This window comes from Ips typographus, linkage group LG2 (assembly GCF_016097725.1).
Source record: "Ips typographus isolate SLU linkage group LG2, UJ_Ityp_2.0, whole genome shotgun sequence".
NCBI lineage: Eukaryota > Metazoa > Arthropoda > Insecta > Coleoptera > Curculionidae > Ips > Ips typographus.
Window position 1 is genome coordinate 9,518,379 of NC_138423.1, and position 144,179 is coordinate 9,662,557.

General features: G+C 37.0%; 6 protein-coding genes and 2 long non-coding RNA genes across 10 annotated transcripts; 4 read left to right on the top strand and 4 right to left on the bottom strand.

The window, feature by feature from the left end:
- The first annotated feature begins 21,325 nt into the window (after positions 1-21,325).
- On the top strand, positions 21,326-27,610 carry LOC145723989 (uncharacterized). The gene is made up of 2 exons (XM_081972046.1): positions 21,326-21,344; positions 26,862-27,610. The coding sequence occupies exons 1-2, from the start codon at positions 21,326-21,328 to the stop codon at positions 27,446-27,448; spliced, it is 606 nt and encodes a 201-aa protein (XP_081828172.1). The 3' UTR covers positions 27,449-27,610.
- A 476-nt stretch (positions 27,611-28,086) lies between these two features.
- On the top strand, positions 28,087-33,180 carry LOC145723992 (uncharacterized). Its single transcript, XM_081972050.1, has 5 exons — positions 28,087-28,123; positions 30,966-31,591; positions 31,664-31,918; positions 32,427-32,993; positions 33,043-33,180. The coding sequence occupies exons 1-5, from the start codon at positions 28,087-28,089 to the stop codon at positions 33,178-33,180; spliced, it is 1,623 nt and encodes a 540-aa protein (XP_081828176.1).
- Positions 33,181-49,651: 16,471 nt separating this feature from the next.
- On the bottom strand, positions 49,652-60,109 carry LOC145724597 (uncharacterized). Its single transcript, XR_014177049.1, has 3 exons — positions 59,938-60,109; positions 59,610-59,804; positions 49,652-51,830 (listed from the first exon to the last, which is right to left on the bottom strand). It is a non-coding gene; the product is annotated as an uncharacterized LOC145724597 (long non-coding RNA).
- A 3,400-nt stretch (positions 60,110-63,509) lies between these two features.
- LOC145725503 (uncharacterized) lies at positions 63,510-64,487 on the top strand. The gene is made up of 3 exons (XR_014177299.1): positions 63,510-63,712; positions 63,778-63,850; positions 64,173-64,487. It is a non-coding gene; the product is annotated as an uncharacterized LOC145725503 (long non-coding RNA).
- Positions 64,488-67,603: 3,116 nt separating this feature from the next.
- Positions 67,604-70,329, bottom strand: LOC145725226 (uncharacterized). The gene is made up of 2 exons (XM_081973881.1): positions 69,595-70,329; positions 67,604-69,151 (listed from the first exon to the last, which is right to left on the bottom strand). Exons 1-2 carry the CDS (start codon positions 69,878-69,880, stop codon positions 67,764-67,766), a joined length of 1,674 nt encoding a protein of 557 aa, XP_081830007.1. The 5' UTR covers positions 69,881-70,329; the 3' UTR covers positions 67,604-67,763.
- Positions 70,330-73,783: 3,454 nt separating this feature from the next.
- LOC145725248 (uncharacterized) lies at positions 73,784-99,415 on the top strand. 3 transcript variants are annotated; one of them, XM_081973933.1, is made up of 6 exons: positions 73,784-73,955; positions 74,089-74,283; positions 90,496-93,138; positions 93,211-93,358; positions 93,416-93,767; positions 93,924-94,352. In XM_081973933.1, exons 3-6 carry the CDS (start codon positions 92,819-92,821, stop codon positions 94,106-94,108), a joined length of 1,005 nt encoding a protein of 334 aa, XP_081830059.1. In that variant the 5' UTR covers positions 73,784-73,955; positions 74,089-74,283; positions 90,496-92,818; the 3' UTR covers positions 94,109-94,352. The 3 variants fall into 3 exon arrangements, 2 of the variants coding, with proteins under 2 accessions (XP_081830059.1, XP_081830060.1); XR_014177213.1 differs by adding an exon at positions 98,008-99,415 and having other exon boundaries at positions 90,496-93,358; positions 93,416-97,951; XM_081973934.1 differs by having other exon boundaries at positions 93,416-94,352.
- A 13,565-nt stretch (positions 99,416-112,980) lies between these two features.
- Positions 112,981-113,925, bottom strand: LOC145724000 (uncharacterized). Its single transcript, XM_081972063.1, has one exon. It carries the CDS (start codon positions 113,923-113,925, stop codon positions 112,981-112,983), a length of 945 nt encoding a protein of 314 aa, XP_081828189.1.
- Positions 113,926-143,322: 29,397 nt separating this feature from the next.
- On the bottom strand, positions 143,323-144,006 carry LOC145725722 (uncharacterized). The gene is made up of 2 exons (XM_081974583.1): positions 143,808-144,006; positions 143,323-143,719 (listed from the first exon to the last, which is right to left on the bottom strand). Exons 1-2 carry the CDS (start codon positions 143,883-143,885, stop codon positions 143,363-143,365), a joined length of 435 nt encoding a protein of 144 aa, XP_081830709.1. The 5' UTR covers positions 143,886-144,006; the 3' UTR covers positions 143,323-143,362.
- Between the last annotated feature and the right edge of the window lie 173 nt (positions 144,007-144,179).

The following is a 144,179-nucleotide window of genomic DNA, read 5'->3' on the forward strand; positions in this document are numbered from 1 at the left end:
ACTAAACTGCAACTATGCAAATTATATACTTATTTCTACTATACCCAATTACTCAGTTAAATTTTACCTTTACTAAATTAATATAAATTATACTTATTATTGTGCTCATCTGCACTGCATAGACTCTGTTGCTTTAGGGCGTCCTCCAGGTCGCTCTTTACTTTACCCTACTCGATTCGGGCAAATGCGAGTCTGTAAACTGGTCCTTCAAAATCTTCAACATCTTCATTTTTTGGGAGGGTCGTAGCGTCAGGGGTAGAGCTGGGGTGTGACTACTGATATGAAGATCAGTAGTCCGAGATCAAACGAGGCGCCTCCACCATGTCACGTTTAGGGGGTGGCGCAGGAACAGAAACAACAAACGTAGTACAAGCATGACTTCTTTATTCGGCGCTGCATAACTCTTAGTATTGAACACTGTCCAAGAGGGGGTGTGTAGATGCGTGGGTGTGGGGGTATGGGCGTAAGGCCTTCTGAAGTGCCGCCAAGCGGTACCCGCTCGATACGAGCAGGGTGCCCCTATGTCCGACACGCCCAAAGGACTTACTTTAGGTACTGCAACAGGGTAACGAGCCGTCCGGGCACTAGGAAGTTCGGACTGTCGCTCGTGACCTCCCTCTGGGGATGACCCCAGAGTTCGGTAATCGTCGATGGCTTGAGACGCCGATTAAATACTCGTCTCATGACCCCAATTTGCCGGTCTCGCTGATTCGGCAGTGCACTGGGGGAGACCGGGGCCAGACTAGGTACCGGAACATGGTGTAACTTATGTTATTCGTGACAATATGATCAGTCACCAATCCATGGATCACAATTTGTTGCTCGTAGTTCAATGGAACATTAGAAGTATATTATCCAATTACTCTGAGTTAATTGTTTTACTTAATCAGTTGAAACCAGATCTAGTAATGGTAAACAAAACCTGGTTACAAGAACACCTGCAACCTAAGTTTCTAAACTATACAATTCTTCGACAGGATAGATGTGATGGGAAGGGAGGACTTGCCATTTTAATACACAATTCTATACACTACAGACAGCTCAACATCAACTTTTCTCTCTTTTGGCTTTTTCACCCTAAAATGTGCAAAATTGATACGTTTTTCTGGAAGCTGTTGCAGATTTTTTCAGGTGACGAACCTGAAAAGGCAAATTTAGGAGCTACAAGCCAAAGGCTCTATGAAGAAATAACAAACCTTCTATCACAGAACTCTATTCCCCTCAAAAATGTCATAGGATTTGCCTCAGACGGTTGTAACACCATGTTTGGCACTAAAAACTCAGTCGCAAGCAAGTTAGCCAAGGACATACCAGGGTTGATGCTTCAAAAATGTGTATGTCATTCCTTGCATTTATGTGCTAGTGAAGCTTGCAAAAACTTACCAAGAAGATGTGAAGACTTAGCTAGAAACATATACGGGTTTTTCAAAAATAGTGCCAAAAGGCAAGAAATGTTTAAAGAATTTCAAGATTTTTGCAATATAGAGCCACATAAGAAGATTAGGCCATCGCAAACGCGCTGGTTATCTTTACTGCAAGTTGTGAAGCGAATTTTGGAGCAGTGGGAACCTTTGAAATTATTTTTTACCTCTAGCTATTTAGAGCATCGCCTAATAGCAAGCGAAGAAATATACTTAGCACTCAACAAGAATGAAATGAAATTATTTTATATATTTTTGGAATGGGTACTTCCCAAATTTGTGGAATTAAATAAGTACTTCCAGAGCGAAAAAGTAGTAATTTCTTACTTACATAACAAGATGGTTATATGCTATAAAGAGTTGTTGTCAGCATTTATGGAAGCTAATTATATTAATCGTACGGATATCGCTAAAATCGATCCAAATGACAAGTCATATTATCTTCCAATTGGAAATATGTATCTCGGCGTTGGAGTATTTCAAAACATTGACTCTCTGAACCAATCGACCAAGTTAGATTTTTTAGAACACTGTCGAAACTTTTTAATTACATCTTGCTTAGAAATTAAAAAGAGATATGACTTTGAGGATCCTATTTTAAGTAAACTCTCTGTGTTGAATGTTAAAAATATCCTAAAGCAAAATGAATCTGTTACAGAGATTACTCTTTTACCACTTATGAAAAGCTTACCACAAATTTGTGACATAAAAAACACCAATGAACTACAAAAAATAGACGATCAGTGGCGAAAATTAAGAAATTTTGAAAAATTTCCCGATACGATGGAAATCGACGAATTTTTTTACAAACTAAGCCTTGAGAAAGACTACAGTGATGAATGCATTTTTCCAGGTTTGTGTAATTTTGTTTTGAATGTTCTTGCTCTTCCACATTCAAGTGCTAGCTGTGAAAGACACAATGATTACAGCAACTATTAACGGTCTCATGTTATCTGCTCAGCGAGTAAAACTGGAAGAAAACTGTTTTCATTTCAAACCCAATAATGAAATGATCGCCAATATGACAAGTGCTAAGCTCTACCCGTCCAGTCCACCGCCGTCGACGTCGCGCCAACCAACTAGGGATGCACGATACGATCCGATGTTCCAAGGTATCGATACTTTGGTTTCCGATACTCGATATTTTAAATCGATATTTTGAAAGCGATATACTTCATGTATCGACACAAGTTCGCGTATCGATACCATATGATCCGGAAATATTTATTAATTTCAGACTTCGCCACTTTTACAGATCAATGCGGACGTGACAATTTGGTTTCTCGCTTTTTTCATAGTATTTTCAGTTTTCACTATATTCAGGTGCCTGTCTCTGTTCGACGACTGAATAGAATTTAGAATTGACAGCCAAAAGCTGTAAAACTGTAAAAGAAGAAAATATTTGATTTTGAGGTTAAGTTGCAATGACGTTTTATAGAAAGTGTTTCTTACGTCATGTCGCATAGCATGTCAAACGTCAGTCATTTTCCTTTTAAAATATCGAATATCGATAACAGACAACTGGAACTTGGGGAAGTACAGCTTTTCAGATTTTAACTTTAAAGGTGTTTTTTAATTTTTACGCGTTACGCCATGCCTCCTGTGAGAAGCAACGTTTGGAACCTTTTTATTAAAACAAGTTCAGGTGGCAAATGTAAATTGTGTCACTGTGAAGTAAAAACTGCAGGAAATACAACCAATTTGAGAAAGCACCTCCAAAGAAGACATGCAAGTTATTCCGAAACCGAGGGCAAAAGATCACCGATACTTTACCAAGATGAAAATACTGTGAGTAATGAGCATTTTCTGATCCATTTATGCTCGATTGCACGTTAGCTTAGCCTAAACGTTGAATAAACTTTAGAGTTGGTTAGTGACCTGCAAATATCATAGAGCCAAGCAGTGATTAGATTTAAAACGTTGTTTAGGCAAACGGTGTAAACGGAGATTTATCTACTTGTAGTACTGTTTAAAACGCTAATAGTTCAATATTGTTTTGTGGTTGCAGCGTAATTCTGTTCCAAATAGTGAGACAAATATGCAAAATAATGTTGACTTAAACAATGACACATTATTTTCTTCCCTGGATAAGGAGGTTCCTTCCACTTCTTCTTCATCAAATGTTGCAGTAAGTGATAATTTTGAGAAAGGGCTAGCAAGGTTACGTCAGTCGTCGATTTCTGAAAGCTTTGCAACAATTAAATCATTTTCAGGTAATTAATATACTTCAAAACAATACTATTGATAATACTATTTGAATAATGTGCATTATTTGCAGATGGTGGATCAAAAGCTGGGAAAGTAACAAATGCCATTACTTTCATGATTGTTAAAGATAATTTGCCTCTAAACACTTCTGAAAAGGAAGGTTTCAAATTTCAAAGACAATTGCTCCCCTTTATGCAGTCCCTAGTCGTACAAAAATTTCTAGTCTCATTGAAGAAAGATATGACTTACTAGCATGCTTAATCAAGAAAAAACTTCAATCTGTGCCCAATATCACCTTAACAACCGACGTATGGACAGAAACTATGTCAACAAAAAGCTTTTTGGGTGTGACAAGTCACTTTTTAACAGAAAAAGCTTTAACTTCAGTTACAATAGGAATATTCGAATTAAATGAAAGACATAATTCCGAATATTTAGGAAATTGTCTGATTTCCATCTGTAATGATTGGCAAATTTCAGACACCAAAATTACAGCTATTGTTACAGATAACGGGGCAAATATTGTAAAAGCTGTTTGTGATAAGTTTGGCAAAAACCGTCATTTACCCTGTTTTGCTCATACGCTGGATCTAGTGGCATCAAAAATTACTGAGGAGGTAGAACATGTAAAACATATCATAGATAAAGTAAAGTCAATAGTAACTTATTTTAAACAAAGTGTCCATGCAGCGGATGAGTTAAGAAAAGCTCAACCTGCCAATAATATTTTAAAACCTCTACAGTCAGTACCGACTAGATGGAACTCTCAGTTTTACATGTTGGAAAGGTTTACAAAACTGTACACTTATATTGTACCAATTTTACTAAAGAACCCTAAGTCACCTGTCATAGTGGATGCCGCTGACTTAGAAAAAATAAAAGAATTCCTAGATGTGTTATCTCCTATTGAATCAGTTTCTAGAGAAATATGTGGGGAACACTACTTGACATCTAGTAAAATTATTCCTACGATTAACTGCCTTCTAACAAAAATAGAAATATTGACACCTGTCACTGAAGAAGGAGAAGCTTTAAAAGTTATTACATTGAAAGAAGTTTCCAAACGCTTTGGATCCATAGAGCACAACAAACTGTTAGCAGTGTCCTCAATTTTAGATCCACGTTTTAAACGACTGCACTTTAACCAACCTGTGGCTTGTGCTAGTGCCGTTACTTTTATAAATAAGTGTATTCAGGAGTTTCAAAAAGAATCATCAACTAGTGAAGCAGCAACATCAATGGGAACAGCTGTTACCAAAGACGACAGTATATGGGCTCATCACAATGAATTGGCTTCAAAACTTACAGAAAATTGATCTGAGTCTACGGGTGAGTTGGATTTCGATTTTAAATTTTATTTAAACAGTCCAACGATGCCCTTAGACCATTCAGATCCATTTATCTACTGGCAAAACTTTAATACTTCAATCATTTTGCAACAACTTGCAAAAAAATATCTGTCAGTTGTTGGAACATCAGTTCCTTCAGAACGACTATTTTCGAAAGCGGGAAACATTATTTCACAATCTCGAAATCGGCTTTCGGGAAAAATGTTATCAAAATTATTATTTCTTAACTCTCTAGGGATAGAAGACTGGAATTTTTAATGTATGTGGTTATATGTTGATTCTTTGTTTTAAAGTGAGTTTGTCAAAACCTTTGAAACACAATAATTACTTCAAAATAAAAGTTAAAAACAGACAACAACAAAGTGCAATTTGAAATGAGAATAAGAGTTAGTTTGTTTAGAGTTTTTTTATTTTGTTGTGTTACATTTTAACAAAAATAAATATCTGGTGTAAGCTTGTGCTATTTTATTTACTCCTATTTACACCGTCGAACTCAAGGGTTTTGACTGACAATACAGATAAAAAAATGTCACTTAAGAATAACTTAAGCTTGGCTTCAAGTACGACGGTGCAAACCGCGGTAAATGGAAAAGACGAGATATCACGAATCGAAAAGTATCGATATTTTGGAAATCGATCTTTTCTTATACTGATTTTTAATATATCGATACTCTTCTCTTCGATTCGAATCGATACTGCATATCGATACTTTTTAATGAATCGTGCATCCCTACAACCAACCTCATACGGGAAAACTTAGAAGAGGAAGAAGAGATTATTTTTGATATAGATCAGGGCACTAAATAGACCGTTGCACGTCATTGACGTTTAACGCGTGGCGTTGCCAGATGCTTTTATTTATCATTAAAACGCGAATTTTACATTAAGTTTATATGTACTATTTCCTATGCAAAAGTTTTAACAGTTTTTTTTACAGACAGATTTTAATAACTAATTTTGTTAATAGACTTTTATTCCGAATCCATGAAAAAATTGCTAAAACTATATGTTTGGCTTCTAAAAGCAAAATAGTAAACAAAACACACTGGCAATAATGCACCCAAATCGATAAAAATCGAGATTAAGAAGGTCAGGTTAGTGTCATATCTGTGTTCCTTAAATCACTGCGGATTAGAAAGAGAGCGCGCTAACGCGCGGCTAATCGCTTAGCAAAATGAATGCATTTTGGAAACGTCAAACTCACTGATGACGTGCAACGGCCTATTTAGTGCCCTGATCTATAACATTTAATCACATAATCACAATAACATTTTTATTTGTTTTATTTTTTCATTTTAATTTAGAAAGAAAGTTTATGTGTCCCCATTACTTAGGTTTAAAAATTGATGAAATAAACCACTTGAAATTAATTTATTAATTTATTTCGGACATAGAGACCCCACATTAGAAATAAAATAAAAATACTAATAATAAATTTATGTGATTTCGAGGTTAAAATTTGAACTTCGAAATCACAATGACTGCAGTATGTGGCAGACACCCTGTATATTGTGGTTATTAGTTATTAGTGTTACATAGCGATAATTGTAAACTCGCTGAGGCAGCAGTAAGCGCGAGCCAGGTGAATGTATTTTAAAACATGACTAGGACAGAATAAACTAGGTTATCGAAGTAAAGAGTTGTCTTACTATTCGGGAGTCCTGACTAGAGGAGGCGGACTAAATATAAAGTATTACATGACAATGAATGACAAATGACATACATCATTTAGTTTCAAGTTTCCGAAAAATATAGTTTTTAGATGAAAATTAGATTTTGTACGATAACGTACGATAATTTCAACCGGCTATTGCGATAATTTCTTTTGCACAATCTAGCAACACTGATCGGGTGTTTAGTGGCAGCATGCCCTGCAGTTCAATACGGCTGGCTTTACATAAAACGCTTAGAACTAGTTAAGACTGCGGGTCTTAGAAAATTTCAGTTTTAAAGGAAAAGTAGTACTTTCAAATGTTGCGTGTGGTTTTTGGAAGCGCACTCAACAGTCCAAACACAAAAATTACCTTGAACTTTTAGCTGCCTTTTACGGTTTGAGATCTTTTTCAAAACACCTTTCAAATTGCAGCATATTATTAAGAATAGACAACACTACAGCAATTGCATACATTAACCACATGGGGGGAACAAAGGTGCCATTGCTAAACGATTTAGCTCGAAGAATGTGGAAATTTTGTGAAAAGAAGAAAATCTTAATACACGCATCTTATATAAACACTCTTGAGAATAGTCAAGCGGATTCGGCATCCAGATATTCAAACATTGATACGGAATATGAATTGTCAAACTCTTGTTTCTTTACTGTATGTAGTCTTTATGGGTATCCCGAGATAGATCTTTTTGTGTCGTTTTCCAATGCTAAGTGTCGCACGTATATATCTTGGAAACCAGACCCAGGCTCAGCAGCAGTAGATTCCTTCACTATATCATGGACACAGGTTTTCTTTTACGCTTTCCCACCTTTTTGTCTTGTTACTAAAGTACTGGACAAAATTATTACAGACAAGGGCACTGGAATTTTGATAGCTCCATATTGGCCAAGCCAACCCTGGTATCCAGTGATTAGGAAACTACTGCTGAAGGAGCCTCACGCGTTTCCCCCTGATGCGAATATGTTGATATCTCCTTTCAGAAACCCGCACCCACAGTGGCAGAGCCTTTCCCTGGTAGCAGGACTTTTGTCAGGACAGCGTTTCTACGACGCTACCCTTCAGACGCATTAGACATTTTATTAAAATCTGTGTCTTTGCAAACCATTTAGCAATATGGTGTCACATACAAGAAGTGGTGGGAATTTTGCACCACGTCCCACTTAGACCCCTTTACTTATGACATAGCCGAAGTGATAAAGTTCTTAAATATTGAAGCCAGCAAGGGAAAGTCATATTCAGCAGTAAACTGCCACAAAGCAGCCTTCAGTTTAGTTTTTGACATAACACCTCAAGAACAACATTTGTTTAAGAGATACATGAAGGGTGTATTTAACAAATCTCCGCCAAAGGCAAAATATGAGTTTACCTGGGATCCTCACCCAGTTCTGAAGTTTCTAGAAGCGCTACATCCACTAGAAACTTTGTCAAGGATCTAACTTCTAAGGCAGTTACATTACTGGCACTAGTGTCTGCTCATCGCGTGCAAACACTAGCAAAAATTTCAATTCACAATATCAAAACATTTGAAGATCGACTAGAAATTTTAGTACCAGATAAAATCAAAACAACAAAATTGGGTAATTCACAACCTTTGCTGATAATTCCGTTCTTCCATGAAAACCACAATCTATGCTTAGCAAGAACTTTACAGTACTACATCGAAAAAACATCTAGTTTTCGACCACCAGGAGAAAGCCAACTTTTATTAACGTTTAAAAAACCATTTCATGCGGCTACTCGACAATCCGTTAGTAGATGGATTAAATCTACTCTTTATCGAAGTGGTATAAACACCAGTATTTATACCAGCCACAGCACTCGACATGCAGCAACTTCCGCTGCTCTCAGAGGGGGGATGCAGGTAGACGAGATACGGAAACGGGCAGGTTGGACTGAAAAATCAGAGACGTTTTCAAAGTTCTACAACAGACCACTAGCTGAGCCAAAAGATGGTTTTTATAAAGCCATACTTCAGGCTTCAAACGTGGTTTGAAGATTGAGGTATGGAAAAGATTTCGGTTTATTATTATTATTAAATGTAGTTCATTTTATTTGTTATAATTAATATTTTGTTTTATCTGTTGTTAACAATATTTATGTTGATGAGGTTAATAAGTCTTCCTTTTTTACCTGTTTGCATTTATCAATATAATTTGTATGTAAACTAAGCTTGATTGACTGCTTTACCCGGATTTTCAAGATCGCAGTGTGCAAATCTCTAAACATCTACGTGTGTAATAATTGAAGGACAGGAGTGCGAAGTATAATTGTAAGATCTAACGACTTACCTGTAAGGAAGTTTGATCTAAATTATACGAGCACTCCTGTCCGAAATTATTACTTCCCGCCCATGACTACCCTCACCCTAGTGCGATCTCAAAATCCTCATGAACCCAAACGAGAATGACTATTGCCGGAGGTTGAGTAGAGACTTGGGGTATGGTCGGACGGGGTTGCCGATTCTTTTAATTTCTCTCTGAACAGGTGTACGGTTTTTCGGGAAACAGACGGCACTACGTGTGTAATAATTTCGGACAGGAGTGCTCGTATAATTTAGATCAAACTTCCTTACAGGTAAGTCGTTAGATCTTACAATTTTTCCGCATTCCCATTTGAAAATTTTTTGGGTCAATTAAAAAAACTTGTCCGGTCAAAGAACAAACCTTTGCAACAAATCTATTGACGATTAAATGAAGTTACTTCCATAAAATTTTCATTACATTCTAACTTTCAAATCAAACTTGATGCAAATCAATTAAAAAAATCGGAAAAGATTAAATATCAAAACTTTTGTCTATTTACACACTGTTCTAATCCAGTTGACTCTTATTGCTTATTAAATAATTATAAGGTGTTTGAAGTCCACAGAATAATTGATCAAAAACACTCTGTCATTTTATATGGTAAGCAATTTGAAATATACACTTCTTTTTATGAATATCCTCTCAAGTCAGACTCACTAAATATAAGAATAGTTCAATCTTTATCGACTAATTTCTACGCGTAAATCAATCAATCAAATATTAAATCAATAAAAAGTGTCTTAGGCAAATGTATGCTTTTCACTATTGAAAACAAAGAAAATGCATATGTTTCATTCCCACTTATACATTCGATGGATGCTTAGTGATCATGCTTATTTTTAAAACGTAAGAAGATTTAGGTTTGTTCGTGGGGAGGATCCTCAACTTATGTATGGTGAGAGAACTGTACATATTTCCTGGCCATCAATTTTCTGGGGTCAAAAAATAATTATGACATTTTTTCTTAAACTTTTAAAAAAATTGACGAAAACAAAAAAAAAACAGTTTAACATAAAATGTACAACATTCAATAGCTTTTGGAAAACTAAAATATAAAAGTAATTTAATTTATTTAGATTTACGGATTTTCCAACGGATTTCTAAAATGCTAATTTTGGATTTTTTTGACATTTTTTTCTTAAACGGTGCACGCTAGAGATGTGTCATATGCGTGTGAAAAATGTGTAATATTCAAATGGAAATTTCAAAAATGCAATAATAGAACGACAACATGGCCACAACACTATGGTTTTCTGAAACACCTTGTATAAGTCTGACAATTTAGTTTCGATTGGATAAAAAATAAACCTGTAGGAATATTAAATGGGCATGGACCCCGTATTTTAGATAGAACCATTTCATAATTAAGAACTTTTAATAATTACATATTCTGTTTGCAGATTAGTTTACATTTATAAAAGTTTGTCACAGTGTATATGTCATAATTCAAAGTAAAACAATGTAATACAAAAGTAAATGTTTAGAATGTAACGTTTGCTTCTTTAATGTATCACATTCAAAACATACTTTTCTATTTTATTGTTATGTTATCCCGTTTTCCATATACAGGGTAATTCAAATTCGACCCTCACCATTGGGATCTTAGAAACCATAAGAGATACGAGAAAGTTTAAATTGGGGCAAAGTTGCGCAATTTAAAGCTCAACCAAATGCTGTTTTAAAAATTTTGATTTTCCGAGTACTTCCGAAGATATCCGAAAAAAACTGAAAATTTGATTTTTTGTTTTTATTTATTTCTAACCTTATTTGAAGAGATATCCGAAAACTAAAAGCATCTTTTCATTGCCACTTTTTCCCAGCTATTCGATGATGGTTTCAAATTTGCCACACGACGTTTCGTTTTTTGTCAGTCATCATCAACTTTCTTTTTTCTTATGGGCGCCATATTGGATTTTTAGCGCACCAAATAGTACGTTTTATTTTGATTTTAGTGATGTATAATAACTTATGATTTGCTTCATAAATGACAAAATAATTCAACAATTTAAATTTAGTTATTGGCGTTGAGTTAATGGCCCGTTTTATAAAATATACTACTCCCGCAGAAAATATTATTATACAAGCATTGCTGAACTATTTAGGTTAATCAGAAAAAGAGATTTGTTAGCATTATCTCTAACTTAAAAGGCTCATTTATGTTTCCAAGAGAAAGATCATTATTTTAGGAACTTTATTTGATGCCAAACTTTTATTTTTTATAATGTTAAGTGCAAGTTTAGTTATTTATACAGCAAGTGACTTAAACCATTTTTTATTCATTCATATTTGATCGAGTGAATAAACCGGTTTAAGTCACGTGTTTTATACAGTATTTTATTAAATTTCGACTTCTTATATTAAAAAAAAACAAAAATTACAGTTCTATTAAATTTGCACCGTGCCCCGTAGATGTAACATTGATGTTTGTTTTTTTACATCTGTAAACAGGCGAATGTCATTCAGAGTGATTTAATAGTTATTTATACAGCAAGTGACTTAAACCATTTTTTAGCCTTAGCTAAACCACTTTTAGGCCTAAGCTCTTCGAGTGAATAAACCGGTTTAAGTCACGTGTACACCTTTGTGACTAAGTATGTTCAGGCCAATTGCGTGTGACAAGTACTACCAAGTAATATTCATAAAACGTCTCATTAACTCAAAGCTAACTAAGGTAAAATTAGTTTTTATTGAATAATTTTGTTATTTAGATCACTAAAATCAGAATAAAACGTTCTATTTGGTGGGCTAAAAATCCAATATGGCGCCCATAAGAAAAAAGAAAGTTGATGATGGCCGCCAAAAAAACGAAACGTCGTGTAGCAAATTTGAATCCATTATCGAATAGCTGGGAAAAAGTGGCAATGAAGAGGTGCTTTTAGTTTTGGAATATCTCTTCAAATAAGGTTAGAAATAAATAAAAACAAAAAATCAAATTTTCAGTTTTTTTCGGATATCTTCGAAAGTACTCGGAAAACCGAAATTTTTAAAACGGCGTTTGGTTGAGCTTTACATTGCGCATCTTTGCCCCAATTTAAACTTTCTCGTATCTCTCTCTTTCCGAGATCCCAATGGTGAGGGTCGAATTTGAATTACCTTGTATACATATTATCTTGATATGAAATAAAAAGTACATGTACATTATTTTTGACAAAATACTATAAGTATCTTTTGTAGTGAAAGTTGGGTAGTTTACTATTTCAGAATAGTATATTTGGAATTTGTTTCTCAAAAATAAATTTAATTTGCTGTTTAGAGATCTTAACTCTATTATTTCATTGTATCTAATCTTATATATGTATTTTATGTTATAAAAATTTTCTTACTTTGAAACTAGAACTGACCTGCATTTTACTGGGGATAATTGATAGCTAAGAGCAAATATGGCCCAAATAGTAATATGACTTTGAACCACATTTGCTCTAAACAGCTCAATTTAGCTCGAATAACATGTCTGAAGGACGTGCAAGTGACGTCTGTGGTATTTAAGTGTAACGTTTGTGGGACGTCGAGATCACGTTAGCAGGTCGTCCGATAAACGTCCGCAACTAAGCCAAAATGACGTCCCAAAGACGTCACATAGTAGGTCTATGTGACGTCGATATAGTGACGTCTTTGGGCTGTGACATTTTGCCTCCTCTGCGACGTCCGTAGGACATAAGTTTAAATCTGAAACTGGTCATCTACGTCACCAGCAGACTTCTACAAAACGTCGTGAGGGCGTAATCATGTTACTTGGGTAGTTAAATGCAAATATTGCAATAATAATATCACCAAGACGCAAGAGAGTATCTTGTGTCATGGAGACTGCGCCGGATGGTAACATAGAGGCTGTACCAAGTTGAGTTATAAGGAATATGACTTGACAGCTTTCGTGAGGACGATGCTGCGGATTCAACTGGATCATTATCGGATTCGGACCACTCTGACGAGGAGCCTGTCGCTTCTCAGAGTCGGCGGTCTTTGTCTAAAGCCAAGAACGTTGAGTTGTCTAAGAATAGCCCGTCAAATAGGGATGTTATAACTGTTCTTATGAAAAGACTGGACGAGCTCGAAACTTGAATTAATTTTAATAACAATCTGGTAGATAAAGTTCAAAAAACACTAAAAAATTATTGCTCTTAGATTGACTTTATTGGAGGGGGAACTTGCTACTGTTAGGGAGTCTGCGGATAAGAATGAAATTCTAAAAAAGGCAAATAATATAATAATCGTTGTGTTGGAGGGTGGCGAGAAGTGCAACGATGAAGTTTTAAAGGTTTTCTCCAAGTTCAACTTTGTCGCCGGGACTGCAGATTATAGTGTGCACTCGCTGAGGAGTGAGCTTCAGCGAAAGCCGGTCTTGGTGGAGTTTGCGACACCCCAGCTGAAATCTGACTTAATGGAACATTTGAAGCGCAAGAACTACAACCTGTCATCTATTGAATGTGGTCTGGATGGGGGTAATCGAAGGATATATATCAATGATGATCTGCCTATTCACGTTCGGAAACTCCTTGCTGAAGCACGTAAGTTGAATAATCATGGTTATCGGTATGTGTGGTGTAAAATGGGACGTGTGTTGGTGAGAGCGAAAACACATCACATTTTTCAATGGCCTTAAATGTAAGTAAAAATATTATAATGCACATAAATACTCGGTCGCTTTTCAGTCAAGAAAATGTTTCTTGCTTTTTATCGGATCAATCTGGCTATTTGTACAGGTTTGCAATTTACACGGGAAAGGTAGGAGATAAAACTGAGAAAAACCTAGGAGAAAGAGTGGTCAAAGACTTAATAAAAGGCTTGGAACATAAAAATCATTGTCTATTTATAGACAATTATTTCTGTTCATACAGGTTACTACTGGATCTTAAAAACAATGCCATTTGGACATGTGGTACAGTTCTTTCCAACAGAAAAAATATTCTACAGATGAGAGCAGATAAAGAACTAAAACGGGGAGACACGGACTAGAAAATGAGTGACACTGGTTTGTAAATTTTTAAGTGGAAAAACAAAAGAAGCGTGCATTTATTATCTAACTATCACGATCCTTAAATTTTCTCGACTGTGAATCGAAAATCGAGAAATGGGCAAGATATAAATTGTCCCCGTATTTTATTGGACATGAATATGGGTTTTGTGGAAAAATTGGATCAACTTAAGTAAAACTTTGGATTAGATCGACGAAGTCGTAAATGTATTTTTTTTTCATTTTATTGACAGTTGTGTAGTGAACTCATATATACTTTTCAAACAAAATGGGCAACAGATATCTCATAAAGATTTCAGAAGAGCCGTAGTCAGTGGACTAGTTGCCGAGAAACTAGTAGAGCTAAAAACTACTAGGGTTAATTCTCCACTATGTATTAAAAAGCATTAAGCAACCGTGTCTTCGGAAATTAGATTGGAAAGTTCTGCCCATCAGCCAGAAACAAGCACCAGAAGACGCTGTGCATTATGTAGCACTAAGACGAATCAAATACTACTAACAGAGTGGACCTGTTCAGTATGCAAAGTACCGTTGTGCTTGTCAAAGTCGAGAACATGTTTTCAACAATACCATCAGAAGGTAAGATAATTAAATAAATATATACATTTTTCGTTAAAAGTGAGAATAACTTTCAGGCATAGTGGTATTAAATTTGAAATTTGAAAATTATGACTTTATTTTTTACGTGCAACATGGGTAAAAAAGAGCAATTTTTGTTCATGCTTCTAAGGGATATGTTGTACAAACAAAATGAACAAGAAACCATCTCGATCACAGATTTCAAAAAATCCGTCGTAAAATATATAACATCTTATAAACATCAAACTGAAATTTTAGAAAAAGGCAATAATAATCGAAATGAAGGTACAAAATCATTTTATCAGGTACATCATCCCCGTCTAGAAAGAAAGTACAAAATAAAATATTTACCAAACTTAAGGTACGTTTTACACTTATGCGGTGAGATCTTTAGTAGATTAAGATTTTTACAGCCTCTGAAGATGAGCATCTATATGCTCGAAACATGTCAGGCGTTTTGACTTTCAGCTGAGTTTTGAGGGTGTAATAAATATATTGTGGAGAAGGTTGCGTGTTTTTTCACCACTTTTACGATTTCACCTCCACTGCGAGTAACATGGACACTACTTCGCTCCGTAAAAATTTGAGTTTCAAAGTCCCAACGAATATCATCGGATCATGACTCAAGTCATGTGAAAAAGATTGATTTTATATTTCTTTCTCAAAGAGTGTTTCAAACAAGTTTGTATACACATTAAAAACGAGGTTTTTTTAAAGTTCTAATAATAAACATTCTGGTTCATTCTTAGAAAACACACGTGATATAAGGTTGATTCTTCGATATAAATCGGAACTGGGCAGACACAAAAAGTTAATTTTGCTGTAGGATGTTAATCAGTTGGAAAATAAATTGTACGTTTGATAGATATTAATGACTGATTGCTGGTCTGGTTCAATGCCAATGTCAACTTCTGCACAGTTACTCAGTTCGCCATGCGTAGATTGACGTTTAAAGGAATGACAATTGTCAAGTGGATAGGAAAATGCTGCATATGCTATAACAGCAAATCGAAATAGCAAATAACTACACAACCCGCGCCCCAATCTTTATATTAGTAAAATTCCAGCGTTTCCCTGTACGACTTTTTATGCATCTCGCTTCACCGGGAGAATATCTGAAACAAAGAAAATAATATTACGACAAGAACATAAAAACGTCAACGTGTTTTAACCGATTTCAGCTGAATACCTAAAAAAAATTCTAAAACTTTTTATTACATTCGGAGATTTCCGACAAAAACCGAAAAAGTGAAATTTCTATTTGTTTTTATCACTTTATTAATGATTATTTAGGAATTTACTCCGGATATATTAAAAAAATTTTAATTTTTCTTTACCAAATTATTTAGCAGTAAAATGCGCAACGTTTCCTTAACGAATTTGTAACACCCTGTATACAGGGTAATTCAAATTCGACCCTCACCATTGGGATCTCAGAAACTATAAGAGATACGAAATAGTCTAAATTGGGGCAAGGTTGCGCAATTTAAAGCTGTAACAAATGCCGTTTTAAAAATTTCGATTTTCCGAGTCCTTCCAAAGATATCCGAAAAAAACTGAAAATTTGATTTTTTTGTTTTTATTTATTTCTATAATCTTATTTGAAAAGATATCCCAAAACTAAAAGCATCTTTTCATTGTCACTTTTCTCCAGCTATTCGATGATGGATTCAAATTTGCCACACAACGTTTCGTTTTTTGGCAGTCATTATCAACTTTTTTCGATTAGGCGCCATATTCGATTTTTACCCCACCAAATAGTACGTTTTATAAAATGTCATTATTTGACAGTACTTGTCAAACACGAAAATTCGAACGATCATTAAAGCAAGTCAAGCATAGTTAAAAATGTATCTAGAAAAGAAACCGCCGCACAAAATGCTATTATTATACAAGCTATGCTGAACTATTTAGGTTAATCAGAAGAAGAGATTGGTTAGCATTATCTGTAACTTAAACCGCTCATTTATATTTTCAAGAGAAATATCATCATTTTAGGAACTTGATTTTATTCCAAACTTCATTTTTTTATAATGTTAAGTGCAAGTTTATAGTTATTTATACAGCAAGTGACTTAAACCATGTTTTATCCACGAAAAGAACATAGGTCCACGAGCGTAGCAAGTGGCTTATGTTCTTCGAGTTAATACACCGGTTTGTCACGTGTTTTATACAGTATTTTCTTAAATTTCGCCTTCTTATATTAAACAAAAAACTAAAATTACAGTTTTATTAAATTTGCACTGCGCCAAAATCAGAATAAAACTAAAAAAAAAAGAATATTTGATGGGCTAAAAATCGAATATGGCGCCCATAAGAAAAAAGAAAGTTGATGATGACTGCCAAAAAACGAAACGTCATGTGGCAAATTTGAATCCATCATCGAATAGCTGGAGAAAAGTGGCAATGAAAAGATGCTTTTAGTTTTGAGATATCTCTTCAAATAAGGTTAGAAATAAATAAAAACAAAAAATCATTCATCAAATTTTCAGTTTTTTTCGGATATCTTCGGAAGTAATCGGAAAATCAAAATTTTTAAAACGGCATTTGGTTCAGCTTTAAATTGCGCCTTTTTTTTCGCGCGTTCAGCTAACTTTGCCCCAATTTAAACTTTTTCGTATCTCTTATGGTTTCCGAGATCAAAATGGTGAGGGTCGAATTTGAATTACCCTGTATAGTGTAAAAGTTTAAGAATTAAGTGTAGAATTTAAAATGTATTAAAAAATGTGGTTCTATTTAAAAATACCCATATTTTATCTGCCACAAATTTATGCTCCATCCTGCATAGTCAAATAAAAAAAAACATTTCTAATTTTTGTTTTAAAAAATGAAATGAATTGCCCAGCCTAAATTAAAACTGATATTATCACATAGCTTATAAAAAACAAAGATCACAAAACGGTGCACGCTAGATGTAACAAGTCTTCCTGATCAATCAATCAATGAGTAAATTCAAAAATTCAATAATATGCAGGGTGTTACATTTTACAAGATACTTTTTGTAGCTACCCAAATAGTTTACTCTGATTAAAATAATCAAATCAACCTTAAGGTTAATTCCTGTCTATCTGAGATATTATTTATAGAAAGGGAATAGCTTGAATAATGAAATTATCTAAAAATTCAGAAGAATTTACTTGGTTTTAAAAACACTGCAACCACACAAAGGTGTTTGCTTTATAATCATAGTACTCATAAGATGTATCATGCAAGCGGTGTCTGAGTTCATCATTTGTATTCACTGCAGACTACCTCATTATTACTATTACTTTAAACATGCTTTTAGATAACACTAAATATAATACATATTGATTTGACGTTCAATAATGCAATTTAGTAAAGTGAATAATGATGATTATTGCTGAGATTATTGTGTTAACATAAAACAATAATGAAAACTGCAATGCTTTTCATTTTAATGTCAATTTCAGTAAAAATAGTTAACTAACATTAAAACTGGCTCTTTTATACACTGTTGTAATGTAGTACTTCTTGGTGGGTAATTTGAGCCTTGTTTAAGTCAATTTCTTCATAAAAGTTATGCTTTCTCACATGAAAAAGTAGTGAAGTATTCAGCATATACCAGATACATTTTTGTAAGAGAGGCCTAATTTGCTACTTGACCTATACTTAAAAAATACCAGACGAGAAAAATGTGTAGTAATGATGCATCAGCAGGGTTAAATACCTAGGTTAAGTTTGAAATTGGCATTATAATTTTACTTAGACCAGCAGGCTCTATGTCCTTCAAAAAATATACATTTACTTGATTTTAGTGTATAATTTTCAACTATTATTGAAATATTGTATTAAAATTAAAAATATAACTATTTTAGCAGCATGGGAATCTGTTTGATATAACATAATAAAAACAAAAGCAAAGTGACAAATTCGAACTTTAGTTGACATAACAACAGATGGAAGATGGCTTAGATGGCTTAATCAGCTGAATTTGTTTCCTCAAAGTGATAAGGCGCGTGACGTTGCAGTAGGGTGCTCAGGCTGCACAATATGCACTTAAAACTTTTTATATTATTTTCTACATTGAACATTAGAAACTAGAAATCTACTTTCACAGAATGTACGCACTACTTTCCATCTGAGACCATATTTATAGAAAATGGTAAGCTCAAATAATCAAAATATGAAAAAATTGAACTTTATTAAGTATTGGATTGTTAAAAAAAACATTGCAGCTGCACAAATACAGGGTATATCACACATCATTAGTTTCAGAAGGGTTGTGGCTACTAAAAAACGAAATGTCGGAGCTGAAAACTAAAACTATTTTACGAAAGGAAGGAAATGACAAACAGTCTTCTCCACAATACTTTATTATGACCTTAGATAGTAAGGTCTGCTCAACAAGTTTCGGTCACATAAATGACCATCTTCAGGAGCTACAAGAATAACCCACTTTACTTGGTGTAACAGAAGTTAAATGTTAAAAAACGAGATGTTAAAAAACGAGAAAACGTACCTCAAATCAGTCGACCAATGTGACTACTGTCTTTTTACAAGGGGAGAGACAGAGAGACCCATGTTATGACGAAATAGTGAAATTAACAAAGTTAAATAGGTGAACAAAGCTGTAAAATTTAACACATGTAACTATGAATTAAAAAGATTATGTGAAATTTAATAGTTACCTCATTATGGAGAAAAAATAACTATAGCACATTAAATCAAAAAATTAATTAAAAATTAAACAAAAAAAAACTTAAACTAGACCCATTTAGGGCTGGGTGAGACCCTAGGGGGGAAAAAAAAAGCTTAACACTTGTGCACCATCCACAGAAGAGGCGATGAAACAGGAAACAAAATGGAGGTGCAAAAATTTTAAAAAATTTCACATTGATAAGCCGTTAATTCGAAGGCAGAGGGGGAACCGTTAAGAGGGGGTTACAATAAATAAAATCAATAACTTAGCTGACAACAAGTAGAGAGTTCTGCAACCCACAAAGCAATTGAGGATTAACAATAGAACGGTTAAAAACCCGCAACCATTCATACCGCAGGTAGTGAAGTTGAAAGTAAACAATGCACCAAACCAGCAAACAGGTGGACAACGTGTTAAGCCAGATGGGGGTGGCTAATAGGGGTTCAAACAGGGTGGTAAAACTCGAAGAAGTGCCGACACCGACACAAACCACGGTGAGGGAGGGGATGGTGAAAGAGGAGGTGTTAGGGTTGTGTAAAAGGGTATGTGATGAATTAAAAGGTTAAGGACCTAAAAAAGGAGGTTGATGTATGGTTAAGCTGATCATTCAGGCAGGTGCACCCACCATCACCAGAAGCCTTGTTAATCTCAAGCACCTCAAGGTGGTTAAGGAGGCTGCCCTTACCACACACATGAAGAATCTTGAAACCCTGTTCGGTGTTGAAGGTATGATCATTCTGACGAAGTAGTCAAGAGAAATTAGATTTCATGTAAGTGGTATTTAGGTTGGGGTTGTTGGTGAACTTCAAGTACTCCCGAGTGTGTTCATGAATGCGAGTGGCAAACTGTTGTACCCCAGGATGTAATGCCCTCTATGTTGGTCAGACGGGCAGGAAGTTTGCCACTCGCATTCATGAACACACTCGGGAGTACTTGAAGTTCACCAACTACCCCAACCTAAATACCACTTACATGAAATCTAATTTCTCTCGACATCTTCGTCAGAATGATCATACCTTCAACACCGAACAGGGTTTCAAGATTCTTCATGTGTGTGGTAAGGGCAGCCTCCTTAACCACCTTGAGGTGCTTGAGATTAACAAGGCTTCTGGTGATGGTGGGTGCACCTGCCTGAATGATCAGCTTAACCATACATCAACCTCCTTTTTTAGGTCCTTAACCTTTTAATTCATCACATACCCTTTTACACAACCCTAACACCTCCTCTTTCACCATCCCCTCCCTCACCGTGGTTTGTGTCGGTGTCGGCACTTCTTCGAGTTTTACCACCCTGTTTGAACCCCTATTAGCCACCCCCATCTGGCTTAACACGTTGTCCACCTGTTTGCTGGTTTGGTGCATTGTTTACTTTCAACTTCACTACCTGCGGTATGAATGGTTGCGGGTTTTTAACCGTTCTATTGTTAATCCTCAATTGCTTTGTGGGTTGCAGAACTATCTACTTGTTGTCAGCTAAGTTATTGATTTTATTTATTGTAACCCCCTCTTAACGGTTCCCCCTCTGCCTTCGAATTAACGGCTTATCAATGTGAAATTTTTTAAAATTTTTGCACCTCCATTTTGTTTCCTGTTTCATCGCCTCTTCTGTGGACGGTGCACAAGTGTTAAGCTCTTTTTTTCCCCCCTAGGGTCTCACCCAGCCCTAAATGGGTCTAGTTTAAGTTTTTTTTTTGTTTAATTTTTAATTAATTTTTTGATTTAATGTGCTATAGTTATTTTTTCTCCATAATGAGGTAACTATTAAATTTCACATAATCTTTTTAATTCATAGTTACATGTGTTAAATGTTACAGCTTTGTTCACCTATTTAACTTTGTTAATTTCACTATTTCGTCATAACATGGGTCTCTCTGTCTCTCCCCTTGTAAAAAGACAGTAGTCACATTGGTCGACTGATTTGAGGTACGTTTTCTCGTGTTTTAACATCTCGTTTTTTAACATTTAACTAAGAGTGTAATGCATAAATATAATTGAATTATTCAGCAAAAATATATTGAATACAGGGAACTTGCCGGAGTATCATTTACTACCTTTACAAGCGTGTAAATATAATATCAAACGTAAAAGTGTGCTTGCCTAAAATTGTAAATAAAAATCCTACTGTAAATAAAACCTGTACAGGGTGGGCAAATAAGCGAGGTAATGACCGTAGAGAGTTACGGTAAAAAAATTTATAGGTTAAGTAGGCAAGGGAAAATGCTGGAAATTATTTTCAAGTTTCCAAGATGGCTACCAGAGGGCGTTTGCGCCATCTTGAATTACATAAAGTTACGTTTCTTGTGATTTTCCCCAATGAATGTAACAAAAAAGTTTTTGCGTTTTAATGTTAACTTAAAGTCGAACATTTTTTGAAAAAAACATTTTTCTCTATCTTCCGAAATAAAGTGGTGGGGGGTATTTGAATGTTGTTTTAAATAAATGCCTGTAACTTCGAAACGTCTTTAATACATTTGGATAAATTTGGTATCATTGAAAAGAGCATTTCTTGGGCTTTTAGGTTTCTTCTGATAATGACAGTTGTGACCTAAACGGCCGCCGATAGAGGGCGTTATTTGATATTATAACCAAAATAATGGATTTTCTCAAAAAATTTAAATGCAATGATATGACTTTTTGTAGACTAGAAAATAGACAAATGACTAACCAATAAGCCTGTGCAAACCGAATCTAAATATCTTTTTCCTAGTTACATAAAGTATCACTTTATGTAACTGGTTATAAAAAGTTCATTTCATCACTCCCTGTTTTTATGCATTTCCGTAGAAACATATGGGCGACATCCATCATAACATGTCGTTGTCACAGTTTATACAAGGTGCTATGAAAGTGAATATTTGTGTTAAATCACTTTAAAAGATGGTTTTTACCGCTTTTTGGTCAAAATTAGAAAAAATTATGTATGCAACACGTTTCGAAAATGTCTTATTGTGTAACTCATTCAAATTGTAGGACCTCGCTGCGCTCGCCCTACAAACATTCATTCGTTACACAAAATCGATCTTTTCGTAACTGGTTACATAAATAGCTATTTTCGTCCATATCTATTACTTTCTTAACTCCTTTTATTACTAGTATACGGGGGCCCCTCCAATTTACTGTATTTTTTATTCCATTACCTATTTCTTTAATAAACTCCATACTCGTATTGTCTTTCAAAATAAACACTTCCTTTATTTTTGCTTTATTACTTATTCCAATCAGATCCGTCAACATTTCGTCTCGCGCCAATGTTGATCCGGCTTCCTGATAATAAAACAAACTAGACTGTGATTTAACAAAATAAAAATTCCCAAAGTGTTCTGTCACGTATTTTTGTATAGATATTATTTGTGCTTGGGTCGCTATAATTAGTTCAACACCGATTTTTGGCGGTTTGAGAATTTCTACAATGTTTGGTTGATCAGGCCTAACATTTGCAGGATTATTCTTATCCCCTTCAATTTCTTGTTCTTTTAAACCCTTAAACTGATTTCTAGTCATAACAGTCACTATATTATTGCTTAGACTTTTTAATTCCTCTGAAGTTAAATTAATCCTCGATAGAGCATCGGCAGTTACATTTTCACTACCTCTTACGTATTCTATATAAAAATCGTACTCTTCCAGCCCCAAACGAAATTTTGTTAATCTACTCGAAGGGTCAGCTAAGCTAAATAAATACAAAAGAGGCTTATGGTCCGTTCGTATCTTAAATTTTCGACCATATAAATAAGGACGAAAATGTCTTACTGCCCAAAAAATCGCTAATAGTTCTTTATGCATAGTGGGATAATTAATTTCTGCTTTGTTTAAACTTCTACTTGTATATGCTACCGGTTTATTATTTTTATTTGATAAAACTGCACCGATTGCAAAATTGGATGCATCAGTCTGAAGAATAAACTCATTTTGTTCAGAAAAATCGGGATAATCCAAAATTGGGTAGTTTGTTAGAGCGTTTTTTAACGTTTGAAAACATTCGTCGCATTCCACTGTCCATTCAAATCTTGCATACTTCCTACAGAGCTTGTTTAGGGGTACCGATAATTCCGCAAATTTTGGTATAAATTTCCGATAGTAGTTAGCAAAAGCTACAAACCGTTTTACCTAGTCAGAATTTTTTTGGAGTTGGGTATTCCTTCAATGCGTGAATTTTATCTGGATCAGGCGATATCCCTTTTTCGCTAATGATATGGCCCAGATAAAGTATTTCTTTTTTTTTAAATTCGCATTTTAAAGGATTTAGTTTCAAGTTTACTTTTCGTAGCCGGTTAAAGACGTCTGTTAGATTTTTATTATGTTCGCTCAAATTTCTCCCAAACACAATCAAGTCATCTAGGTAAACAAAGCATTTTTCGTAACTGAGACCTGCCATGGCAACTGTCATTAGCCTAGAAAATGCACTAGGGCTGATTTTTTAACCCCATTGGAAGCCTTTTCATTTGCCACTGGCCGCGATCTGTTGTAAAAGCTGTAAATCTCCTACTTTGCTCGTCTAATTCAACCTGATAATAGCCTTGACTTAAATCTAAATGAGAAAAATAGAGAGCGCCTGCCAACGAATCTAAAATATCAACTACATTTGCTATAGGAAATTTAATGTCTACCAAAGTACGGTTTAAAAATCTGTAGTCCAACACAAGCCTAGAACGCTTCTCTCCCGTTGAATCATTTTTGGCACTAACAAGACCGCAGAAGACCACTCGCTTTGAGCACTTTCGATAATGTCGTTTTCAAGCATTTGCGAAACTTGATTATTTATTTCGTCTTTTTGGGTCTGCGCTAGCCTATAAGGTTTTACGTATACTGGTTGCGTATTTGGTTTAATCTGGATTGACTGTATATAAATATTTGTAACTGACAATTTATCTCCTGGCATATGAAATATGTCCGCATACTTTGCTGTGAGTCCTTCCATGGAAACTTTTTCCTCTTCATTTAAGTAATTTAATTTTAACAAATCAAACAATTTCTTTACTCTACTGACTGAAGTTTTTTGGTTACTAAATTGACAACAAGAATAGTCGTTCAACCTTTCGGCCCTAGGTAAACAATTTTTTAAATAAACCTCACTTTCGCGAGTGTTCAAAATTTTTATTGGTACTTCTCCGTTTATTGGTTGCGCTATTACACCTGCCACAAATACACCCAGGCATATCTCATTCGGTAAAACCACGCACTCCTCTGTCATTCCTGTTTTAATGTGAACAATTTCACATCTAGGCGGAATTACCAAAACATGATTATCTGTAGCCCTTAAGTCAAGAACTACTTTTTTGTCTTCGTTTAAAAGTGTCAATGCATTTTTTTCGTAATCTAGGTTAGCTTTGTATAACCTCAAGAAGTTCTCTCCAATTATTCCATTAGTACGGCATGGTAGAGATTCGAATATATAACATTTAATCCTAAATTTTATCTGTTCTACGTAAAGATTCAAGAAACTATAACCTATCGAAACTAATTTACCGCCTATACCTTTAATTTCTAATTTTTCTCTATACAAAGGTATGGATGGGTCCAAATATCTTAGTTGAAGTGCACATAAGGATGCTCCTGAATCAATCAGAAAATCTACTTTTTTCTTATTTATGTAAAAAAAAAATGAATTGAAGTAATTATCTGAGTAAGTAAAAATGTTTTCGCTATCGTTTCTGTTTTTAGGGACGAAAAAACGTTTCGCCGGTTTGATGAGTATTGTTTTCCTCACCTACATTTAATCCTTGTTCAGCAAAAGCAAAATTAACATTATGTCGGAATCCCCTAGCACCGTCACTACTGCGCGGGTTGAATGGCCGTCCTCGATTTCCTTGAAATCGCTGACCACGGAAATTCCTACTGCCTCGATTAAAATGTCCATTTCTTACGAATCTCTGGCTGTTATTGTTAAAATTAGCATAATTATTGTTACGAGAATTGTTATTATTAAATTGGCCTGAAGACGATCTAGCTCTATTGAAACCCCTATAAGAATTCCGATTACTGTTTCCTCTACCCCTATGACTCATGTTAAAAACTTGGTTACCATCATTTAGAAAAGAATTCTCTTCGTCTTGTGCTTCTTTTATTGCATCTTTTAAATATTCGAAATTTCTTGCTGAAATAATGGTACTAAGCCTTTGGCTCCTAAGACCATTCGCGAACCTTTTAATAGCTGATTTTTCATTAATTGGTCTCAAAATTTCATAAATATCAGGGTCGTCGTTTGCTTGCGAAATCGTTAGACCAACAAAAAGGTCCTCCAGTTCTTTTCCAAATTCCTCAATAGATCTACTGCTTTGCTTTATAGAAAATAACTGTGCTTGAAGAGCGGTTGGTGATTTTCGAGTCAAAAGATAAGTTTTTATATCCGTTACAAGGGTCTCGAGCGAATTATAGGTAGTTTTCAATCTTAGCTTGGCGTTGCTTGAAAGCCTAGTTTTTAAAATAAAATTGATTAATTTTTCTTTATCCTCGTTTTTAAGTGTAGAATTATAAAATTCAGCAGCATCGATTAATTTTTTAGTATTTTCCTCGGAATCATTTAGTACAGGTAACAAGTTAGAAACTACTTTTATATCAAAAGACGCCATGATTGCCTCCGACTTGTTAGTATTTTGTTGACTTTGCCCAAAAGCCAAAATTTCTTCATACACTCTTTTAATTTTTTCCACAATATCTTTAACTAATAAAATGTCAGCTTGCTCTACTTCTGAGGCGTTTATTTTCCTATTTATAACAGCAACCTCCCCTTTGAGCTCGCCAAAAATAACTTTTGCTTCGTCAACCTTTTTTTGTACGTATGCCGATTGTCATCTTTCGTAACTTGATTTAAATAAGTTAGTTTTTATATTATTTAAAGAGCCTAGTATTTCATTAAGTTTATCTCCCATAAGAACCCTTACGTAATTTTTTAATAAAGAGTAAAATTGTAGAATAAAATCGTGGCTTATAACGAGTCCTTACTTTCTGATCCCCGAAATAGTGTTATAACTATGCTTTACATTAATAAAATAACCCCCAAATTAATTATAATATTCTTAACTTACATGCAAACTTATTAACATCTAATCCCTTTTTGTTCATCACTATAGTCCCTTGGTAATTAATTATTATAATATTTCTTTTCCTAGTTCATCAATTCATTATTCCATTGGAGTCTCCATTAATGTCTTTCTTCCCATTTATCCTAAAAAAAAAACCCTAAAACTTAAACTTCTTCCTGGTTTTGATTCAAGGCATCAGCGGATCGACGCAGCATTTCCCTGTTTACTTGTCGTCTTATAGTCGTCCTTAGTCCCTTACGACAACGCCTGACTACCAAATAAGTAGCGCCTGCTACTACGGCTACCACCAATCCAATTAATAGGGCTTCGGATAGCGTAAGTCCATTTGTTGAAATTTGGCCTCTCGCATCCCCATTTGATGCCTGGTTTATTACAATTTCCTCCTTGGAATTAGCTTTTCCCATTGTTCATAGCGGTGCCGACGTCATGTAGGAACGCTAGAAGGCTGGCAGGATCGCCATGTAATACTTTATATTTAGTCCGCCTCCTCTAGTCAGGACTCCCGAATAGTAAGACAACTCTTTACTTCGATAACCTAGTTTATTCCGTCCTAGTCATGTTTTACAATACATTCACCTGGCTCGCGCTTACTGCTGCCTCAGCGAGTTTACAATTATCGCTATGTAACACTAATAACTAATAACCACAATATACAGGGTGTCTGCCACATACTGCATTGGGTCCTCCTATAAATGCTGAGACTGCCGTTTACTGGTCGTCGATTTTGCGTGGTGGATTAAACACGACATTACGCAAAGAATTATTGGATAATTATCCTATAGCTGAAAATTGTTTAACCCTTCGCGCTCCTAAATTAAACCAGGAGGTGGCAGTTTGTATAGACTCATCTACTTTGCGGCAGGATAATTTTTTTGGTTATATCCAACAGCAGATAGGTGTTGCTCTTAGTGCTTTAACAGAGCCTATTTCAACTATTTTCCAACAAGGCGAAGGGAGTAAAGATGTGTTACAACACATAATTAATTCGTCGAAATTAATAGCTGACGTGCACCATACGATATCAGTGCATCGTAGGTTTTTGTTGTCTAATCATTTGGATCCGGCCATTAAGAAAGTGGGGGATGAGTGCCCAGTGGACGAATGGTTATTTGGACAGAATTTTTCCCAATGTATAAAAAATACCCAAGAAGTGAAGGAAGTGGGCTTGGGGTTGCGGAAAGTAACTCGCCGTTCTATGAGCAGTAAACAGCCGCAACGTCAAAATTCCCAGCCTTTAAACTGAAAGCGCCGGGTCCAGTACAAAAGGAAGAAAAGAGAAGAGCGGAGCAAGGTCTGGCCTCAGACGAAGGATCAGAGCCAGACACGTCCGCGGAAATAGAGGTGCGTTATGGGGGTCGTTTATTCTATTTTTATAATAAATGGAAAACGGTTACCACCAGCAATACAGTTCTGAAATGGATTTTAGGTTATAAGATTCCTTTTATTAGACCTCCAGTTTGTCATGTGCGGCGGACTAGTTTGGGTAGTTTTATTGGCAATTCTAGCACGGAAGTGTCTATTAAACTTTTGGAACTCTTGCAAATCGGAGCTGTAGTTCGATGCAAGCATCGAAAAGATGAGTTTAATTCGACTTTCTTTTTAATATCGAAGATTAATGGTTCAAGTAGATTTATTTTAAATTTACGTCAATTAAATAAATATATAGAGGTACCTCATTTTAAGTTAGAGGATTTCAGAAGTGTAAGGCAGTTGCTTCAACCCGGTTATTTTATGACTAAAATTGATTTGAAAGATGCTTATTTTATGATTCAAGTTCATAAGAGCTCTAGAAAATATTTGCGTTTTTTGTATGGGGGTGAACTTTTTGAATTTACTTGCTTGCCAATGGGACTCTGCACAGCTCCGTTTGTATTCCCTAAGATGTTGAAGCCAGTCATTTCTCAGTTGCGATTGTCTGGTATTATTTGTGTTATTTGCCTAGACGATCTGTTAATTATGGCAAAAGATAAAAGTTTGTGTTTACAACATACAAAGAGGGCCTTAGATTTGTTTAGTTCCTTAGGATTTGTTATCAATTTCAACAAAAGTGTGCTACACCCAACTATTAGTTGCCAATTTTTAGGGTTTCTGTTTAATTCAGGTGGCATGACAATGTCATTGCCAGAGAAAAAAGTAATTGCATTGTGTGGTGCATGTTCAGATTTTCTAAAACGTGATAGCTGTTCTATTAGAAGTTTTGCTCAGTTAGTAGGGCGTTTAACAGCAGCATGTCCAGCGTTTAAATATGGTTGGGCTCATACAAAATTGTTTGAGCGAGCTAAATTAAAGGCTCTGTTGAAAACAGGTAACATGAGTTTGTTTGGTTCTATAAAAGTAGAATTAAACTGGTGGTTGACAAACTTGCCTAATAGTTCAGTTTCCTTGTTACCAAGAAAATTTCTAATCGAAGTTTTTTCGGATGCTTCCAACGTTGGTTGGGGGGGGAAGTTGTGGACCTCATAGAATCCATGGACTGTGGAACGAAGAGCAGATTTGTCACCATATTAATTATTTGGAATAGTTAGCTGCTTTCAAATGTTTACAGCATTTTACACAACAGCTTCAGCATGTTGACGTGTTGATAAGAGTCGATAATACTACTGGTATCAGTTATATAAATCTTATGGGAGGAGTTTAGAAGTTTAAATAGTATTGCCCAGAAAATATGGAATTATTGTGAATCAAAAGATATTTTTATTTTTGCATCTTACATTAATTCAAAAGAAAATGTCATAGCGGATTATGAATCACGGAGAGGTTATATTGAAACAGAATATGAGTTAGCTCAATATTGTTTTAATAAAGTTTGTCTTCACTTTTTTAAACCTAGTGTAGATTTATTTGCTTCAAGTAATAATGCAAAATGTGAAATGTTTGCTTTGTGGAAGCCTGATCCAAACGCTTTCGTCTTAGATGCTTTTACAATTTCCTGGGCTAATATAAAGTTTTATGCTTTTCCCCCATTTTCAATGATGAGTAAAGTTTTAAATAAAGTTGCACATGCTAGAGCTGAAGGTCTAATTATTGTCCCTAAATGGCCAGGCCAACCGTGGTACCCGGTTTTCATGAGTTTATTAGTGAAGAAACCTTTATTTTTTGGTCCAGATATTAAAATGGTTTTGTCCCCGGATAGGAACCCTCATCCATTGTGGAGGTCGCTTATCCTGGTTGTCGGCCATATATCCGGGAAGCATATAAACGTAGATCTTTTCCCGCAGTAGGTTTAGATGCTATAATTCATTCTTTAAGTGACCAGACTCTTAACCAATATAATGGTGTATATTCACAATGGTGGTCGTTTTGTGCACAAAATAATGTCGATCCGTATGTATACAATCTTCAAGGTTTAGTAGAATTTTTGCAAATTAGATTTGTGAAAGGTTGTTCTTATTCGGTGCTTAATACTTATAAATCGGCATTAGCTTTAGTTTTACCTATAAACAAAGTTGATGATGTTATGCTTGTACGTTTTTTGAAGGGTTTACGTAATATTAAACCACCAAGAGCAAGATATGCCACTACTTGGGATCCTCATCCAGTGTTAGTATTTTTAGAAAGTTTGTATCCTCTAGAGAATATTTCTTTGAAAGAGTTAACTCTTAAATTCGTTACATTATTAGCATTAGTCTCAGCGCATCGTATGCAGACTATTGGTAAGTTAAAAGTTTGTAATATTAAGAGGACGGATGATTATCTTGAGATTTTTATTGATGAAGTCATTAAGACGTCGGGGAGGAATAAGCTACAACCAGTGTTACGTTTACCTTACTTTCGTGAAAGACTTCAGTTATGTGTGGCTTCTACGTTAGATATGTATTTACAAAGGACTGAGAGAGTCAGGCCAGCCGGTGTTGATAGTCTTATTTTAACAGTTAAAAAGCCTCTGCATCCAGCTTCTTCTCAGATAATTAGCCGTTGGATTAAGTCAGTTTTAACTAGAAGTGGAATTAATACAAATATTTATACAGGGTATAGCATTAAACATGCTGCAGTTTCTAAAGCCTATGAAGCGGGAGTTAATATTGAAGTTATACGTAAGACTGCCGGCTGGTCTGAAAAGTCGAATGTTTTTTGTCGATTTTATAATCGGCCCATTCGTGATTCACCTAACGTTTTTGCTGAAGCAAATCTTAAAGGGTCTGTTGATTAGTTTAGTTATTTTTTGGTTTGATGTTTTGGTTAGCAGCCAATTATTATGGTACCATAATAAAGTCGTTTATTTAAAATTTGACAATTCTTTCTGATCAAATAGTTATAACACTATAATCTATAGCTGATGGGTTTTTACTTCTTTAAACATCTACAGGGTGTTTTTGTAATATTTCGACGAGACTGCTCATATAATCCTGATCAACCTTCCTTACAGGTAAGTCGATTGATCATTTAATTTTTATAGTGTTCTACAATAGATCTACTTTATTAAAATTGTCATTTTGACTAATTTTTTCAAATTTCAAAATTTTAGAAAAATTTAAATTACTTTTTCTATTTTAAAATTAATTGTAATTAATTTTTAAAGTGTTCTGCAATCATTTAACGCCATTAAAACAGCCATTTTAACTGTTTTTAACATTTTGAAAAATTCAAAGTGTGTTTTTTTGATAAAAATTAATTCTATTTTTAAAGTCATCTACAATTGATTTGCACAATTAAAACTGTCATTTTGACTGTTTTTTTTTTTTTTAATCGTCTCGATGCCAAGTCCCGTGTTGCAGTTTACAATGTGGGCGATTTAACAAAACGGTGTTTGTTGTGTTTAGCCGTGGACTTTGAACAAGAAAAATCTGTCGGCAAAGAGTTTTGCTGTAAGAGTGGCGATGTTGTGTTACCGCCGTTGGGTTCATGTCCCCGCGAGATGTTTGAATATCTCACGGACGATTCACCGATGGCCGTTCAATTTCGGAACAACGTCCGTACAATAAACAGTTTATTTGCTATGGCATCGTTCAAATCGACTGTTCCTACCGATGTTCATCCGGAAGGAGTGAGTGGTCATTGGTGTTTTACGATTTGCGGACAGATTAACCACTATACTCACGCCATTCCGGTTCGTCTTTTTGCAGCAGACAACAGTAATGGTCAAGTAACGGTAAATAATAGCCAGCAGGTTAGGGACGACACCATTACTCTCAAATTTAATCAGTATTATTTCGTTGACTCGAATAATGCTGTCAATCGAAGGGTGGAATTTTTGGGTGACCGCATCGCACCCCTAACTATACGTAACATTGAAACGATGTTGCGTCGGGTCAATCCGATAATTCAAAGTTACCAAACCATCAGTGAGGTAATTCAACGTAAACAGGCGGCCGCGACCTCTCCCGAGGAAAGAAACGCCATTCTCGACAGTTTAGTGATCGGATTTAGGGACAATATTAATCGCGAGGTATGAAACTACAGCTTGCACGCGTGCGACTCTGAAATTGCGGCCGTTTTTGTCAACGAACCACCCTTCGAGGTTGATTTGTGCATCTACCCACGCGACGGCCGGGGTAGACACGAACTTAAAAACCTCAATAAATGGGCCGACCCCATGGTGTACCCGATCCTGTTTCCGAATGGGGAATTTGGCTTTGATAAAGAGATCCATCACCTTCGGAACGTGACGAAGACAATCACTTTTCGCGAATTCTATCGCTATCGTCTAAGATACGCGATACGAATCGCTTACAAAGACCGCCTACCACCATCGAAAACCCAACTCAACAACAAAGTGAGTCTTCGAACCGTCACCGCTCGATCTCGCCTATCCGTGAATTAAATGAATTTACAATTTTGCATAATGGCTGCAAATTGCTTCAATAGTACGTAGTGGACGCTTATGTCAAAGTGGAGGCGAACGAGCTGTGATAACATAAAATCCACCAGCTATTTAGATGGCGAGCCAGTTATGGTAGTTTGTTAAGGTACTTGGAGACAAGGGCAAACGCAGCTGGTACGGATTATCGAGTTGGGTCAATTTTCATTTTGCCTGCGTCGTCGAGACGTGGAATGCGTCTTACGAATCGCCAGTACCTCGATGCGATTAATGTAATAGCAAGACATGGCAAGCCGGATCTCTTTATCACGTTTCGTTCAAAACAACCTCGCTTACAAACAGAAATGACCAAACCGTCCTGATTTGGTTTGTCGCGCATTCCACATTAGATTAACCGAGTTTATGGACGATATCGTCAAGAAACAATTGTACGGTACCGTCCATAACTATTTCTACACGATAGAATTTCAAAAACGAGGCTTGCCTCAGACTCACTTTGGTGACGTTTTTACCGCGCGACAAACTAAACAGCCGTGAGCGCGTCGACGATGTCGTTTCAACCGAGATACCGGACTATCAAGTCGAACCGATTTTGTATAGAACGGTAGCCGACTTTTATCTGCATACAAAGTGTAGAGGACCGACCCGCGACCCAAACGTTACCTGTTTGAGAGCGGACGGTACCTGCAAAAAGTATTTTCCAAAGGCCCTACGGGAGGTCACTGATTTAAACTATAACGCTTCAACGGTCAAAAATGGACACCCTGAATATCGTCGACGTCGCAACAATCACATGATCATTTCGAACAACATTACGTACACCAATGCCGATATTGTGCCTTACAATCGTTACGCGGCACTCAAATATCAGAGTCACATCAATTTTGAGTGCGTCGGATCCTTGGCATCCGTCAAATATCTGTACAAATACGTAACGAAGGGTGAGGACATGTGTCGCGTGGAAGCGAAAAATGAAGTCCATCGCACTATAAATTGGGACGAGATTAGTAATGACCTAGACTGTAGGTATGTGAGTTCAATGTTCAATGGAGGCGTGTTGGCGCCTGTTCCAATTTAAGATGAGCGATCGAAGTCATTTGGTTTTATGTCTGCCTGTTCACCTTGAGGGCCAACAGACCATCGAGTACGAGGAGGACGAGGACGCGGCAGATTTTGCTACGCGCCACCATCGACACCAAACTCACGGCTTACTTTAAGCTAAACCAGATGGAGGGAGCGCCACGTGATTTATTTTATAGGGAAATCCCGGAAAATTACACGTGGAACGCAAAGCGCGGTCAATGGCAATCACGTGTTTATAATCGTAATGTGGTTGGCGTTGTCGTCGTTCAACGCACAACGATGAATTGTACTGTTTGCGTACACTGTTGCAACATGTGCGTGGCTGCCGATCATTTGTCGAACTGCGCACTGTCCGTGCATTTGATTCGGACAGTGGTCAAACACAGACAGGTGGTGAAACTAGCGTGTGCGTCACGTATCGTGAAGCGTGTGTGTGTCGCGGTCTTTTCGCAAACACTGATATATTTGAACGTGCGATGCAACAAGCTTCGACGCGTGCGGCACCATATCGTTTACGTAAATTTTATTCTTTAATAGTGTTGATCAGTTTGGACGCGGGCCAATCCTATGTGGTCAATGTTTTAGCGGTTTGGTCCAAATTCAAGTTTCCGCACATGATTGCCGACTTGGTATTGGGTCCACGTCCCACCACCACTTCATACGGTCATGCCTATCATCTTGCCATTGCACAGATCGATTCCATCATGGCGAGAAATAGTAATGACGATAACTTGACGTTGGCCAGGTTGGGTTAACAACAATTGCTGCTGCTGCCGCTGCAACAGGGACAACATCAACAGTACAAGTGATGGAGTCGTCTGTAGTAGCAGTGGTACCGCAAGTAGAAGTAACGGAAGTGACGGAACCGCAAGTGGAGGCGGGAGTTGCAGTAGTTGTAGTTACAACTGCTGTGACTACCACCACCACCACCACCATCACGACCACAACCAACCTTACAACTTTGACCACAACCACAACGACGGCCATTACTACGATTACTTCTTCTTCCGATACTACTACTACTACCACCACACCACCACCAGTACTCCTGTCACGAATACTGTTGATGATGTTGTTGTTGCTGGGGCGGCGACTGCTGCTGCTGCTGTTGCACAAGCTGCTACTGATGCTGCTGCTGCTGTCCGCAATGATGACGATAATTATGCCGACGAAAGTAATCGTGAACGGATTGCTTGGGAGGAGTATTGCTCTAAATACCGTGTTGTTAGTTTGACGGTAGAACAGCTTGCCATCTACCGTCGTATAGTGTTTGCCATTTTACGGCGAAAAAATTTACTAAACAATGGTGATGCGTGTTTTCATTTTGGTGTTAGTGAGTGGTTAGTGTCGCAACGTCTCCATCGATTTGGTCAGTCCGATGACGACGACTACGACGACAACGACGACGAGGACCAGAATAGAGACCAACAAGGAGTCAATGACGGTTGCGTCACACCAACCAACACATCCAATCATGTATTGCCACCGATGCCTAATGTTCGCGATTGCCAGAATTTGTTTTATATTGATGGTCCGGCTGGCACGGGCAAAACCTTTTTGTATAACGTATTAAATGCTCGATTAAAGTCGAGCCGGTATATACATGGATTGACAGTGTTGGCGGTGGCGTGGACGGGAATTGCAGCATCCCTAATTATGGATGGCATGACGTGCCACAAGGCCTTCCGGATCGGCTTGGACCTCAACGAAACGTCCACGGTGAGCACAATCGCAGCAAGCGGTTGGCTGAAGTTGACGTCATCTTTTGGGATGAAGTGTCAATGACCAGTCGATTTGCTTTGGAGGCCGTCGATCGTTATTTGCGAGACATTACGCGCTCTCAAGTACCGTTCGGCGGCAAAGTGATTGTGTTTGGCGGTGACTTTCGTCAAACCTTGCCCATTGTGATGCGTGAACATGGGAATGCAATGTCGATACTGAATCGATCGGTTTTAAGTAGTTTTCTCTGGCATTACGTGATGCCAGGCAAGCAGAGTCTCTCTGAAAATTTGAGAGCCAGATCGTGTCCAGATCCCGTCGTCGCAGCGCGGTACGCCCAACAGCTGTTGGAAATTGGTGAAGGACGTTTTCCGCTCAAGTTGACGCGTGTAGCTTATGCTCCGCGGGATTTGATCGACATCCCACCCGAGTTTCGGGTGCCAACGCGGCAACACCTCATCGATTTCGTATACGTCGGTGCGGGTACTACGGCCAGTCGAATACGGGATACCATACACGAACGCGTCATTTTATGTCCAACCAATGCCGAAGTTAGCGAAATTAACGACAAAGTGTTGGAATTGCTTCCCGGTCAGGTCTGCTCCTTCTTCTCCGTTGACGAGCAACTGAGCGATAATCGGCCGGCGCACAGTGGTTAGCCGTAATGTTATTCGGCGGCCAAAAGAGATTTAAATATTATTTTTATATTTTATTTTATTCTATGCTGTTTTTTAGTAAACTTTTCTGTTAAATTAAAAATACTAAAAAAAAATTATTACATGCAAGAGCGCATGTGAAAGCATAGATTTTTCGCATTTAACATAGAACTTATTAAATTTCATTCTTGTTGTGTCTCAAAAAATTTGGGTTTTTATGTAATATTTGAAAAGCAACAATTATATTTTATTTTCTAAAACTGAATGACATCTGTTAATGTAATATAATACTTTTATTATACAATGTGATAAATTTATTTTATAGATTTTTAATGATATAATGTAATTATATGTTTTTACAAAATAAGTATGTTATTTAAAAATGTACAAAATAGTTTGCGACGCTTTGCGACTCTCCAATTTTAGGATTGATGTAGTCTATAAGCTTTGGTCTTATGTATCAAAGTTTTGGCAGTTGCCGAAATTTGCCTATTTAGATTTTATAACGTATTTCAGTCAAGTGGGTCATGCGCGCCAATAAAACAAATGTATGCCGTTGACGTGGACGTTGACAGATCTTGTTTTATTTGAATTAAATAAGATTGCTGTAGTACAACCAGTAAAAATCTATTGTGAAAATGTTAAAAGTTCGTAAAAAATATCTGTCGGATAATATTATTAGTTTAAACGGAAGTGAGGATAGGCTTTTTCGTAACCTAAAAGAACGGTTCAAAATTAGTACCGATGACTTCAAAATTGTGAAACGTACTTTACAGAGAGATTTTTTACCCAAGTTTAAACGTAAGTGGAAGCAAGTCAATAGAACTAAAGAACAATTCAACAAAAAGTTTAAACATTGGTTGGAAGGTGAAATAATATTTAAAACTACATCGACAGTTTCGACTTCCGCAGGAAGACCGACCAAAAAATTAGAGGAGTGTTCAGAAAGAAGTAAGCGCAGAAAGTTATCTAAACTGGAAGAAGTAAACAACATATCAATAGCAGAACTTCAAGGTTTATTGGAAAGAAAATTAAGGGTAGAAGGGAAGAGAGATGAAGCAGAACTCGTTCGAGAAGTGCTTTCAATGGGAGCACATAAATTTAAAGAACAGTTTAATGAAGATAGTATTAAGCAATTTTCTCGAGATGACGCTTTGGCTTTAATAACCGATGCGAATTTATCAAGGTATCAATATAATAGTATAAGAGAACAATGCTTATTAAGAAATGCCGATTTATTTCCCAGTTATAATCAAATTTTTCGAGCCAAATCTGATTGTTATCCTTTATTTATGAAAATTACTGAAAGGGGCGCTTCTATTACACTTCAACATCTTTTAGACCACACTATTAAACGACTGTTGTTAACAACTGACGTACAAAATACAGTCCTAGGAATGAGCTCACAAGATCTTATGTTATACAGCAAATGGGGTTGCGATGGATCTTCGGGACATAGTGCATATAAACAAAATTTTAATAATCCAAATATATCAGACGAGTCAGTATTTATGGCATCTTTAGTTCCCCTTCAGCTAGTTACTTCGGAAAATATAATCATTTGGAAAAATCCGCATCCCTCATCGTCTAACTACTGCCACAGAAAATATAGACAAGCTACAGAAGTCCGGTTGAATAGAAAATATAAACACCTGGGAATTTTCGGCCCAAATTTTCGGCCTCATTTGCGCTATCACAGCTGCAACTACGTATCCGCGTTAATGCGACGTTGTCAATTCTATTAAAGAAAGCGCAAATAATTATTAACGGCGTTTTCTTAAAACGCGTGCCGAGTGCCGACTGCCGATAGCCGACAGTCGTTAAAACATGTATAAGTATATCTCACTCGCACTCGCACAGACGTACGGGAATCTTAGCAAATCTTTTTGATGTTGCCGTAAATAGAATTTTTTTCCAGGTTTTAGTGTGGCAACTGCATAATAATAACTTTGTCTATAAGGCTTTCATTTAGTTGTAATCTACAATCAAGGCAAAAGCTCTCTACTGTGTTTTTATTTATTTGTATTAAACTTGATAATTTACTAAATATGGCTGGAAATATTTGCAAATATTTCAACTGTGGTCAATCAAGACGAGATGGCGTTCGAATGTTTCGATTTCCATACAAAAACCCAACTATTTGTAAACAATGGGTACAAAATTCTGGTAAGAAATATTATCGCGAAATTGTGGAAAACTGCAATTTGTTTTACGTGCTTTTTATTATGTATCAAATTATGGCTTAAGTTTGCATGAAATTGCTCGTTATTAAACGTTTTGCTTTTACTTATACATAAATTTGTTTTATAAATATGTAGATTGGTACGTACGCCATAAAATTTTATTTTTCTGTAGAATCTCTTTATAGCAATACTTTCTTCTCTAAATTAAATCATACTTAGGAAAACTGCTATGGAAACGAAAGGATTATTCATCGTTTTCGTGGACATTATTTTATTCTGACATAATAAAAATAGCGACTGATTTAACAATCGAATTAAGCCGGGTTTATAAAAAATATTTAAATTTTAGTCTTAACTTTAGTATTAGTACTAAATTTAACAAATTTTTTTAGTTTTAAATATCTGTTCAACGACAAGAAATAAAAGTTGGACGTTTTAGTAGGAATGTGTGACTTAATACGCTCTTTAAGAAATGTCTGGATTTACTGAATTTATTCCAAGTTAGAGACTCGCACTGTATATTGTTGCAACGTAAGTCCAGAAATTCTAGAAAATAAATAAGCATGTCATTCTTTAATTCCGAAAGCTTTCTTGAAATGCGTTTTTAAGCTTCTGCCGAGGCTTCAGCATGGTTCTTACTGCAGTTTCGTAAATGAGTTATGAGAATAAATTAATCTGATTACAGGAAATTCTTCCATGGTTGGACTAAGTTCAGATGTATTGAGAAACCAATATATTTGTGAAAAACATTTTAGTCCTGAAGATTATCGGGGCAAAAAAAAGTTTTTCCTTAAAAACTTTGCGGTGCCTCAAAACTACGACGAACCTGTTTTAAAAGTTTTAACTCCGACGAAAACATATGCCCAAAGAAAAATATCTCCATCGATCTCGACTCCATTCAAAAACGGCTCGAATAAAGAAGATTTTAACTCCATCCTGCATTTACCTTCTAATTGGAAGTGGACTCCTAGAAAATAAGCTCTTAAGAGAAGGTTAATTTTTAAAAGGGACAAAATTAAACAGTGTCAAAAACAAATCGGTAGGTTAAAATCTAATTTACGCAAATCTAAACAAACTTGTTTCAACATTTTGCCTATTTTTTCAACTTTGAGCATTGTGGCAAGAATATTTGTATTAATGCAATTGCGTGGTAAAAGAAGGAGATGGACCAATGCCGAAAAAAACTTTGCTGTTGCTTTTTTTTACAAGTCGCCATCAGCCTACCAATTTTTGCGTAGAAAGGGTGTTATATTGCCTGGGCCAAATACTATTAGAGGTTGGATCGGTCAAAGCAATTTTAAGCCTGGAGTCGATGAAGACCTTCGACATCATTTAAAACTTAAATGTGATTCTATGAAAGAAAAAGATAAGAAGTGTTCGGTTGCATTTGATGAGATGTCGATAAAAGAATTTATTGAATATAATAAAAAATTGGATCTAATTGAAGGATTTGAGGATTTAGGTCCGCTTGGACGCACGAAAAAAAATGCTACTCACGCGTTGGTATTTTCAATGCGAGGAATATACCAAAACTGGAAACTTCCTATCGCATATTTTTTTTGTCGACATTCCATTGAAAAGCAACGCCTAAAGAATTTGGTCATTTATATTCTGAAATCAATAATATCCGTGGGATTTATCCCAAGAAATGTTGTTTGCGATCAAGGGACAAACAATAAAGCAGCTTTTTCACTATTAGGAGTTACTAAAGGAAAACCTTTTTTCCATGTTAACAACTTAAAAATTTTTTGCATCTTTGATGTTCCACATTTGTTTAAAAGCTTAAGAAATAACTGGCTCTCTGGCGATTTTAAATATGGGAATGATATATATTCATTTAATATAATTAGAAAATTGTATTTCTTAGACAGCAACAGTAACAGCGCTAAGGCATTACCAAAACTCTCGGATAAGCATATAAACCCTAATAATTTTGAAAAGATGTCTTGCTCTTTGGCACTTCAAATATTTTCCAATTCAGTAGCAGCAGCAATCCGGACTTGTATAAAAACAGGTGAAATTAAAGACCCGGAAGCTGTTGCGACATCCGACTTTATAGAAAAATTAAATAATTTATTTGATTCTTTAAACAGCAGGCGGCTATTTTCAAAAAATCCATACAATTGTGGCATGAGCGATAAAAATCCATTAGTATTGTCAACTTTAAAAAACTGTAAATCTTTCTTTGAAATCCTTATTAAAAGTCAATCTGTTGAAACAAAATCACGAACCTTTGGCATAACAAACCGAAAAAGAATAAGAGAAAGCAGGCCACCATGTTTTGACGGGATTGTCCAAACTATTAATGCCATCCTTGGATTATATGAGTTAGAAAATCAAAATAACAAATCAAATTTTTTATTGACCAACCGGCTAAATCAAGACTTCCTTGAAAATTTTTTCTCTGTTGCGCGCCAAAGAGGAGGATGGTCTTTAAACCCTACGGCCAAAGCATTTCGGCTCTCTTTTCGCATTCAGTTTATAACTAATATTTTAGACCCTTCTAAGAAATCAAACTGTGAAATTACAACTTTATCTCCTTTGATAAGTTCGGAAATAAAAACAACAAGAGAACAACCAGTTGTAGAATATGATCAACCAATAAAAACTGGGGAGCCGAACAGTGTATTAGAAAGCTGTGAAATGCTAAGCGACGCTGACGATGTAAAGATTGCTACAGACTCCAATGATTTAAAGTTATCATTAGAAGATTGTGCAGTTTCATATTATGCCGGATATCTTTTAAAAGTTACTAACAATAAATTTAGCTGCATAAAATGTTTTAGCGATTTACAAAATGAGACCAAATTATTAACAGACTCCAATCAATTATTAATTTTATATAAAAATTACGGTTTGACAAAAACTTTTTTAACCTGTCCTTCAACTGAGCTGGAGTGCGTCGTCAAAAAGTCAATGGACGTATTTGTGAATATGTTTAAAACATACAAAGGAATTTGTTGCGTTAAAATTGACAAACATAATTTTATCACGTAATGCTGCTTGGTTGGGTAAAAAAGAAGACGAGTGCTATGAGCATAAAGTGTTTTTGCTGTCAAAGTTGGTCCATACAAACTTGTTTAAATTTTGTAAATGGTCTTCACAATGCCATAAAAAAAGTACACAGAAAATTAAAAACATTAAAAATGCACTTTTAACACGAATACTTTTTTATGAAATCGTGCAAAAAAGTACACTTTCTTCAATGATTTTTTTCCATTCAATAATCAATCATCAATAAATCAATCTTTTTAAAATGTTTCCATGTTTAGATTGAGAAATGTCAAAGTGCCAAGTCGAAATGCAATGTTTAAAAATATGTACAAGTCTACTATTTGTCACGGATAGGATTACGATGTTTGATTTCACGGTATTATTAGCTTAAGAACACACTATATGTTTTTTGTTTTATACACTGTCAACAACAACAGCTAATTTAAAGTCAACAAATCCCTGCATCGGTCCATCTTCTTTAATTTTTTCATTTCAACTAAAAAGCATAATTCGTTTTTTATCGTGTTAGAATAGTTTTTTAGATTAAAATATCGTATATAAATTAATGTTCGGTAGGTTAAAACTAGTCGATTTATTAGGATAATGCACGTCAAAATGCAAGTCAAGCTTTTTTTGTACAACATACAGGTGATTCACGGTGATGATATATTAGAAGAATCTAAAGAATGGCTTAATATTTTTCTTTGAAAATTGGGATGTTAACTAAGTCGGGTCCAAACTCTCTTTCTAAAATATTTTCGATATTGCCGGATCAACTGAAAAGAAGTACCAACTTTTGATTTTCAAATGGAACACCCTGTATTTCATTAAACTTTTAGATTCTACTTTTAATTATAAAATAGTTTTGTTCTATGTATTCCACCTTTAGGATCCACCGTTTTCTAGAAAATGAGTTACAAAATCTGAAAATTATCCCCTTTAGAAACTTCTAAAACCTAAAATATTGAACTGGGAAAAAAACCACTTACACAATCCTATCTTACTGTGAATATGTGTCTTTTTGAAAAAACTTTTCAATATTTATAAAATGTATTTGGTTAATTTTTAGATTATACCTAAAAGATTTAGAATATATTATGTATTGAAAAAATTAATTACTCAAACCAATAAGTTCAAAAGTAAAAAATAAAAATTTTACCTTATTTTAGTTTTACAGCAATCAAAATTAACAATTTTTGTAAAAGTGGTGCATGTGATTTGAACTCGCTAGCAGTTTAATTCATGCAATAAATTTACGTTGCTCTTGACTAACGACTTTAATGAGAAAAGATTTCAATAAGCGTATAGGTACAAAAAATAGACCAGCTTGTCTATTTTTTCTGTGGTATAGGATACTAAAAAAAGTCTGCAAGTTTCAGATTTAACTTATAAACTGGCAATGAGGCAAGTAAAATCAGATCGCCGCTAGCGCCATCTTTCAAAACTAGAGCGAACTACGACCCTGTAAAATGCGGCTTGGAAGCTGTTGGGCGAGCAACGGCTTCCTTTTTAGGGGTCATTTTTAATACATTTGACCGGACTTCTGTAGCTTGTCTATATTTTCTGTGCTACTGCAGACCGATATTTTTTGAATTTTTAAAGGAAACACCCGAAAATGTAATAGACATCGTTAATAATTATCAAAAACAGATTGAAAACTTGAAAGAGACAATTGTATCATCATTAAATTGCCAAGTTGTATTTGCAGTGCATCACAACTTATCTTTCACGATGATAGATGGAAAGATATGTCAAGTTTTAACAGAAACCTCATCTTCAGCATGTTGTCCGATATGTAAGGCAAAACCATCCGAAATGAACGACTTGGAAAAACTTCGAAATAGAAATGTAAATACCGATGCATATAAATATGGCCTTTCATCTTTACATGCTTTAATCCGGTTTATGGAATGTATCTTACATATATCATATCGTTTAGATTTTAAAAAGTGGAGTGCTAGATCCAGTGTTGTGCCGAGACAAGGAAGTGGAAACTCAAACGATGGCAATACTGCTAGAAGATTTTTTAGAGATACTCAAATAGTTGCAGAAGTAACAGGAGTTGATGAAGAGCTCATTATCAGGTTCTCTACTGTACTTCAAGTTTTGATAAGCGGAAGAGCAATAAATGAAGAAGCCTTTGATAACTATGCTCAAAATACAGCAAACATTTTTGTATCGAAGTATCGATGGTTTTACATGCCTTCTTCAATCGATAAAATACTTTTACATGGGTGTGGTATAATACAATCTGCTTGTCTTCCGATTGGACAACTCAGCGAGGAAGCAGCGGAAGCAAGAAATAAAGATTTCAAAAAGTTTCGTCAATTTGGTTCCAGAAAATGCTCGCGAGTTGCCACTAATGAGGATATTCTACATTCTCTGCTAGTATCATCCGATCCGTACTTGACTAGTCTGAGAAACCGATGGAAAAAACATGTCAGTTTTGAAATGAGCGAGGAAGCCACAAAACTTCTAATTTCATAAGTATGTAAATAAAATCATTTGTTTTCGAATTTTAAGTTAAGTTAAACTCAAATTTGAGGAAATTAAATTATAATTTTTTATTATATTATCAGAACTTGTGTGTTTGCAAATTGTAAAGTTAAAGTAGTTTTTCATAAAACTTCTTGGTAACTTAGGAAAATATTTTTAAAAAATTAAAAAAGAAAATAATAACTTGAATTTTTAGGTTATATTGGGTTTTTGTAAAATTCATTCTTCTCCGTGGAATTTTATAGTGAATTACTAAAATTGTGCATAATTTTTCTCTTTACAAACAGATAAAACAATATTTTCAACACAAATTTCAGGGATCTGTACAAATTTTCACTTATTAAAAGTAGTGTTTTATATTATGACCGCAGGCGTCCATAAGATCGTACCACTGTGCGGCGCACCGTCAACGAGCAAGTCACCAACAGGAGCAGCAGCAACAACCAGCAGCAGCACCACAAGCCAATAACGGAATGCCACCACCCCCCGATCGTGACAATAACAATATTGGCGACGATGCAATCGAACAACTGATGCTAAACATCTGTATGGGCGACGACGGGATTGTGCGAACACCACCACCACCACCACCTGTGGTACAAGCCATTCCACCAGCCACAGAAGATGTCGTCGCCAATATTGTACCCGGAGGAGCAGCTGCAACAACAGCGAACTCAAATCCCGGTACGCCTTGCATTCGCTATGACTGTCAACAAGTCGCAAGGACAAACTTTTAAGCGGGTAGGGATTGCGCTCACCAATCCCTGCTTTGCTCACGGCCAGTTGTATGTCGCCATGTCGCGAGTCGGCGATCCTGCACAGGTTCGAATTTTCGTGCGGCCACATCCGATGCAAGGTCGTTTCACATTTCCTACCACCGTGCTCACAACGCGGAATGTGGTACACCGCGAAGAGTTTACGGTAAGACCGGATCCGCCTGTAGTCGTATATAATATACGCAAACGGGCCCATCAAAACGTCAATGCTGTAGTCGTTGGTCCCGATGGTGGCAATGTGGTTGATGGTGATGGCGGTAATGATGGTGGACCACCACGATTATTGTCGCTGCCACAATTATTGTTGCCCCCATTGGACACGGCGGTATTACGTGTTGATGGAACCAGGCGGATTGGAGATCGACCATCGACCATTTACGATCGAGACGCTCTGTTGATGCCACCACCAATCGCCTTACCACCTAGAGCGCGCCCACGAAAAAAACGACACAACGAACCAAAAACCTACTTGGCACCACCATCACAATCATCACAGGCCGGCACGCATAAATCATCGTCGAAGATTCGAATTTTGTCAGACGTGCAGATTCGGCCGCCAAGAGGTTCGCCACAACCTGGGCTACTGCTACGATCATTGCCCTCTGCTATACCACGACATCCACCATCATCAGCAGAGGAGCAATGGGTCGAAAAAGAGCCGAAACCGACTGTGACGCCAGAACAAATCGAGGACAGTGACGGAGAAGTGAGCGAGGCGCACCTGGTGCAAATTGCAAAAGAGCAATTTTTCAACCCCATTTGTCCAGATCTCACCGATGTGGAGTTGAAAATGCGCAAATCCATCGCTGATATGCCTGGCACCTCGGATACGATTAGCGACCAACTGACAGAGGATCAGAGGGATGAAACGAGACAAATAGCGGAAATCGAGGCGAGAATTCGTCAGCGCAAACCGATGGAAGCTATTACCGGATTTGGACAGCCCCCTTCAAAGAAGGGAAAAAAATTAAAAAAAATTAATATAAATATTTTAAATTGATACAAAAGTGTAGACGAATTTGGTCTTGCTAGGCAATTTTAAATGTTTTATATTTACCAAAAAAATTTAAAAAAATGTAAAATCAATTTAAAATGTTTACAGATTGGTGTGGTCAATCTGAAATTTGGTACGTTTTTTAGATGATCTCGCACGTACAGTCTGTAGGTGTTTAAAATTGACCCAAAAAAAAAATTGTTAGTTTTAGGTGCGCATAGTTTTTAAGTTCCCCTCTGGTCTCTGTTGTAGATATAGGAGATAATAGAATAGGAAAAAAATAATAAAATCCAAAAAAGTTTAAAAACAAAAAACCAAAAAATACACAAACGACACAAGTGCTTAAAGTGGTACTAAAACACTTGAATCTGGACATTTAAGTGTAATCACTTTAAATACTAACACACACACATATAACACACATTTCGACATAAAGTGTTTAAAGTTTAACTAACGTACCCAACTTTTTTTTAGTATTTCATTCATTCAATTTTTACAACTTTAAATGCTTTATGTTGTGACAAATACTTTAGTGTAATTCAAGTACTGTACGAGTATGACAATTACACTGGGGTAACAAGAAATAGATAAGTTTTAGGTGAAATATTTATTTACCTGTTTCTAATCTAAAAGGTACCCTTCCATGGAGCTGTGTGACCTTGACGTGGGTGGAAGGGCTTAGTAGATTAATGTGTTGTTTGCATATTTTTTGCATGCAACAACATTGATCGAAGCCAAGGACAGCTCAAAGTGTTTTTCTTACATTTTTAAAAGTACTATTGACATTTTTTGTTAATTTCAGCTCAACTTTATGATGACGGCTACGACGACGACGACGACGACGATGAACAAAGGTTCTTTTCAGAACCATCACATGATTAATTACAGAAATTCGTTTGTCCTTAATTTTCTCATCACGTTTCAGGTATAAAAAGTATATATAAAATATTCCCCAACTTTTAATTTAATTGACTCTCAGTAACACTAAAATTTAGTTTTTCTCCCCAAAAAACTTTTGAAAATAAAAAAAACTGTAACCTGTAACCCTTCCTTTAGGCAAGGACAGGTCAAAGTGAATTTTTTTTGTTAGTTTCAGCTCAACTTTATACTGCTGATGACGACGACGACGACGACGACGTTGAACAAAGGTTCTTTTCAGAACCATCACATGATTAATTACAGAAATTCGTATTCGTATATATTTTTTGGCGACGTTTATATGCACAAATTGCTTTCAATGCAATTCCATAAACAAAATTAATAATTATAAATAGTTTATCATAAAATTATTTCTTAATTTACTACATTTACGAGAAAGGTGTTGCAATGCAATTTCTTATTCTTAATTCATAAATTTATTATTTTTCTCTGTCAAATGTTATTCATCAATTAATAATAACACAATATTCATTTTTTGGTTATGAAATCGGTTGTTTTTATTTCAACTATTCAAAATATTAAAAGTTTGCAATCTAACCAATACATTTCTTTTAGTATTTGACAGATTCAGATTTAGTTTTTATTGATAATTGTATTTTAAAAGTTGAAATTAACCATCTTTCAAGGTCATTAGTTATGAATATGTTTATGGAATTTTGTATAAACCAATATAATGCATTACGGACTTTAAACTTTAAGGTTACAACAAGAAAATGCGCTTATGATTATGAATTAAGTCCATCACATGATTAATTACCGAAATTCGTTTGTAGTCAATCCATCACATTTCGTTTCAGATATATGTTATTTAGCCACGAGTAGGACTGACCATATTATTGTTATTGAGAACCATCCCATAGTATTTCCTCAAACAAGGAAAACAATAAAATGTGGATTTATAGTCTCAACGAAACAATTGAAACACTTGCTTAATATTTTGTTGTATTATACAGGGGGTTCAAGAGCACCCTGGACATGGGAAAACGGTTTTGATTTTTTGCGCCTGCACAATTCATTTAATGGAAAATGATTCAGATAAAAGTTGTAGAGCACATTTTCGCCTACCAACCTGTAATTTTTTTATTACAGTTTAATTTAATCACTGTGACAATTTATTACCATAAGTAAATCTAATTGTAAGTAAATTAAATTTTGTTTTTGTATGCTATAGTAAGAGTAACAAAATTTAATATACAATAAAAAAGAAAGGCCTGTTTTTGTTCTTTAAAAGGCCTGTTCGTAAAGACACTTTTAATCGTTGCCAATTTATTATTAATCAATAGTGTTGAAATTATGATAAACAATATTAAAATTTGTCTACTATGAAAATTGAACTATATACGTACTACATAATAATAAATTGGTTACGGTTGAAAATGTCTTTATGAATGGGCTTATAATTAGAATTTAAAAAAATATATAGAAAAAAAAAACTTCCTGACATTTGGTGAATGCCAAAAATTGAGTATTAGTGATGCGCTCTGTTACGAGATGGCGCTTCTTTTACTTCCAAACGTTAACATTGCAGTTTCCAGTCTAAAGGGGGATAGTTTGTGCTCTTGACATCTGTTGAATTTACTGTGCAAGGACTTTCAAGTACAAGATGTTAAATTATATTTCAGCGCTTCATTCTTCATAGATTATATTATTCACTGAGTAGTACTGCTCGCGGTGCTGGCCTGGCGCCGAATGTTGACGTTTGAAAATGTCATTAACTGACAATTGAAAATTCCTGTCAATTAGGTGAACTTCCTAACTAGCTCACTTTCGTTTTCGGCGCTGGTTGATAAGGATGTTGACCTTTTATAGTCCCACGTTTTTACTTTTACGTTTAGGGCAATTAAATTTTCCTTTTGATTTAGGTCTTTAGGTGGGTTCAAAGATGTCCTCTAGGAAACGTGTTAGGTCTCGTTCACGTTCTAGTTCTCGCTCGAGTCTAGAAAAACGAGTCAGACTGCTAGAGTCTTTGTTAAATAGAAAAAGCACGTGCGAAAATCGTTCCTCCCGAATTTCTTCAAAGCGAGAATATCAGTCTCGCAGAAGAAGGGACTACAGCGAAAGCTCTAGTTTCGAGTCCCAGTCTTCTTCAGGGGGTAATAGCCCGCAAACCGAGTCTAAAGCCTTAGATCGCAGTCCATCAAGTGGCTCGGCGGGCAATGAAGACGTTCTGGTTTTGCATGATGAAGAGGGTCTAGATGAAGAGACCATTAAGCTTTTGGGTGATGACCCGGATTTAAAGAAAACCAATAAAATTTAGTTAAATGGGGCATTTTGACTGTACGTTGGGAGAACCTTTTGGCTTCAGGTTTATCAAGGGAAGCCCGAACTAATCTAATGGATAAATATCCAGTTCCTCTTAATTTGATGCATTTGAAAGCCCCAGATCTTAATGTGGAGGTAGCAGGTATATTATCTAAAAGTTTATTAAAAAGAGATAAGTATTTAGCTAGTTCTCAGACTCAGTTGGGATCAGCTTTGTCAGCTTTAGGCTGTGTTTTAAATTTATTACTAAATGAGTCCACTGCAGATAACAACTCAGTGCGTAAAGCTGCTTTACAGCCAGCTTTGGATGCAGGTCGAATTCTTGTCGATCTGCATTATCAATTATCTCAGAGTAGGAGGTTTTGTGTTGTACCCTTATTGGATAAGATGATTAAGCAAATTGCTATAAACAGCAAGGTGGAAACAATGCTTTTTGGGTTAAAATTAAGGCTCAGAAGGAGATTGAGAAAAACAGTAGGGAACTTAAGAGCATTCAGTCAGTTTCCTTAAAGCAGGCAAACACAAGAGGAGGTCCTAGTTCTTTAAACTGGAATGCCCCATCTCGGTCTTACAGACAGAGGGAACCGAGATATCAGAGGGGGCAAAAACCTCTTTACCGACAGGAGAAAGGCAAAGTAGAGTGGGGGAAGGCCGAGGAGAGGGCCTATGCATACAGGAAGAAGTAAAGGTAGGTAAACATGGGGGTAGACTGAAGCATTTTGTAAAAAGATGGAGAATAATAAATCCTAAGCCAACAATAATAAGTTGGATTAAGCAGGGTTATCGTCTGCATTTTCAGGGCCTGCCCTTGCGCTGTTTATCAGGGCAAAGAAAACAACAATTTTCCGTATTTGAAAAACAACAAATTCTTAAAGCTTTAAATAAGCTATTAGTTTCAGGTGCTATAAGAAAATGTTCACCATCTTCTCGCCAGATACTGTCCCCCTTTTTTCTAATAAATAAGCCTAATGGAGATAAACGCTTTATCCTCAATCTCAAAAGACTAAAGCAATTTGTTAAATCTCCTCACTTTAAAATGGAAGATTGGCGTACAGTTGTTAAACTTTTGCAGGCAGGTTGGTGGATGACAACTATTGACGCTTTTTTCCTGGTCCCAATTAATTCTTCTTCAAGAAGAATTTTGAGGTTTGTTTTTGAAAAGAATTGTTTCGAATTTGTTGGTCTACCTTTTGGCCTTTCATGTGCGCCATATGTATTCACAAAGATTATGAAGGCTGTAGTTGCACACCTACATAAGCTGGAAATTTGCTGCATCATTTATTTGGACGATATGCTTATTCTGTCTCAGGGTGAGCACCTGGCCAAATTTCACACTAGAATTTCTATTGATTTGTTGGCTTATTTGGGACTTGTTATTAATTTTAAAAAGAGTTGCCTGTCTCCATCCCAAAAGTGCAAATTTCTTGGTTTTTATTTTGATTCTCTCTCCATGACAATCTCATTGCCTGAAGAGAAAAAACAAAGGATTATCTCAACCATTAAAGTTTTTTTGAGGCTGTCAGAATGTAGAATACAGTTGTGGCTCATTTATCTGGTTTACTGGTATCTACTTTGCCAGCTGTAAAATATGGGCTATTATATTTGAAAAATTTGGAGAGGTTCAAAGTTACTGCTTTAGTTAATGCTAATCAGAAATGTCTTATTAATTCTAGGTTATTAAAGAGAGACTTAAAATGGTGGTTATCTGCTATAGAAAATGCTTCTCAAGTATTTCGACAGGATGTTTACTCTGTCGAGATTTACACGGATGCTTCTAATACTGGTTGAGGAGCTCATTGTGTTGGAAGAGAGGCTCATGGGTTCTGGGACTCTGGAGAAAAAGAATACCACATAAATTATTTGGAGCTTTTAGCTGCTTTTAACGGCTTAAAGTATTTTACAAACAGTTCTCACTTTGGCAAAAATGTTCTTTTGAGAATTGATAATGTAACTGCGATTTATTATATAAACCGTATGGGCAGCATCAGAAATAGAAAACTTAATAAATTGTGTCAATCTATTTGGAAGTGGTGCGAGAAAAGAAATATTTGGATACATGCTACCTACGTAGCCTCTAAAGACAATTTGGCAGATAGGAGCTCCCGAATTACCAGATGTGAAACTGAATGGGAATTAAATTCCCATGAATTTGATTTAATAGTTTTCAGATTTGGATCTTTTGATGTAGACCTTTTTGCGTCATTTTATAATAAGAAATGCCAGCATTACATTTCCTTGTTCAATGATCCCCAGGCTCTAGCAATAGATGCTTTTACAATCCCTTGGGAAAATTTCTATTTTTACGCTTTTCCACCCTTTGCTTTAATCGCGAGAGTTTTAAAGAAAATAATCTCCGATAGAGCAGAAGGAATTTTGGTGGTTCCCTATTGGCCATCACAGGCACACTCCTTGGGTTGACACTTCTTTATATTTAGGACCATCTAATAATTTAATTTTTTCTCCGTTTAGAGATCAGCTGTTCCCTGTAAAGGATCTTATCCTGGTTGCAGGACGATTATCAGGGAAGCCTTTTTGCTAAAAGGTATGCCTGAAGAAGGTTTGCCAGTTATTTTGCAGTCTTTATCAGCGTCCACTATAAGACAGTATGATTCAGTATATCGGCTTTGATGGACATACTGTACAGAAAAACAATTGTCAGTCTACTGAGCTTCCTTGGATCAGGTGATTTTGTTTTTCAGGGATTTATTGGACAAAAGAACTTTTAAATACGGCTCGTTCAACAATATTCGATCAGCTTTATCACTGATTTTTCCGGATAATTTTAGCAGACATCCTTTTATTAAGAGGTTTATTAGAGGCATTTCGAGATTGCGTCCTCAAAGACCTCGTTATGAGTTTACTTGGGATCCTCAGATTTTATTGGACTTTATCCATAACTTACAGAACGAAGAGTTATCCTTGGAAAATCTCACTAAATCAGTTATTTGTTTATTGGCCCTGGCTACGGCACAGAGATTTCAGACATTCGCCTCCATTAAGGTTCAGAATATCTCGTTTTAGTACCTCGGCCGTAGGAAACCAATTAGGCTAATTCACGAAAAATCATAAAAAATTAATATTTTTCCCTCAAAACGCCAATTTTTTTCAAAATGTTTTTAGAAGGGTCATGACTGAAAGGGTTAATATACCGTATTAGTCGTGACCCGACGTCCAATCGACTCAAATTTGTATTCCCCAAAATAGTGCAAATACGAGTAGAAATGCCGTCGCCCCAACGTCGGTTAATCGAACGTTGAATCAACGTCCAAATGCCGTTTGGGCATTATGCATAGTTCTTAGAAAACACATGTAATTAGCATTAATTCTTCGATATAAATAGGAGCTGAGCAGACACAAAAAGTTAAATTTGCTGTAGGATGTTAATCAGTTGGAAAATAAATTGTACGTTAGATAGATATTAAAGACTGATTGTTGGTCCTTGTTCACTCCCAATGTCAACTTCTGCACAGTTACTCAGTTCGCCATGCGTAGATTGACATTAAAAAATTGACTTATACTATACTACTCGATTAAAGGAATGACAATATTTCTAATACTTCAGCATTTAGTTGGAAATTAAATGAAAATTATTCGGCCAGATATTGTGGATAGAACAATGCTGCAAATGGCATAACAGCAAATCGAAATCGCAAATAAAACTACACACCACCCGCGCCCCAATCATTAGTTTATTATTAAAATTAAAAAAAATCCAAGATTGACCTGGATGACCTTTTTTTGCTTCTCGCTTCACCGGGAGAATATCTGTAACAAAAAAAATATATTATCACGAGAATATAAGAAATGTCAATGTGTTTTAAGTTTTAACTCGGTTTTAACCAATGTTAGCTGAAGCTTGAATTTATATTGTAGCATAAAATCAGTATAAAAATTCATTATACATTGAATTACCATTCAATCTAGCCCACAGGTGGTCTATTTCTGACCATAAACAAGTTTAGAAACGTACGAAAATTATACGCACAGTTGCGAAGAAGGTATTTACCATACACATCTGTTCGCATGTTTTCGTATACGTAACTTAACGTATAATATCAGAAATTTACTGACTTTAAAAACATTTATTTTATGCAAAACACGTATTTGTTAGCGCACGAGAAAACCCACCAGTTAAAAACAGCGCACGGGAAATGCGCACTTTCCAGCGTCCTCACGGAAAAGGTACATTTTTTCAAACAAATCAACCAAAAAATAGATAGTTTTCAGACTAGTAAGAATAATGAAAAAAACCTTTCCTACTCAGGTGCGGTAAATGCACTTTTACACACTTATTTGAGTGCGGGAAAGAGTACTTTTCCGCATTGCAAAATTAATTTACAATAAATGTAAAATTTTAAAGGTAATACCAGGTGTCCAAGAGCACCCTGGACATAGGAGATTAACATGGGAAAACGGTTTTAATTTTTTTGCGCCTGTACGGTTGATTTGATTGAAAAATCGTAATAATGAAAGTTATAGTACCTATCACGGACTAGTTTTGTGTATTTTTTTCGGATCTCTAACTTGAGCCCTTTCGTCGTAAAACACGAACAAAAATGAGAAAATTTAAACTTTTGACCTGCACTGTATAGGCGGTTGTCGAGCAACCATACCAGCAACAATGACCTGTTTACCCGTTTCATAAAAATGGTGGCTTTGTCAGCAAAACGGTAGTCTAAACATTAATTAAATTCTCAAGTCCTGAAAGGCTTACCGATGTGACCTTTTGTCCTCAGTTCCTTTACCTAACTTCAACCGTTTCTGACTTTTAACAGTTTTGGTTACACACAGGTTTTGGTCACACAACAGTTTATAAATACTATTGTGATTTATAATACTTTTTAAATTTCTTAAAATAATTTATTAAGATAATTTCGCCTACTACTACGAAATCTCGATTCAAACAGACCTGCACGAACCACTTTCAACCGACAATCTTTTTTTACCTTACATTCTTTCTCCGCTCATCTCCCCGATAAGCTATTCGAGTATTCGTTTCATTTAGTATAGCAAACTATAATACAATTTTACTCTAAACGCACGACAAAAAAAACCCGCAGCCAGGTATCGGACTTTGTCCTCTCCGATCCGAAAGGAATCTGGCCACCGACGTCATCACCCATACGCACGTCACCACCAATCATCTCAAAAACTGTACCAATTAATTTATATACGTTGCAGGTTATTATGAATTTTGTAAATGTACTTTACCCTTTAACCATTAACCGTATTAGCAAAACAATATTAAAACATTAAATATCTCGAAAACGGACAACATTTAAGATCTAAAACTAGTATACTTTTTTTAAATAGAAAACATATTAGAATAATATTTTGAAGTCGTATCTCCGTTTCAGCTGCGTAAAAAAAGTTTAAGTCCTTCTAAGCAGCTGAAATAGTTGCAGATAGCGTAGTAGTAGCAAAATAGTAGTAGTAATGATGTAGCTCTATGTCCCATTACTTATGGTCCACCTATACAGGGTTATTCACATTATTCGACACGGAAGATTGCGACTAACCTATTCACTTTCAAAAAAGTTTTGATTCTGGGATGGATATTAAAGGTAGGTTTTAAAAATATTTGCAAGATGTACCGGTTGTCCCAAATGCAGAAAAAGTATCAAAGTCATGTTTTTTCAATTGGAACATCTAGTATATTACTTTATTTTCAGAATCTACGTTGAAAATAAAAATTAATTGAAGTTCATTGATGTTTGATAGGTCTAAACTTTACAGTTCCTCAGATATTCCTTAATTTGTAAAAATGTAGAACAAATATTAACATTTAAACATTCAACCTTCCTTTGAGATTTATTGACCAACATTGGTTTGGGCGCTGATAACAGATTAAGTTTTATGACCCAAAAGTGATAAATTGTCTAGCTCATATCAGGGGGGGTCTCAAATTTTGAAGTAGTATAAACTTGTCAAAATCAAATGGAACCCCACCAATTTTATGGTTACAATATATGCAAAATTTAATTACCTATCGAAAATTATTAAGCTTTCATACCGCTAATTGTTAACGTTTTCTTGGAAAATCGACTGATTTTGGATACCGTTCAAAGATCACTTGGTATCTTTTCCAATTACATATCTATCGTTCTAATCTGAGTAAAGCTTAGAATTAACTAGTGGCGTAATACTTTGTAAATTTGCTATCCAAGTTACAAAAATAATTCATAAAAAATGTTTAAAACGGCGACAATTCGACTACAAACAGAAACATACCTACTCCGTTTTTGAGTCCTTTAGCAACATTATTAAGTATCTTAATGGATATACTCCTAAAAATTTCGCTAATTCGCTAATCTGTGGTCATTTCTCAAGGGTATCAAAAATCACTCAAAATCGGTGCGAGTTCGAGAAATGTTAACTTTCCAAGAAAACGCAAACAGTTAGTCATAAGAGACATCAATAATTTTCGGTAGATAATTAAATTTTGCATCTACTTTAACCATAAAATTCGACCACCATAAATAAACCATTCAATTTGATTTTGACAAGTTGTTAAAGTTTAAAGGTTGGAATTATTGGGAGAAAAATTTTGAGACATCCTGTATGAGCTAGACAATTTCTCACCCATGGATCCTAAAACTTGATCATTTAGCAGTTCCCAAGCCAATTTTGATTGATATCAAACATAGGTTGAGTGATTAAACAATAAACCTTGTTCTAAATTTTTACAAAATAACGAATATCTGAGAAACTGTAAAGTTTAGACGTACCAAACCTCAATATCAAATAAAATACTAAGTATTCCATTTGAAAAAATATAACTTTGATACTTTTTCTGCATTTGGGACAACCGGTAAATCTTGAAAATATTTTTAAAAGATACCTCCAATAGGTCTACATCCATCCCAGAATTAAAAGTTTGTTGAAAGTGAATACTTTAGTCACAATTTTCCGTGTCGAATAACGTGAATAACCCTGTATAATGTATAAAAAAAACAAATGTTTTAATTTTGTATGTCATTAACCACAACAATTTAAAATGTTTATTGTTCAATTGAATTGTTAAAGACAATTTTCAGATTATAGTTTAGTTAAGATAACAAAAAATGCAGGTAAAAGTTGAAAAATATAAATAAATCGCAGACATTTAAATTAGGTAGGTATATGACATACTTCACAAAAGTTGAATTGTAAAAGCTATCAGAAAAATAATTAATACACAGGCTGTTCCAATTAAAAAAGTCGAAATTACTTAAGCTGAATCAGTCAACACGGTGTTTCATAATAAATGCGTTATACAGGATGTTTCACGATAAATGCGTTATATTTTAGGGTTTGATTGAACGTCAAAAAATAACTATAATTTGCTATATAAACCATGGTTCAAAGATGTTTCGTTATGTAGATACAGGGTGTTAAAGTTTGGGTAAAAAAATCTAAATTTATTTATTTCATCAAAACAATAAGAGATATTTTCGTAAAACTTTTTAGGTGTCAACGATAAAGTTCGTTTTGCCATTAAAAAATATATTTTTTATTTTTGCTAGTGGCGTCTAATCGAACAATTTATCGACCATTTTTGCAAAAAAAATTATGTACGCCACTGTTTTTCCATAAAATGCAAATCAGTTCTGAATTCCTTATTCAATTTAACACAGAAAAGGCATCTAGTAACTTTTTGGTACGTCATCTCGTTTTCGAATAAAAAATCATGCAAAAGTACCATTAAAATCGACGTTTTAGTATTGATTTTATGGGTACATTTTTATGATTTTCAATTTTTTATTGGAAAACAGAAAGGTGTACCGAAAAGTTACTAGAAAGCTTTTCTGTTCTAAATTGAATGGGGAATTCAAAATTGATTTGCGTTTAATAGAAAAAGAGTCGTGCACATATTTTTTTGCGCAAAAACATTCAGGAACGTGTTTGATTGAACGCTACTGGCAAAATTAAAAAATGTGTTTTTTATTGCAACACGTGCCTTATCGTGGACAGTTGACACCTACAAAGTTTAATAAAAATATCTGAGACCGGTTTGAAGAAATAGATCCAAACTTTAACACCCTGCATCTCCATAACGGAACATCTTTGGCCCATGGTTTAGCAAACTAGGGTAATTTTTTACTTTTAATCAAACCATAAAATATGACACATTTATCGTGAAACCCTGTATTTTAGGGTTTGATTAAACGTCAAAAAAAAACCTAGTTTTCTATATAAATCATGATCCAAAAATGTTTCGTTACGGGAGGTACAGGGTCTTAAAGTTTTGATAAAAAAAATCTCAGTTTATTTATAATTCTCAAATCGGCTGCAGCAATTTTCATAAAACTTTATATTCAACAAAAATATTCACCAACTCGTTCAATTGGATACCACTGGCAAAATTGAAAAATGTCTTTTTTATTGCAAAGCGTGCTCTATTGTTGACACGTACAAAGTTTTATGAACATAGGAATCTGCAGCCCTTTTGAAGAAATAAATAAATTTAGATTTTTTATCAAAACTTTGATACCATGTATCTCTATAGCAAAACATCTTTGGATCATGGTTTATAAAGCAAAGTAGAGTTATTTGGTTATATTTAAATTTTGGTATTTATACCAAAATATGACGTATTTATCGTGAAACACTCTGTAAAAAAATTGAACGCCCTGTAGCATCTAACGCAAATTTATTTGCGTAAATCTAATTTGTGCTCCCTGTACAAACAATGGTAATTGGTAATACAGAAAATTTTATATCACAGTTTTATATCAAATATTAGTAAAACCTCGAGGAAAACTATTAGGTTGAAGTATAGACATTAACATAAAACTTTTAAAAAAAATTCTACCTAGTATCTACAAATGTATTAAAAAATATAAGGTTCTATTCAAAATAAAAAAAAACTAATGCCTGGTTTATACCCCCAAATTAAAAAAATTAATTAAATGTAAATTTGTACCGGGTGACCCAATAAGACTGTTCCTCGACCATATCTCGAGAACCGTTCGTCGTATGACTTAGGGGTAAACATTTTTTTAGGTTAATCGGCCCTGACGAATCGCTGGAGAATATTTTAAAGTTCTAAAAATGGCCACCAGAGGCCGTAACTGCCAGCTTAAATTTTTAAATTGCATTTTCTATAAATTTTACACAATAAACTAGAATTTTTTTTCCACATTTTTAAAGCGAACCAATTTATCTATTATTTTCGTAAAACACAAATTTCTGTTATTTCAAAAACAAAGATGGCATGGGGTGTTCAATTGTTTTTGCAATAACCTGCTTTAACTTCTTAACAGTTTGACCAATTTCAACAAATTTGGTATTGTTGAAAAGAGCATTTCTTGGGCAATAAGAATCAACCAAAATATAGTTAATTTAGTTGAATATTTCTCCGCCAGGGGGCTAGTTTTGACACCATAACTCAAATTCCAAAAAAGATAAAAAAATAAATGGTATGATATGACCTTTTTCTTTATGAAAAAGCCAAAGAAGATCCAAATAGGTCAGTGAAAACCGTTTTTCAAATTCTGGTTCCTAACCTGAAATATTGAGCAAATTAGATTAATGGATCTTTGAAGGCCAAGGATAGCGCGGTAAATTTCATAAAACTATTAAAAATGTAGCTACATAATGAATAAAATGTTATAGAAGCAATTGTGAGTCTAAATAGAATTCATTTAGGCATTATTTAAAAATACCATATATCATCAGAATATACATGTTGCTCCAAAGGGACTAAACGTTATACCTTAAGTTAAACCTTCTTTTTAAGTTATACCTTATACTTTTTAACTTACAAATATATTGGTGGTATATTTTTTGGCAGAAATTGATTCCAAAAATCACACAAAAACAGGAGGACATTACAATGCAATAGACAAATTTCGAGAGGAACATTAAAGTGACTTAATAAGTTCAGGATGCATTTAGTCCCTTTGGAGCAAGATGAATGGACGATATGTGGTATTTTTTAAATAATGCCTAAATGAATTCTATTTAGACTCACAATTGCTTCTATAACATTTTATTCATTATGTAGCTAAATTTTTAATAGTTTTATGAAATTGAGAAAACTTAATTTGACTTCAATGAAAATTTAGTTTATTTTTAATTCGCAGGTCTACATAGACGTAATTAAAAACTTAATTTTTGTCCATAACAACACGTAGTAAACAAAGTAGTTGAGGTTACTTTACTCTGGCTTGATATCGAGGGGTAGACCGCCGATAATTTTTTGTACACCAAAATGCCTTTTTGCATACGAAATACCTTGAAATTCCTTTAAAATACCTCACAATGCTTCGATTATGCCTCATAGTGATAATGCCTTAAAAAAACTGCCTAAAATGCCTCTAACTGCTTTGAAATACATCAAAATGCCTTTAAATTATTTAAACTGCCTTAGGATACCTTAAAATGTTTACACATTTGTTGCTTTCTTAAATACAGACATAGAAACAGTTGAAGTAATTTAAATTTAGACAGTAATAAAATTGTAAGAACTATAGGTCACATGACTTGATAATTCAATTTTTGAGCTTGCAACATTGTAAAGGCTAGTTGACATTGTCAAAAACAGTCACGTGAAGTTCAAAACGCAGTTTAAACTTTGAAAAATGGTAAATTACATTTAAACAGTGGTTAAAACTTAACTTGCAAAATACACGTTACGTGACGTTGAAAATGCAATTCTGCATGTTCTTGCAACACTGTAAAGGTCAGTTGACATCTGTCAAAATTAGTCACATGACCTTTAAAATATGGTTTAAAATTAAAAACTTTGGCAAATTACATTTAGACTATTTTAGACAGTTGTAAAAGCTGAAATTGCAAGAGACATCACGTGACTTTGATTATGTCATTTTAGAGCTTGCAACACTGTCCAAGCAAACTGACACCTGTCAAAAACAGTCACATAACTTTAAAATGTAATTTAAATGTTGATCATTTGGTAAATTAAATTTAGACATTTGTAAAAGCTGAAATTGTAAAATACACGTTGTGCGACGTTAATAATACAATTTTGAGCCTGCAACACTGTAAAAGCCAGTTGACACCTGTTAAAAACAGTCATGTGACCATAAAAATGTAGTTTAAATGTTGAAAAATTGGTACATTTTTATAATAATTCGTAATGAATATTGTTTCAACTCAATATCATGTAACAAAGATTTTATCATAATAATTACTTGTGCCTATGCTGTTATGTTCAATTTTCACTCAATTTTGTTATATTAATAAACTACATTTTGAAATATACAGACAATGCCCCACAATACCCTCAAATGCTTTATAAATATCTCAAAATGCCTCATAATGTCTTGTAGTAATGGAAAAGTGCCTCATAATACCTCGAGTGTGTACACCAAATTACCTTGGCATTCTACCCCTCGGTTGATATGGAGAATAAGTATATTTATTAATACTACAACCAAAAACTTGGGTAAACCCTGCCTCATATACTACATATAATACATATTAACTCAAGGTTGAACAATGCAGTCTACAAAGTGAACAATGATGATTATTGTGTTAAAGGTAAAACCATATTGCTTTTTATTTTAATGTTACTATCATTAAAATCAGTTAACTCACCTTAAAACTTCCTTTTTTAATCCACTGTTGTAATGTAGATAGTTTAAAATATTGCACAGGATTTTATTCTTCTCCAACTTGACTTGATTGCAGTCACTGGGAAATGTTGAAATGTAGTCACTTTCTTCATAAAAGTTTTGCTTTTTCAACCACATGGAAAAGTAGTGATGTATGCAGCATATACCAGTTGCAGATCTGTAAGACTAGCCTAATTAGTTACTAGAACCACCCTTAAAAAATGTTAGTAAAAAAATGTGTAGTAATGATGCATCAGCAATAGCATGGTTTATTACATAGGTTAGGTATGAAATTGCCATCGTAATCTTACCTGGGCCCAGCAGCTGTTGCATCCATTATGTCTATCAAAAAACATACATTTCCTTGATATTAGTGTATAATTTTCATTAATTAAATTATTGGATTTTGTCATAAAAATATAATTTAGCAGCATGTTCTAGGTAGTTTTTTTTGACATAACAAGTGACAAGTGGGAATTTTACTTGACATTCTTGACAACACACAACAGATCCAAGAGGGCGGCCCTATCAGCAAAACCTGTTTCCTCAAAGCGATACGTCGCGTGACGTCACAGTGGATGCTCGGCTGCACAGTATGAACTTAAAACCAATGGGTTATTCTTTACATTGAACAAGTGAAGTCCACCTCCACTGAGTGGAGGTATTACTTTCCTTCTGACAAAGTATTTATACTATAAAGTGATACGCTTGAATAATCAAAATATCTAAAAATACAGCTTTATTAAGTATTGGCTTATTTCTTTAAACAAAAACATTGCAGCTGCACAAAGATGTTTGCTTTACAATCATAGTACTAGATAGGTAAATATTGTCTCATATGAGTAGTTTCTAGACCTATTAGTTGAACTCACACCAAACTACCTTATTACTGCTCTTACTACGAGTTCCCAATCAAACTACTCGTCTAAAAGGACTTTCACGTTGTGACTTGAATATTAAAAGACTGACTGGTTGTGTCTTTGAAAAAAAAACTGTATTATCGGGGGTAATATCCCTAGTGCATTTAATTTTTCCGGAAAAATTAGTAAAAACGAGTTTCTAAGTAATTTGTTAAAACAAATTAATAATTTGTTAAAACAAATTACTTAGAAACGAGTATTACAATTTTTCCACAGGAAAAATTAGATGCACGAGGCGTATTTGGTAAGATTATCTCCTGAGTAAAATAAACATTTTATTTTAATTAAAACAATAAGAACAATAATTAATAAGAACAATAACTTTCAAGCTAGAAAGGGTAACACTATTCTTTATGTTGCTGTGGGGAGTGTGAAATTTTTTCGAATTTTTTTCCGGAAAAACTGTTGACAGCTAACCCACATAGCATAAAACGGACATTCACATGTATAGTATATTCTTAGAATATTTTGAAACGAATATGAGGCACTTGATATTCTTCGAATGTACTTAGTATATTCTAAATCATACATACCTTAGAATAACACGTATAGCCACAGTATATCCCAAAACGCATATTCGGCGCCGGATATATTTTAATATATAGACAGTACATTCTCCAATGGATATTAAATATCTGAAGCTTAACTGTAAGATACCATGTTAATTTTCGAGTTCAAACTATTAATTGAAAGACTATAAAAAAAGCTTTTAAATTTAAATACATATACAGGGTAATTCAAATTCGACCCTCACCATTGGGATCTCGGAAACTATAAGAGATACGAGAAAGTTTAAATTGGGGCAAAGTTGCGCAATGTAAAGCTCAACCAAATGCAGTTTTAAAAATTTCGATTTTCCGAGTACTTCCGAAGATATCCGAAAAAAACTGAAAATTTGATTTTTTGTTTTTATTTATTTCTAATCTTATTTGAAGAGATATTCCAAAACTAAAAGCATCTTTTCATTGCCACTTTTTCCTAGCTATTCGATGATGGATACAAATTTGCCACACGACGTTTCGTTTTTTGGCAGCCATCATCAACTTTCTTTTTTCTTATGAGCGCCATATTGGATTTTTAGCCCACCAAATAGTATGTTTTATTCTGATTTTAGTGATGTATAATAACTTATGATTTGCTTCATAAATAACAAAATAATTCAATAAAAACTATTTTTACTTTAGCTATTGGCTTTGAGTTAATGGGCCGTTTCATAAAATGTCATTATTTGACAAGTCACTTGCTGCAAAGTAACTATTAAATCACTCTGAATGACATTCGCCTATTTACAGATGTAAACAAACAAACATCTGTAAATAGGCACTATTACATCTACGGGGCGCGGTGCAAATTTAATAGAACTGTAATTTTAGTTTTCTTTTTTAATATAAGAAGTCGAAATTTAATAAAATACTGTATAAGACACGTGACTTAAACCGGTTTATTCACTCGAATAAATATGAATGAATAAAAAATGGTTTGTCACTTCCAAAATAAATAACTATAAACTTTATAAAAAATTAACTTAACTTTATTAATAAAACTAACATTATAAAAAATTGAAATTTGGCAAAAAATGAAGTTCCTAAAATGATGATCTTTCTCTTGGAAACATAAATAAGCCTTTTAAGTTAGAGATAATGCTAACAAATCTCTTTTTCTGATTAACCTAAATAGTTCAGCAATGCTTGTATAATAATAACATTTTCTGCGGGGGTTTCTTTTCTAGATACATTTTTAACTATGATTGACGCTCTAATGATCATCCGAATTATCGTGTTTGACAAGTACTGTCAAATAATGACATTTTTTAAAACGGTCCATTAACTCAAAGCCAATAACTAAAGTAAAAATAGTTTTTATTGAATTATTTTGTTATTTATGAAGCAAATCATAAGTTATTATACATCACTAAAATCAGAATAAAACGTACTATTTGGTGGGCTAAAAATCCAATATGGCGCTCATAAAAAAAAAGGAAAGTTGATGATGACTGACAGAAAACGAAACGTCGTGTGGCAAATTTGTATCCATCATCGAATAGCTAGGAAAAAGTGGCAATGAAAAGATGCTTTTAGTTTTGGGATATCTCTTCAAATAAGGTTAGAAATAAATAAAAACAAAAAATCAAGTTTTCAGTTTTTTTCGGATATCTTCGGAAGTACTCGGAAAATCAAAATTTTTAAAACAGCATTTGGTTGAGCTTTATATTGCGCAACTTTGCCCCAATTTAAACTTTCTCGTATCTCTTATGGTTTCTGAGATCCCAATGGTGAGGGTCGAATTTGAATTACCCTGTATATGCAATAATTTTAGAAATGAGATTTTAACAACGTATATTATCGTTCAATGTCAATGTTCCGTGAAATATTAGGAACAAGTCGTTTTGAATATAAATAAATGTAAGTACATAATTAATATTTCTGAAGGCGAACTCTCTAACGAATAGCAAGGAAATTTCTTTGCTATTATAGCAAACTCTTCTCTATCGTAAAACACGGCACTCTCTATGTTTCGATCGGCGAAGATCGGCACTTAACGTAGCTATTCGGGATGTGCAAAATAGAAAGACCAAATAAGGTCTTGCTATGATTTTATTGATTTTATCTCTTTTTGGGGCATGAAGTTTTACATATGTCTATCTTTCTTTTCCGTTGTCTTTTCCCTAGACGTAAAAGTGTGCTTAAAGTACCCATCTTAATAATAAATGTTGTGCCCTATATAGGCTATATTGATTAATCAATAAGTCAATAAAAAAAAGTTTAGAATTTGTTTTTTTATTTACTAGTTTTTGTGTGGTTTTTGTTTTAGAGTTTGTGTTTAGTTTTGGTTAAGTTTGATCCGTACTGAATTTTATCAAAGTGAATAAACTTTCTCAAAATGGGTAAGTAGATAACATCACTTAAAATTATTAAATTAATATCACTTTACATTCCCCTAACTCATTGCAGAGGACCAAACTAGACAAAGGGAATTTAAAACGTCTCCAGAACAATGGAAGATAATAGTAGGAGTAGGATATCTAGAAGAATATCCCATTCTATTAAAAAACAAATTTCAATCTTCAGATGGTGATTATGAGAAACACCAAAAATTGTGGGAAAACCTTGCAACCCATTTAAATTCAATGGGGCTGGGAATAAGAACTGTCTCCAAATGGCAAGCTGTAAGTCCATTATTTATTAGGAAATAAAGAGTGATTAACCGAATATAAAATATAATTTTCTCCAGGCAGTTGGAAGATGGAAATCAAAAACTAAGGCCAAAGCCAGTGCCATATGACTGGACTAGGAAAGATGTATAGGTATGAATATTTACTAGTTTATTATGAGTAACTAACTATATGATACCTCAGTTCTATAGTGTAACAAGTCGAAAATGACAAACACAGATTTGGAACATGATAACAATAATGTATTTTTTGTACTATTATACTTCCATTCCTAACATCTTCTGTACAAATTAACAATTTTTACAATATTGAAATTGGTGGAAAGTTATATTAGAAACATCATGACTTCAATAACTAAAATTTGATATTTTTGGACTTGTTACACTACAGAACTAAGATATCAATAATATGATATATTACACCCTTGTATGTATTATAAAAAACTTTTTCGTAGGTGTCTTAAAGATGAGGTTTCGCTGTATATTGAAAGACAGAGTATTGAAGTATCAACCCCACAAAGCAGGGCAAATCATAAATGCCACTTGTGTTTTGCATAACATGTGCATTAGAGGAAATTTGCCTTTTGAGGAAGCTGAGATCATCCCTCCAGAAGAAGTTGACCAACAACTACAAAACAATGATTTAGTTGCAAGAGATGACCTAAGACAGGCCCAACAAAGAAGAGAGGAATTAATTCACCAATATTTTAATTAATATTTCATATAACATTAACTGATAACTGTTAAGTACTTTAATTTTATTACATAAGTACTTGCTTATAGACCATATATTATTCAAGTGTAAATAAAAAGAAGAATATATAAATCCATCATCTCTATTATTAAAAACATGAAACAAACCAAAAATTAATTCTTCATACCCATAGCATTGAAATAAAAATCAGTAAATGGACTCATAACATTTGAGCAATCTTTAATAACTAGTTTTTAACAAATAAATATAAACCAGCTTCAACATTTCTAATACCTTAAAAATATTAAACTTTAAACTCATCACAGAAAAACAACAACAGGAACATCACTTAAATGGTTCTATTCACTAATTAAGAGTACATGTAAGTAAGAAATCACAGCTATTTCAGTCTTAATGAGACTACTTTTATAGCCTTAATCTTCATAAAAAATATAAAAGAAAAAACCTGAGTAGCCCTAACAATTAATGATCAAAAACTAAAAAAGGTAAATTCTAAAGTCACAAAAAAAATAAATAATTAAGGCTGTACAAACATAATAACTAAGTAAGTAGTAACCTAATAATCTTTCATTATATGTTGACAATAGGCTGTTAGGGCATTGCTCATTTGTACTAGGGCACTTGCCATTGTACCCACATTCTTATCAATACTGCTCAATTTTTCCATGAGCTCTGCGTGCATTCGATTCATATTAACAAATCTTCTGGTTTTTTCACCAGTAGTTCGAATTTTTTTTCTTGGGGGAGCACCTGTTGTACTTTTCTCAGAACCCCTTTTTGCTACTTTTGGAGTCAGAGGTACCAGGGGGGGTAATATTTCATCAGACCCTTTGATGAGGCCACTAGCTTCATCTATGGTTTCTACCACTGCTACTGGGGCCATTGGAAAAATAGTGTATGTTGACTAAGATATTGATTTTTTATGTAAACATTGCAATTTTTTAAATCATGCTTATATAAAAATACTATATAATACTCACAATGCCTAATTCCTTATTCAAGTCCCCGGTGATGGACTTGTACTCCAGAAGGTTCATTAACCGTTCCTCCGTTGTATTTAGAGGTGGAGCAATAGCTGGACCTCCTCCAGTTCTTTGAGAGTCCAGTCATATGGCACTGGCTTTGGCCTTAGTTTTTGATTTCCATCTTCCAACTGCCTGGAGAAAATTATATTTTATATTCGGTTAATCACTCTTTATTCCCTATTAAATATTGGACTTACAGCTTGCCATTTGGAGACAGTTCTTATTCCCAGCCCCATTGAATTTAAATGGGTTGCAAGGTTTTCCCACAATTTTTGGTGTTTCTCATAATCACCATCTGAAGATTGAAATTTGTTTTTTAATAGAATGGGATATTCTTCTAGATATCCTACTATCAGGGTTGGGTTGTTTTAAAACAACTGTTTTAACACAGTTGTTTAAAACACGTTTAAAACAATGCAAATAAAACAGGTGGTGTTTAAATCAGTGTTTTAAAACTTATGTTTAAAACACTGTTTTTTTTTCAACTAATTAAAAGCTGATTATTATGCGCCTATATTTAATTTATTTAGTGCTTTCAATTCTTTGAGCCTGTGATCTGCTGGATTGTAATTTTTAAATTAGAGTTTTTCTTGTTTTTTTTTTTAATTTTTTTCAGTATGAAAGAACCAAAACTAAAAAAAAAATCAATTTGAAACATACATTTTAATGCTACTTTTTTAAAAGGAATATTTATGCACTAGGCAGCTACCAGCTCTACAAAACTTTATTGAAAATATAGTTAACTACATAGGAACAGAGGTATAACACCTGTAAAGTGTAAACTGTAAAAAAATCTGAACTTAACATGTCACATGGGTAATAAGTTATAAAAGTTAAAAGTCAAGACCTGAAAAAAAAACATAAAAGCTAATCTTCAGCATTACTAGTAGTACTAGTAAGGTAGAGCTCGAATCAGATGAGAAAAGGCCACCGCATCATCAATGACGCAGTTTTTAAAACTATTTCTTTCTCCTTCTACAGTTGCCGTCGCATTAGATATAATCAGAGGCGTCCTATTAAAATATTCCCGAAAATATATTGTTAAGCGGTCAAAAAGCCACTTGGCAACGTAGTACGGTTTTTACTTGGACACAATTAAAACAGATGCGGCAGCGGCCAGGGACATTTGGACCTTTTTATATGCTTTTACTAGCCGGCACTCTAAACGGTGTTGCCAAGTTTAAAAAAATGTAGTGGCGGACAGGGAGACTTAGGGGGTTAGGTTAGGTTCCGTTTTAGTCTGGTGTTTTGGTTGTATTGTTGATGGTCGCAGTTGAAGTTCACATAGTGTTATGAATAAAAAACGTTATTTTGTCAAAATGTCTTTCAAAAAGGTTGGAAAGAAAGGTGTTATCATATACAGCCAAGGCCGTGAAATCGTCAGTAACGTCTTACAATTTATGAAGATCTCTAGAGCTCGAATCAGCTAAGAAAAGGCCACAGGCGTCATCAAACGATGATGTCACGATCTCTGTACGTCTCGCTTTAAATATTGCTGCTCTCGTTACTTTCCAAGTTGTTGCAGCCAGTCAGTGGCGTGCTATTATTTTATCAGTAAAATGAAACATTTTCGTCGTTTTTAATAAAGAAAATAAAAGACAACAAGTTTTTCAAAGGAATGGAAACTCCTTCTGCTTCTTTCTTCATAAATTGTAAGACGTTACTGACGATTTCACGGCCTTGGCTGTATATGATAACACCTTTCTTTCCAACCTTTTTGAAAGACATTTTGACAAAATAACGTTTTTTATTCATAACACTATGTGAACTTCAACTGCGACCATCAACAATACAACCAAAACACCAGACTAAAACGGAACCTAACCTAACCCCCTAAGTCTCCCTGTCCGCCACTACATTTTTTTAAACTTGGCAACACCGTTTAGAGTGCCGGCTAGTAAAAGCATATAAAAAGGTCCAAATGTACCTGGCCGCTGCCGCATGTGTTTTAATTGTGTCCAAGTAAAAACCGTACTACGTTGCCAAGTGGCTTTTTGACCGCTTAACAATATATTTTCGGGAATATTTTAATAGGACGCCTCTGATTATATCTAATGCGACGGCAACTGTAGAAGGAGAAAGAAATAGTTTTAAAAACTGCGTCATTGATGATGCGGTGGCCTTTTCTCATCTGATTCGAGCTCTAGTGCCCACGTTCCCAAGCTAAAAACTATGAAAACTTTTACGTACATTATTTAACATTTTTATTTAGATGTTGAAACATGGTTACAAGTTTTGCAGCCTTATCGCCTCCTAAACGATTTCTTAATTTCGAATGTACTAATCCAAAAGAAGAAAACAGTCTTTCAACTCCAGCAGGAGATCCACCACGTTAAAGAAGTTGTATTTATTACAGTATTTTTTGCGAATAGATACTGTTTAAATGGTGTTGCTTTAGCTTGAAATGCTTGAACTTCAGGCATTATATCTGGATAAAAATCAGTAACATAAGTCATTGCCTTATCAACCTCTTCTTCCGTCAGTCGTTCCCCTTGATATTTGGGGTCCAATAAGTTAGCTAGTAAATGAGCTTCTGTAATAGCCATTTCATAACGTGTGCGCACCTTTTGCAGCTCCTTCTCGTCACTCCAACCTCCTCCTGGCTGAGCTTCTTTTTCAAAACACTGTATCACGTTTTTCCAAATTTCTGTGGCATCCGCTATATTGCAAGTATTGCGTTGACATTTATCCAATGCGATGGCAATGACTTTTAGCTTTGCCAAGTAATCCTGGGCGTTGCATTTTATCTGTATATTCTCGACTTTTGCAATTATATTTTTATCAAAAGTCAGGCGATTTTCTGTGCATATCTTGCTCAGAATATGCCAGTTGTCCAAATAAGCTTCGATAGTATCAGCAATTGTGTTCCATCGAACTTCAGAAGGCAAGACCAGCATTTTTCCACCTGCCCGACGATATTTGGCTGCAGGGATGTGGGTATTTCTAAAATATTTCACTATTTGCTTAATGTGGTTTGCAATGCCCGGAATCTCAACGTCTTGAGCTAACAAATTGAAAATGTGCGACGAACATCCGTATGTTATTACATCATTGTGGTGCGTCTGCAATTCTTCGGTCTCAGCGAGAGACTTACGCATTTTGGTCATATTTGCCGCATTATCGGTAACAAAACTCGTTACCAGACATTTGAATTCGTCATTGCATTTCTTGATGGCTGCCACTGATATTTGAAGCAAATATTCGGAATCATGTTTGTTATCTTCCGTGTTTATGGTATCAATTAAATATCCTTTTTCGGTAGTCACGTCTGTAACCACTGCACATACAACAGGTTCTCTGTGGATATTGGACCACCCATCCAAAGACATGCAGACATTTTTACCAATCAACTCAGTTTTGAATTCATTACAAGTGTTTTCAAATACGTCATCGAGAAGGGTAGTGCTTAATTTTTTTCTGGATGGAGGGTTGTATACTGGATGTAAGAGTTCACATAGATTTTTGAACTCGCGATGTTCAATGTGATTAAATGGAGTATTTGACGCAAAAAAATACTTGGCTATCTGAATGTCAAATTTCTGTGATTCCTCAGCAGATGTTTTAACCACAAAGTTATCAAGATTGCTCTTTTTTAGATGTTCTAGATGATTCTTCTTTTTCGGGGGTACGTCTACGACATCACCTTGCTGGCTTCGTTTGAAAGTTGAGTTACTACCACTAGATGAACTTGGACCTTTAAAAAAAAGATGCACTTGTTTAAAAAGCCTAGTATTTTTAATATTTTTAAAAGCTAAACAAAGTCAATTTTTATCAGTTGGCTTAAATAGTGGAGTTTATTCAGTTTCCTATGATTACTGCTAAAATGTGCACACATATGCTCGACAAAATAGGTGTAGATCTGTTGGAAAATATCAGTATGATCAAAGTAAAAGCACAGTGGAAAAGTATCAAAGAGGGAAAAAACTGTAATGGGAGTAAACGTTAAGCGTGGTGCCATTCGAAATCGGAAAATTGACATTTTGGAATATACGAAAAAAAAGGTACGTGTGTGAAGTAACATAAACCCTTTGTTCTTAATTAAAAAAAAAATGAATCACATATCACATAAACTGAATAAAAGTGAATCAATGTTCATGTTGCGAATGGAATTGATCATAAGGCTTATAGATTACCTACCTGCATAGATCTCGAAAGTCTCGGAATTTGAATTCATTTTCCATTCATTATCTGAGGCATCCATTTCCACTATTTCATTTTCATCGTCGTCTTCACAGTCTCCAGCCTCTTTACGAGAACAAATTGCATAGTGTTTTTTCATTCTTTGCACTAGCACAGGCAACTGTTTTTTACATTTCTTGCATTCAGCTTTAGGCACAGCTTTATTATTAGCATTCATTATTTTTATCTCATTAAAATGAACCCATATAGGGTCTCTTTTTCGACCCTGGCCGTGGCCAAACATCTTTTTCAAGTTTTACGATTTACAATATTTTAATGAGTAGAAAGAAACAAAAATCAACGACCGCCCAGTGTCGACTTGTCCCAACATGCAAGATGCAAGTAAAGTGAGACAGTTTAAAGAATAAATAAAACAGTTAAATCCCCCACTCCGACAAATCGCGGCGTTTTGTTCTGGCGCCACGCGCCAGGATATAATTAAAAAGCGAGCATCTTCGAAAACGGAGGCGTGGCCAGAATGCGACGTTAATACACGGTGGTTTCCGGATTCCCAAGGTTGCCTGTATACTGTATTAGATAGCAAGATAAATATTGTTTTAAAACACTTTTTTGATTTTAAAACAATGTTTTATTTCACACGCAAGAAAAGACTGTTTTAAAACAAAAAACATGTTTTTTTGGTTAAAAAACAAGTTTTTTGTTTTTTTTTAGAAAAAAACAATTTTCACCCAACCCTGCCTACTATTATCTTCCATTGTTCTGGAGACGTTTTAAATTCCCTTTGTCTAGTTTGGTCCTCTGCAATGAGTTAGGGGAATGTAAAGTGATATTAATTTAATAATTTTAAGTGATGTTATCTACTTACCCATTTTGAGAAAGTTTATTCACTTTGATAAAATTCAGTACGGATCAAACTTAACCAAAACTAAACACAAACTCTAAAACAAAAACCACACAAAAACTAGTAAATAAAAAAACAAATTCTAAACTTTTTTTTATTGACTTATTGATTAATCAATATAGCCTATATAGGGCACAACATTTATTATTAAGATGGGTACTTTAAGCACACTTTTACGTCTAGGGAAAAGACAACGGAAAAGAAAGATAGACATATGTAAAACTTCATGCCCCAAAAAGAGATAAAATCAATAAAATCATAGCAAGACCTTATTTGGTCTTTCTATTTTGCACATCCCGAATAGCTACGTTAAGTGCCGATCTTCGCCGATCGAAACATAGAGAGTGCCGTGTTTTACGATAGAGAAGAGTTTGCTATAATAGCAAAGAAATTTCCTTGCTATTCGTTAGAGAGTTCGCCTTCAGAAATATTAATTATGTACTTACATTTATTTATATTCAAAACGACTTGTTCCTAATATTTCACGGAACATTGACATTGAACGATAATATACGTTGTTAAAATCTCATTTCTAAAATTATTGCATATACAGGGTAATTCAAATTCGACCCTCACCATTGGGATCTCAGAAACCATAAGAGATACGAGAAAGTTTAAATTGGGGCAAAGTTGCGCAATATAAAGCTCAACCAAATGCTGTTTTAAAAATTTTGATTTTCCGAGTACTTCCGAAGATATCCGAAAAAAACTGAAAACTTGATTTTTTGTTTTTATTTATTTCTAACCTTATTTGAAGAGATATCCCAAAACTAAAAGCATCTTTTCATTGCCACTTTTTCCTAGCTATTCGATGATGGATACAAATTTGCCACACGACGTTTCGTTTTCTGTCAGTCATCATCAACTTTCCTTTTTTTTTATGAGCGCCATATTGGATTTTTAGCCCACCAAATAGTACGTTTTATTCTGATTTTAGTGATGTATAATAACTTATGATTTGCTTCATAAATAACAAAATAATTCAATAAAAACTATTTTTACTTTAGTTATTGGCTTTGAGTTAATGGACCGTTTTAAAAAATGTCATTATTTGACAGTACTTGTCAAACACGATAATTCGGATGATCATTAGAGCGTCAATCATAGTTAAAAATGTATCTAGAAAAGAAACCCCCGCAGAAAATGTTATTATTATACAAGCATTGCTGAACTATTTAGGTTAATCAGAAAAAGAGATTTGTTAGCATTATCTCTAACTTAAAAGGCTTATTTATGTTTCCAAGAGAAAGATCATCATTTTAGGAACTTCATTTTTTGCCAAATTTCAATTTTTTATAATGTTAGTTTTATTAATAAAGTTAAGTTAATTTTTTATAAAGTTTATAGTTATTTATTTTGGAAGTGACAAACCATTTTTTATTCATTCATATTTATTCGAGTGAATAAACCGGTTTAAGTCACGTGTCTTATACAGTATTTTATTAAATTTCGACTTCTTATATTAAAAAAGAAAACTAAAATTACAGTTCTATTAAATTTGCACCGCGCCCCGTAGATGTAATAGTGCCTATTTACAGATGTTTGTTTGTTTACATCTGTAAATAGGCGAATGTCATTCAGAGTGATTTAATAGTTACTTTGCAGCAAGTGACTTGTCAAATAATGACATTTTATGAAACGGCCCATTAACTCAAAGCCAATAGCTAAAGTAAAAATAGTTTTTATTGAATTATTTTGTTATTTATGAAGCAAATCATAAGTTATTATACATCACTAAAATCAGAATAAAACATACTATTTGGTGGGCTAAAAATCCAATATGGCGCTCATAAGAAAAAAGAAAGTTGATGATGGCTGCCAAAAAACGAAACGTCGTGTGGCAAATTTGTATCCATCATCGAATAGCTAGGAAAAAGTGGCAATGAAAAGATGCTTTTAGTTTTGGAATATCTCTTCAAATAAGATTAGAAATAAATAAAAACAAAAAATCAAATTTTCAGTTTTTTTCGGATATCTTCGGAAGTACTCGGAAAATCGAAATTTTTAAAACTGCATTTGGTTGAGCTTTACATTGCGCAACTTTGCCCCAATTTAAACTTTCTCGTATCTCTTATAGTTTCCGAGATCCCAATGGTGAGGGTCGAATTTGAATTACCCTGTATATGTATTTAAATTTAAAAGCTTTTTTTATAGTCTTTCAATTAATAGTTTGAACTCGAAAATTAACATGGTATCTTACAGTTAAGCTTCAGATATTTAATATCCATTGGAGAATGTACTGTCTATATATTAAAATATATCCGGCGCCGAATATGCGTTTTGGGATATACTGTGGCTATACGTGTTATTCTAAGGTATGTATGATTTAGAATATACTAAGTACACTCGAAGAATATCAAGTGCCTCATATTCGTTTCAAAATATTCTAAGAATATACTATACATGTGAATGTCCGTTTTATGCTATGTGGGTTAGCTGTCAACAGTTTTTCCGGAAAAAAATTCGAAAAAATTTCACACTCCCCACAGCAACATAAAGAATAGTGTTACCCTTTCTAGCTTGAAAGTTATTGTTCTTATTAATTATTGTTCTTATTGTTTTAATTAAAATAAAATGTTTATTTTACTCAGGAGATAATCTTACCAAATACGCCTCGTGCATCTAATTTTTCCTGTGGAAAAATTGTAATACTCGTTTCTAAGTAATTTGTTTTAACAAATTATTAATTTGTTTTAACAAATTACTTAGAAACTCGTTTTTACTAATTTTTCCGGAAAAATTAAATGCACTAGGGATATTACCCCCGATAATACAGTTTTTTTTTCAAAGACACAACCAGTCAGTCTTTTAATATTCAAGTCACAACGTGAAAGTCCTTTTAGACGAGTAGTTTGATTGGGAACTCGTAGTAAGAGCAGTAATAAGGTAGTTTGGTGTGAGTTCAACTAATAGGTCTAGAAACTACTCATATGAGACAATATTTACCTATCTAGTACTATGATTGTAAAGCAAACATCTTTGTGCAGCTGCAATGTTTTTGTTTAAAGAAATAAGCCAATACTTAATAAAGCTGTATTTTTAGATATTTTGATTATTCAAGCGTATCACTTTATAGTATAAATACTTTGTCAGAAGGAAAGTAATACCTCCACTCAGTGGAGGTGGACTTCACTTGTTCAATGTAAAGAATAACCCATTGGTTTTAAGTTCATACTGTGCAGCCGAGCATCCACTGTGACGTCACGCGACGTATCGCTTTGAGGAAACAGGTTTTGCTGATAGGGCCGCCCTCTTGGATCTGTTGTGTGTTGTCAAGAATGTCAAGTAAAATTCCCACTTGTCACTTGTTATGTCAAAAAAAACTACCTAGAACATGCTGCTAAATTATATTTTTATGACAAAATCCAATAATTTAATTAATGAAAATTATACACTAATATCAAGGAAATGTATGTTTTTTGATAGACATAATGGATGCAACAGCTGCTGGGCCCAGGTAAGATTACGATGGCAATTTCATACCTAACCTATGTAATAAACCATGCTATTGCTGATGCATCATTACTACACATTTTTTTACTAACATTTTTTAAGGGTGGTTCTAGTAACTAATTAGGCTAGTCTTACAGATCTGCAACTGGTATATGCTGCATACATCACTACTTTTCCATGTGGTTGAAAAAGCAAAACTTTTATGAAGAAAGTGACTACATTTCAACATTTCCCAGTGACTGCAATCAAGTCAAGTTGGAGAAGAATAAAATCCTGTGCAATATTTTAAACTATCTACATTACAACAGTGGATTAAAAAAGGAAGTTTTAAGGTGAGTTAACTGATTTTAATGATAGTAACATTAAAATAAAAAGCAATATGGTTTTACCTTTAACACAATAATCATCATTGTTCACTTTGTAGACTGCATTGTTCAACCTTGAGTTAATATGTATTATATGTAGTATATGAGGCAGGGTTTACCCAAGTTTTTGGTTGTAGTATTAATAAATATACTTATTCTCAATATCAACCGAGGGGTAGAATGCCAAGGTAATTTGGTGTACACACTCGAGGTATTATGAGGCACTTTTCCATTACTACAAGACATTATGAGGCATTTTGAGATATTTATAAAGCATTTGAGGGTATTGTGGGGCATTGTCTGTATATTTCAAAATGTAGTTTATTAATATAACAAAATTGAGTGAAAATTGAACATAACAGCATAGGCACAAGTAATTATTATGATAAAATCTTTGTTACATGATATTGAGTTGAAACAATATTCATTACGAATTATTATAAAAATGTACCAATTTTTCAACATTTAAACTACATTTTTATGGTCACATGACTGTTTTTAACAGGTGTCAACTGGCTTTTACAGTGTTGCAGGCTCAAAATTGTATTATTAACGTCGCACAACGTGTATTTTACAATTTCAGCTTTTACAAATGTCTAAATTTAATTTACCAAATGATCAACATTTAAATTACATTTTAAAGTTATGTGACTGTTTTTGACAGGTGTCAGTTTGCTTGGACAGTGTTGCAAGCTCTAAAATGACATAATCAAAGTCACGTGATGTCTCTTGCAATTTCAGCTTTTACAACTGTCTAAAATAGTCTAAATGTAATTTGCCAAAGTTTTTAATTTTAAACCATATTTTAAAGGTCATGTGACTAATTTTGACAGATGTCAACTGACCTTTACAGTGTTGCAAGAACATGCAGAATTGCATTTTCAACGTCACGTAACGTGTATTTTGCAAGTTAAGTTTTAACCACTGTTTAAATGTAATTTACCATTTTTCAAAGTTTAAACTGCGTTTTGAACTTCACGTGACTGTTTTTGACAATGTCAACTAGCCTTTACAATGTTGCAAGCTCAAAAATTGAATTATCAAGTCATGTGACCTATAGTTCTTACAATTTTATTACTGTCTAAATTTAAATTACTTCAACTGTTTCTATGTCTGTATTTAAGAAAGCAACAAATGTGTAAACATTTTAAGGTATCCTAAGGCAGTTTAAATAATTTAAAGGCATTTTGATGTATTTCAAAGCAGTTAGAGGCATTTTAGGCAGTTTTTTTAAGGCATTATCACTATGAGGCATAATCGAAGCATTGTGAGGTATTTTAAAGGAATTTCAAGGTATTTCGTATGCAAAAAGGCATTTTGGTGTACAAAAAATTATCGGCGGTCTACCCCTCGATATCAAGCCAGAGTAAAGTAACCTCAACTACTTTGTTTACTACGTGTTGTTATGGACAAAAATTAAGTTTTTAATTACGTCTATGTAGACCTGCGAATTAAAAATAAACTAAATTTTCATTGAAGTCAAATTAAGTTTTCTCAATTTCATAAAACTATTAAAAATTTAGCTACATAATGAATAAAATGTTATAGAAGCAATTGTGAGTCTAAATAGAATTCATTTAGGCATTATTTAAAAAATACCACATATCGTCCATTCATCTTGCTCCAAAGGGACTAAATGCATCCTGAACTTATTAAGTCACTTTAATGTTCCTCTCGAAATTTGTCTATTGCATTGTAATGTCCTCCTGTTTTTGTGTGATTTTTGGAATCAATTTCTGCCAAAAAATATACCACCAATATATTTGTATGTTAAAAAGTATAAGGTATAACTTAAAAAGAAGGTTTAACTTAAGGTATAACGTTTAGTCCCTTTGGAGCAACATGTATATTCTGATGATATATGGTATTTTTAAATAATGCCTAAATGAATTCTATTTAGACTCACAATTGCTTCTATAACTATAACGTTTTATTCATTATGTAGCTACATTTTTGATTTTAGTGATGTATAATAACTTATTATTTGCTTCATAAATAACAAAATAATTCAATAAAAACTATTTTTACTTTAGTTATTGGCTTTGAGTTAATGGGCCGTTTTAAAAAATGTCATTATTTGACAGTACTTGTCAAACACGATAATTCGGATGATCATTAGAGCGTCAATCATAGTTAAAAATGTATCTAGAAAAGAAACCCCCGCAGAAAATGTTATTATTATACAAGCCTTGCTGAACTATTTAGGTTAATCAGAAAAAGAGATTTGTTAGCATTATCTCTAACTTAAAAGGCTTATTTATGTTTCCAAGAGAAAGATCATCATTTTAAGAACTTCATTTTTTGCCAAATTTCAATTTTGTATAATGTTAAGTGCAAGTTTATAGTTATTTATACAGTAAGTGACAAACCATTTTTTATTCATTCATATTTATTCGAGTGAATAAACCGGTTTAAGTCACGTGTCTTATACAGTATTTTATTAAATTTCGACTTCTTATATTAAAAAAAAAAACTAAAATTACAGTTCTATTAAATTTGCACCGCGCCCCGTAGATGTAACATTGATGTTTGTTTGTTTACATCTGTAAATAGGCGAATGTCATTCAAAGTGATTTAATAGTTATTTATACAGTGTAACGCCTCCTTTACGTACCGGTCCTGGTACGGTTTTTGCCACACCTAGGGGTAGGTGCTTTGAAACTCGGGCGCCACCTTAGTTTTATTTGAAGAAGCGTAACTAAGGAACTCGCTTCGTATACCTGGGGAGCTTTTACACAGCCGAAGACAGAGTTCACGTTTATCTGTGAATGGATGAAGGGAGTGGGACAGAAATGAGGAAACACAGGGTTGTCAGCAAAACTAAACAAGTCGTGTTAACCATGAAAAATAACAAACATTCATATCCTTACTTAAAACTCTAGCACAAATGAACAAACAGAGAACAACACAGCCTCGTGTTCATATTAATAAACGGTACAGTCGGACCTGGAGATCCCAACTAAATTAATACGGTAACTTTGAAACGGAAAACAAGGGGACAACACAACCTAGTGGTCAGAACGGGGAACGGTACGGAGAACTAGGACGGTTTCGAAACGGTAAACAGACGGTTACGGTATGCATGACAGATTCGGACGGTATGAAAACTGTGCTCTGGGGGTACAGACGGGGTCAGAGAATCAGTAACAGCTTTCAAACGGTCAGCCCTCGGAGTTGACCAGTTGGGGGCTAAAACGGCCGGAGCTGACAGTCCGAAGAAATCAGTTCGGAAAGACCTGGGTGAGATCAGGTATGGTTACAGGATTTCGGAGCCATAGCCTTCGAAGTTAACCGGCAGTGTTATAACATCCAGTACCGGCGGTCCGAAGGAAACGGTTCGGAAATACCTAGGCGATAGTGAGATTGTAGCCTCCGGAGTTGACCAGCAGTGCTATAACATCCGGTACTGGCAGTCCAGAGGAAACAACTCAAATCGCCGAGAGGTTTTCGGAGTCGCGGCCCTCGAAGTTACCCAGCAGTGTTATAACATCCTGTACTGGCGGTCCGAAGGAAACGATTCCGAAATACCTACACCTTCAAGCTTGCCCCCAGGAACAATAAGATTTACCGTTCAGCGGGCTGAAGCGTCGGTCGGTAGTGGTCCGGGATGAACCGAACTCCCAGATGAACTGAACAATGTAGCGCGCGGCGCATCACCTGTTTACCAGCTCGCGAGTCGCGACGGCGCGATGTTGCTTCGTTTACGCTACCGCGGCTGCGCGCTGAACCTTGATCGATCGCGGCGGTGCGTTCACCATTCTGTCGCGAAGACGCATTGTAACTTAAGCGTGTGAGGCTGCGCATTGTTTTCTTTAATCTAATTCTACATATTAACAAAAAATTAGTAACTTCGTTACATTTCCCCCTTTCTTACCAAAAAAAAATAAAACTTTGTTTTCTTTTTTTTTAAAACCTTAAACCTTAAACCTTAAACCTACACTACTTATCCTAACACAAACACTAAACTACGATTTGTCTCTAATATCTTCTTAGTCTGCATATCCTCCATATCCCATTGTCAGGAAACTACATCGGCAGTGGGGTAGTTTTCCCATATCACATTGAACACCACGGGACCTTTTTGCAGGCCTTTGGGTATGACTTGCGGAGCGCTTCTTCGGCAGTGATGAAGTTCTTCCATTGTCGGTGCGGTTTCTCGGCGGCGGTAAAGTTTTTGTCTTTAGTTGAGGCTCCTGTTGGTAGCATCTACAGTCCTTGGACAGTTGACCTATGCGTCCACATCTCGAGCAGAACAGAACTGGTGGCTTTGTACAAAAAGCTCGGTGGTGGCCTACTTCTCCACATCTCCAGCATAAACCTTGCTGAACGGACAGAAATCTCGGCTCTTGTATCCTCTTAGTCGTCGGTTCGGTACAAGTGGCGGTTGTGTCCACTTCTTCAATCGCGTCAAACCAACTGGTGGACTCGGTTAGCTCCAGAGTGGGTGATTGCGACATTCTTTGCCTTAAGACGGAAATTAAAATGAGAAGTCGGTTGACTTACTGTTTGAACGGAAGCTTAATTCTTATATCTACTGGCTAGGAAACGGTAACACGCAAACACATCACAACAAAAAAAAAACATTTTAGGGCACATTGATATACAAGAGTTGCCCCGTTACGGTCACGAGTCTTTTTCGTAGTCTTTTATTTGGGGGGCAACCTTCCGGGCGGAGCTTCGCCAAAGCGGCCTTTAGCCATGGTGGCCAAAGGTTTGGACTAACGCCATACCTCGCCACCTCGTTAGCCAAATCTGTTATGTTAGTAGGCGTGGGCGTAGTCTGTGGTGTAGCCGGCTCCGGTGGTTTTGTGGTCGGCTGTGGCGGTTTTCTCGGCGGCACCACCACAATGTCGGACAGAATTTTTGGCCTTTGCCTAATTTTTGTCACCTCTGACAGTTTTCTGGCCTCTTGTCTGATTTTCTCTATCTGAGCGTTGGCGGCTAAAACCCTTTGCGCATAATGCCCTCTTATACAAATGGGCTGGTCGGCCACTGGCGCACCAAGCGGTGGTTCGCCAGGAAGGCGTCTTCGTGACGTCGGTATTCGGCAGGGCATCTATATAAAGAAAACCAAACGGACTATAAGCATATTAGAAATTACAAAGGTTCGGCATTCGAACTGTCATCGGCAGGTTTCAGGTCTTTAATGTGGATTCGTCGAAGTACTTTTCCAGAAACGTCTTTCAAATTATATACAACGGGAGAAACAACTTTAGTAACGGTGTACGGTCCGGAATATTTTGGTGCCAACTTGGCAGCGAAACCTTTTTCAGCAGACGATAAGACTACTTCACGACGGAAAACTTTATCTCCCACGTGACATTTCCATGGGCGACGACGCAGGTTATAGAATTTACTTTGCACGGAAAAAGCTTTACCTAAGTGAAAACGGACAAGCTCGTGAATATCATACAGAGCTTTTGTGCGCTCATTATGAGCGGAAAAATCAGTCGGTTGTGGATCACTATGTGTCGGGGAAGAAGATGTTGCAACGATTGACGGTTTTAAACGGTACAGAGCTTTTGGAGGCTCTAACTCCCTACCAAAATTTAAGAAAGCCGGTGAAAAACCTGTGGAATCATGTTTGGCGGTATTAACCGCAAAAAGCAAATCGGGCAAACGGACATCCCATTTTCGGTGGTCGGTTTCACAAAATTGAGCAATCATGGTTTTTAAAGTTTTATTTGTTCTTTCGACAGGATTAGCCTGGGGTGTATACGGAGGTGTAAAACGATGTGTTACCCCTAGATCTGAGAGCAAATCTTTGAAAACATGACTAGTGAACTGGGTACCATTATCAGAAATGATTATGTTTGGACAGCCAAAACGAGTGACGATTTCCTCGTAGAAAGATTGACTTACTGCTCGCGCGGTTGCTTTCCTAATGGCCCTACATTGCACCCACTTGGTAAAACGATCCTGAAAGACTACCAGGTAATTATTACCTTTGGCGGACCGCGGTAACGGACCAACTAAATCAGTACTGACAGTTTCCCAAGGGCGGTTGTTTCGGGACGGTTGCATAAATCCAGGAGCGGCTTGTTGCGAACTCTTGAAACGTTGACATGACGAACAGTTTCGTATATACTTGGCAATCTCCCTAAACATGCCGGGCCAATAATATCGCTTGGCTACTCTAACGGTTGTTTTCGCTATTCCTAAATGTCCAGCAGTCGGTGCATCATGATTCTCTTCTAAAACGGTACGGCGTGCGGCTTTCGGAACACATAACTTCCAAGAATCAGTCGAGTCGGTATCGGACATATTATTCAGGTCCCAGAAATGTCGGTATAAACGTCCCTCTTTCACACAATAATCAGGAAAAGCAGAAGGATTTGCTTCAACGGCAGCTTTCTTAGCTTTATACCAAGAGCATTCTTCAAAATCTTCCAGAAGAGTTACTTTTGCGCAAGATTGTTGCTCTAAATTTGTCGGTAACGGTTCTCGGGACAGCGCATCAGCTACTTTATTTAACACTCCTTTTCGGTACTTAATGTCAAAATCATATTGCTGAAGGTATATACTCCAACGTGCTAAACGGCCGGCAGGACTTTTAAGAGAGTGTAGCCAACATAGGGATTGATGGTCAGTAACAACGGTAAAATGATATCCTTCCAAATAAGGTCTCATTTTCTCAATGCCCCATACAATTGCTAAACACTCTTTTTCTGTAACGGAAAACTTCTTTTCGGTAGCGGTCAAACTTCGGCTTGCATAAGCTATGACGTGGTCACCATCTGAACTATGCTGAATCAAAGCAGCACCTAACCCATTATCTGAGGCATCTGTTTGCAACACAAACGGACGAGAAAAATCTGGACAAGCCAGAACTGGGGCTTCGGTTAGACAAGTCTTCAGCGTATCAAAAGCTTGTTGTTGTTCAACAGTCCATGTCCATTTGACACCTTTCTTTAACAGTCGGTTCAAGGGAGCGGCGATTTTCGAAAAATCCTTGACAAAACGGCGGTACCAGGAAGCTACGCCAAGAAATCGACGTATCCCTTTTACATTGGTCGGTAAACTTTCGGTAAAGGACGGGACAGAAACGGACAGTGAATTTTCGGTGACAATTGAAACGGATGGTACGGTAACAGACGGTACAGAAACAATCGGTAAACTTTCGGTAGTCAGCTTCGAGGATTGCTGGTCGGTTCGTCGTCTACTCCTCGGGGTAAAACGACGCCTATCTAGTTTCCCTGTTGGTGACAAGTACATTGTCGTGTCTGTACACCTTGTCGCCCACATCTGGAGCAGAACAACCTAAGTGGTCGTGTACATTCCGTGCGGTAATGACCTATTTCTCCACAGCGCCAACAGGTAGTGACACGGTTCTCAACGGGAAAATTTCTGGTTTGTTCGGTTGTTTCTTGACGGTTATTTCTGTCGGTCATTGAGAGTCTTTGTTCTCGGGACTCTCGGTGATGTTGTCGCGGTAACGGTCTGATCGGTCTCTCTGTTTCGGCTTCTCTTTGCAAGAATGATGAACGGGGCGGAACACTACAAGCTTGAGTATGTTGTAATTCGTTCAATAAACTTTCAGTCTCTCGAGCTTGTTGAGACAACGTGAAGACATCATAAAAATCCGTACGTCGGATCATTTGTCGGAACTGCGGTAACAGATTTCGGTATAACCATCTCACTTCTTGCTGTGGACTTATGTCTCCATGGCGTCGGATCAAAGTCTGAAGTTCTGTGATGTAATCATTAACAGTTTCATCAGAACGATGCAAACGGCGACTAATCTGGGCTTCCAAGTCGTCGATATAATTCAACGGAAAATAAAATGAGCGAAAATCGGATGTAAATTGTTTTCATGTACTCCAACGGTGACGGTTGTTACGAAACCAAAGTGCAGGTTTACCTCGTAATAAAATCGGCAGTTGCGGCAACAGTAGATCAGGATTAATTCCTCGAGAATCACATATCTCCAAAAGTCGTTCCAGGAAGGCAACCGGGTCATCTTGTTCACTAAAGAAAATTTGCCAGTCCTCGACTTTTAAATACACCGGGCTGTACGAGTGTTGACTCGGTTCTACGGCTGACTTGCAATTTGGAAACGGAAGCGGTGAATACCTCGGTACTTCGGTGTGATTTACTTCAGGATAGAATGCGGTTTGAATAGCGGAGGGTTGCAATGTAGTTTGGAAAGCAGCGGTAGCGGAAGGGTTAACGGATAAGTTCGGTAAAAAGGACCAAATTGACGGTATACCACAAGAGGTTGTAAATGTCCGGGTTGTGGTAGGAGGAAGCGTAAGAGAAGGGGTTGTCGGAGCGCTAGATACGGTGACGATACTGGGAAGTGCAGAAGTCAACTTAACGGTCTGCGGTACATCTTCATCTTTCAGATAAGCAATCAATCGCTTTCTCAAAGTATCAACGGTACCAGTTGTGCTTAAACCCATCTTCGAAAGTTCCACAATAAGCCCATCCTTCTTGAGCTGGTTTATGTACGTAATTTGAGAATCGAGAACGGAGAGGACGGACACAGGCAAGCCTGAAGTGGTGGTCGGCAATTCCTGTTCGGTATTCATCGTAGACAGAGATCGGCTTTCGGTAAAAACGGAAAAACGAAAAATTCAGAAAGACGGTCCCTCACTCAAATCAGAAAAACGGTCACTCACTCAAATCAGAAAAACCGTCACTCATTAAAATCAGAAAAACGGTCCGACTCAAATCAGAAAAACGGTCCCTGCTCTTGGGCGCCAATTTGTAACGCCTCCTTTACGTACCGGTCCTGGTACGGTTTTTGCCACACCTAGGGGTAGGTGCTTTGAAACTCGGGCGCCACCTTAGTTTTATTTGAAGAAGCGTAACTAAGGAACTCGCTTCGTATACCTGGGGAGCTTTTACACAGTCGAAGACAGAGTTCACGTTTATCTGTGAATGGATGAAGGGAGTGGGACAGAAATGAGGAAACACAGGGTTGTCAGCAAAACTAAACAAGTCGTGTTAACCATGAAAAATAACAAACATTCATATCCTTACTTAAAACTCTAGCACAAATGAACAAACAGAGAACAACACATCCTCGTGTTCATATTAATAAACGGTACAGTCGGACCTGGAGATCCCAACTAAATTAATACGGTAACTTTGAAACGGAAAACAAGGGGACAACACAACCTAGTGGTCAGAACGGGGAACGGTACGGAGAACTAGGACGGTTTCGAAACGGTAAACAGACGGTTACGGTATGCATGACAGATTCGGACGGTATGAAAACTGTGCTCTGGGGGTACAGACGGGGTCAGAGAATCAGTAACAGCTTTCAAACGGTCAGCCCTCGGAGTTGACCAGTTGGGGGCTAAAACGGCCGGAGCTGACAGTCCGAAGAAATCAGTTCGGAAAGACCTGGGTGAGATCAGGTCTGGTTACAGGATTTCGGAGCCATAGCCTTCGAAGTTAACCGGCAGTGTTATAACATCCAGTACCGGCGGTCCGAAGGAAACGGTTCGGAAATACCTAGGCGATAGTGAGATTGTAGCCTCCGGAGTTGACCAGCAGTGCTATAACATCCGGTACTGGCAGTCCAGAGGAAACAACTCAAATCGCCGAGAGGTTTTCGGAGTCGCGGCCCTCGAAGTTAACCAGCAGTGTTATAACATCCTGTACTGGCGGTCCGAAGGAAACGATTCCGAAATACCTACACCTTCAAGCTTGCCCCCAGGAACAATAAGATTTACCGTTCAGCGGGCTGAAGCGTCGGTCGGTAGTGGTCCGGGATGAACCGAACTCCCAGATGAACTGAACAATGTAGCGCGCGGCGCATCACCTGTTTACCAGCTCGCGAGTCGCGACGGCGCGATGTTGCTTCGTTTACGCTACCGCGGCTGCGCGCTGAACCTTGATCGATCGCGGCGGTGCGTTCACCATTCTGTCGCGAAGACGCATTGTAACTTAAGCGTGTGAGGCTGCGCATTGTTTTCTTTAATCTAATTCTACATATTAACAAAAAATTAGTAACTTCGTTACAACAGCAAGTGACTTAAACCATTTTTTATTCACGAAAAGAACAACTTGGTCCAGAGCGTAGCGAGTGGCCTAAGCTCCGAGTGAATAAACCGGTTTAAGTCAAGTCACGTGTACACCTTTGTGACTAAGTATGTTCAGACCAATTGCGTGTGACAAGTACTACCAAGTAATCTTCATAAAACGTCTCATTAACAAAGCTAACTAAGGTAAAATCTCTAAAAGCTCTAATGATCGTCCGAATTATCGTGTTTGACAAGTACTGTCAAATAATGACATTTTTTAAAACGGCCCATTAACTCAAAGTCAATAACTAAAGTAAAAATAGTTTTTATTGAATTATTTTGTTATTTATGAAGCAAATCATAAGTTATTATACATCACTAAAATCAGAATAAAACGTACTATTTGGTGGGCTAAAAATCCAATATGGCGCCCATAAGAAAAAAGAAAGTTGATGATGGCTGCCAAAAAACGAAACGTCGTGTGGCAAATTTGAATCCATCATCGAATAGCTGAGAAAAAGTGGCAAAGAAAAGGTGCTTTTAGTTTTGGAATATCTCTTCAAATAAGGTTAGAAATAAATAAAAACAAAAAATCAAGTTTTCAGTTTTTTTCGGATATCTTCGGAAGTACTCGGAAAATCAAAATTTTTAAAACAGCATTTGGTTGAGCTTTACATTGCGCAACTTTGCCCCAATTTAAACTTTCTCGTATCTCTTATAGTTTCCGAGATCCCAATGGTGAGGGTCGAATTTGAATTACCCTGTATATCTGATATATATCCGATATATATCATGTGATATGATATTTATATAAATATCATGATATTTTCAAACCCTGATTTTTAATAGTTTTATGAAATTTACCGCGCTATCCTGGGCCTTCAAAGATCCATTAATCTAATTTGCTCAATATTTCAGGTTAGGAACCAGAATTTGAAAAACAGTTTTCACTGACCTATTTGGATGTTCTTTGGCTACTTTTTCGTAAAGAAAAAGGTCATATCATTCCATTTATTTTTTTATCTTTTTTGGAATTTGAGTTATGGTGTCAAAACTAGCCCCCTGGCGGAGAAATAATCAACTAAATTAACTATATTTTGGTTGATTCTTATTGCCCAAGAAATGGTCTTTTCAACAATACCAAATTTGTTGAAATTGGTCAAACTGTTAAGAAGTTAAAGCAGGTTATTGTAAAAACAATTGAACACCCCATGCCATCTTTGTTTTTGAAATAACAGAAATTTGTGTTTTACGAAAATAATAGATAAATTGGTTCGCTTTAAAAATGTGGAAAAAAAATTCTAGTTTATTGTGTCAAATTTATAGAAAATGCAATTTAAAAATTTAAGCTGGCAGTTACGGCCTCTGGTGGTAATTTTTAGAACTTTAAAATATTCTCCAGCGATTCGTCAGGGCCAATTAACCTAAAAAAAATTTACCCCTAAGTCATACGACGAACGGTTCCCGAGATATGGTCGAGGAACAGTCTTATTGGGTCACCCGGTACAAATTTACATTTAATTAATTTGGGGGTATAAACCAGGCATTTGTTTTTTTTTATTTTGAATAGAACCTTATATTTTTTAATACATTTGTAGATACTAGGTAGAATTTTTTTTAAAGTTTTATTTTGATATCTATACTTCAACCTAATAGTTTTCCTCGAGGTTTTACTAATATTTGATGAACTGTGATATAAAATTTTCTGTATTACCAATTACCATTGTTTGTACAGGGAGCACAAAGTAGATTTACGCAAATAAATTTGCGTTAGATGCTACAGGGCGTTCGATTTTTTTACAGAGTGTTTCACGATAAATACGTCATATTTTGGTATAAATACCAAAATTGAAATATAACCAAATAACTCTACTTTGCTTTATAAACCATGATCCAAAGATGTTTTGCTATAGAGATACATGGTATCAAAGTTTTGATAAAAAATCTAAATTTATTTATTTCTTCAAAAGGGCTGCAGATTCCTATGTTTATAAAACTTTGTAGGTGTCAACAATAGAGCACGCTTTGCAATAAAAAAGACATTTTTCAATTTTGCCAGTGGTATCCAATTGAACGAGTTGGTGAATATTTTTGTTGAATATAAAATTTTTTTTATCAAAACTTTAAGACCCTGTACCTCCATAACGAAACATTTTTGGATCATGATTTATATAGAAAACTAGGTTTTTTTTGACGTTTAATCAAACCCTAAAATACAGGGTTTCACGATAAATGTGTCATATTTTATGGTTTGATTAAAAGTAAAAAATTACCCCAGTTTGCTAAACCATGGGCCAAAGATGTTCCGTTATGGAGATGCAGGGTGTTAAAGTTTGGATCTATTTCTTCAAACCGGTCTCAGATATTTTTATTAAACTTTGCAGGTGTCAACTGTCCACGATAAGGCACGTTTGGCCATAAAAAACACATTTTTTAATTTTGCCAGTAGCGTTCAATCAAACACGTTCCTGAATGTTTTCGCAAAAAAATATGTACACCACTCTTTTTCTATTAAACGCAAATCAATTTTGAATTCCCCATTCAATTTAGAACAGAATAGCTTTCTAGTAACTTTTCGGTACACCTTTCTGTTTTCCAATAAAAAATTGAAAATCCTAAAAATGTACCCATAAAATCAATACTAAATCGTCGACTGTTGTTATTAATTTAGTCTTTTAAAAAAAAAAAATTATTCGATAGGAACAAGCAGTATCTTCCTATTTTTTCATTAAAAAACTGAATAAATCAAAATTTTAAAATTGAATAGAGACGAAATTCGAAGATTTAATATTAATTTTAATGGTACTTTTGCATGATTTTTTATTCGAAAACGAGATGACGTACCAAAAAGTTACTGGATGCCTTTTCTGTGTTAAATTGAATAAGGAATTCAGAACTGATTTGCATTTTATGGAAAAACAGTGGCGTACATATTTTTTTTTGCAAAAATGGTCAATAACTTGTTCCATTAGACGCCACTGGCAAATATAAAAAATATATTTTTTAATGGCAAAACGAAGTTTATCGTTGACACCTAAAAAGTTTTATGAAAATATCTCTCTCCCTATTGTTTTGATGAAATAAATAAATTTTGATTTTTTTACCCAAACTTTAACACCCTGTATCTACATAACGAAACATCTTTGAACCATGGTTTATATAGCAAATTAGAGTTATTTTTTGACGTTTAATCAAACCCTAAAATATGACGCATTTATCGTGAAACATCCTGTATAACGCATTTATTATGGAACACCATGTTGACTGATTCATCTTAAGTAATTTCGACTGTTTTAAATGAAACAGCCTGTGTATTCCTTATTTTTCTGATAGCTTTTACATACTTTATTCAACTTTTGTGAAATATGTCATATACCTACCTAATTTAAATGTCTGCGATTTATTTATATTTTTTAACTTTCACCTCCATTTTTTGTTATCTTAACTAAACTATAATCTGAAAATTGTCTTTAACAATTCAATTGAACAATAAACATTTTAAATTGTTGTGGTTAATGACGTACAAAATTAAAACATTTGTTTTTTTATAAATTATACAGGGTTATTCACGATATTCGACACGGAAAATTGTGACTAAAGTATTCACTTTCAACAAACTTTTAATTCTGGGATGGATGTAGACCTATTGGAGGTTTCTTTTAAAAATATTTTCAAGATTTACCGGTTGTCCCAAATGCAGAAAAATTATCATAGTTATATTTTTTCAAATGGAATACGTAGTATTTTATTTTGGTATCCATCACAGAATCAAAACTTTTTTGAAAGTGAATAGGTTAGTCGCAATCTTAATAATAATATAACGTGAATAACCATGTATAGGGTGAACCTTAAGTAATGGGACATAGAGCTACATCATTACTACTACTATTTTGCAGTAGCTATCTGCAACCATTTCAGCTGCTTAAAAGGACTTAAACTTTTTTTTACGCAGCTGAAACGCGCATACGAATTCAAAATATTTTTCTAATATGTATTCTATTTAAAAAAAACTATACTAGTTTTAGATCTTAAATGTTGACCGTTTTCGAGATATTTAATGTTTTAATATTGCATTGCTAATACGGTTAATGGTTAAAGGGTAAAGTACATTTACATAATTCATAAAAACCTTAAAAAAAAGTGCAAAAAAGAACATTAAATTTAGAACAAATCTATGTGTACTCTTCCTCTACCTAACTTCAACCATTTCTGACTTAATAACAGTTTTTCCTTAAAGTGCGTATAAAATCGTAATCCATACTAATCTGAATACGGACCCCTGTTTGTGCTAAGTTTTAACCAGTTTTGTATTTGACAAATATCTGTCAGAACATGTTGTCGTTATAGAAACGACATCTAGTCATTAAGGCCAAGCAGGTGTCCGTATTCAGATTGGTATGGATTACGATTGTATGCACCCTTTAAGGAAAAACTGTTAATAAGTCAGAAACGGTTGAAGTTAGGTAAAGGAACTGAGGACAAAAGGTCACATCGGCAAGCCTTTCAGGACTTGAGAATTTAATTAATGTTTAGACTACCGTTTTGCTGACAAAGCCACCATTTTTATGGAACATCTAGGAAACGGTGCAAAATAGGTATAGGGAAGTATTAAGAATAATTACTAGCCTTCTTGCGAATAATTAAAAAAAAAAGGAATAGAAACAGGGTGTTCAATTTAAAACTTTTCTTCCTTAGGGAGGAAAAGTGCCACCAGTAAAAGTCACACTGTCTAAAGACACTTTGTCACTTTCTTGACAAATTGACAAACATATCTTTAGTAACAACACCTTCTTCAACCAAATATTAACATAATATTTAACTGCTGCTTTTAACTATGCGCAAATAACTATTTCCTACGACCTCTATAGAAAATAAAAGTTTTCTCCCTCATTTGAGAGATGAAAATATCACTTTCACTACCTAGGGAGTAATTAGACAATTTTAAACTAAAGCCTGTCTGAATATTGTGGGCTTTCTTTGGTTTGTTATCTGTTTAATAACTTTTTCAATTTTTTAATTTGCTTGAGCATCTCATAAAAAGGTTGGTGCAAGTGGGTACTCTCGTTCTACACATACCAGGTGTCCAAGAGCACCCTGGACATAGGAGATTAACATGGGAAAACGGTTTTGATTTTTTTGCGCCTGTACGGTTGATTTGATTGAAAAATCGTAATAATGAAAGTTGTAGTACCTATCACGGACTAGTTTTCTGTATTTTTTTCAAATCTGTAACTTGAGCCTTTTCGTCGTAAAACACGAACAAAAATGCAAAAATTTTAACTTTTTACCTGCACTGTATAAGCGGTTGTCGAGCAACCGTACCAGCAACAATGGCCTGTTTACCCGTTGCCCGACAACCGCCTATACAGTGCAGTTCAAAAGATTAAATTTTCTCATTTTTGTTCGTGTTTTACGACGAAAGGGCTCAAGTTAGAGATCCGAAAAAAATATACAAAACTAGTCCGTGGTAGGTACTACAACTTTCATTATTACGATTTTTCAATCAAATCAACCGTACAGGCGCAAAAAAATTAAAACCGTTTTCCCATGTTAATCTCCTATGTCCAGGGTGCTCTTGGACACCTTTAAAATTTTAAATTTATTGTAAATTAATTTTGCAATGCGGAAAAGTAACTTTACCGCATCCGGTGCGGAAAAGTACTCTTTCCCGCACTCAAATAAGTGTGTAAAAGTGCATTTACCGCACCTGAGTAGGAAAGGTTTTTTTCATTATTCTTACTAGTCTGAAAACTATCTATTTTTTGGTTGATTTGTTTGAAAAAATGTACCTTTTCCGTGAGGACGCTGGAAAGTGCGCATTTCCCATGCGCTGTTTTTAACTGGTGGGTTTTCTCGTGTGCTAACAAATACGTGTTTTGCATAAAATATTTTTTTTTTAAAGTCAGTAAATTTCTGATATTATACGTTAAGTTACGTATACGAAAACATGCGAACAGATGTGTATGGTAAATACCTTCCTCGAAACTGTGCGTATAATTTTCATACTTCTAAACTTGTTTATGGTCAGAAATAGACCACCTGTGTGCTAGATTGAATGGTAATTCAATGTATAATGAATTTTTATACTGATTTTATGCTACAATATAAATTCAAGCTTCAGCTAACATTGGTTAAAACCGAGTTAAAACTTAAAACACATTGACATTTCTTATATTTTCGTGATAATATTTTTTTTTTGTTACAGATATTCTCCCGGTGAAGCGAGAAGCAAAAAAAGGTCATCCAGGTCAATCTTGGATTTTTTTTTAATTTTAATAATAAACTAATGATTGGGGCGCGGGTGGTGTGTAGTTTTATTTGCGATTTCGATTTGCTGTTATGCCATATGCAGCATTGTTCTATCCACAATATCTGGCCGAATACTTTTCATTTAATTTCCAACTAAATGCTGAAGTATTAGAAATCTTGTCATTCCTTTAAATGTCAATCTACGCATGGCGAACTGAGTAACTGTGCAGAAGTTGACATTGGGAGGAACAAGGACCAGCAATCAGTAATATCTATCTAACGTACAATTTATTTTCCAATTGATTAACATCCTACAGCAAATTTAACTTTTTGTGTCTGCTCAGCTCCTATTTATATCGAAGAATTAATGCTAATCACATGTGATTTCTAAGAACTATGCATAATGCCCAAACGGCATTTGGGCGTTGATCCAACGTTCGATTAACCGACGTTGGGGCGACGGCATTTCTACTCGTATTTGCACTATTTTGGGGAATACAAATTTGAGTCGATTGGACGTCAGGTCACGACTAATACGGTATATTAACCCTTTCAGTCATGACACTTCTAAAAACATTTTGAAAAAATTTGGCGTTTTGAGGGAAAAATATTCATTTTTTTATGATTTTTCGTGAATTAGTCTAATTGGTTTCCTACGGCCGTGACGTCATGCCGTCGACGAAAGACAATATGTCTAAGTGGAAAATTCATATACATATACGTTGAGGACGTTTTATTTATTAAAACTCTTATTTGTTATGAAATTATAAAAACAGTTATTACCCTTAAAGCAGCACAAATGTAATTCACATTTTACACAATAAACATGTGTTTTTGAAGAACAGCCTGGCAACTTGCACCTGGTATTATTGGGCTTGTCATCTGTGGATAATGATCAACTCCATCTAGTCTTTTTTCTTTTACTGGTTTACTTTCAACTTTTTGCAGTTTTGGGGAAGGTTTTTCAATGCCGTTTTGTAAGCTTGGCCTACCTCGTTTGGATGACTGCGCTATATACAAGTTTTTAGGCAGCTTTATGACGAAATTGAAAAAGATCGTAAGTTTTGCTTCTTCTTATACCCAAAGATTCGTTTTTTTTTCTATACTCTAGCCAAGAGTTAACAAGTACAACGTCAAATGCATGGGAGATCATTCTAAGTGTCCATTTTCTAGATCTTACATGGGATCGATACAATCGCAACAACAAGTCGGCCTTATCCGCACCTCCATATTTACGTTATATATTCTTACAGATTCTGGTCTGGGTACTTGTATGTGAGTGTTTTGTTTTTTTATCCCAACGCTTGCAGTCGTTCTGTATCCCGACTCCAACAACATTTGAGGCTAAATACACTGGCTTGTTGTCGTACCATTTGGTTATAACAATTTTATCTCTGCTAACAGCTGTGTCGTGGGAGACCCGGCCTTTTTTCTTAAGCTCTTTATCGTCCAACAGCGGATTATTTTGAAATCGTTTGATTCTTATGGTCCCAACTAAAAACAAAAAAAAATGTATTGAGTTTTATTGATGTTGTGATCTATAATCTCTTGTCACTACAACTAACCCGCAAAAATTTATTTGGATTGTAAATATTGCAGAAGTTGGTAACTTGTAAAGTAATTATCAAAGTCCATGGTTTTTTTCAGTGATACGGTTGTCCAAATACATTACTGTTCCAGCTCCGCTGCCGAACTTCATGAATTGCGCAGATATTTCTGTCGTAGCTTGTCCAGCCAATATACAGGGTAATGCAAATTCGACCCTCACCATTGGGATCTCAGAAACCATAAGAGATATGAAAAAGTTTAATTTGGGGCAAAGTTGCGCAAAGCTGAACCAAATGCCGTTTTAAAAATTTCGATTTTCCGAGTACTTCCGAAGATATCCGAAAAAAACTGAAAACTCGATTTTTTGTTTTTATTTATTTCTAACCTTAAGGCCGTCTGACACGATAGTAATTTTTGACAATAAATGGTAAATAAATTACTAAACAAAATATGTTTGAGAAATTACCAACAATTTTTACATGGTTGGTATGACACGGTAAAAATTTAGCTCATAAATTTGTATCACGCGCTTGCGCATTTCTTCCAATATTTTATTGTCAAATATCAAAAGTTTAACGTCATTATTGTCAAAATTAATTATCAGAAAAGTTTTGGGTTATGTGTTGTTTGTTATTTCTCTGTTTGTTATTGATGGTGCTGGATCGTAGACGGCATATTAACAATAATAATAAGTATTATTTGGCTACCCATTTATTACATATAATATTAAAATGGATGATTTGCCACTCCATTTCCATGCTGCGATAACTACAACCGCAATAGCAGTACTTGTAAGCTACGTATTGTTAAAGAAAAAATCCAAGAAAAAACGACGAATTTGGACCAAGCCATGGTTACAAAGACGCACAAGGCACAACAATAATAATGTTTTGTCCATGCTGAATGAAGAATTACTGCAAGAAGATCCAGCATCCTACAAAAACTTCTTAAGAATGTCCAATCAACAGTTTGAAACCCTGTTAAGTTATATTTCTGATAGTATTAAGAAGAATGACACCTTTATGAGGGAATCTATTTGCCCTAGAGATAGGTTGGTATTTTATATTCCACAGTAATAGGTATTTATAAAGGTTCTTATAACATTCATTATCATTTTGTACAGGCTAGAGGTAACACTAAGGTTCTTGGCAACCGGTGAAACATTTCGGTCACTTATGTATTCGACCAGAATACATGAAACCACTATTTCGAAAATAGTCCTTGAAGTTTGTCAGGCCATAATAAAAATAATGCAATCAATATATTTACAGGTGAAGGATGTTCAGTTTGTATTATTAGTCTAAATCACTAATAGAATAACTTTTTAGACACCAACAACAAAGGATGAGTGGAGAAGAAAAGCGGATGAGTTTGATGAAATGTGGCAGTTTCCCCATTGTTTAGGTTCACTTGATGGAAAACACATAACATTTAAGCCACCAATTTCTGCAGGATCTTACTATTACAACTATAAAGGAACTAACAGTATAGTCTTGCTTGGATTGTCAGGTGCATCATATAAGTTTCTTTATGTAAACATTGGCTGTAATGGGAGAATAAGTGATGGAGGAGTTTTTCAAAATAGTGACTTATATAGAAAGCTTTCTAATGGAACTTTAAACATACCAGACCCGCAAGCTCTGTCAAATGACACTGAAAATATACCTTATGTCATATCTTGTGACGTATTTTAGTTATTTGTATTGTAATTTTAATTAACGGATTTTATTATGTTTAAATTGTTTTCATGTACCTACTTTGCTGCCTGTATTGTGTGACACTGTTCTACGCCCATTTGGGTTTTGAATAAATAAACAGTATCTATCTATCTATTAGCCGATGATGCCTTCCCACTATCTGAGAATATAATGAAACCATATCCAGAACGGGGCCTTGACTTTGAAAAAAGGATATTTAATTATCGTTTGTCTCGAGGAAGCAGGATAATTGAAAATGCTTTTGGCATATTGGCTAATCGCTTTAGAGTATTGCTCAATCCAATGCAACTTTTACGTGTGTAGTACTGCATAATTTCTTAGCATCTCAGGGTACTGGTTATACCACATTAGAAGATGATTTTCAACATCTGCCTTCAATTGCACAGCAGGCTGGTAATCGCTCATCCCAGACTGCTCGAGAAACAAGAGACTTGTTTAAAAATTTCTTTAACTCGCCAGAAGGCGCAGTGTCATGGAAAAATAAAGCTGTAAATAATTTCAATTTGTAGAAGATAAATTTGTTTCTATTATTGAATAAAATTAACTCGTTTATGGGTTTTTCTTATTTTCCAACAGCCAGGGCCCATTGAAAAGGTCATAATTTTAACTGTTTGCACAAGTAAAAATAATAATAGCAGGCATGTAAAGAAAATGGGCTTTGCTGGCTTAAATGTGACCAGGATTTACTAAATCAGTGTCCATATTGTCACGTTAAGGGTTGGTTGAGGGGAAGAATACGCAGGATTCCACAGGTAACCCACTTTATTTAAGTAAGTTGTGCCTTATTGTCTAGATAGTTATCTTACCCCCAGATGGTCAAGATGGCTGGGAGCATGATGTGAACTGGCTAGGCTGAAGATACACGGAGGGCAGCGCTTTAGCGGTGGTGAATGAACCCTAGACTTAGGTCCCAGAGCATTCACCGAGCCGGCAAAGACGTGAAGAACCTAACAAAGGGAGGTAAGCTGGAACGGCAACTTAAGCTGCGCGCCCACACTATTTCCTTTGTTAGGGCTGATCTAGGGTGTGGCACTTGGTCACCTACTGCTCCACGTTAAGTTCCACAATAGGCATACCCAGACTAACCCAGAGATCAGTCAGTGACCTCCCTCTGGGGAGACCCCAGAGTTCGGTAATCTGTACGTGCTTTTGGTGCAGTATTTATACCCACATCATGACCCCAATTCGCCAATCTTGCTGACACAAACCTTGTACTGGGGGAGACCGGGGCAACTTAGGGTAACGGCACCTAGTGTAATCTTTATGTTACAATATTGCCAGATTCAATAACCTTTTTTTATATATATTTTACTTACTTACCTAAATAACTGTTATAACCTTTGTTACCCAACTTACGTGCAATTTAAATGTCAAACTGACTGCCATTTAGGGTCTTTTTACATACTTACTTGAGTCCTGTACCCTGGTTACTGTTGAAACAATAATTTTTAAGTTAGTTCAGTTATAGCGAGTTACCAAAAACTTCATTTGTGTGCTGGCACATTTATTAGTCAATTTAAATTTTAAAAGTGATGGGAAAGAACACACAGCCTTCTCCACAAAAAATTTATTCAAGCCCCCCAAAAATGTTAGAGGGGTCGCTAGACATATGTTTCGGGCACATAAGTACCCATCTTCAGGAGCTAAAAGTTAGAAAGTCTACAATGTATTACCCCTAAATGGTAGAATCAAAACATACCCCATATGACAAGGTGAAACGCCGGCTGTCTTTCTTCAAAGGGGAGACAGCAAGACCCAAGTTTTTTAAAAAATTAATATGCCGTAAGGCCAAACATTACTGTTGTGCTTAAAAAATCTGTAATTAAAACTAGAATGTTATATAAAATAGAGAAGAGTACCAAAATTTTTACCTTATTATGGAGAAAAAAACACTAAGACTAAAGTAATACTAAATAGTTCACATTATGTGTTTAGGTCGGGGCGACCCTTAGAATTTAGGATAGAAAGTTCAATCATCTTAAAATTTTTAACTAATGTCCGGTTGCACGAAGCTAACAGAACAAAATGGGCGATAAACGTTCTAGAATTTACAAAAAAGTTTTTTATATAAACATTCGCAAAGCGAAGCCGTTATTTTGATGGCGGGGGGATGGCGCAGAAAATAGTTGCAATGACAACATAGGCGGCACAGCGACAGCACCCGGCAACACCGCCCGCACAAGTGACAGACGACAGAACGACAGTCGACGACTTAATGTCAAAAGCGTCAACAGCGCAAACTACCGTAGATCAAGGAGGGGTCCAAGAGGTATAAACAAACATAAGTGAGGTTAAGGCTATAAGCTGGTTGAACACATTGAAAAATACATTGAAAAAACTGTAAAAAAGGCAAATCTGGGAGAAAATCGAACACTAAATAGTGCGTGCAGACCTGGGAGATGAAGCAGGTGAACAAAAAAAAAAGAAGAAAAACTGAGTTTAAGGAAGGGGCTATTAGAAGTTCAAAGATCTGAAGAATGGAGCCGAGGTGTGGTTTAGCTGGTCATTGAGGCAGGTATGCCCGCCACTCTGAGAGGCCTTGTTAATCTCGAGGACCTCTAAGAGGTTCAAGAGATTATTCTTATCACAAAAATGTAAAGCCCTGAAACCTTGTTCAATATTAAATGTATGTTGATTGTAATAGAGATGTCTAGCAAAATGAGACTTTATGGAGTTTGCATTAAGGTTGGGGTTGTTGGAAAATTTATCTGCCTCTCTAATATGTTCGTGGATACGAGTGGCGAACCTCCTACCAGTCTGGCCAATATAGAGTGCATTGCAGTTGGGGGTGCAGCAGGAGAGTTCATAAACTCCAGATCTGTGAACCTCTTAGAGGTCCTCGAGATTAACAAGGCCTCTCAGAGTGGCGGGCATACCTGCCTCAATGACCAGCTAAACCACACCTCGGCTCCATTCTTCAGATCTCTGAACTTCTAATAGCCCCTTACTTAAACTCAGTTTTTCTTCTTTTTTTGTTCACCTGCTTCATCTCCCAGGTCTGCACGCACTATTTAGTGTTCGATTTTCTCCCAGATTTGCCTTTTTTACAGTTTTTTCAATGTGTTCAACCAGCTTATAGCCTTAACCTCACTTATGTTTTTTTTTTTTTTTTTTTTCCCTCCGTTTAATGGCGTCACCAACTAGGGTATTTTGCCAGCTCGATACGAAAGAGGCTCAGATAGTCGGGCTTGTGCCCCTGAGCCCCAGATAGCTACTAAAAGTTCTAAAAACTCGCTTAAAGGCACGATCCGAGCAAAAGATGTAGTTCTTCCTCGTGGAAACTATAACCGTCACTGTCACATCCACGTGGTCCTCTCCTAGGCTTTCACCCTTTCCGGCTCCTGGAAGTGCACCGCACAAGACAATGCCACGCGGACTTTTAGGAATCGACGTTTCCACTTAGAGCTCCCACCATCTCCACTCGACCGGCTGCGGAATTCGGTCTTCAACTTCAAATTTCTCTGAACACCGTTTCAAGAAACGTGGTTTCTTAGCGACACAAAATGGCGCCCACGAAACAGACGTGCGATACGTTTCAAGTTGAAAACCGGACTGCTCACTTATGTTTGTTTATACCTCTTGGACCCCTCCTTGATCTACGGTAGTTTGCGCTGTTGACGCTTTTGACATTAAGTCGTCGACTGTCGTTCTGTCGTCTGTCACTTGTGCGGGCGGTGTTGCCGGGTGCTGTCGCTGTGCCGCCTATGTTGTCATTGCAACTATTTTCTGCGCCATCCCCCCGCCATCAAAATAACGGCTTCGCTTTGCGAATGTTTATATAAAAAACTTTTTTGTAAATTCTAGAACGTTTATCGCCCATTTTGTTCTGTTAGCTTCGTGCAACCGGACATTAGTTAAAAATTTTAAGATGATCGAACTTTCTATCCTAAATTCTAAGGGTCGCCCCGACCTAAACACATAATGTGAACTATTTAGTATTACTTTAGTCTTAGTGTTTTTTTCTCCATAATAAGGTAAAAATTTTGGTACTCTTCTCTATTTTATATAACATTATAGTTTTAATTACAGATTTTTTAAGCACAACAGTAATGTTTGGCCTTACGGCATATTAATTTTTTAAAAAACTTGGGTCTTGCTGTCTCCCCTTTGAAGAAAGACAGCCGGCGTTTCACCTTGTCATATGGGGTATGTTTTGATTCTACCATTTAGGGGTAATACATTGTAGACTTTCTAACTTTTAGCTCCTGAAGATGGGTACTTATGTGCCCGAAACATATGTCGAGCGACCCCTCTAACATTTTTGGGGGGCTTGAATAAATTTTTTGTGGAGAAGGCTGTGTGTTCTTTCCCATCACTTTTACACTTACACCTCCACTTTGAGAAAAATGGACTACTACTTCACACAATTTAAATTTTACTTTAAAAAAGTGATTGAATAAAAAAAAAGTAAGGTCCATTGATTTATTTTTCCTAAATAACTGAACAGTTCTTTTTATTTTATTTCACCACATCTCTTAATGCCATCATATAACAATGAAATAATTTCTTGCTCTGTGTGTAATCGTACATTTGGATCTGTTATCATATTTAATTTAGTTGTAATAAATTTGGCCAATATGTCATTGTCGCTAATGGGACCAGTTTGGTTTTTACTTGAGTTGAGGCTCTTCATATGATTATCGAAGCTGCTACTTATATTAGTAAGCGCCATTGTAGCTCCTTGAAGTAGTTGCTGTTCATCGTTGCAACGGCTTTTCTTTGGTTTTGGAGCATCATCATATCTGTGAACTTTCGACTGTTTAGAGGTTGCAGCCCGAGGAGTAGCCAAAAATGTAGCGGTACACTCTTTGTCTATTGTTGGGGTGAGAATGCCATCATCACAAACAGTATACTCAATAATGTCTTCACTTTGATCCTCTGAATGTTGAGTGTCTTCATTATCCGTGATATCATTACTGATCAAGCTCTCAGATTCATCTCTAAGAGTATCCAAAGTGCTTCGTACCTCAATATGCTCTAACAAAAACATCATCCTTTGGTAATACCATATACTAGGCACGTAAACCTAAAGCAACATAAACTTATGTGTTAAGTTATATGATATAAACCTACTAAAATATTACTGCTACCTCCTCTTCTCCAGCACCACTAGTTTGACTATTCATGCACTTCCTGTGTTCAGTCATAAAATTACCTCTTAAGCCACTAAGCTTCTGTTTGATTTCACTTATGGTGACGAGCGGTTTAAGCTGCTTTAAACATTTGGCGATAGATTCGAAAGCTGCGGCTCTGGCATGTTTATTCCTATAGCTTAATGATTTAACAGCGTATAAGCAAGGGTGTTTTTGATATTCGTCGATTATTAACTCGCACTGATCTCTGGACCAAGACATTTTTCGTAACTCACTATTGGTTCCAATTATTATAAGAAAAGAAATTAACTAGATTTGGCGGCACTTTCCAAGTTTTCAAAAAACGCACATAACCAAAATCAACAAAATATGAAGTTAAAAATACAGGCGTCACGAAACTTGACAAAATGCATTTGTCATAAATATTGAAATGACAGACAAACAAAAATGCAGTGCGCATGATTTGTAATAAAAATTATCAATTTTTAGAACAAATTCTATAAAATTTGTCAATAAATTTTTTTAACAGCTAAATTGGATACTAAATCTTGTATGACACGACGACTATTTTTTCGTCACAAATTTGTCCACAATTTTATTACAAAAATTACTATCGTGTCAGACGGCCTTTATTTGAAGAGATATCTCAAAACTAAAAGCATCTTTTCATTGCCACTTTTCTCCAGCTATTCGATGATGGATTCAAATTTGCCACACGACGTTTCGTTTTTTGGGAGTCATCACCAACTTTCTTTTTTCTTATGGGCGCCATATTCGATTTTTAGCCCACCAAATAGTACGTTTTATTCTGATTTTAGTGATGTATAATTATAAGATCAAACGAACTTACCTAAGTGATGTTCGATCTTAATTATATGTAGGCCTCGTCGAAATAAATAAGAATTCATATTGTAGTACCCCGCTTCTAGGGTCAAGCCACACATTTAAAAGAAAGAAATAAAAAAATCGATATTCCCGGTACCTACCCCCGTCCGCCTACGGTGGCGCTCGGTATCTCATTTATTTAAAGAAATCTAGTTTACTGGTGCAAATTGAATTAAGGGGATCAGGGAAATAGGGAGGGTCTTATTTATTTCGACGAGGCCTACATATAATTAAGATCGAACATCACTTAGGTAAGTTTGTTTGATCTTATAATTATATTTGGCCTCGTCTTCATAAATAAGAATTCATATTGTAGATGTTTAAAGACAAAAAATCGAAATTTGCAGCAATTAAACGGAAAGCAGATTATATATAGTTTATTACGAAAAACCCAATCAAACGTAACAAAAATTATAAAAAACGTGATCCAAGTAATAAAACTGCAACATAAAATATAACACTAAAGAACTCAACTCAAAGTAGTATAATATACTAACTCTAATCTCCAAACACAGCCTGCGCAAAATTATTATTAGCTAACAAGGGGCGGTTATAAAAATTGGCAAAATTCTTTGATGCTTCTGACCCGCAGAAAGTCGAATTACATCTAGGCTAACACCTTTCCGAACTGCTGTTGAAGTCGCAGCGTGCCTGGTGCTGTGCGCAGAAAATACAGAAATGTCTATTCCACTCTTACCTAAAAAGGTTTTTAGGGTAGGAGTGTGACTTTAGGGATTAAAAGTGCACTTTTATGCCTCATTTGAGGGATAAAAGAGACACTTTTAATCCCTGCTCTGCATTCTGTTCAACGCACCATTTTTGGTAAACAAGAAACTGTTTTTTGTAAGCCTCGCGAGATTTTTCTGGAAGAAGGCTAGCGATGGCCTCTTGGGCGGCCTCTTCAATGTTCATTTTCAAAAAATACGATTTTTCTGGATTCACCGTTTGATAACAACTGATTGACATTTGTTTTGTGCCATAGCAACACTTCCAGGGCACAATAAATTTTAAGTGAATCGACCATGCCAACAACAATCAATAACAACTATCAGTAATACGAGAGTACCGTTGTAACCACTGTTAGTTTTGTAATTTTTTTTATTTTTAGTTTCTCGCATTCTAAAGTGCATAAAATAGTATATAAACCTCGTGACTAAAGTGTCTTTTAATCCCTTAGCAAATTGTAGCCCTCCCTACGGTCGGGCTACAAACCTTTCGCCGCGGGATTAAAAGAACCACTTTAGTCCCTAGGTTTATAATATACTATTATCCACCGGCAGACAGTCTGCGTAGAAGCAACCTTGTAAGGTTTCTTATAAGTTATAAATAATTCTTTAATATCACTACGCAAAACCTCAGTCCTATCCAGCTAAGACCGTCGATGCTACACACACTCTGGGATCCTGCTTAAAAAATGGCAATAATAAGGTGGGTTGCGGTCGGGTTCGACCTGAGGATTTTAACCGCTTTGTTATATTAATTGTTATCAAATCTGAAGTAACAATGATGTTCCTATATTATTCTTTATTATCGATAGCGGTCAGAGTCTGCGCTCTTTGCCCTGTGGCCAAAGCTAAGAGAACCACTAATTTCTGAGACAAAATGTCTAAGGACATGTCTATAGGCGAAAGTGTCCTAATAAAGTTTAATACCAAAGCAAGATCCCAAGTGGAGCTGTACCTCGGTAGGCTCGGCCGGTGTCCATATACTCCCTTAAAAAATCTTTTTACTCTAAAATCCTCGGCAATGTCAAATCTTGCAATCTGCGCTATTGCGGAGCGATAGCTATTAAGTAATCCATAAGACAAACCCTTCTGATAATGTATTGTAAGAAATTCTAATAATAAAGAGACAGTAACTAAAAATACGTTAATATTCCTGGATTGGCAAAAGGACCACCATAACCGAAGACCTACGTTGTATTGCTTTAACGTGGCTGGTGCCAAGGAATCTGTGCAGATGTCCAAAGATACTTCAGGCACGCTGTTTAACTTCAAAGCTTCGCTGATAAGTGCCCGACTACCAGGGTAAGAGATCGCCATAGAGGATGAGGTGTTCTATTAAAAGAAAGTAAGTTCTTACTCGGGTGTAAAATTAGCGGTGGCTTTAACAATAAAGAAAGGAAAACAGGGTACCAGGGTTGTGACGTCCATCTGGGTACCACTACTAAGCCCTCCGCCTCACTATCAATACTTTTCTGAATCACCCGCCAAAATTAAAACAAATGGAGGAAACGCGTAAAACTTAAGATTGCCCCAATCTAAGGTAAAAGCATCAATAGCCCAGGCTTCAGGATCGCGCATCCAGGATACAAATCTGGTGCATTGTGATTTGTCCTAGACGCAAATAAATCTACTTTAGGCAAAAAATAATGATTACAAATGGGTGTAAAACCTGTATCCTGTAACGTCCACTCTGTTTCGATTTCCAGAATACGCGACTCCTGATCAGCCTCACAATTCTCCCTTGAAGGTATAAGGAATGCACACACTGGCGCGAATAATTCGGTGCGACGGCGAAATTTTCGCTTCGCGAAATATTCGTCGACTCAAAGTCTTTGGCGTATAACGAGGAGCAACAAACTGGCGCGAAAATTTCGCCTGGCGACAACGAAACTCCAGCGAATTTTATTTCTTTCGCGACAAGCCGCGTTTTCGTTGCGAATCAAAGATGGCTTCAACTGAAATGATAATAGAGTTTGTGAAGAAATATCCGATTTTATACGATTTAAGTCTTCTCGTAAATTGGTAGTGTTCTCGTAAATTGGTATATCGTTTTTCGATGTCATCTTTAATTAGATTTAATATTTCATCAAAACAAGCAATGTCCATTCTGAAATATTTATAAAAACGCTTTTTATCTAGTCGCAGTTGTGGCATGAGTGTGTGAAATTCGCCTTTTTCTTTTCTTTCCAAATTTATATCATGTGTCCCGAGCTTTTTTCTAAAAAAAAAAACACCAACTTTAGCACAAAATGTTACTTTTATTACTCAATTGACGTTAAACATTTTCCTGTCCTGTAAATGTTAAGGCGCTACTGAATTTAAAGTTACCACATAATTATATTTAATAAAAAATTGTTAGAATGCCTTACTTTTCACCTTCCTCATCTTCTAAAGCAGCCAATAATACTTCTTCTTCAGAGCTTGAAGAATCCATCTTTCTATATAATCAATAAAAAAATATGTCTTATGAAATTTTTGCGCAAGTGTACCCACAAATTTTGACTTCCTACGTGTCGCGAAATATTCGCGCAAATGTGATAGAAGAGACGAATTTCTCTACCGCCTGTGTCGCGAAATATTCGCTTCGTTATCGCGGCGAATCAATTCGCGTCAATGTGTGCATTCCTATATACGACGCAAATATATAAATTTTTCGCAATTCGCACCATTGCCAAATTTCTTTAGCAAGTGCATGAAGTTTCGGATGTTGAATACTGCCCATTCTGTTAATGTACCCAATTGCTGTAGTATTATCAATACGACATAAAATATCTTTATGCGTTAAATTACTGGCAAAGCATTTCAAACCAAAAAACGCAGCTAAAAGCTCCAAATAATTGACATGAGAAAGTCTTTCTGAAGCACTCCAGAAACCGTGTGATCTTTCTCCATTACAAAATAAACCCCAACCTGTTAAAGAAGAGTCAGAAAAAATTTTCATGTCAAAATTACGAGGCTTTAATGACTTCTGCGCAGTTATAATATTGGTTAGCCACCAATCAAAATCTGTAGATAAAGTAAAGGTTATATTCATTAAAGAGTCATAGTTTTCCTGGGAATCTCGCAGTGCCAAATACTTTTGGCGTTCAAAAGATTTTGTATAAAGCCAACCATAAGATATCGCTGGACATGCAGACGTCAGTGTCCCTACAAACCTCGCAAAAACCCGTATCTGACATCTTTCGTAAGAGAAAACTTTTTAGTCAAGGCAAATATCTTTTCTTTTTGGTCCATTGGTAAAATTATAATCATTTCTGCTGAATTGTATAAAAAACCTAAATATTTAATTATTTGTGTTGGTGTAGTAACACTCTTATCATAGTTAATCGCAAAACCTAACGACTCTAACAATGCTATCGATTCAACAACATTTTTGGTAAATTCCTGATCTGAGGCCCCCAAAATAAGAAGGTCATCCAAATAAATCACTAAGCGGAAACCCTTGTTCCTTAAACAACTTATGACTGGTTTCATTAATTTGGTGAACAGAAAAGGAGCACAATTTAAACCAAATGGGAGAGAATTGAACTCATAAATTTGTCCTTGGAAACAAAAGCGTAAGTATTTCCTATGCTGCTTATGTATTGGAATAAAAGTGTAAGCATCCTTCAGACCCACAGTAGCCATAAAATCGTCTTTGTTAAGCAAACCTATGACTGTCTTATGATCTTCTAATTTAAAATAAGATGTGTGAACAAACTTGTTCAAATTTTTTAAATTTAGAATCAATCTAAACGATTTATCAGGTTTTTGTACCAAGAAAATTGAAGAAAGGTATTGCCCGTCGCAAGGCTGAACTTTTCGCAAAGCACCCATTTCCAAAAATTTTCCAATGGCGTTAAGAAAGTCGTTAACCTCAACTACTGACCAACTAGGTTCAATAGGCGCTCTTTTTTGAACTGGCCTAGATAGAAAAGGTATTTTAAAACCCTGAATAGCAGATAAAATAAATCTATCTGAAGTCAATGCTTTCCAAGAAGAAAATTGAAATTTTAAAATTCCAGCTGTCTTAGAGCTACTAACCCTAGAGTTTAACGCCTTCGTTGTTCCATCCGATCCGTTCTTGTTGGAAAGGCCACCTTTCTGGGTCTGGATCCTGGCTGACGATAATCCGACGTCTGACGTAGAGAAGTGGGAGTTCGGGTCTGATGATTCATTCTCACTTGACGTCCGCCCTGACGTCTTTCCCTGACTGGTCGGGACGGACTGCGGAAGTTTTTTAAATTCTGCTGCATGGTAGTAGTCGCCCTTTTAGCAGGACTTGCCTTGATTTTCATGACCGAAAGATTCAGCCTCCATACGTTTCTCCAAATCAGAACCGAACAACCATTCATCTGAAGGAGATGACACCAAAGTCTGTTTAATAGACTTGTCTAGCCCAGATAAGGCCACTGTCCTTTTAAAGGCCACATACTCTATTTCGCCAAGTATGTTTTATAGTTGTGTGCAACATCTGGTGACATCTGTACTCAACTCTATGAGTTAGAAAGTACAGATGGCGTTCCAAAATCTAGGAACAGCACCATTAATGCCGCATCATTCGGTAAACACCGATCTGATTGGTTGAAAATGGTGAGGTTTTGTTTTTGTTTATCAATCCCAATCCTCTGACCGGTTTCGCCGTATTACGGCTCATTGACTATACTGGAACGAAGGTTTTGTTTTTTGGTTATCAAGCCCTATAGCCTCTCTGATGAGACGTAATACGGCGAAACCGGTCAGAGGATTGGGATTGATAAACAAAAAACAAAACCTCACCATTTTCAAGTATGTTTTTATCGTAAAAATACACTATAATTCATGAAAAATACTTTTATTGGTGTTACAAATAAATACCAAATAGACAAGAATTAAATTAAATTAACCGTTTTTAAAAAAACAGGTGTTCTTTTTAAAGGACGCTGGCAAAAAGGATGCCATAATGTGTACATTATTTGGGAAACATAATAAGTGACAGTTCTGCAAAATGCTAAAGTATACTGTCACGATCTAATTTTTAGTCGTAACGCGGGGGACGTGTACGCTGGGGTCGTAGTCAAGTTAAACTCAAAGATTGGATAACAAAAACAACAAAGTTTATTCATAGAGAAACTAATAAAGAAAGATTAAATGAAAACTGAATTTATAAAAAGCATTGTCAGACATAAGTTGGTTTAATTCAAATTATAGAGTTTGTACTTACATGATAATTAATTCACAAACCATTTTGGACGAGGGTAAGTGTCAGGGTAGAGTTCCCTTAACTTTCGCGACCAAACTGTCTAGTTTCGCGGATAATTTCTAACTCCCTTCTTTCCAAATTTCTCGGCTATTTATTGTAAGGTATTGCGATCCCTTAGTCAGTTCAATTTCTTAATTGCTTGTCTAAGCACTTGGATCATTGTCCGAACAATTGATGACTTATTGCTGACTGGCGATTGCAACACCTTAGCTAGCTTCCGTTCTAAAAGGCTCAATTGCTTACTCTTTAATTTGAGTGGTCAACGACTTGTTTCGGTCAGTGGCCGATTATTTGCTGACTAAGTAATTAACGTATTGGTAGTAGTTAGTATTAAATTAATTAACGAGAATCTTCTTGTGACAATACCTAATAGATAATAATGGTAATTTTAGGGTGCAAAGCTACATTGCATTTTTCACAATCGAAATTACATTTTTTGTGGCAATGTGCGCATGGAGTTTGCTTTTCCTTATATATTATTAAATGATCCTTTCCATCAAACTTAGAAAAAGAGTGGGATTCACTAGAAAGTCTGGAATGTTTTGCTGTTGATCGTTTTCTAAATGACTCAAGAATTGCTACAGATCTTCTGAACGCAAGATGATCTAATTTTCCACCATCAGTTTTGTGGAGACGCCAGGCGTTTTGTACAGACTCTCCGTTATTCCAAACTCATAATCCAATTACTAGCCAATTTAGTCCGTATCTCCAATTTAATTAAACCCACTACTAATACACGTCCGTACACTACGAAAGTCAGAACCGAAGGAGGTGGGTAGGGACAGTGGGAATCTCGTTAATCCATTCATGCGCGTCACTAATTAGATGACGAGGCATTTGGCTATGGTAGAATCAGCGAAGAGCTGACATGGACTGACCGAGTAGTCAGTTAAGTTAATGAATCGGTCGGCGGTGCGTGTGAGGACTGCGATCCGGCGCCCCCCGTCGCATTTTGCTCGCGACGCTGAGAGCGCGCTCCTGCAGACCCAGGAGGACGTGCTTCATTCCGTCACACTCTGCTCATAAATGTCCGATGGAGTGTGGACGCCCACTTGAGCGCACTGTGTACACAGCTCGCTTTCAATGGGCCTGTGATCTCTAGCAGAGACGTGACGGGCTCGTTACTTCGAGGCCATATACCCCTGGCGCCGACCGTTAGTAGCTCTATGAGCAGTTCACGGCCGGGCCATCGCGACGCGGCGGCCTCTCTAAAGACGGCCCCCGAGTAGACCTCCTTCTTGCGCCTCCGAGCCTCGTCGAGCGAAGCCCCCCCGTCCCATGGGACATGGACATCGCAGACCAACGTCCGGTTACCCGGCAGATGCACCGCGATGTCCGGTTTGAAGAGAGTCCCACAGTCATGCCTGACATGAGGCTCGTCTTCGACCTCCCATCCTTTAGCTCGCGCGTGCCTAATGATCTTACTAGCTATCTCGTTGTGACGGTGTATACGCTCACCGTGCACAACGGAGCACTTTTGAAGGATGTGTGGGATGCTCTCGGTTTCGAGGCATCCCGTCCCCCGGCACCTCGACGGACGTGAATATGGGAGACCTTTGGATGGAAGGTTATTGGTCCGGAGTTGAATCGCCCTAACGTAGTCTCGGCCTGACCAACCGTTAGGTTTAGTCATAACCCAACTCCTACTAGAGGAGTCTTCCGCGGCCTTCTCCAGACCCCGAGAATAAGCCCCAGAGGCGAGCGCCTTCCTCCATACTTGGGATGCGGGACAAGCACCAGCTAAATTTGATATACGCTCAATATTGCGTCTAAACACCTCTGAACCCACAGTCCCCGAGACGACTGGATCCTCCGTGTTATTGAGGATCTTAGTGAGCCGCGCCAAGAGCTGTTGAGGTATTACCCTCCGCAGCTCCGGCACACCTAATCCGTCATCCCTCACCGACGCGTGGATCATATGATCCGGCGTATGGGTGGAGAGATGGAGAATTCTTTTGACTGTCCTCTTTATGAGGCGATCAGCGTCCTTAAGGGCGCTGCCCGTAACTTCGGTGTTCTGAAGTCCGAACAACAGCCTCGGGATCAGGTAAGTCTTTACGACTATCAGTTTCTGATCCGGTTTCAGAGGAGCCCTGATGACTCTCTCCGACCATTCCCAAGATGAGGTACCGAAGGCTTTAAAAGCCCGGTCGGCCCAAAGTATTGCCCCAAGTACTTGAAGGTATCGAGAGTGCTGACCTGGGGGACCCTTGCCCCGTCTATACTGAAGACGCTCCGAAGGACTAATTGGGGCCAGTTTCCCTCGCGCGGTGCATGTGTCGCCATAGCGACGCACTTCGCGGGGTTCACCGACATACCACAGAGCCGAAAGAACTTCTCAGTTTCACCCAGCATAGATCTTATGTGCCGGGCCTTGTCTGCCAACAAGACAAGATCATCGGCGAAGGCCATGCACGAAGCCCTGACTCGCGGTAGCGTGCCCCCGTGCCAACCGGAGTCCAGCTTCCCCAGTAACTCGTCCACAACTAAGTTACAATAAAGGGAGACAAAGGGTCTCCCTGTTTTACTCCTCGCAGTAGGTTAATTGGGCGCGTGAACTGGCGGCCGACCTTAATAGTCGTTGTTGCGCCATCCAGCCCATCTAGGATGTAGCTGCCTATGTGCGGATTGACACCAGCCCGGGCTAACGCGCGCCGGATCGAATGGTGGCTAACGGTATCGAAGGCCTTGCGAATATCTAATGATACCACATTAAAGGGTAAGAAATTCGGCCTTGCGATATCTGATGTATGTGTCCACGAGGACAACGTTAGCTAGTGTCCCGTCGACCCGGGCAAAGCCACGCTGGTGTTCATTGTGCGCGTGTTGTGACTTTAACGCTGCGAGGAGCACGCGATGCAACAGACGCTGCACCGCAGACCCGATGGTAATAGGTCTCCAATTAGCGGGGTCCTTACGGTCCCCACTTTTGTGAACAAGTGTCGTCCGGAGTTGCTTCCACTCCGGAAGGACGACACGCCTACCCAATAGGGCGTTGAATAGAATGGCAAGCTCGATGTTATTGAGCGCCTTAACATCAGCTACCCGGATCCCGTCGAGACCCGGGGCTGAGTTTCATCGGCCACCGACAGGGTTTCAAAAATCCCCCCGAACAGACTCTCGACGCCCTCGACCGAGGGTGTCTCTGGGTCGCTATCAAGCGACACTCCCTGAAGGAGAGTGTCTACTAGCCCCGCTGGGTCACGTCGAAATAGGTCCTGAGCCTTCTTGTAAGTAGAAGCGCGGTCATCACGTCCGCCTCTCCGCTGACCGTAGGAGCGTTGCGGTTTGGCCCTCCTCGGCCCATGGTCTTTGGGCTTGATAAGGGGACGGAGCCAGCTGCTGATGGCAGCTTGTAGTTCGGCTACCGTCCCGCTGATCGCCAAAGTAGCGATCTGCCTGAGGGGCATGGAAACGCCGCCGAGCAACTCCACGAGTTCCCGAAGACACTGCTCGAACCCGTCGGGTAACAAAGCAGCAGTCTCCGTTCGCTCGCTTCCATGGCCGACGGCGGAGGCGGTTGATACTGAGGAGGGCTCGCTCACAGGCGTCAGGGATTCCACTTCAACTATTTCCAACGAGGGCGCGCGGCACGACGCTTTGTTGGACCATGACAAGAGCCATCTTGATCCAGACCCCTCTTCCTCGAAACTTCGGCTGACGTCTGGGTGTCAGAGGTGTTTGTATTACTAATAGCATCCCTTTCCTGAGGGCACCTCCGTCAACTCTGGGTCTCTTACCGCCCACCGAAGCAGACGGCAGAGACGGCGACTCATCTCGAGGCCTTTTGTTGGCGCGAACGGGCGGTACAATAGGAGGAGAACTCGGGGAGTCTTCTCCAGAGAGACGATGTTGTTGCGAGAGCGAAGCACGGGTTACATCGTCGGCAGGAGTTGGTGTATCTGCGGGAGTGTCCGAGACAGTAACGTCGGAAACGGTTCCTCTTTCGAGCCTCCGTTCCTCCTCCAGGTAAACCTGGTACTGCCTCTTCTTACGCCCGTAGCGGACCTGGTCAACGGACCAGCCCGTAAGCTCAGACAGAGATTTATTTATTCTCGTAGGGGGATAAGCCCCACGAGCCTCGGCGCGAGCCATCACCTGAAGGGTTTCCGACTCGTCGTCCGCACCGAGGGTTTTGCCATGATCTTGGTACTCCTTCGGATGTACCCTCTTCTCGTGTGCCCTCGTGGCTTTAAACGCCCCAAAGCGTGCATCGCACCAAGCGCACTTCATCCTGTCTCCACACTCACGAGCTCTCTTATGCCGCAATAGTTTTTACCGATTTGAGGACAGTCGTGCGTTCAACCACTTCCTCTCGGGGCGTCACAGCGTTTAGCCGCTGGTTCGGTTGTTCGTCACCAACGTTGCCCGACTCTCGCCTGGAATACATCCGGAGGCAGCTGGGACTATAAGAACAAAGCTCAAGTAAAAGTAACTCGTGTGCACAGTGATTGCTAGAAGAACTCTAGCGGCCTCGCTTTCGCTCGGTATTCACTTAAGAAATCACGGGAAACTCAACTCTCATCACTTGCCCTTAGGAGAGTCATAGTTACCCCGTTTACCCGCGCTTGATTGAATTTCTTCACTTTGACATTCAGGGCACTGGGCAGAAATCACATTGCGTCAACATCACGTTAAGACCATCGCAATGCTTGTTTTAATTAGACATACCGAAATAAGGTAACTACCCGACCCAAAATTGGGCTTAAGTCCATCCTTTACCAACTATCTATCGAAACCACCTCCAAGAAAACGCCATCCCATCTCCGCCATCCAGCGATCCAGCAGCTGTGCACATCGAAATTCACACAACCACTGAACCGCTAACTAGCGGGGAAAGAAGAAACCTTTATTTTAAACAAGAACAAATCTAATTCTAAAAACCGTTACAAAACTAAAATCTAAACTTTCTACTCACTAAAACCTAAACATACAATAACTCAAAACTTAACCTAAAAACTTAACCCAATATTTACAATACCTTTACAATATGTACACTTAGAACGCACGCCGCTGCACAATGCAAGGGGGAAATCGAATTATTTCCCTCTTCCCAGCCCTAAATCTCTTCCCTCTCCAAAACCTCCTCTGCAAACCTATTTACCATTAAAATATCTGCTTCATTCAATTTGCTACCCCACTCTCAGACGCACATCCTCCCACTCTCTACCATTCATCTTATCTCTCGCTTCCACTCTATCCGACCTTACACATCCTTCCGTACATGCTCCCCTGTTTCCTCGCCCCTACCAACAATCACACCTACCATCGCCAACGCCCAAGCCAAACCTTTTGAGGTAGCCTTTCAGGTTGCCATGTCCAGTCAATAGCTGACTGCCCTTGAAGGACAATGGCAACCTGTCAACTCCTACCTCTTTACAAAAACGATATAGTTTCCTCCCCTTTTCCGAACTATCCCACTCAGTTTGCCATTTTTCCATAACCCACTCCTTTTCCCGTCGTCTAATACTCTTCCTATCCCATAATTTGATAATCCCCAAATTCCCCTTATCAACCGCCACTCTGGCGCCCCTCGCAACCCTATCTGCTCGTTTAATCCCCTCGTCTTCCCGCTTTGTCCATTTCAATGCCATTGTCCTCCCATTTAACCTATACCTCCCCACTATATTTCTAATCCGCTCCACCATTCTATGGAGGCTCTCCCTCTCAAGAAACTCAACCGCCAACCTTGCGTCAGTATGGATGAGAAAGCAGCCTTCCCCGCTATTCCCACCCATACTAACGCCTCCTCTATTGCCAAGAGTTCAGCCTCCAGGCTGGTCCTTTCCCTCTCGTCCCACCTTTGCGCCAAAACCACATCCTCTCCTACCACCCCTATGCCTGTACCCCAATCACCCACCGACGCATCTACCCACACTCTGCTCACCCTTCATAATCCCCTTCACCACTATCCCATAATTCCCACCCCGGAAAAGGCCTATCACACTCACTCGCCGCATTTACACTCTTTTCACTCTTCCTTTCGACCCTAAAATTCCAAGCACACCCTGCCAGCAAGTGCCAAGGCGGCAGCCCTGTCAACACTCTCAGCGCCTCTGTCGGCACCGTCCTGTAGCACTTTGCAGCGGCCAAGAGGAACTTCCTCTGAGCCGCCGCAAGATGCTTCACCACCCTCGAATCGTTTGCCCTTCCCCCCCAAACTTCCGCCCCATACAGGGCTGCTGGCTGTACTATCTTCTCAGCCACTGACTTTACTTTCTCTTTGTCTATTCTCCCCTTGTTTCTACAAAGGCCGGCTAGCTTACTGGAAATCTCCCCCGTCTTCCCACGTGTTTGGCAACATGTTCTATGAAAAGAGACTTCCTGTCCCACCGGATACCCAACACCTCAACCCATTCCATGCAATCAACCCGCCATTCACCCATTCTTACAACAGGAGGCCTAATCTTCTTCTTGAGTTCCACGAACATGGCCCTCGTCTTTCCCTGGTTATATCCCATCCGGTTTTACTCTCCCACACGCAGCACCTCCTCCAAGCCTCCTCCCATTTCCTTTCAATCTCCTTTACTGACACCCCAGCCACCAGAAGTACCTGGTCGTCAGCAAAGGCTTGCCCATACACCTCTCCTCTTTCATCCACCGCACTAATATTCTGCAACCACTCATTCATGCACACTAACCACAATGTCGGGCCCAAGCTCGACCCTTGTGGGCAGCCCCTTCCAATATCCATTGTTACCCTTCCACTCTTCACCTTTCTCCCATGTAAAAATCCCAAGCACACTCCTCATGGTAGTCGGGACTCCATCCACTTTCATTCTCTCATCCACATATGGAGGCCACGCCATATTGAAAGCATTTTTCAAATCAAGCGTGACCACCAACACATGCCACCCTCTTCCTTTATACTCCCCCATTTTTTCCATAATGCACTCCAGAGCCCCGACTGCATCTCTCCCTGACCTAAACCCAAACTGCCTTTCATTAATAACCCCATTCTCTCATACCAATTTACAATCCGCCTATTAATCAACTTGTCCAGAATCTTTCCGAATGTTGGAAGCAGGCTGATCGGCCTTACCCACCTCCACTCTTGGGCAGCCATCTGACCCTTGCCTCCTTCCATACACCCGGAAAGACACCAAACCTCAAACACGCCCCATACAAAAAAACCAGATCACCCTTCCATACATGCCTAATACATTCATTGGGTATCCGGTCATCCCCACATGCCTTCTTCGCCTTTAAACTAAAATGACTCCCTCAATTTCCCTCTCCAAGAAGGGCGTATCAAAGGGCCCACAACCATCGACCCCCCTCTATCCCTACGTTCCTATTTGCACTATACTCTGACACCAAGATCTCTTCCTCTTCCACGAGCTTTGGATGGTATTCATCAATTAACGCAAGGTCCCAATCATCCCCCTCGTCCAATTCACGTCCGTCTTTTGTCCTTAGTCTTTTTTCCCCCCTTCTAACTCCCCATTTATTAATAGTCTCCCAAACCCTGTCCCACCTTTCCTCAGTTGTAATTTCCTCCAGGTCCTTCAACCTGGCCTCCGCTTTTTTCCTTCTTATAAGCTTTTTAAACTTACCCCTTTCCTCATAAAAACGAAACTTGGCGTGTCTCGATTCTATCCCCAGCCTTCTTGTCTCTTGGTAGAACCTCCGGAACTCATTCACTCTCCTTCTTACACCCATCAGTTCATCATCCCACCAATCATTCAACTCCCTTACACCCACCTTCACCCTCTTAATTAATCTACAGGCTTCGCTGCACTTGCTTTGCAGACTGCCTGCTTCTCGTTCCACCTGCTCCTTATTGTCAATAGTCCCCCAAACGTGATCCCTCAATAATCCCTTAAAGCTATCCCAGTCTGTTCGTCCAAAGTCATACGTCCATTTGTCCGTACTATTACGGTCCAGTAGTCCTTTGATTACGTAAGTAATGTATTTGTGGTCACTCAACGTCTCGTCGTTTTCCACCTTCCAATCATCAACTTCAACCCCCCTCGTCCACGTCACATCCACCCAACTACGCCCATTTGCACTCTCAAATGTAGGTCCCTGCCCCGAATCATTCGCTAGTTCCCACCCAAACATTGTTGCCAGCTCCAACAACTCCTCGCCCCTAGGATCGGTAATTTCACCGCCCCAGGCCTCGTGCTTGGCGTTGAAGTCACCAGCAACAATGGTTGGTCCCTTGTGCCTTCCCCATTCAAACCCTTCTCCCATTCACCCGCCCATTCGTCAACCCACCCGGTTCGTCATACACGGCCACCGCTACAATGGCCTTCCCTTTCAACTTCACATTCACCTTAACTATATTTTCATCCGTCTCGCTCGTAATCTCCAACCCTTAATCCCATTCCTAACCCACACTTCAGCCTTGCCCTTGGCCTTTCCATACTTCTTAAAACCATCCACTCTGATTCATACACATATGGCTCTGACACCATAACCACATCCACACTTTCTTCTATCACGTAGCGTCTCATTGCGTCCGTAGCGTCTCTTCCCCGTCCCAAGTTATTTGTAGAAATTTTGTCTCCATTAGTAGTCAGTCATTCCCCTGCGCTGCTCGACCTTTCTTCTGTAGACTGGACATCCCTTGTCCACCGCCATGTGCCTTCTATCCCCAGCTGCCACCCCCAGCTCTCTTGCAGTTGGCACAATCCCACTCAACATCTTTTTTACATTCACGCCCCTCATGCTCACCACCACACCTATAACAACATTTCGGCTCCTTGCAGCGACCACCGATATGACCATACCTACTACATCTAAAACAGACCCCAATTTCCGTGCTTTCCTCTACATAAATCACCCTCATATCCCAAATAAATACGCTCTGCCTTTATTAATTTCCTAAAAATCTCCCCCCTTAGTCCTAAAATGACATTCTCCTTGAACGATTTCAAACAAGGTTTCCTATAAAGAACCCTCATTCCCTTCACCCAAGAATTATATCCTCCCCTGCAAACAACTCAACATTTTCATTAACAATGGCTTGGACAATTTCCTCATCTGTGTACCCCTTTTCCACCCCTGACAACTTAACCTTTGGTAGGATCCCCCCTACATCCCCAATAACTACCCCATCAACAGCCCCCATAAACTCTTAGCCCTTGCGTGATCCTCAGAGCTATCAAAAACTACCAAGACTTTCCCCTCTTCCACTTCCTTGATAGTCCTGACAGCCCTAATTCCCAATTCTTTAATATTGTTTTTAATTTCCCTTACCCACTCAAGCCTTTTTTCCCCTCTTTCTTAATTCTAAGTTCATATCCCCGGGTCAGTTCAACACGAGGGGGGGTTTTCCACCCTGGTCTCTCCCTGACCTGCTTAACCTGCTTACTCTTGTCTAGCTTTGCGACGTCAGCGAAGGTCTTCTTTTTCCTCTTAACCGTCTCCCATTCAACCATGTCTGTCTCACTCTCTGTTCCTAACTCTGATTCATTAATAATCCCTTTCTCCAACTTCCTATTCTCTACAACTACTCCCTTTTCCTACTTTCATCTTTCCTACGTTCTGTCAATATCCCTTTTTCGCTTTCCACATTCACTCTTTACTTTCAGCCTCCCTCTTCCTCTCACCCCCTTCGTACTCACTCTGCCAATCCTTTCTACAGTCTTTTACCTCAATCCTTTGCAGTGCATCCCTCATTTTCCCTAGTTCCTTTGTAATTTCTGTTTCCCTCTGTAGCCTACCTATCTCGTTTAAAAAACCTATTCCTCTCTTGCTCTTGGTAATGTTTCAACCAAGCAAAATTTTCCTCTAATTTCTCAAAGTCAAAAATTTTCCTCCCTATACTTGTTTCCAGTTCCCGTATGCCTTGCCATAATGACATGCATCACTCTATTCACCTCCGCCATATCCCCAGAGTTAAACCTCATTTTTCCCCCTTTTACCGCCGACGGTGCGCTTTATTACTAGTCCCACCAATTCATTAAAACTAATCCTAACTTCCTTATCACTAACATTTCCCACTACTTCTACAACACTATCTTTTTTACCCCCTATCTCACAATCTCCCTCCTCCTCCGAAAGATCCTCTTCTAAGCCCTGTCTATTCGCCCCCTTGAACTGCTCATCCCTCTGCCTCTGTAACTCAACCAATGATTTGTTGAGCGCCATTTCTGCCTCCGCCTTCTTCCTTCGTAACGCCTCATCTTCACCTCCATGCTACTGCGTGCTGCCATCCATCTTCTCCTCAACTCATTTTGTGATTTTGTGAGGTGATACCACCAATTTACCGGTAAAATACCGGTAAAAAAATAAATTAGAAAACTCTCTACCCTTGTCTTCTTCTTCCCGAAAAAACTACTCCCGTTTCCCGGTCTTCCACAAGGAAACAGACACCGGGATCGTATCCAGCGTGTTCAAAAACGTCTAAAACACCCCCCTTTTAGGGGTCTCCGACGCCTCCTTCCCCTCGAAATCCCGAAAAAACCGGTTTTTGCAGAAAACCCGGTATAACCGTCACTTATACCGTCGATAACCGTCGAAAACGGTCGATAACCGTGGCCCCGCTCTATCAGTTCATGTACCGTATAACCACTTTCTTACCGACTTTGACGCAACCGGATATTTGACGTTTTTCTGACGTTTTCCCGCAAATCCACAAATATCTTGATAATCCCTTGTTGTTTTTCTACCAAATTTTCAGGGTAGGTTTACACCCCCCTGACACACCCGCACACCAATATTTTTGGGCTCCCTTAACGGGAACACCCTTAAATCTTGTGGGTAAAAACACTCACCCTTTTCGAAACAAAATCCACTCAAATCTCGGCATCCCTTAACGGAATCGGACCAAACTTGAACACCACCTCAGCAACCACTATGTGTGTCCGCCCACCAAATATCTTCGTAATCGCACTAGAATGACCGCTGTAATTTCGATTTTTAACGGAGCTAACTTAGAACACGTCCGTCATCCATTCATGCGCGTCACTAATTCAATTAGAATTTTCTATTTTAATTAGACAGTCGGATTCCCCCCGGTCCGTGCCAGTTCTGAGCTGATCGTCAAATAGCGGCCGAAGAGGACACCGACGAACCGAAATTCATCGGGCCTCGCAGCAAAGCGGTTCCGCAGGAGGCCAAGGCGCGGGACCGAGCTGGGATCAGGCCGAAACCGTCACCTCGCCCAGGCCCGGCTCGTCAACCAGTTCCTGCTTCCTCGCCAAGCCCGACACGCCCCGATCCTCAGAGCCAATCCTTATCCCGAAGTTACGGATCCAATTTGCCGACTTCCCTTACCTACATTATTCTATCGACTAGAGGCTGGCTCTTCACCTTGGAGACCTGCTGCGGATATGGGTACGAACTGGCGCGACGCCTCCACGTGGCCCTCTCCCGGATTTTCACTCCACCTTTTCCAAAATGATTGTATAGTTGACTTTAGCACGTCGAATTGCTTCAGGCGATTTTCAGGTATCTTTGTAAAGTCTGTGTCGGGAATGAGGTTTAAGGAATGACCTACCAGAAAATGTCCAGGAGTTAGGGCTGATAAGTCATAAACATCATTAGTGAGGGGCATTAAAGGACGTGAGTTCAGAATAGCCTCTATTTGGGTAAAAATAGTTTGCAAATCTTCGAAAGTAAGAACTAACTTACCCACCATTCTTACGGCATGATATTTAGCCCTTTTTACTGCTGCCTCCCATAAACCTCCACGGTGGGGTGAATGAGGCGGAATGAATTTCCATTCAATTTCATTTTCAAGAAAAAGTTTGTGACAACACGATCTTGGAATAAAAGTTCTAAATTTTATACATTTTCTTTAGCTCATTGCTAGCTCCTACAAAGTTTTTTCCATTGTCACTATAAATTTCTTACAAATACCTCGGCGTGAAATAAAGCGCTTGAAACATTTTAGAAATGACTCTGTGCTTAAATCGCTAACCACTTCTAAATGTACGGCCTTGGTCGTAAAACATAAATACACACATAAATAAGCTTTAATAATGGTTCTATTTCGCAATTTACTATTCTTAATTTGAAATGGACCGGCAAAATCTACCCCTACTATCATAAAGGGTCTATTTTCAAGAACTCTGTCACTGGGCAAACTAGCCATTTTCTTAACCATGACTTTAGGGTTGACTCGAAAACATACAATGCATTTTCGTAACACGCTTCGTACGGCATTTCTACCGTTCAAAATCCAATAATGTTGACGTAATGTTGCCAATAATGTCTGACAACCGGCATGTAACTGTTTATAATGCTCACTTGAATTAATTAAAGTCGTTAAAGGATGCTTTGAGCCCAAAATTATTGGATGCTTATTTTCAAAATTTAAATTTGCCTTATTAATTCGTCCTCCCACTCGCAATAAACCATGCTCATCAAGGAACGGATCTAAATTTTTCAATTTAGAATTATTAGCTAATAATTTAGAATTTTGTATAGACAACACATCAGCAGGAAATGATTGCATTTGAGCAACCTTGCATAAAGCTATTCGAGTTAATTGAATTTCCTGTACTGTTAATTCTCCGACAAGTCTATTTGATTTCTTGCAATTGTTACGAAATCTAAGACATATCGCACAAATACGGATAAGCTTGTGAATGTTAGAGTATCTCTGGAAAACCTGGTATCAGACATTACTACATTTAGCGATTGCAAGGAACGACGCTCTAAATCAATTTTATCAAGCTTTACTTGAAGATTAGGCCAATTAGAAGATGGACTAAGTAACCATTTTGGTCCATGCCACCATAAGTCATATGCCAAAAGATCATTTGCATTAATACCTCTAGACGCCACATCAGCAGGGTTTGATTCAGTTGGTACATGTCGCCACACTGCATCATGTGTTAGCTTTTGTACTTCACATACTTGATTAGCTACAAATACTTGCCAAGTATTTGGAGAAGAGTCTAGCCATGATAAGACTATAGTGCTGTCTGACCACAAGAATAAATTTTTGCATGAAAATCTTACGGACTCTTTCACCATCATATAAAGCTGAGATAGTAAAACAGCTGCACACAACTCCAGACGAGGCAATGAAATGGTTTTCAAAGGAGCCACACGAGTTTTGGATGTAAATAAAGAACAACAATGATTACCTAAAGCATCGGATGATTTTACATATATACAAGCAGCATAAGTTAATTGGGATGCATCGGAAAAACCATGCAACTCAATATGAATTGGGTTATCAAGCAAAACATGACGTGGAATTTTTATATTTTCCAAAGTTAATAATTGAGCAGCAAATCCGTCAGCAAGTCCGCCAGACAGTGACCTTATCTTCAGGCAATGGATCATCCCATTGTAGCTTAAGTTCCCATAATTTTTGCATAAGAATCTTAGCCCTAATGGTAACAGGCGCCAGTAATCCAAGGGGATCAAACAATTTAGAAATCAAGAAAATACTGACCGTTTGGTGGGCACACCTGTAGGAAACTCTAGCTGTGACACGGAGAATGCTAAGATGTCGTTCTGAGAGTGCCTGTCCAGGCCAAGGGCTCTATGAATTTCGCTATCACGTATTGAATAGGTAGAATTAAGATGACATTCATCTGAATGTGAAACTATTGAGTTAGAATTGGAAGCCCATTTCCTTAACTTAAACCCATACTTCTCAAATAAGTTAGTTAGTTCATGCTTTATGTGCAGAGCCTGGTCAATACTGTCCGTACCAGTAACCAGATCATCTACATAAAAATCATGCATGATAATTTCATACAATTCAGGATATTTTTGACGATTCTCCAGCCCTATTTGCTGCAAAGAACGAATCGCCTGAAAAGCCGCACAACTAGTACCATATGTGACGGTGATTAACTGAAAATGATGAAGAACTGAATCAGCAGAACTGCGCCAGACAATACGTTGCAAATTTCTTTGTGCAGGATTGACATACACCATGCGGTACATTTTCTCAACATCACCAATAATAATTATAGAATGACAACGAAAACGTAATAAAATATTGTCACGACTAGCGTGACGTGTTGAATTTAATTCAACTTATTTGCCTGGGATCTCGTTTCAGCGTGAAAATAAAACACAGTTAACTCTACCATCAAGTTCTATTAAATAAGTACTTTAACCTAACAACTCCTAACTTACTAACTAATAAAATAACAGGTTTCTCAACCCAACGAAAACGTTACTAACTCCCAATAAAATCATAATAAACCAGGCGTAAATCAATACACAACATAGTAGTACAATAAACATACTTACATCTCTATAGAAGACAGAATCTTGGAGAGAGGCTGGTCACTTGGAGCGCGTTCACGATTAACTTTACTTGACCGTTACGGACATGTCTAATTGACATTTGCGGTTCGGTCACTAACGTGGTGCACAGCAAAACTGGACTGACTGGAAAGAACTGGGCTGAACCCCTCTCTAGGGTACAACCTCCTTTTTATAGCATTCCAGACACTGGTTCCACCAATCAAAATTCCCAGACCTGGCCTCGTCTAGCCGACAACTCGTGACGACTTTTCGACCCTCGGTACTTGGAAAACATTCTACATTATTTCGCAATTCAGCAAATGCATCATAATTGCAGTTGCACTCTGACCGCATTCCACAATTTTAATGTTTCCGCTCAAGTAATAAATTTGATTTATTATCCTTAGTGACATTTGCCCCTCCTCCATGAAACTGGTCCTCCAGTTTAAACCAAGAGAGGTAATTCCTACATTTGACAATTCTAATTTTTAATCTAAGTTATCGCTAGCCTTATATTATAATATTATTAGAAAAATGGAGTAAGCGAAAATTTTGACTTTAATTTTAATTTTTTTATCATATATTTTCTAAAAAGCTTTTATTCTACATTTTCCGTCATCGCTTCGTCGTACCTAAAAATTATAGTAATCCTAATCATTAAAGTAACCCTTAAATTAACATAACACATTAGAAACCTTGGGTAGCCCTTAAATATGCATCATTTAACTCTAATATAAGTATCTCTGATGTTGCGACTTATATTGCGTCATTGTTCGCACAAAAATGTTTGTCACAATCATACATTGCCCTGTCTATGACTTAACACATCGTCTTCCTCTGGTCACCAAATATTCCAGTAGCTGAAGCCTAGCAATGTCCTTCTCATAGTCCTTCCTGCTTAGGTTTTATTTTCATCATGTGGTTGACTCTGGTGATACGGTTAAATGTCATCTTCAATGGTCGTCCAATACTGGCTTTGCACAGCGCCACTTAGTACATTGGCTTCTTATGGCTCCCTCAAGCGGTTTTTACATGTAATGAAAATAAGAACAAAGGTTAATATGCGTTACTTAAGGCTTAATAATAACATATAATAATATATAATATTACACGCATATTTCTTTTATATCTCAATCAAATTAATAACCTTCAACCGAGTGAATTTTATTCACTGGTATACCTCAAACCGATTGCAATAACTTCTGCATATGTTTAACTAATGTCCCAATTTCCATATCAACTAAGTTGTTCTAAAAACTGGAACATATTGAACGTTCTAACTTCATTTCAAATCCGTGCGGAGAAATATTTTATTTATCCAAAAACAAAAAATAAATTGACGATAACGTTTGATTGCTTCTTCCCTAGATTATCTGTAAACAAAAATATGAAAGTAAATTATCAAAACGTAAACACAAAACAAAATTTACGGTTGTCTAACGACCATATGGTTTGAAATGCACTCTACCTAAGTAGTGTAAACAACCTATACTCGGTTTATTTTGTCCTGGCAGCGGTTTTGAGGTAGGTCAGGGTAACGCTTGTGTCATCATTATCATATTAATAACAGTGACGTACTTGACGCCTTTAAAAAGTATTACGCCTGTATTAACTTTACCCATCTTACCTTTAATTAAACAAGAAAAATGGTTAAACATCATTTATTTTCTTTGTGCTACAATAGTCATTAATATATAGATAAAATTTAAATATACAATATATAATATAGATATAATACATTGAACAGTAACTGTTTCACTTGTCTTGTTCGGTTTGGGTCTCTCCGAGTTTCGCCTGATCAGTGTTCAACTGGTCTTCATTTCTTTCCTCACGTATAGGCCCTTGATATGGTGCCGTACCACGTACACGTGTATGATTTGTTCGTCTTCGAAAAGGCGTGGCAGTCACCTGCCAAGTCCAATTTGTCATGTTTGCTGTATTTGGTGGTGGCTCAACGGGGTTCCAATTCGGTCGCAAAGTCACCCTCGGCACTTCAATTAATGTAGGTTCACTTCTTGATGGCACCCTAAATGGATGTCCCATCATTCTTGGTTGCAAATGGGGTCGGGGAGGTTGATGTAGTTCACGCCGCCTGAATTGTGAACTCCTTCTGTACGCACAAACATTGCATGCGCAACCATCCACAAACAGATTTTCCCAAATTTCCCAAAATTGTCTTGGTTGATAGAATGGCACCCTCGGAGGTGCGCAGATTGCACAACCACAACTTTCCGTAGGGTTTCTTCCTTGTCTCATCATTAAATCAATATGAATCATCTGGTATTCCATGTGAATTATTTGGGTCCAAAGTGCTAGTAACGCCTTTGTGATTCCCAAATACACTATTCCTGGTCGCTGTATTTCTTGATGTAATTCCCATAAATGGTATAAAGCCATGTCATATAAATGTAATTTGACATTTATGTCCGAAACACATCGGGCATAATATAGAAACATCACAATCCACTCCATTTTTTTATAAACTCTCGATCGGTATTTTTTCAAGGAAACGCACTCGCGGTACTATCACGGTACTTCGCTAACTAAAATGCAAATCACAGCGATGAAATTATTTATATTCTCTTAATTTCATGTCAGCACTTTTACGGGACGCGTGCGGTCGCATATTATTCATTTGATGCATTTGTTTCGACCGAATACATTATGCTGGTATTCAAAAATATCCAACACTAAAATAAAACGAAAACTCGTTACTTTAATCTGTCTATCCCCCCATTATCACATACCCCTGACATTTATATTTATTCTAGTATTTACTTGTTCGGCACCTATGGCATTTCCCGATATATTTAACGTCCCTCGTATTTTTTTTTAAGTATGCCATTTTAATTATATCATTTTTTCCATTGTAGTCAAATAACTTGAAACACGCGCGCTTAGATAATCATTTTACACACTTTTGGTGTAACTGCGGAAAATTAGACTAATATCCGTTCGTGAATTTTTCAATTGGCCATTAAATTCAGACTCGGATAAGAGAATAAAAATCCCTGAGCTCAGTAACTTCCAAATTTAGGTACAACTCGGTATGTGAAGTTTGTACCCAACAAACGTAATATTTTCATTTCAACAAAATTATTACTTTGTATACTAAGTGTTACAATCTTTATGTCAGTTAGGGATAGACGGTGCCTTATTATCGTTTATTTATTTTACTTATACAGCATTGCATTCACAGCAGTTTTGTTATTTTATGGACGAAACGGTCCTTTACTTTTGCCTTTGCAGTCATACTTCTTTTAACTCCATTTGAGTGTAGGGGCTCGTGTTTTTTTCTCCTCGTCTTTAGTGTTTACATCATGAACCGTAAGTAAATTTGTTGGCTTTGTTATTTACATTATAAAGTAATCCAATTTGTTGTTCTTTTTCCCTTTTTTTCAAAACTAAAGATCCACAATCTTTGCCCCCAAATGATAACCAAACTGGGTCTGGAAGGGCTTGTCGTCTCAAGCACTTCCGGAGACTCCTAACTATGCGCCGCACTGGTGAAGGGCTTGCCGACCTTTGGTCCGACAACGACAGGGACATTGGTGCCAGGTCCGCTTCGCCGTCCACTGAGCGCAACCAGGGTGTCACACATCCACCACCCTCATCGAACACCTCCCCGTGGGGGTCACCTATGCCAACGAGGCCATCGACGCCCCCGGTCCGAAAAGAGCGGCTCCTGAATGGGGTCGCTACCCCAACAATGGAAAACAATATTGAGGAGACAACCTCCAGCAATTCTCCAACTTGGTGGTCTGGCGACCAAGTAACCATAAATGGTACTGGTCACCGCATTTATTTCCACCACCACCATTATTGAATTTTCTATAATGTGTTTTTGTAACTGTCTACACTGACAATAAAACTTTTGGTGCTTAATTTTATTATCTTTTTTTTTATGTATCTATTCTTTACTTATTTTAACCTGATAGAGGTATACATTCTGGGGTCCATGGATCATAATAGGGTAATATCCTGCTTACGTGAACAACCTCTCTCTTTGCTTTGTCTGATCTGCCTTTTTGTATCTCGTAGTCCACGTCCGACATTTTTCGTCTTATATAATAAGGTCCGAACCATCTAAGCAGCAATTTTTCACTTTTTCCAACTTTCCTTACTGGGGTGAAAACTTTCACTTGGTCACCCTCATTAAATTCCACATGTCTATGTTTACAATCGTAACGCAGTTTGTCTATATCCTGTCGTTTTTTTATATTTTCAGCAGCAAAATTACATATTGCCAGACTAGTTTCCCTAATTTGATTGCTATCAAGAGATTCAGCATGCGGCATAATGTTTGCTTCAGTTGGTAAAACAGGTTCTCGTCCATATACTAGCATAAAGGGTGAGAATTGCGTGCTGTCTTGTTTCGCTGAATTATAGGCAAAAGTTACATGTGGTAAGTATTGGTCCCAATTTGACTGATTTGTGTTGGTATACATTGCCAACATATTTGCAAGAGTCTTATTAAATCGCTCCGTAAGACCATTTGTTGCTGGGTGATATGCCGTTGTAAATTGACTTGTAGTGCCCATTTCTTTCATTAGTTTTGTTACCAATTCTGATTGAAACACTTTTCTTCTGTCACTTAATAATTCCTTAGGCGCTCCATGCCTCGTAATTATTTTTTCCAAAATAAATTTTGCTACGGGCCCTGCTTTTCCACTTGGTAACGCCTCAGTTTCTGCCCAACGTGTTGCATAGTCTGTTGCTACCACTATCATGGTTTTACCATTGCTACTTCGGCGAAAAGAACCTAAAAGGTCAATCCCCACCTTTTCAAATGGTGTTCCCACAGGAATTGGGTGTAAAAATCCTATCGGTCTTTGATTTTGCTGACCTTTTCTAGCTTTACAATCTGGACAACCCTTAACAAAATTTTCAACATCTTTTTGCAACCCTTGCCAATAATACCTTTGCTTAATTTTTGATAGCTTTTTTGCTATTCCCAAATGACCACTCAGCGGTTCCGAATGGTGAGAATACAAAATTTCTCCCACTAACTGTTGTGGTATTACTAGTAGCTTATCTCGACCTAAATCATTCGGATTTACTCGGTATAAAATTCCGGATTCAATCCTGAAGTTTTTTGCCTGCTTACGTAAACCAATTGTAGCATTTTCCGGGTTTTTGATTGTCATTATTATTTGGGAAATTTTTTCATCTTTCTTTTGTAACTCCTCAATATTACGAGTATCCAAAACAAATGTTGGTATTTCTTCAACGTCGTGTTTATCCGTATCTGGTTGCAGTACCGGATACCTACTTACACAGTCAGCGTCTTTGTGTGCAATCCCCGATTTATGGCACACCGTGTAATCAAATTCTGACAGTTTTAATGACCATCTGGCTAAACGACCTGTGGTATCTTTTAATGTCTTTAGCCAACATAAAGCATGATGATCAGTTACGATTTTTACAGGTTTACCATAAATAAAGTGTCTTAAGTATGAAAGTGCCCATATAACTGCTAATCCTTCTAATTCAGTTATAGAATAATTTTTCTCTGCTTTGCTAAGACTTCTGCTTGCGTAAGCGATAGGGTGTAACTTATTTCCTGTGTCTTCCTGCAATAATATAGCTCCTATTCCATCTTTACATGCATCTACTCTTAATTCACACCCTTTGTTTAGCTGAAAATGTGCCAACACTGGTTCACTAATTAATTTCTGTTTTAGTGTTTCAAACGCTTTGTCATGTATGTCCTGCCAATCAAATTTATTCTGTTTCTTTGTCAGATCATGTAAGGGGCGTGCAATTTTTGCAAAATTTTCTATAAACTTCCGGTAATAGTTACAAAGTCCTAAAAAGCTTTGTACACCTTTTACATTTTTTGGCCTTGGAAAATTTTCAATTGAAACTAATTTTGATTTATCAGGAAAAATTCCATCTGTCGAAATTGTATAACCAAGAATATTAATTTTTTCTTTTAGATATTCACATTTTTTAGGTTTTAACGTTAGGCCTGCACTTCGAAGTTTATTGAAAACTTTACGTAATTTTTCCAAATGTTCATCTATTGTTTCAGAAAAAATTATAATGTCGTCCATGTAAATTAAAACTTCTTTCCATTTTAAATCTCTAAACACTACATCCCCTAATTGTTAGAATGTTGCCGGGGCATTGCACAACCCAAAAGGCATTACATTAAATTCCCATAATCCGTGACCTGGCGCTGTAAAGGCAGTAAGTGGCTTACTTTCTTCTTTTACTTTGACTTGCCAATAACCTGAATACATGTCTAACGATGAGAAATACTGGGCGTTTCCTAAGTAAGTCAAAATATCCTCAATATTAGATCCTGACCACGAATTTTTTACTGTTACATTGTTTAACTTGCGATAATCAACACAAAATCGCGTCTCTCCAGACTTTTTCTTTACTAGTACGACGGGACTTGCCCAGGGCGAGTTACTTTGCCTTATTATATCGTATTGTTCCATTTCCCTTATTTGCTTATCTATTATCTCTCTTTCTTTTTGTGCTACCCTGTAAGGTTTTTGTTTTATAGGTTTAGCATTTCCTACGTCAATTTCGTGTTCAATTACATCTGTTCTCCCCATATATTTTGGTGTTTTTGAAAAAACGTCACTATACTCCGCAAGTAGCGTTTGCAATTTATTCTGTAATCCTAAGTTTGTTATATTACTTAGATTATGGTCATTCATGGTAATTATTTCGTCCTCATTTTCGGTTTCATTAATACAACAATCTGGAATTTTTGTCATGTCCATTTTAATTGTTTTCTCGAGATTACCAATCGTGGAATTTTTTATTACAAAAATTCTACGATGACCGACATTTTTAAGCTTAATATAAAAATGTCCATTCTGCAAAAACGGTAATCCTACGCAAATAAGACCTCTCGGTCGTAAAAAACTGTCCTTCTCAATAAAACAATATTTCGCTAAGTCAGACGGTCGTAGGTTCAAGTTCAATAGGGGAAATTATATCATTCCCGGGCTTCAACACGTAATCGCTGGCGACGGTAATTTTCAGGGAATTTACTGTTGACTCGTTTGCTATGTTTACGAACAAGTCTTGCTGTGGCTCGCATTCTTCAGTTGAATCATAATCTCCAAAATTTAGGATTAATTTGTCCGAACCATGCTGCAATGTCACTTTATTGTTATTATAGTCAATGACTGACTTTGTCGTCGTCAAAAAGTTATGTCCCAAAATTAGAGCTTTGGACAAATTTTTAACCACTAATGCTTCAACGCGTATCTCTTTATTATTAACTTCAATCGTCACTTGTGAATTTCCAATAGGTGTAAGAGGGTAACTGCCTGCAGTAATTAATTCAACTTCATTTTCCAAAGGATACATGTTATTAATATAATATAAATCAACAATATTTTTACACGCTCCGGTGTCTAGAACGACATTTACATTTTCTTGATTATTTACTTTTAAATGCACATACAATAACCCTCCTTTGACGCCCTATGATGACAGGTGGACAATCTCGTTAGGGCTTCCTATTGACGAAATTGTCCTCTTTCGTTTGGGTTTTGATATACCCGATCATTTTTTTTCTGTTGGCAACGCAAGCAAATCAAAATAATATTTTTTAACATCCTCATTGTCTTGATGTTTTCGTGTATTTAATCGAAACTTTAATTTTCTTAGTGGCTGTTCGCCAGAAAATTCTTTCAAAAAGTCCGTTTTTATAACTGTCCATGTTTTTGCCTGGTTTGCCGGTTCGTTAATATAACCATCAAACCAAGTCTGAGCCGGGCCTTCCAAGAAATTTGCTAAGTAGGAAATTTTGTGGTTTTCCGACCAGCTGTTTGCAATCGCTGCCTTTTCATAGTCTATAGATGGGTTAAATGTAGGTGGGCATGTAAACTTTGGTGTGGCTGGAGTTTTTGGCTCAGCCAAAGCTACCTGTAAAGTCATGTTAGCCATTGCTGCAGTATTGTTATGACGTATCACACTGTTTCTCTCTCGAATTACAGGGGGTGGGCAAAGATTATTACAACCTTGTAATAAATCTGTGGGGCGGGATGAGGTAGGCTCTGGCACTACCACTTCTAAGGGACTTTCTTGCCAGAACTCTTCTGATTCTCGCGGTTTAGGCGGAGTCCTACTCAATGAAGCTCTTGGCTTAAAAAACTGTTCTGGGGATCGTGATCCTGCTTTGGAATCTTTAGTTTTCTGAACTCGGGAAGTCGAAGCTTTGGTTGTTTGAATTCGCGGGGTTTCAATTTGAGCACTTACGACAGTTTTTTCGAAAGGGCTGTTCTCGTCCTCACTACTTGTTAAACTGAAAATAGAAGTTGTTTTGTCAAATTCTGGGGCACCTGCAGATATCGATGCCTGTACAGAAGCAGGGAAACCGACAGTTGAGCTATGATGCGCGGGTTTAAACTCTCTCAACTCTTTTAAGACTTTTTCGGGGTTTTTCCCTTGGGCTAGTGCTTGTTGCAAAACAAATTTTTCTTTGTCTGATACTCTTTGAGCTCTACTGCGAGTTTGTACTCGTGATTTGTCACTTGGTTCACTCATGTAAAATTAATACGAAATGTTTGGCAGTATTTTTAATTATTTCGATTTTTCAAGTTTTTGGACAAAAATTTAAACGATTATTTTAAACCCGCTATTACCCGCTTGAGAAATAATAATTTCTTCTTCTTTTGATAAAGAACCCCCCATTTTAAATAGAACGATTTTTTTTTAAAAAAGATAAAAATTATGTTTTTTCCACCCTGAAACGTAGGCACCTCCACCATATGTCACGACTAGCGTGACTTGTTGAATTTAGTTTAACTTATTTGCCTGGGATCTCGTTTCAGCGTGAAAATAAAACACAGTTAACTCTACCATCAAGTTCTATTAAATAAGTACTTTAACCTAACAACTCCTAACTTACTAACTAATAAAATAACAGGTTTCCTAACCCAACGAAAACGTTACTAACTCCCAATAAAATCATAATAAACCAGGTGTAAATTAATACACAACATAGAAGTACAATAAACATACTCACATCTCTATAGAAGACAGAATCTTGGAGAGACGCTGGTCACTTTGGAGCGCGTTCACGATTAACTTTACTTGAGCGTTACGGACATGTCTAATTTACATTTGCGGTTCGGTCACTAACGTGGTGCACAGCAAAACTGGACTGACTGGAAAGAACTGGACTGAACCCCTCTCTAGGGTACAACCTCCTTTTTATAGCATTCCAGACACTGGTTCCACCCATCAAAACTCCCAACCTGGCCTCGTCTAGCCGACAACTCGTGACGACCTTTCGACCCTCGGTACTTGGAAAACATTCCACATTATTTCGCAATTCAGCAAATGCATCATAATTGCAGTTGCACTCTGACCGCATTCCACAATTTTAATGTTTCCGCTCAAGTAATAAATTTGATTTATTATCCTTCGTGACAGTATAATTGGTTTTTGAATGTTGCGCCTCTACTTTGACTGTCATGTTGTCTATCGCTGTAAGCTGGAAGATTGATTTTTCAGATTTTGGGAGAAGTACTTGTACCAAGGGCATTGGTTTTCCATCTTTCTATCGCCATCTTTGGATTTTTGAGGGGTGGAAGCCAAGATTTTCCAAATCTGTTTTGATTTTCTCCTCAGGTCAATTTTCTAGGATTCCCCTAAGTATTATATGAAGTTGCTTTTCTTCGTCCAGTTGGAAAGTATGAAAAGGATTTTTTTCTTTTTCAAAGAAATTTATAATGAATTTGAAGTCATTTATGGTTGGTGGATGTAGCTTGATTCCTTCTGGCTTATTGACTACGTTTCCATAATTGATTCGGGCGTCTTTCAAGTAGACGGTGACTTTATTAAATATTTCCTTGTTTCTCAAGACTATTGGGAGAATTTTTTCCTTGAGTTTTTCTGGGGTTGGATTTTGCGCGGAGTTATTCACTATGGGAGTACTTACTGATTGACATTTTTGTTTTTGACGCTGAGACACTGAGGCGTTAGTTTCTGGAGAAGCTGTCCTTTTCTTAGTTTTTTGGGAGTTAAGCGGGGGAAAATCTTCTTCCATAGTGTTGTTATCGGTTTCAATTACTTGTTCTGGAACATTATGTAGTTTAATTTGCAATTTTCTAATGGTTGCTTGATGGTGTTTATTGACTTCTTCGAGTTCCTGATACCTAGCTTTGAATTCTTTCAATTCATCTTGTTGGGCTTTCAAGCTGCTCTGGAGTTGTTCGATTACTGCTTGTTGCTCGCTAATGTACTTGGTGTACTTGTGTAGCGTTTTTTCCATTTTTTTCTAGCTTTTCGTCGGCATCGACGTAGTCGACATGATTGGGAGTAATCCCTTTCGGGAGATCCTCGCAGTACTGTAGCTGTCACTGACACTTCTCGCGTGTGAATCACTGAAATCGCTAACGAAACGCACTTGAACACGGTTGACACTGACGACCGTCCGGTTCAACTGCTCGGCGTAAACTGCGAAAATCTGACTGCTGCAACTAGTTTTGTTCGCGTAACCCCTCCTTGTTTAGGCCATTTTCGCCTGTATTGACACCAACGGTCACGAACGGTCGTTTCAGGGTGGAGCTAGCTGAACGACACCGGGACACTTGCGGTGTGTTTTTCCGACGTTTCGTCGTCCAGACCGTCATCGGTGTTCTGTTGCGCTGTAGGGGCCGCTTTTTCACTAGAAATCGATTCCTCGTCGGTTTCTAGGGTTCTGGCTAGGTTTTGCGGCTCCCCCAGGTCGTTGTCTTCGCTGGTTTCTTCGTCCGTCACGGGAATCTGGTCCACCAGGTCGTAGTTCACTACGTTTTCCTCGGGGGCGGCTCGATTTCGTAGATAACGTCTGACACCACTTTTCTGATTTCATCAGGTCCTAGCCATGGTGTAGAGAGTGCACCATGTGCGGGGTTTCTCAAGTTTACCTTTTGTCCGCGGTAAAACTTGATTTTTGGGCGGTCTGGGAAATTCCTTGTTGACGAATTCCAGCTGTTTGGCTCGAATCTTCCGATTTTGGCGTCTTTCGTTGGTGGGCACTTTTCTGGGTGCGTCGGAACTTATTCCACTGAATTTTCCACTCTCCTGGCATCGGTAATTCGTACCCAAGTACGATGGAAGCTGGTGAATGTCCGGTTGCCCGGTTTATTCTATCTTCTGAGTATCCTGATTGCCGTAGTGAGCTGTTTTTCCCATTGGTTTTCCGTTTTTCCAACCAGAAGTATTCAAATCAAATCAAAATTGCTTTATTGTCTTAAAGAATAACATTCCGTTGACAAAGCTTTGTGCAGTAGTACTGTGTACTTGTGACATATACACCTCCGACTCGCATAGTTTAACATTCGCACACGCCTCCAAAACGGAGGCGAATTCGAAAAATCGGAGGCCAATACGAATCAACCTTAATAATTTCTCAGGATGTCTCTCTGGCCTCCTGGAGGCCGTACGCAAAATTTATGTCGGAGGCCATTTTAGCAATACACATATACAGTTATACAATGTAGTTCACGAAAATTCCACCACGTGGCGGAGCGATCTCATACGTTTATACAAACGACACATGTCCTGTGCGGCATCAACTCCGCATGAAATACCGCTAATCCGACTCAAAAAAGCGGCAACACCGCGGCATTACTCACTGAAGGCCAGTTGATCGAGAGCATATACCAAATTTTGTAGTTGCATATAAGAGTGAGGGGGTTGGATGCCAAATGATCGAGAGTACATAACCAATTTGAAGGCCACTTAACTTATATTAATATATACTGGGCGTCCTAACTAGTTTGCTGTCTTATACAGAGTGTCGCACCAATATCGGCTTCATTAATTGAATGTGTGATCTTTTAAAAAGTTATGTCTCAAACTAAAGCTGACTTGGCATACTCATTTAGAATATGTATTTTCTAGAGAGAGGCACTTTTATTCATGTCGGAAGTAGAGATCAACTGGTTGACTTAATTTTTTTAATTCTGTGCTTTTCTGTCTATTATAAGTTTTCGATTTTGATTGATATTGCGCTAACTTGGAAAAGAACCCAAAATTTAAATATTTTCGACCTTCTTTTGAAACAGCAAAATTTCTGGTTATTTTGAACGACATGAATCTCCAAAATTACGTTTAACAGCAAAGAGGGGTTCGAAAAACCGTTTCTCATAAGATGAGATGCACAGATTGATTTTTAATAAAAGTAATTTCTTTATTAATTACAGAATACAGGGTAAGAAATATTGTACTAGACGTTTTTGCATACAAACTAGTTCATTTAATAGCTGGGAACATTTTAGAACTTTAGTTGTGTCATATACAATAATAGGCCTGAATGGTATCTCAAAACACACGTTTAGAGGTTTTTAAAATTTAATTCACAAACTTGCAAGCGTAATGTCTATTTTAATATTACATTTTATGGTGTTGCACCTTAATTCGAACACTTCCACCATTAGAAGAATTGACTAGTAGGAGTGCAGTTTTTGAAAAGTAACTTAGAAGGATAACCAACTTAAACTTATCTAACTAATTAGCTTTTACTATTTTAAAGTCTTAGTTCAAGCTCTCTAAGGGTTGTGAAAAATGTCAGTATTTTGTTGTACGAAAATGTCAGCCAAAAATGTAAAAATTTTCAAATGGACAGAAGTCATGTTTTACATTTTTACGTTCATTTAATTTGACAGTAATTATGTACTAGGTTAAGAGCCAGTAAAATAAAAGTATAGTAGTAAAAGTATACCATTCTTGAATGGATTGCGATAAAACTTTAAGACAATATTGTTTGAATACTATTTAGTAGCTAATATCAAAGAATAGCTATGTAACAAGAACAGACAGTTGAAAAGAGAAAGCGAATTAGAGAGAGATGGACTCTTCCTACCAAAGTTTAATTGACAAGCGACTGATATCGGCTTTGGCCGTTAAATATCAGGAGTTTTATTGGTTGTTCATTCAAGTTGTTGAAAAACGTGGCCGTATCTCAGACCACATCAAATATTTGTTTTGAAACATCGGTTTAAAGTTAATAATAGTTAATAAGGACTAATATCTTCCAATGATTAATAGGCGAACTTAAAACACTTGGACTCAAAAGAATTAAACAATGATTATAAGAAATTAGTTTATATTATATTTGATTCTGATAATTGGATGCCATTTTTATTTCAAAGAAAGAGACAACCGGCAACATGTTTCCTACCAAAGGGAACTCGAGGTCAGCCAAAAACATCACCCCAACATCAAAAGAATTATGTCCCTTCTTGTTAAAATATGTTAGGCTTTTCACATTTTTTTTTGCATGTAATTTGTATTAGCGCCATCCGATGCAACAACAAATTACAATAAGCTACAGATAAAAACATTTTAAGACAAGTTAATATACAGTGTGCTGCACCTGAAGTCCCGCGGATGCATACGGATTTATGTCTTGCCGAATTGAAAAAAATAAGTGTCGGTTCAAACCGGCTTTCCCAGAAAATTCTGGTATAGAAAAGATTTGCTTTAAAATTGAACACCCTGTATACTAAAGTAATCATTCCTATATGTGGCACTCTGAAGATAAAATGTAAACATTTAATAATACAGTTTTAAATTATTATGTTTTTAAACAAATTGTATGCACTAATTTGCCATAGCTTTTTATCGACCTATGTAGCAGTTTTTTTTATAAAAGGTTCGACAACAAATTTATAACTTTTATTTATTTTGAAGTGTGTTTATCCCTTACATAAATATTCCCAATTTGCTAAAAGATGGCATGCGTTTTAAGCAATAGACAACATGCTCTACTAAAAGATGACATGGCCACCTTGCCAATAGCTGACCATCGCAAAGTTACATTGGTACTCAGTTTCTTCCAAACATAGCTAATTCTCTCTCTCTTCACACTGATTTCCGGCTGCCATACTCTAAATAAACTTTGGTCCATATTTATGGCAGGTAGTACATCAGTTTCATTGAGAATAACTTGTTTTTGGACAAACTATACTGATTTAAATTTTCTCAAATATTTTGACCCTTCGACTGGGGGTTTATTTTTAAGTTTCTTAGAATTTTTATAGGTCGTCATCTATTGGTAGTTTTACCTTATTACATTTTGTGAATAGTTTTATTTCTTTATAAGAAAGATTAGTTATATGCTGTATTAAATTTAAATTTAAAGCAGACATTTTATTCTAAATTTTGTTGAACATTTTTTTACCCGAAAAGGATCACAAAAGGCATTTTGACATAGTTTATGATAAATGAAAAAGTTCAAGTCAAATTTCTTGACGTTCACTACTTCTAATTTCTTCTTTGGTTTTCGGATTTGCAAACATGGAAACTTTTAACTTGCACGTTTTTTTCTGAAAAAACGTTGCTCGCTAGATGTGTCATTTATTTAAAAAATCCTTCTTACAAACAATAGAACTATTTAAATAAATGTAATATAAAGCATTTAAAAAAATACAACTTTACCACATCTTTATGATTATAGTTATATGATGGTGTTTTTAGGCATAATGCCTGATATTAGACAGTTATTGGTAAGGTTACGTTTTTAAACTTTTTCTTCATATTGGCACATGAATATATGTATTAGACTCAGCAAATAGTTTTTGTCTACAAGCATCAAATAATAAAGCATTTTTTTACTTTGTTATAAAAATTACATTTGTGTCAAGTTGATTTTTTTGTAACAAATCAGTTGACAGACTGAAAATACGAAAGTTTTAGTTTATAGACTGAACAAATTTTAGGCAAGGCTTTTTGACGCTAAAATTTGTTACTTGGTCGTCAAACAAAAATGACAGGCCTTTTTAATCTATAAGCATTATAAGTTAGAACGTTCTTTAATTTGCCACCCTAAAAACTATAATTTGTTTCCCCCAAAAAACTAGAATTTAAAGTTTTAAACAAACAATAGGAAAATTTCCTTTTTCACGACCTATTGAAAAATTGAGGTCACTGAAAAATGACCCAACTCAATAAACATTGTTAATCTAAGGAATTAATCACGTTTATAAAATAATAACAATATTGATTGTAAATACTCAACGACTCGTATTATAATTAAAATGAGATGCAAGTCAAAGTGAACATAATAAATTAATAAACGATTTATAATTATATTGCAATGTTTATTTTATCAATTTGCTTGAGTTAATGAAGTATTAAAAACGAAACAAAAATATTGATGTCATTATATTCAGTTATTGTCAGACATGTGTCTAATACTAGAATGAATAACGCAGAAACTATACGATCAGTATATAATATAGAACACCACAAACTGTCTAATGTGGCTCCTATAGCGATCGAAAAAGAACGAAAATACGGCTGGACTGAATATTAAAATAAGTTTCCTGTTCCAAAAAATCTATTTTTAGCTGTCAAGGCCAAATCAGTGGGCGAACCAGACAGATAAAATTGGCAACTGTGTCGGTGACCCCTGCGTCGGTTCCACATGGCGCTGTATATTGCGCGGAGGCCAGTAAACCGCCGCATCGTGGAGGCCGGTTACATTTAAACCCATACCGTATATACAACTTTTTTCCTTATAGTTTTCCTTACCCCTCTGCTGTGCCCATGAAAGACCTTGAATTATGAAGCGTAATCATGCAAAATACACTCCTGTAACTATGGCGGTTATAGTGGAGGCTTGGGCGCCTGTGTTATGTATGGAGGCGACTAAGATAGAAATGCATGTATATATATATACAGTGTGTCCCGCTTTTCATGAGTACAGCTTGATATCTCAGTTAATAATGATGCGATTTTCTTTAAATTATGGTGGTGATTGTATGTCAGAAAAATTAAGTATTTGGCATAATAAACATTTTTATTTACCATTGGCGTGCTGGTGCTGTGTTGGGGGGGGGGGGGTAAAGGGTGATTCTAAATCTGGTAGAAAAAGTTAACTAAAATTGACTCTATATTTTTTTATAGAGTCAATTTCTATATATTTTTTATATTTTTTTTGACGAATATATTTTTCCAAAAAATCAACCCCTTTTTACCCCCACCCAACACAGCACGCCAATGGTAAATAAAAATGTTTATTATGCCAAACACTTCATTTCTCTGCAGACGTGATGTATGTCATGACATGCAAGCACCACCATAATTTAAAATAAATGGCATTATTATTAACTTAGATATCAGGGTATACTCATGAAAAGCGGGACATATTAACTTTCTAAACCACTAGCTTTAGAAAGATAATATTTAGCACTTCTAAACTATGAAGAAAATCAATCAAAAATAAGATGACGTGACATGAAATACCTGATGTAAATATTTTGATGTTATGTTTGCGTTTTTATTTGTCACATTCAAAACACTTAGAGCAGGCATTTCGTTGCTTCGTTATCTTAGTTTTGTTTTATTTTACTCTTAACTACATAAACCAAGCTAATACTTACGTAGTGGACTTTGAACACTATCATTGTTAACGTTATGACTATGAGCAATGGTGATATATGAATTGCTCTCATCAGCAGTATTAATTTCAGTTAAGATGGTTGATTCAAGTTGCCTCTCAAAATGTTTAACATTTCTACCACTGTCCAAATTTTTCATCGGTTTTAAACCCGTTAAAGCACTTTTCTTCTTGATTGCTACTTCAGACTTTTCTGATGATGATGTTGAATCTGAATAGCGCCGCTTTTTTCCCATTCGATCAATTGCAAACTGTTTTTTATTTTGAGACATGCCAGTGTCAGATGAATCAGAATTCCTGTCATCTGAATTCGAATTTTCTGGAAAACGGCCAGATATAGGCAATTTGGTGGATGCTTCCTTGCGCACAATAGCACTTGTAGCGCTTTTCTCGCGGTTTTCTTCGGTTACGTTGCCTCGGGCGCCACCTTCGTTATTTATAGTGGCTGAAGGTCCACTTTGCGGTACCTGGGTAGCCTTTAGACAGCTGGAGAAAAGTTCCAAAGGGTTCGGGAAGAAAACAAAATTAAAACAACTGTTTTCACTAATTGCACTGTATTACGGCTCTCATTACTTACAGTAAATACTCACGGTAACGAATACCCAATGAAACGGAAATTACCTTATACGGTGGTACGGGGAAAGCGTGTAACGATAATGAAAACTACCTACGGACCCTTCACTACTGATAAGCCTGACTACGGTAGATTAAGACTGACTGTGACACGGTGAAAGAACGGCGGTACGGTACGGTTATGTAAAACTGACTATTCAGCGCCGATATTCGTTCCAAAACCCAATGAGGCCCAATTACGTGACCAGCGGTGTTCCCGTCACTCGACCTAACCTCTAGGTGCCTCTCCCCGATTCCCCGGGGTTCGACAAATAGAGCCTCCGTTGCACACTGTTTCCCCAAGCATGCAACAGAGGTTTGAAGTCTCGTGACGTTGCCAGTCACACAGCCGCTAATCCCTCCAGTATCCCCAAACCCGCTTACTGCTCCGTTTCCCCGGAGCTAAGCAAACGAGTCACAGGTTTCACCGTTCCCGCTTGCTACACCGTTTCCCCGGTGTTCAACAAACAGGAACAGGACCAGAAGGATTACCTGACTGTTTCACAAACAAAGTAACTGAAGCCGGCGCCGTTTCACCAGAAATACCCTCTAACGGAAAACCCCGGAAAAATATAGCAAATGCCCCAAATGAAAATCCCCGGACAAATTTAGTGAATGCCCCAAATGAAAAATCCCCGGACAAATATAGCAAATGCCCCAAATGAAAATCCCCGGAGAAATACTGAAAATTCCCCAAACGGAAACCCCGGGAAAATACTGAAAATGCCCCAATTTACAGTCTATTAAAATATCTACAGTTAACGGTACGGGTTTTAAACAGCAAACAGAACAAATACCGGACGGTCGGTATGTGTCTATTTTTTTACTTACAAATTCGCGGAGATAAGAGATAACGGTCGGCACGGATCGGCTTAGCTGGCTGGTTTCGATCTTTTGATGATCGAAGAATCCCCATTTTCCGGCTCGGGGCCTTCTTTTATACACAAAACCCACGGTGGGGGCTGTTAGTGGCGGTACCCACTCTCAGCGCCCACCGAACCATTTCGAACGGCCCCGGACGGTCCCGATAGAATCGACGCCACGACGGCCGCGGTCTAGCACCCAGCAGTGAAGGTCACGCGTATTTTAACTAAATCAGCGAAAAATTAGTAACTTCGTTACACACTTTTTACTGACGCTACTGAATCGGAATTTTCAGTGTTTAGTATATCCTCCACAGTTTTGTCTGCTTTCTCAAAGGAAGCTAAAAATAGACATTTGTAATTATAATTATTTCTTATAGTGAAATATACAGGGTGTTCCACGATAAATGCGTTATATTTCAGAGCTCGATAATGCATAAAAAAATAACCGAAGTTTGCTATATAAACTACGGTCCAAAAACACTTTTTTATTTCAACACATGCTGTCTTGATGACAGCTTCAACAAAGTTTTGTTTCAATACAGGGTGTCCCACCGGGCTCTAAATCTAAAACATTTACAGTGTTCTAGCACTTCCGGTTTTATATCGGAAGTAGGCACCAACTAGCTTATTTTAAATGGAACACCCTGTAAATTATTATATTTTTGGATTATCCTAACGATTTCAAGTATTTGTCATGCATCATTCATAACGTACGTGAAAAATATAACTTATCCAATTACGTAGGGCTTAATGTCAACATATAGTCCAAAATTGAGCTATTTCAAAAACTGTAAAAACTATAAGAAAAAAATTTAAAAGTTTAATACCCTGTATATTATTGTGAAAAACTCTGCATAACAGAAACATAATTAAATGGCATGTTTTTAATATGCATAGTGAATATGCAGGTATAAAAATTTCAAATATTTCCGAAATTGCTCATTTGACATCAAGGCTAAGAAAAAATATTGCAAAGAAATGCTTTCAACAAAAAAAAAACACAGATGGGGCTATAATACTTAATATAAAAACTAATTAATAGTATTGTACAGGGTACTCCAAATGTTTCGAAACGGTCTACCTTTTTCCGCAAGGTAAAAGCTACAAATATGGAATTTTGGAATATCACGTAAGGTTAAAAAATCTATCTCTAGATAGTCGTTTCGAATTTTTAGGACCTAGAACTTCGGACCAGCGACATTTACCACATTTTTTTTAATGGATCGATTATGATTTTAATCAATTTTCACGTTCTACCAAAATTCCGATAATCAGCAATTAAGGATGAACGAAGTTTTATCCAGCCAGTTTCGAGAAATCTGAGTTTAAACTTTGAGCAGAGAACAACAGGTTTCATTGTTGACTAAAAAAACCTGTTAATATCAAATAAGAAGGTGAATTAGGAATGAGTTTTTGGAATTTCAAAATAGGTTGATTTCGTGTCAAAGATTTATAATGTGTCAAGCGCATTGCAAGTTGAATAGAAAATAGTTCAATTAAATAAAAGAGAACGAGTAACATTACTCGTGTTAGTCAGATATAATGACAGCAGACGTTCACATCTCCAAACACGAGAAATATTCCATAATACAGCGTCTCTACTAAACTCCGTGTTGTTTTCGACGCTAGCGCAAAGGGTACCGCGGGTTTAAGCTTGAATGATACACTGTTTGCTGGACCTAAACTGCATCAAAACTTGTCCTCTATTTTGTTAAGATTACGAATATACCCATACGTATTTGTTTGCGACATTAAACAGATGTACTGCCAAATACTGATCAAGCCAGAATATAGAAAATATCAACGTTTTCTTTGGCGTTTTTCGACCGATCAAGGAATACTCTGTCAAGGAATACCATTTAAATTGGGTCACTTTTGGAGAATCTTCTGCGCCTTATTTAGCCTTAAGAACCCTGAAAGAATTAGCCTCTTTTGAGCGAAATAATCATCCTCTAGCGGCCAAGGTTTTAGACGGATGACAGTGAAAGACATTCTTAAATTACAACAAGAGCTGATCTCTTTGCTTGAAAAGGGAGGTTTTGAATTGAGAAAATGGGCCAGCAACTGCTCCGAATTATTATCTGCGGTAAAAGCTATTGATCCACAGATGCCATTGACTTTTGATAGTGATGGTCCTAATTTTGTAAAGATTTTAGGTCTCCAATGGCATCCACAAAATGACATATTTTCATATTGTTATACTCCAATCAACGTACCCTGTACAAAACGGAACATATTGTCTCAAATTGCTAGAATATTTGATCCGGTTGGGTTTTTGTCTCCAATGATTTTCCTTGCTAAGCGCATTTTGCAACTTTTATGGTTGTCCAAATCTGATTGGGATGAAATACCATCTCATGAAATTGTAAAAACTTGGGAAAAAATAACCTCTGAATTGCCTGAAATTTCTAAAATTCGCATTCCTCGTCTTATGTCGTGCTTAGGATCAACTACGCGTGTGGAAGTCCATGGATTTTGCGATGCGAGTTCTTGCGGCTACGGTTGTGCTGTGTATTTCAGGTCAATTTCCAGTAACGGACAAACAGAATGCTCCTTGGTAGCGGCAAGTAGTAGGGGCAAATCTCGTGTATCGCCACTCAAAACAGTTTCATTACCTCGACTCGAACTATGTGAATTACGCTTATTTATTAGACGACTTACTCGAACTACGCTTATTTATTAGACGACTTACTGTTTGTTATATCCTCTTATGAAATTCTGCTCACCATTGATGCAGTATATGCTTGGTCTGATTCACAAGTCACTCTTGCTTGGATTCTTAGTTCACCACACAGTCCACTTAAAATCGTATGTTAAAGAAAGTCTATTTACGACAAGGCATATCCAAAAGTTCAAATCAGAGGATCCTGAAGAAGCATAAATTTCACCATTTTTCATTTAAATTAGTGCAACACTTAAAAGAGGTTGAGCGGCAAATACCTCACATCTTCTACTCACAACTTTATCACATTCTCCGTAAATAATAAACAGATTTAAGTAATCTTGGTTGGAATAACGTAACCGCTACGGCATATTTGCAGTTGTCAAAACACTCAAAACTAGTGTTATTAACATGCTCTGCAAGTCTCCAATATCACCGTGTGTCAAAAGCATGACCAACTAGAGTACCAGCTAATCCCAACCATGCAGCCTAATAAAAAAATGTTTATTCTCAAATAAAACGAAATGGGTTGGATTTAGGTATAGGCAAGTAAATTGAAACGTATAGTAATTTTTAATGCTCAAAATGATTCCGTCGTAAAAAATGGGGGGTTTTATTTAAAAAACTTGAGATTTTTTATTTTTTTTAGTGGCAAGTTTATGATTTTTTTTTGACGACCCTGTATACAAATGAGTCATTACGCACCCTCAATTTAATAAAACGATCCTTTATTTACAATAACCCAAAGTTTTATTGCAATATAAAATACGGTTTTGACAGGGTACAAAAAGATGTTGAGCGTTGCAACTGTCACTTTTTTGGAAAAACATCAAATATTTCGAAAACGGCTAGAGATAGTCATAGGGCATTGTACACAAAAGTTGGTCAGAATTTTGTGAGGAATCCAAATATGTAATAATATATAGGGTGTTCTATTTAAAATAAGAAAGTTGTGATCGACTTCCGGTATAAACGGAAGTGCAACCATCTTGAAAATATTTTAGTTAGATTGGGCATGCCCACATCAGTATCCTGCCAAATTTTCAAAACTCTCCTATTTATACTTTTTCCAATACCAATCGATGTCTTTCGTCGTGGGACACCCTGTATATCGGCTCGACTTTAATCGAGCATTTAATACATTATACAAAAAGGTTTTTCCCATGCCAGCCGGGCCGTCAATATAAAACAAATTCTAGAAATCGCGAACATTAGGCATCTATTCTGGTCCTCGTCGTCGCAGTCGTCGTCGTCATCGGACTGACCAAATCGATGAAGACGTTGCGACACTAACCACTCACTAACACCAAACAGTCACAGCAGTTGTAACTACAACTACTGCAACTCCCTCCGCCGCCGTCGCCGCCGCCACTTCCGTCTCCTTCATCACAACCTGTTCCACCACTTGCGGTTCCGTCACTTCCGTTACTTCTACTTGCGGTACCACTGCTACTACAGACTCCATCACTTGTACTGTTGATGTTGTCCCTGCTGCAGCGGCAGCAGCAATTGTTGTTGTTATTGTTGCTACTGGTGTTGTTGTCATCACTGATGTTGACAATTGGGAAACTGCACCGCCACCCCTTCCACCGCACGACGCCCGACACATCAATGACTACCTCGGTATCTGCGTCATTATGTCCGTCATCGTAGGAGATTGCTTCAGGATCGTGCAAACCCAACCTGGCCAAGGTCAAGTTCAAGTTATCGTCATTACTATTTCTTGTCAAGATCGAATCGATCTGTGCAATGGCAAGATGATAGGCATGACCGTATAAGTGGTGGTGGGACGTGGACCCAATACCAAGTCGGCAATGATGTGCGGAAACTTGAATTTGGACCAAAGCGCTAAAACATTGACCACATATGATTGGCCCGCGTCCAAACTGATCAACACTAATAAAGAATAAAATTTACGTAAACGATATGGTACCGCACGAGTCGAAGCCTGTTGCATCGCACGTTCAAATATATCAGTGTTTGCGAAAAGACCGCGACGCACACGCTTCACGATATGTGTCGCAAACGATCGTCTCAAACTGACCACTGTCCGAATCAAATGCACGGGCAGTGCGCAGTTCCACAAATGATCGGCAGCCACGCACATGTTGCAACAGTGTACGCAAACAGTACAATTCATCGTTGTGCGTTGATTTGACGTCCACGGCAACGCCAACCATCTTACGATTATAAACACCTGATTGCCATTGACCGCGCTTTGCGTTCCACGTGTAATTTTCCGGGATTTCCCTGTAAAACAAATCACGTGAAAAAAAAAAAAAAATGGACTTTTTGCAGTTTTTTTATCTGTCCGACTAAAAGGTTAATATTAACCACACTGTAGGTTTTTTTCATTTTTTGTGTCTGGGCTTTTCAACCATGTAGTATTGTCTAACTGAAGACAAAAGGTCACATCAGCAAAACTGTCTGGACTTGAGAAATTAATTAAAGTTTAGACCACCGTTTTGCTGACAAGTTCACCATTTTTATAAAATATCTAAGGAACGGTGCGATAGGTATAGGGAAGTATTAACAATTAATTACTAGCCTTCTTGCGAGGAATTCAAAAATGAGATTAAAAACAGACTTCCATTTGAAAATCAAAAGTTGGTGTTTATTCTGACTGATCTGGCAACACCGCAAAGTTCAAAATATTTTAAATAGAGAGATTGGACCCAACCTAGGCTACACTCGAAATTTCAACAAAAAATATTGAGTTGCTCTCTAGATACTTCTAATTAACCATCACCGTGAATCACCCTATATAGTATATTATTCCTAGAAAAAATAAGTTTCAAAATTGTTGCTGTTCTGGTGGCTGTAACGAGTTGGCAGTAAATAAAGTAAACATGGTATTTTCAAACAATTTTATTCTTAACTTAGAATTTTCCTTAGGAGGGCTACAACTAATTGGTCTGCAAAAAGAAGAAAATAGTTATTATTTAAAAAATATATGCTTTATTGCTGAAAGCTTACTATTGGTAAGTCGAAGGCCACGGCCTCGCCCACCTCCACGGCCTCGCCCACCTCCACGGCCTCCTCGCCCACCTCCACGGCTTCGCCCACCTCCACGGCCTCCTCGCCCACCTCCACGGCCTCGCCCACGCCCACGGTCACGGCCACGGCTCCGGCCTCAACCTCCCCTGCCTGGATTGCCAGCTGCACCTGCAGGGCCGCTAACACCTGCAGGGCCGCTAACTGCAGGGCCACTAGCACCTGCAAGTGCCCCCCTGCACTTGCAGGTGCAGGGGGGCACGCTGGCCTGTTGACCAGGCTCGGGCCGCTGCGGGCGCGGTTCTTCCTCCACCATCGAATCTGCAAAAAAAAAAAAAATACAAATTTTTCCGATTTATTTAAGTTTTGGAGGTGCGATAAATTTGTTGTAAATGTTAATTCTACATACCATCGGACAACAAAAGGTCCTCCTCCTCTTCAGGGATGGATGCCAGACTAAATTCTGGCATCTCACCTCCATTCCCATTATTATTTTCGCTCCTGAAACAATTTGGTAATGTAATTGAAAAGCGGGTAATTTAAACAACCAACAATGTAGTCTAGTCTAGTGATCGACCGATATGAAATTTCGGGCCGATACCGATTATAGCCTACTAGTCTAATTTTACTAAATTAAACGTTGGACAGTTAAAACATATCACTTCAAAATAATTTAACTGAAATTTCTTCGAAAGAAATCGAGCGGTTTCTTTCAACCATATGCCAGCAATTTAGTTAATTAACACGAGATATTATTGGCGCTAGACGAGTACCTATTTAA

What these genes read in the sequence shown, in the direction of transcription:
- LOC145725248 (XM_081973933.1), top strand. Translation starts at nt 92,819, where the DNA reads ATGGATGATTTGCCACTCCATTTCCATGCTGCGATAACTACAACCGCA. An exon ending in TGCAATCAATATATTTACAG is followed by an intron (nt 93,359 to 93,415) that starts GTGAAGGATGTT and finishes ATAACTTTTTAG; the next exon opens with ACACCAACAACAAAGGATGA. An exon ending in TATACCTTATGTCATATCTT is followed by an intron (nt 93,768 to 93,923) that starts GTGACGTATTTT and finishes TCTATCTATTAG; the next exon opens with CCGATGATGCCTTCCCACTA.
- LOC145724000 (XM_081972063.1), bottom strand. Translation starts at nt 113,925, where the DNA reads ATGGGAGAAGGGTTTGAATGGGGAAGGCACAAGGGACCAACCATTGTT.
- LOC145723992 (XM_081972050.1), top strand. Translation starts at nt 28,087, where the DNA reads ATGTTGAAGCCAGTCATTTCTCAGTTGCGATTGTCTG. An exon ending in TTCTCAGTTGCGATTGTCTG is followed by an intron (nt 28,124 to 30,965) that starts GTATTATTTGTG and finishes TGTTGTGTTTAG; the next exon opens with CCGTGGACTTTGAACAAGAA. An exon ending in AAACCCAACTCAACAACAAA is followed by an intron (nt 31,919 to 32,426) that starts GTGAGTCTTCGA and finishes TCTACACGATAG; the next exon opens with AATTTCAAAAACGAGGCTTG.
- LOC145725226 (XM_081973881.1), bottom strand. Translation starts at nt 69,880, where the DNA reads ATGTTTGGCCACGGCCAGGGTCGAAAAAGAGACCCTATATGGGTTCAT. An exon ending in GACTTTCGAGATCTATGCAG is followed by an intron (nt 69,152 to 69,594) that starts GTAGGTAATCTA and finishes TTTTTTTTAAAG; the next exon opens with GTCCAAGTTCATCTAGTGGT.
- LOC145725722 (XM_081974583.1), bottom strand. Translation starts at nt 143,885, where the DNA reads ATGGGAATGGAGGTGAGATGCCAGAATTTAGTCTGGCATCCATCCCTG. An exon ending in GGACCTTTTGTTGTCCGATG is followed by an intron (nt 143,720 to 143,807) that starts GTATGTAGAATT and finishes TTTTTTTTGCAG; the next exon opens with ATTCGATGGTGGAGGAAGAA.